At 39.1% G+C, this 121,896-nt stretch overlaps 1 protein-coding gene across 3 annotated transcripts; it reads right to left on the bottom strand.

The window, feature by feature from the left end:
• Positions 1-22,953: 22,953 nt before the first annotated feature.
• On the bottom strand, positions 22,954-112,531 carry LOC111146122 (muscle associated receptor tyrosine kinase). 3 transcript variants are annotated; one of them, XM_022501520.1, is made up of 15 exons: positions 112,453-112,531; positions 102,789-102,915; positions 97,934-98,085; positions 92,941-93,068; positions 91,915-92,056; positions 65,708-65,832; positions 55,856-56,015; positions 45,817-45,823; positions 38,890-39,153; positions 33,451-33,626; positions 32,769-32,792; positions 27,145-27,346; positions 26,439-26,630; positions 24,796-24,944; positions 22,954-23,636 (listed from the first exon to the last, which is right to left on the bottom strand). In XM_022501520.1, the coding sequence occupies exons 1-15, from the start codon at positions 112,529-112,531 to the stop codon at positions 22,954-22,956; spliced, it is 2,610 nt and encodes an 869-aa protein (XP_022357228.1). The 3 variants fall into 3 exon arrangements, with proteins under 3 accessions (XP_022357228.1, XP_022357229.1, XP_022357230.1); XM_022501521.1 differs by lacking the exons at positions 32,769-32,792; positions 38,890-39,153 and adding an exon at positions 73,081-73,110; XM_022501522.1 differs by lacking the exons at positions 32,769-32,792; positions 38,890-39,153.
• Between the last annotated feature and the right edge of the window lie 9,365 nt (positions 112,532-121,896).

Below are 121,896 nucleotides of genomic sequence, written 5' to 3'. Positions count from 1 at the left end.
TTTTTGTCAAGTTCTAAATAAATCATCATTGAATTTTAATTGATTCAGGACATAACTTACATCGTATGATATTAAATAGTCCCTTCTCAAAACATGTCTCTCCACTTAAACAGTCCTTATTTCCAGTTTTTTGTTGTTGCTGCTGCTTACATAGATCTTACAGATTTATTTTCATGACCATTCCCAGGTATTTTCTATTGCTTGTTATTGAGAGTGTCACAGTATGCATTGTATATTTTAACTAGCTTTACCTGGAATGTATTGATTTGCACATGTTTATTTTTAACTACTTCCCTGAACACTTTCATGAATATATATATAATTATGAATATATATATATATAATTATGAATATATATAACATTATATATATAATTATGAATATATATATAACATTATATATATATATAATTTTCAATGACTCATAGGCTATCAATCTTCTCTGTAAAATGATAGTGTTTCCTTCTTCCTAATATTTACACCACATCTTCTCTTATTGTGTCAGGTTATAATTAATACAGTATGGTGGGTGAGATATCCTTTTGAAGGCTCATCTCCCTTATGGGTTGGGCAGTTTTCCTGAGACTCAGGGGTGGAACACACCCTTCTGTGTTCCATTCCCCCTAGACGATGATGTGGCATACACTCACCCACCCTTCTACTCTTCCTTCCAAGATTCCTTTGCTTAGCATGATCTTACTATCTCATAATTAGCCACAAATGATCTCATCATTTTCCAAATGGAAGATAGCACAAATTTATATCAATAGGAGCACTTGTTCTCTGCATCCAGAATCTTTTTCTGCCATCCATTCCTCCTATATTTCTGTGGTGAAGCCATCTTGTACAAAAGATGTTTCTGACTATGCCAGCCATTAGAATATAAAAGAGAATTTGTAAAGATTTGAAAGCATGGAAATTCCAGAGTTAATAGGAGTGGAGAAAAACAGGACCCTGTTATTGTGTAAATGAATCCTTAGGAACTTGCTGGAGAGCATCTTGGCAATATACTTCAAGATCTTTACAATGCACATACGCTAAGTTAATTAGAATTCTTTGGTTGCAAGCAACAGGAAGCAACTTGAATTGACTTACAAGAAACTGCCCCCCCCCTTTAAGACTACTGAATTATCACCGGCAATTCAAAGGCAGAGTTACCTTTGGACCTTAAAACTGGGTAAGGACCACACTACACAAGGTGTTAGGGACTCACATGTTGAGTCTCAGGTCTCCCCGCTCTGTGCTTCTCCACCTCTTATCCACGCTTGCTTGTTATTCATGTTTGTTCTTGGTGTGGGGTTTGGTTCTTGGAGGAACTGTGCATGGTTTCTGACACCTGCTATGCACTCCTCCAAATTCTGTGTCCTTGACCTTGAATAAGCCTCTTTGCCTGGGGTGTTTAAGTTTCCTTCTATGGCCACTAGGTCTTTTGCGCTCTTAATGTTAGACGTGTGTCTGTCCTCCACGTTCGCTCAACATTTACCTATTGCCATCCTGTCCATCTCCTTCTTGGTCTGACCTTGGTCTCAAGCTTTGTTCCAACTGACGTAGTAATAAGCTATATCTGACATTGTATCACTAGGTAAAGTGCCTGAGCTACTGATTCAACATGGGGATAAGTGATTCTTACAACCTTTTTTTCCCGATTACACATTGATTCTCAAAGTATATTTCTGGCCTTCTCTGTAATTCGAACAAGTGTGTAAGTGTGACAGCAGAGATTTTGCACCAGTTTTGGTGTGGAGTTTACTTGAAAGAGAAATAGGACCTGTTCTGGCATCATTCTGGTTTGAAGCTGCCAGTTTCTGCCTGAAGATAGTAAGGACACAAGGCAGCTGACGCTCTCATTGCATCTTTTTTGGCTTCTGATAATGAAGTGACTCAGCTTGGGAGTTTATAAAACAGTGAGTCACCCAAACTATAGAATGAAGTGTGGTACTCTTTTGAAATAATCTTAGTCATCACTGACTACTCCATTCCCCTTTCTCTCCATATGCTTATCTATCATACATCTCCATCTTCGTTACCAGTTCTAATTACTAAGTCATTGCTTAAACCCTGAACGTGGAATGATCACTACTACACTGGTCTTTTCTGGACACACCATGTCACATGGGCTATATCATGTCAGTTACCTCTTGATTTTAGATAAATATGAAAATAATTTCACAAGCCAGAGTTTATAACGGACCAGTAGTCCAAAGTTGAGTCTTTAAGGTAATTCCTGCTGTGGCTACATAGTTTGGTCAACTTTTTTTTTTTTTTTTAATTACTTTGATTCTTCTTGGGTCCTTTTCACTATTATAAGACATAGGGATGCTGGAATTTTGTCGGCTCTGTAATATTAATGGTTCTGGGGGAAAAAAAAGCTATTTAAAAAATTCCTGAAGCTATAGTGGATGAGGGTTTGGAGACTTTCTTGGCTTTAGGCAGGGAAAATAATATCTTTCAAGTTGGATGTTTCCTGAGACTTGCCCCCATTAATCAGAAAGCCTTTCTTCTATGGTTGCTTTTCTATTTACAAATATTTAATAGGTTCTTAGCAGCAGGAGCTTCTAGGGTTAAGAGCTGTGTACTTGCAGCTCTTTTATCCCTTTCTGGGATAATGCTTCTGTTTTTCTAAAAATGGAAACATTAATTAATTAATGTTCAACTTCTTTGTGGTTTTAATCCTCATATCATTGCATGGTCTGATGTCTTAAATGTTAACATGTATGGGGAAAACTATTTCTAAGAAACAAGACAGGATACTTAATACAATGATGATCTATTTTTACGTATGCTAGAAACAACTGGGTATAACCATCTGAAGCCATTAAAACTGTTCTCATTCATTCTTGATAGGTTTTCCAAAGGACTGTTAGCAGTTACTCTCATTTGTTCACGGAAAGGCTATTTACAGAAATAAACCATTCCTTTCTTAAAAAGTTGGCTCTGATTAACAGGCTTTCTTCTTTTTTCAACCAAACGAGTGAAGTTTTATAACGCCAATTAGTTTGGTTAGTAGTTAGCTTGCCGTCTGTGGTTAACAGATTACTTTGTATAGAAAATTAATTACTTCATTCTTTCAACTAGTATTCTTCTCCATAGCCTGAAAATTTAAAAAAAAAATTTTTTTTTGTTTTTTTTGTTGGTTTTTGTTTTGGTGAACTACCCAGTACATATTCTCTCCTGATCTTCTCATATGTGTTTCAATTGCTGGTTCCTATCCAAACGTGGAGTTCATTTAACTAAGCTCTGCCAGGGCCTTTTCTGTGGGATTCCTCCCTCCCTCCCATTTCTGGAGACTTCTATTTCTTCTGAATGTCCCTGTCTGGGAAAGATTATCTTGGCAAAGGAGGGGGACGTTGGGAAATAAGAGAGGGCAGCACTTAGTTGCCAAACAGAAGTAGTGCCTCACTGACTTCAGAGAAATGTGAGTGGGGCTGGTGGGAAGCTCAGAAGTCCCGCAGTTTTTCAGAAGTGTAAGTGATCTCATTCTTTTTCCTTAAATGACTTCAATCCCATGAAGCCAGAGGGAGGCAAGCGCTTTTCACAGAGCCACGGATGCACAGAGGGGAGGTCCAACAATAGCAATGTATGATTGGGGGGCACTTAAGTGCTACTACTGAGCACTCAAAAATGAGTCGCTTGCTGGATTTGTCCAGTTTACAGGACCTTACTGTTGCACATCACGTGGTTGTTCTAACCAGCAGAGGGCTCTTCAAATGGTATGCACTGGGGGCCAGCCCAGTTGTTAAAAAATCAAAATGCTTCAAGGATCCTCTGGATCTTCCCCAGATCCCCTAACTAAAGTGTTATTCATCTAGCAAGAGGGGAGGCCTTCTTTGGATGGTGACCTCCATAATCTACCAGTGCCTGGGCCGTATCAGTTGGTAAATATTTTAACGATCACTTCAAATAACCAATCTCCTTTCTAATTTTTCATTCTACCAACCCACTCATTCTTCTCTTCTTTGTTCATTTACTCAACAAAAACTTACTGCTGTCCTGCTAAATGCAAGGCATTGTAGATACCAGAGAAACACCAGTGAATATGACAGACGAGGTCCCTGATCTGGTAGCAGTTACTTCCAAGTAGAGAGAATAAATAATCACTATGAACACAAAGATGTAGATGAGATCCTTTAGTAATGTTGGGTGCCATGAAGCCAGTATAATTCCAGGAGATGCAGGAGTCCCACCCCTATCTGTGGTTTCCCTTTCAGTTTCAGTGACCATGTCAACCAAAGCTGGGAAGCAGAGGTACCTTCTTGTGACGAATTGTCAGATGGTCAACAGCAGCCTAACTCTACGTCACAACGCCGGAGTCACTCACCTCTCTTGGTCTCCACTCCTGGGCATGTTCTCTCCCATCACCTAAGAAGGGTGAGTATAGCACAATAAGATATTTTGAGTGAGAGAAAGACCATGTTTGCATAACTATTATTATAAGCTTATTGTTATAATTGATCTATTTTATTAGTAGCTATTGTTGTTCATCTCTTCTGTGCCTAATTTATAAATTCAACTTTGTCATAGGCATGTTTATGTAGGAAAAAATAGTATTGGTAGGACTTGGCACCATCCCCGGTTCAGCCATCCACTGGGGGTCTTGGAAGGTGTCCCCTGTGGATAAGGGAGACTTGGCTATAACCGCCAGGGAGGGGTTCCTTAGATGGAAGTGTTAGAGAAAGCTTTCCTGAGGGGGAGTCTTATCTGAGACTCAACTAGGCAATTTTGCTGATGTCTGCTGGGCTCCGTAGTGTGACTAAGAGCTGGCAGGCTGCCAGCTGGGGCTCTACTCCTTGTACATCTAGAATCCTGCCTTAGGCATTTCCACAGCAATGGCAGAAGTAGAAGAAAGGGAGCAATTTTTCCAGATTCTGCCACACTGGCTAGCATCACTGGCTAAAGGAATTTGTGTGGACAAACCCAGAGACAAATAGGGGAGATACCACGATGTCAAATAGCAAGCAATGTGGATAAAGTCATAGGTGAAAAAATGGGGTCATTATGTGATCAACCATATATTCTTTTGTTAACTTTTCTCTTTAAGCCAAAATATTTATGTTTTTAAAAACTTGCTGTTTTTCAGGGTGCCTGGGTGGTTCAGTGGGTTGGGCTCTGTCTTCGGCTCGGGTTGTGGTCTCAGGGTCCTGGGATCAAGCCCCATGTCAGGCTCTCTGCTTGGCGGAGTGCCTGCTTCCCCCTCTCTCTCTGCCTACTTCACTGCCTGCTTGTGATCTGTCAAATGAATGAATGAAATCTTAAAAAGAAAAACAAAAAATCTTGCTGTTTTTCTCTCCATGGCTACGGCAACCTATTCTTATATGTTGGTTTCAGTCTCTTAGTATCTTCTTAAACCTCTTGGAGAATACTAATTGGAATATTTTTTTCTTAAGTTTTCTTAGTTTTGTGAAACATGGCTTTTTTTTCCCCCTCAGGGGTCATTATTTTTTCATAATATGTTCCTCTCGGTCCCTCTCATTGGTGCTGTGGTTCGTCTCAGATGTCTGCTGATGCTGAGATCTCTGTTCCCTTTTGTGAAGGATTGGGTTGATTAACAGAAGGGATAGCTGTGAGATTTTTCCAATCAGTCTTTCTTCCAGTTGGCCTCTCCCCTGCATGGGAGAGCTGACAGCAGGTTTGGTGTACTTGGCAGACTTCAATTTAGAGAATAAAAGCTAGCAAATACCCAAATGAGGGTCATTTTACTCTGAGGTATCAGTATCCACATGGGCAGCCTTGATTCTATCCATATTTAGATGGGGCTAATTTGAGAGAATAGGGGAGTCAGGGCTGGTGCCAGCCATCTTTCTGCATGGCCAGGAGCCTGGGAAAGGAGTGAATGGCCGAGAGGAGCAGCTGCTGCCTTGGCAGGAAGAGACTTCTATTTTTCTGTCCCTCTCAGCTCTTTATACCTGCCTCTTCCCAGCCAGCCTCTCAAGGGTTTAGCCAAGGAGAATGGCTTCTATCGTCACCTCAATTGTTCTCTTGTTTCTTGGGCTCTGTTATCTGTCAACATGATGCTGTCTGCTTTCCATCTTCCAGAAATTTATCAAATCTGTTGTCTACTGAGGCCCTGGATAGTGAGACAAACACATGTGTTTCCTCTCCCATGTTGAACAGGAAGCCCATCTAAACATTTATAACCTCGTCGTAAGCCCTTTCCAGATTAAGAATTACTTAATTACTTAAATCCTCAAGTTAAACAATACCGGTCAATTGATTTATATTAACATTGTCCATTTTCTATCACTTATGTTACCTTATGGTTCAATTTTTCCTTTGTAACAAAAAAGAGGATATTAATTTTAAGGATTTCTTTTCAAAAGTTACTAGCCCTTCCAAGGGCAGATTGACCAAAGCAGTTCCAGGCTCAATCTAATTTCAATTCAACAGTCTTTCCCTTAAAACTGTTCTCTGGCTCTTAGAAACTTCTTTAATCTGTCTGGGAAAGACGCATTTAGACATGAATAAGGATTGTTTTGAAATCTCTCTGCTGGAAGAAAAATTCTCAAGTAAAGTAGACCCTTTTGCCCTCACCCTCTAACTCCCACCCCCATCCCCCCCCCCCCCAGCAAAGAAATTTCCTGGAGACACACTATTCTCAAGCCAAGGATTCTGCCCAAGAGATTCCGGGCTCACAATTACTTCAGGCAAATTGCCCACTGCGCACCCTGGTCAGCAGCCAGGGGTTATCCAACAGCACAGACCTCTAGTTTAGTTACCCCCATCTTTGAGGCTTAAGGCTTAGGGAAGGTGACCAATTCTTTCAAACTCTTTGCCTTGACTTTGGTGGGAGCCTTCTCCTTTTTTTTCTGGCTTGGGTAAATGAGAAGAAAACCCTGACTGCTTACAATATCACTGTAAATGGTTGTAACCGTGATCGTAATCATGTGCCTTTCTTTCCCCAGAACACTGGAACTTATCTCTGGCTGGAATTTTGTTTGACCCTTGAATCATGGAAGGCATAGAATTATAATTCCTAGAACTTAAATAGAAAACATTTTAGCTTGTTTTGGAATTTATTAACTTCAATGAACCAGTACATACAAATAGAAGAAAAGAACATGTATTAAACCAATTAGTCCTTTATATATGTACATTATAATTGTAACACTGCTGTGAATAATCTCACACCCTCAATATTTTCCAATATTTGAGCTATTTCCAGTTTAATTCTTTTACCTCAATTGAGGGTTTTGTTTTGTTTTTTGGTTTATGATAGGTATAAGGTAGAAACTCCAGGATGAGGACAAATAGCTTTACGCCATGGTCTCTGGTCATATACACTAGTACGTAACCAGTCACATAAGCCTCAGTGATGACCAGTGCAAGAGACACAGACAAGCTTGCTTCTGCAGGGACCAGCAAAGATCCGAGGGCACTGTGCATAACCTTGGGCCCCCTTTTTTAATATTCATGAGGCCAGAATCTTTTGCCACTTACCCAGATCCCATCCTGAAAAAAGACAGGGGATGAATGAATCCATCTGAGAACCAGAGAATTTCATATGAAGTGATGGAGTTCCTAAAGAACTATTTAAATAATGTTAGGGAACAAGTTTACTGCGGTCAACTAAAACATAGCTTTCCTCTCTAAGCAGCAGGTGGGAATACATGAAGAAGCAGTAAGAAAGCTTGCATTTTCTCTGTGCTGTGGTGTGAATAAATCTGTGACTCTGATAGTATATGTATTTAATGACCTGTTTCTCCAGACTGAGATGCAAATGTGTTTACATTTCTCATTTTTCCAATTACTAATTCAAACACCCACAAATTCTTCCTCCTGAATTCTCTCCTCCTATATTGTCCAAGGAAGGACTCAGTCAGGAGGGACCAGCTCTGCCTTAGCAATCCAGAGAAGACGGGGGACTGGATGAATCGGTCCGTCAGACCTACTGTTGTGACTGTTGCTGTCGGACAATCTGTTTCTGCTTGTCCCCTGTTGCTGTGATGTCTGTGCTAGTCCAAACCCGCCCCTGCGCTTTGGCGAGGGTTTAGACTGACAAACCTCTGCACGGATCACCGGTCTGGAGGTGCGTTCCACTCCCCCCTCATGCTGTGTAGAACTAGCCTCCTCTCCCATACGTCATACCCCTGTATTGAGCTCCAGTACCGTCCCACGCCTCCTCTTTCTTCTGGTCAGTGTTTCTGTGAAGCTTTGCTGTTCTTCGTTGGCAGAACTTGGTCACAATCCATTCCGACCAGTTCTCCAACTTTGGATCTCAGCAACAGGAGCTGATTTTCCTCCCGGAAACCGTTGGCTTCCTGAAAATTAGTCTGTTCTGCCTCCAGGCTATATTATTAAGGTGTCTCTGGAGAAAGCAAACTCCATCTAGTGGCAAGAGGCTCCCCTTTGCCTTCAGCCATGAAATGTATGACCTAATTTTACGTTTGTTTAACTAAGCCCAGCCCCTCAGGTGTTATCTCCTGTTTCTGCTGTTTGAAATTCATCTCGAGAAACGAGGCACATATACAATGATTTTTTTTATAGTGCTGTTCAAAATATGCAAATAATCCAAAAGGTATAACTATTCAAATACTGACTACATGATGGTTTATTAGAATATTACTTCTTACCTTTTTTTTTTTGCTTCTGGAAAACTTAGAGCTACTTAAGATAGTTTTTCCCTCTGGATTTTGTTCCCAGTTTTAAGGGTTTTGTTTCTTTTGCCACAGAGGCTTTTGGAGTACCCCTTGATTAACCCCCAGCAGAGAGCTGTGCCTACCAGAAAGTCCACTCTGGGGCAGAGGGAATTGGGACAGGGGCTGTGCCAGTGCTGAAATTCTAGGGTACCTCATACCTGGAACACCGTTTACAAGGAGCTATACAGGCCTAAGTAGGCATGTCTCTGTGGCTCCTTGGGACCTCTCACCGCATGAGGAGGGTCATTGCTAGAGAAGGACCAGAGTGAGACCCTCTTAACTATGGGGCCTATGTTAGGGCCCCCTCCTGCACAGGTCTATGGTTGGTACTGGTCTGTGCTGTGGATTTTTCATAATGAGCGAGACTCACTGGTGCCAGTCGATGGATTACATTGTTTAGTGCCAAGCTTGGAATTTTCCTTGCTGAGCAAGTCCTTTTGTGGTGTTTGTGAAATATTATCAAATAGGCTTTTTTTTTTTTTAAATTCCCCCAAATCAGCTTTGAGAACTTCCCCAAGTGTGAGCAAAGATGTGAAATCCTTGACAAGGGGAAGAGTTATGGTTTACCAAACTTCAACTGGGATACTTTCCGTTTCTCATTTCTGGCATATTGGAGGCATAGACCTCCAGGAATATTTTTGCTAGAGCTACGGGAAAAACTTGATTTCTTAAGCGCTGAGAAACCAGGTGGCATCCATGATAGAAATCAGGACACACTGTGGTTTGTAAATAGTAAAGAGGATAGAAAATTGTCTTCTTGCTTCTTCTCTTTCCTCTTTCCTTGTCTCAGGAATGAGAGACAAGAAAACTCAGCCTTTGTGATATTCTGAGGACTCCAAAAGCCTGGGAAAATGTGCCACCCCCCAGACTAGGAATCAGGAGTAACTTAAAAAGATTGAATGAATGAGCTAAATGTGTGCTGTTAGTGTCACATAGAAAAAAAGGTGGAACCAGGGAGTTTTCATCTCATGTTTTTGGTAGTCAGCTAAGCTTGAATTTGGAGAGTCTGTTCTTCCCCCTGAAGTTCAGCTATTGCTTCAATGAAAAAGGAAAGCAGGGTCTGAGACCAACCAATACGATTGATGTTGTTACCAGGATTTATACTCTGCCAGTAGTACTAAGGGAGGTGGTCACCATAAAAGGCTAACGTGTCATGGTCCTTTAACGACAGGTTGGCATCCACAAAAATAAACCCTATAATAAGGGATATTTCCAAGTTGAAAAATTCAGAAAGCCAACAAACTCAGATGTTGAATTCAAGAGAGTGATTTGACTCTCTTGAACCATTTAACCCTTTAACGCCTTCACCCTGTTCCATATTTTAATTGAGTCAGTCAAAAAACGTCCAGTGAGAGGGAACATTGTTTTAGCAATGGAAACTAGAGAAGGGTATCATCTACAAGTTAGAGACCTTGAAGATTTTTTTTTTGTAAGATAGGAGCAGATGAATCTGGATTGATGGCTCCTGATGGAAGACTGTTTAAGAAGCAGCTAGAAAAGGTCTTCATCTCTTTTAATTCAGAATGACAGAGCTGAAGAAGACAGTGGTATAGCCAATGCTTTAAAGCTCCACTCAGATCCCATTTCCCAGACCCAGAAATCCGTCCTCCAGCTGCAACCCAACACCCTTCTCTAGGGGACTGTCCTCCAGTGACAGGAGCTGTCTCATATGGTGTTGCTGGAAAGGTCACCTCCTACAGTCCCTCCCTCTCTGCCCCTGTCCTAGGTTGGCTCCTAGCCAAAGGCTGACCGAAGCACAGGCCTACCAGTTCAGTCTCCTTTGCTTCTGGGTAGGACAACCTCGGTGGTATAATCTGTGCTCAAGAGCTCCCAGTGAGGTCAAGAGGAGCAACACATCAGCTGAAACCACCCCTTTGCCCAACTCCTTTGTTGCCCAATCCTGCTTCCTTCCCTCCCTAAGTATTTCCCCTGAGAACCCTCCCTCAACAAACCACCTGCACAGGATTCCTCGGCTGAGGCAGGCTTCTAGGAAACCTGACTTAGAACAGCGACCTAAGAGTGCATTCCCTAAGGAGGAGCTCCTGGGCTCAGATCACTCCCTGAGACCAACAAGGACCCCATCACTTGGGGTAGGGAGAGTATCGATAGCCCTTGGTATGGTAGCCATGGAATTACTAATACAGTTATTTATGGTGAGCAGGTGGAAGTAAGTACACTAGTCTGTGCAATGTCCTGGCCTCATAGCACTCATTTATATTTGGAATACTCTTGCTTAATTCTTTATTTTCATGATTTTGTTTGTTTTCTGCTAGAATGAAAAATCTACCACATCCCAGACCTTGTCCATCTTCTTCACTCAGGTTTTCCCAGTATCTACAGCAGTGCCTAGCATTTAGTACCTATTAAGAGACTATTCGTTAAATGAATGAACAGAAGTTTCATAAATGGGTCGGAAGAAGGAATGACTGAAGAGCAGATTGGTTATTAGGTGTGAGGGTTAAAATATTTACTGACATGGCCCAGGCCCCAACAATAAAAAAAAAAAATCACCATCCATAGGGTGTGGAGTCTCCCTCTTGCCAGCTGATAACATTTTAGTTAGTAGATCTAGGGAATTTGTCTCTGGTTAGCTTCTCAAGGGTTTAGCCAAGAAAAATGCTTTCTACCTCCACCATATCATTCTTCCGTTTCCTGTGTTCTATGTTCTGTCAGCATGATTCCATCTACTTTCTACCTTCCAGAAAGGTATCAAAATCTACAGTCCACTGAGGCCCCAGGTGGTGAGGGGGAACACATGTGCTCCCCCTCCCGTCTTGAACTGGAAGCTCATTGAAACATTTAAAATTCCACCATAATAACACTTACTGTAATTATTACTATGTTAGGGCTCAAGTCCGCCATGTTATTTGTTGCTTTCTGTTTGTTCTGGTTTTCTGTTTCTCTTGTTTTCTTTTTCCTGACCCCCTCACTGAACAATTTCCAAAATTCCATTTTGATTTTCCTATAATGATCTTAAGTACGTCTCTCTGTATAGTTTTTTTTTTTTTTTCTGGCTTCTCTAGGTATGATGTTATATGTATGCAACTTGGAGTCTGTTAACTTAGCCTCCCCTCTTTATAATAGAATTGCCTTAAATACTTCCTCGACATACGTTTAGAACCCAGTGGGGTTGAAGGTCTTAGCTTCCACCTGGACTCAGCCTTTTCTGACACCACTTGGGCAGGATGGTATTGCTCCATTATGACCTGGTGAGGATGGACATTCAGGTCCCCACTTGGCTTTTGTTGGCCTGGATGGGGGTGAGGTCAGTTTTCCTGCAGTGTTTAAACGTTTTCTGCCTTGCTAGGGTGCCCTTTTCCTAGTCCTTTGACTAAAGAGAGCAACTTAGGGCTTTTATTTTATTTTATTTTTTTTAAAATGTCCATTGGTGTTTCTGGGTTGTCAGCTTTTTAAGCTTCAAGTCTGAGATATTTGAAGCAAAAAAGAAATCTAGAGAAGTCACCATGTCCTTGGGTCTGTCTTCTTCTTACCCAATCTGCCTTTTCTTCTTTCCTTTTAATCCCTTATATTTGTTTTATACGTGATGTTCATGAGCTTTAGTTGTATTTAGTGGGAGGCGTGGGGAAAAGCACATCTACTCTATCTTCCTGGAAGTGGAAGTTTGCTGTATAGATTTTTATAACCTTTCAATGTTGACTCAAATAAATGTATTACCTACTAAAGATAATTAAATAAAAATACAATAATGCAATGGAAACAGTGGAAAGTGGATTGGATTCTTGAGGTAAGAATGTAATGCATTAGCAAATCAATTAAGACATTTATTCTGTCTCAAAGGGAAATGATACAAAATTAATTCAGTGATAGTAAAGATAATGAATATGAAGGCCATCTCAGAACATGCATTCTTAGAGGGATTCCAAAAAACTAGAACTGAACAGACAAAGGATAATCAGTAGGAAAGAAATTGTGGAACACACTAGATAGTACACAAAATGACAACAACAACAAAAAAGATTTTAAAAGATATGAAAAAAATCCATGATGTTTCTAGGAATTTGAAAAAAAAATCAAAGTAAAGCAAGACCACAAATTTTCTCTCTTATCAGGCTAAATATTAAAATTTGATGGTGGGGTGCCTGGGTGGCTCAGTGGGTTAAAGCCTCTGCCTTTGGCTCAGGTCATGATCCTGGGGTCCTGGAATCGAGCCCCACATCGGGTTCTCTGCTCAGCGGGAAGTCTGCTTCCTCCTCTCTCTTGGCCTATCTCTCTGCCTACTTGTGATCTCTGTCAAATAAATAAATAAAATCTTTAAAAAAATATTTGATGGTATTCCCAGTTGGCTAGATTATGAGAAATGGGTAATTTCACACATTTCTATTGGTTTTATGAACTGTTGTGAGGTATCTGGAGGGTAATTTTACAACATACATTAAAATTCCTTAAAATGTTTATTGAGTCTGATCCAATTTTTTCAGTTCTATTACTGTATCCTTAGGAAATAGGGAATAGAGGTGAGCAATGATTTAGCTATAGGATGGTTCATGGCAACTTTCTATCTAATAGCAAAAATTAGACACAATTCTATATCAAAACCCTTGGAAGGATTTCCTGTACATCAGGCACTTCCTAAGCTTTGTCCACATAGTAACCCATTTAATCCTTCCAGCAACCTATGAATAAAGTGTTATTATCATTCTCATTTTATAAATGAGGACAATTGAAGCCCAGAGGGATTTAGTCAGTTGCTGGGATTTGAGTCAGTGCCTGGGTTCATGCTTTCCACCACTCTACCTGCTGTCTGTCTAGATAACACTTATGTCCCATGTATATAATGGCTTGTTATACAGCCATTAAAATAATGTTTCAAATGTTTGTATTTAAAATATAAAAATATGTTCCAAAATGATTAATAATGGAATACTAGCAAGTTACTAAATAACAAGGCAATCTTGGAGAAAAAATACATATGGATAGATTTTTTTTTTTTAAAGACCTATTTATTTTAGAGAGAGACGTTGAGAGAGCAGGAGGGGCAGAGGGAGAGGGAGAGAGAATCTCAAGGAGACTCCACGATGAGCACAGAGCCCAGTGTGGGGCTTGATCTCATGACCCTGAGATCAAGACTTGAGCCAAAACCAAGAATCAGTTGCTCAACCGACTGCACCACCCAGGCGTCCCCTATAAAGTATAGATTTTTAAAGTGCAGCATCTAAGTGTAAAGATTCATGTCAGAGGATTAAGGATTTTTCCTTGAGGGCTTTGGACTCCTCTTGCTGATTATGCTGTAGATGCAATGATTTACCTCGTAATGAGAAGTTCTGAGCAAGTACCAGAAAAATTCACATTTGCTGCCATAAGAGGTCTTTCATAAGAAAAATGAATTTTTGGGGTGTCTGGGTGGCTCAGTTGTTAAGCATCTGCTTTCGGCTCAGGTCATGATCCCAGGGTCCTGGGGTTGAGCCCCGCATTGGGCTCCCTGCTCAGCAGGAAGCCTTCTTCTCCCTCTCACATTCTTCCTGTTTGCGTTCCCTTTCTCAGTCTCTCTCTCTCTCTGTCAAATAAATAAATAAAATCTTAAAAAGAAAAAGAAAAAGAAAAACTGAATTTTCTCCAAATTTCTCTAACATTGGACGAGTAGATGCATATTTCCTTCCAAAATTGTCATAAGTATTTTAATATTTAAATTATGTTTTCATAAAGCTTTGCAAAACTGATCTCATTACTGGAAACTGGGTTTGTCAGCCATAGAAACTGAGATAAGTATGTTTTCCTTAAAATATTAGAGGCTTATTATTAAAAATTATCTTAAAAATTGTGACTCCTCAAGCATTTCCTGGTCTTTGCCTTCTTAGAAACTGAGTTTACTTGTGGTTCTTTGTTCTCTCAGTGTCATTCCTCTGTAGGTCTTTCTTGCTTCTTCTGTGGTTTTATTCCTCACGGCCCCTCCCTTCTGAGAGGCTTTGGGGAGTAGACTGAAATTGGGGTGATTCTTTTTTTACGCTGCCATAAACAAAGTGACCTGAATAGAGTAATATGGGACAGAATGATCTTCAGTGTTCTGGGAAGGTGACTTCAACGAATAACGATAAAATGAGTTCAATGAATAAAGACAAAATGAATGAATGTATGATATTTAATGGACTCTCTTTAGATCCTTAAATGTAATACAACTCAATAATAATCTAAAAAAACACAACAGGTAGTAAAAATAGGGTTGATCTTAAATTGTATATTTGGTCCATACTTGTGTAAAGAATCAACTGAAATAGTAAAGAGCCTCATACTAACCACCATGGTGCTACCATTGCGAAAAAAGAAAGAGAGTAATGTCATGCCAACACTCTAATTTTAATCACAGCTCTAAATAGTTAAGAGCACACCCAGCAAATGATAGTGTATATCTAAGTCTGGGGTTTTTTGTGGTTAACATTCTCTCCAACATAACCTTAGATAGTACAGGTGGTTCCCCCTCTTCAGGGCACAATTCTAAATATGCGTATCCTTTCCAGAGGCTGCGGTTTGAAAGAAGAGTAATGATGGTAACTTGTGTAATTGCAGGTATGATGACGAAGCTTATAAAAAAAAACAAAACAAAACTTGGTCTTTGTGAATCTCTTAGGAGTTTTTAATTAGGAGGGACTCACTAAGGAAGACAAGTAAAGCTTTGGAAGTCATGTAATTCTTTTCTTTCACCTTTATTTTCCTTTATACTGAGATGACATGATCTTTTAGAAGGCAAGGCAAACATCTAGGTGTGTATTTTTTTGTTTATAATTATATAATATTCTGAAATAACATACTGAAAACTACTTGTTTCTACGGTGATTTATAGTTAAGGTTCATAAGTGTATGCATCTTGGCGACAGCGCTACTTAAATAAATCTGAAACAAAGAAAAGAAGAGTCACCTGAAATACATTTGCAGTAAAGAGGTGAATGCGCAAGGACAGGCAAACCCTCCCCCCAGGAAGGTAGACTGTGGCTAAAGAGGGGAATTGAGTACAGCATCAGAACAAGAGACTGTGTTGAAAAGGAAACATGCACACCAGTGCTGCAAATCAGGGATGGGTAACAGGTACATGTAAGAAACTGGTGAATTTCTGCCAGCTGTAATGGCCGAGGATACTGGACGTTATTAAACCAGGCCAGATCTGCCCTCTTGAGAATGAGTATCTAAGTCCACAGCACTGGGAGACTAAGTGTGCACTCCTCCTAACATGAAAGGCAGTACCAACCTGTATAGAGGTTTTCAGCTTTGCTCCTAGATCAGGCCCAGAAATAGAGCAGAGAGGAAGAGGAGGAAACTTTAAAGCTCATTTATAACAGGTAGTTAGAAATGTGAGTATGAAGCTTGGGAGAGAGCAAAGAGTTAAAGACAAAAATTTCAGCATGTTGTGGTATTTATAGCCTTGCATGAGATGGCTGGATAAGATCACTAGGGGAGAGCAGAGGTAAGAGAGAGACGCTGCTCCAGGATCAGGCTGTGGCATATTCCAATATCCAGAGGCTGGGAGAAGAGGGAGGAAAGAAAAATCCAACAAAGAAGATTAAGGAGGAGCAGGTAATTTCTTAGGTATTAAAATGATTCCAGAAAGGCTTCTTGATCAAAATGGTAGACCTGAGCCCTTTCCTTTCATCCCAAGATTTCACTGATGTGATAGTCAATGTATATGAATAAGAATATACCTGCACGCAAGCTGAAACCAATCTAGATGCCATCACTTGGACAAATATTTGGGAGCCAGGAAGGTACCTAATATTCTTATTCATAAATAACACAGGCATAGGAAACCGTAAACCACAGCCTGCAGGACACTTGAGCCAGCTGTCAGAGGAGGTGGGAAGTGATTTCACCAGAGGAGAGGCTCCAGGCTCTGAGTCAGCAGATACAGAGGGCGGGGATGGGTGCTGGGTTGTCAATCAGGGTGGTGAGCAAGAGACTTCACCACCAGCTGGAGCCCCATGAAGTGCTCTCTGAATCCGTTGGAAGATTGCCTGGAAGAGGCCCTTGGTGCGAGTTGTGAATCTAGGTAGAGAGATAGAGTAGAATATGGGAAGAATCTTAGACTCTCACAGGGGATTGAAGAGGTGAAGGAAAAAACAGCTTTTTCCAGAAGTGAAAATACACTGAAGTATCCTATCCTCAGAGTAGAGACTTTTCATCACTTTGGCAACTGTGGGAGCTCTAACTCAGCCTGCCTATGCCTTCCCCATGAACCATATACTCAGATCCCACACGTAGCCAACCCATTAAAGAGAGACCTGCTTGATCAACAGACCATCAAATCTGCAGAGGAAGCCTGCTCCTGGTACCAAAGTGAATCAGAACAACTCGTCATTTGTCATTTTATGTGTTAAATCAAAGATCACCGGACATTTGTGGAAAGCAAAGCCACGAGAGAGGAGAGGCAGAAGAAAGGAAGAAAAAAGTAATGTAAAGGACAGAAGTGTACATAAAAACTCTGTGACATTTTAAATGATATTTTATCCATAAAATGGAGGAAATGAGAATTAATGGATATTAAAATACATTATAAAATTGAAATAATTGAATATTACTTCTTTGGCAACACATATTTCCATCATCATATTATTGTGGATATTGTTCCTTTTTTCATGCTAAGAATCAACCTATTGTTAACACTCAAATCTTAATTTGTTGCAGAACCAAATGCAGATATTATGGACCCTGACTGTATAGAGAGAGCTGTACAGATGACAACCTGCAGGGGAGGAGGGAAAAAGTTGTGGAAATGTGGGAGTTTTAACTGTATCTTCCATAGTCCAGAAGCAGTGGTATATCTCTAAGTGTATCATTTAAAGTATAATAATAAACAATATAACTGCTAGTAAGTTAACATATCTCAGAAACTTAAGAGAAGTTAGTGTAAAAGTGTTCTGAACTGCCCATCTTTTATGAAGGGAGATATTACATACCTGTTTTAGTTGATCGATTCAGAAAGAATATTTGTTAGAAAGTGAGTGTATTTATTAGAGTTGCAGTGATAATCATTAGAAGACTGAAACCAGAAATGGGTAAAGTGGTTTGTCTTGAGCTAGGCCTAGAGATGAATCAGAAGAGGGGCTCTTTTATTTTTTATTTGTACCCTTTTAGGAATATTTAAAAAAAATAGGTCTGTGTATTGCTATTATTGATAAGTAACCATTATTTTAAAATAAACCAACCAGGATCATAGAGGAAGAAACTCCTAAGTTTTAGAAAGTATAGTAATGCTGATAGCAAATTCTAACAAAGAAGAAAATTATAAGCTTTTAATCTTATGAGCTTATAAATGCTGATGCAAATAAATGTTAAGAAAATAGGTTTGGTAGTTCATTAAAAGATTGATGTGACACATCCAAAGAGAGTTTATTCCCAGAACATAAGGATATTTCAACATTTGGAAATCAGTTCATACATTTCTACTTATTGACAGATTAATGAAGGAAAAAGCCACAATCATCTCAATAGATTGAAAATTCAACATTCTTTCCTGATTAATAAATTCTTATAGTAAAAGACAAATAGAAATATATATTATCGATGTGAAAAAAGGTTGAATCATGTATGACAAAATTTAACTCCTTAATATATAAAGTGCTTTCACAAAGCAACAAGAAAAAGATACACCCAACAGAAAAATAATAGAAGATAAATCACAGAGTAAATCAATTGTCCCCAAAACATTAAAAAAATTCAACCTTATCTCATTTAAAGAAATGTAAGCATAAGCTGCAAAATAAAAATTTTAAGCTATTATATTTGTAACTATTATAATTCTCAATACTGGAGAATTTGAAAGAAACAGACACACTTTTTCATCTAGTTGAAAGATGTATATGTTGATAACATAATTCTGGAAGATAATTTGTCAATATATTAAAAAGCATTGGAAGTGTATATATATGTATCCTTTGATCTAGAAATTACATTTCTAGAAGTTGTATCTAAAGATATAAAGATAGATATTCACAACATTTAGCAATATGATTAATAATCAAAATATTATATTTATAATAAAAAATAAAAATTAATGTCCAACAATGGAATAATAGTTAAATATTATAGGTCCATATGATAGAATATTGTTCAACCATCAAAAGTGAGGTTGTATATGAATACTTGTTGATATGGAAGATGTTTATGATATATTCAGTGAAAAAACAAAATGCAAAATAATTTAACAGTATAATCTTGTTTTCATTTAAAATAATTCTCTATAGCTAGCTAGCTATCGAGCTATCATTTATCTACTTATCTACCTACTTATGTATCTATCTGAAAAAAGCCGGGACAGTATTTATCATGATGTTAATGTTAGTTACCACTAGTTGGTATGTTTTCATTTTCTCTATTGTACATTGTGTATTATTGGATATTATTGTTTATTTTTTCTTTTCAAAAAATTAACAAGTATTGCTTTTGCAATATAGTAAATGCTATTGTAAGATAAAAGCATGTATATTTTTTCTCTTTTGTTTAAACTATGACAAAGTTCTAATACTCTTTTTATAAAATGACTCTTACAAATCAATTAGAAAAATGAACAACACAGCAGAAAAATGGGCTCTAGTTGATTCCCAAAATAAAAACCATAAATGACCTAGGAACAAGAAAAATTCAACCTCACTAGTAATTTAAAAAATAAAATCAAAATGAGGTAATCTTTTTCTATCACCAAATAGACAAGTCTTCTAAAAAATAGAGGGTTAATTCTCTGTGACAGCAAATGTTTAGGGCTGTGAGATCACTTGTACAACGCAGATGGGAACAATATTTCTAGAGAATATGATAATACATAACATAAGTCTCAATGTTGTGTATGCCATTTGGCCCAGACATTCCCTTTCTCAGAATTTCCATAAAGAGATAATTATGGACATGTGCAAATAAGGATGACCATTACAATATTGCTTGTAATAGTGAACATTAGAAAAAAGACTCAAATGTTCAGATATAACTTATGGTATATCCATAAATAAGAATATTATTCAGAAATTAAATTGGACTTTTAGAAAAACAGTTAATGACATGGAACAGTTTATAATATACAGCAAAGTGGAAAGAAGTGTTCTTTTTCTGCTTTATCACAAACCAGGGAATGTGTTTTTTTTGGTACTACCTACAACTGCCTGGTGCTCTTGTCACATCTGATTCTCAGCCACTTAAGATGGCTTGTTGGTGCCTGTTCCAACACTTGGTAACAATGGTACTGTGCCTCTCTCTCTTGTCTCTCCTTATGAATTTATGCCGTGATTTCCCATTGTAAAATGGGAAAGATCTACATTTAACAAAGAAACAGTACTGGTAAGTAATGGGTCTGTGTTTCAGAGAGCTCAGAGTATACAATCTTAAATAACTTGAAAATGTACTTAGAACTAATGAAAAAATAAACATGCCATTTCTTTGAACTTTTGATTAAATCAAATGCCAAAATACACTTTTTTTTTGTTATTCAAGACTTGGAGAGGAAATTAATAATATAAGGGGTATAGTGTGTGCTTTGAAACTGCATGTAAATTACAGATCCCCCTCCAGAATCATCAAGATTCAGTAGTTGTTCCCTCTACAATCTTTGGAAGCACCACAGTATGGTGATGGAGAGCTCAGCCTCTTTTGGTCTTACACTAGGCTGTTGCTCTGTGTGCCTGGGTCATTTATGCAATCTCTCTTTGCCTGTTTCCTTACCTAAAAATGGGCATAACGATAGTATTGAAATTGCAGGGATAGGATACAATTAAAGATAATATATTTAGAGGCCTTAGAATATATATGGTAACCATTCAGTAACTGCTAGCTGAGAGTATTATTTTTTATGACTACCATTATTAGGTCCTTATTAGGGGATTTCTGCTTATTTTAGTTTTCAGTTACTTTAAGTATTTAATAAAATTGAAAGGATTCCGTAACATTTACTTGCTTACTCATCTACTCACTGTATTTCCCAATATCTTTATGATTTGTTTGCTTTGGAATCTTAAATATCAGAGCCTAAAAATACACAGACAGAGAAATCCATGAGGCTGTAAAAGCCAAGAAGAAGAGACAGGAAAGTAAGGGCAGTGATTCAGCAGTAGGGAGGGAAACAGAAAAGAGCCCAAAGTGGCAAGTGATAGAACCAGGTTATGGACACCTGGTTGTGAGGGGCAACATGACTCCTGCAGCACAAGTCACACACTGGGTACTGAGTACCTGTCCTGACCCTGATTTTCTGTGTGCTGGCTTTTTTGGTTGTCTTGACTTCCGTGTCTTTTGTAATAAAACTTTCTCAGCTGAGGAAACCCGAAGACCGCTTTGAAGTGTGGAGAGCACCTATGACACACAGGTGTGAACCAAGTCAAGGATGCCGTGGATATTTACACGAAAGGTCCACAAGGGATCCTGGGCCTCTCAAGCTTTTCTGCTTTATTGGCCTCTTGGCCTTTTGTTTAGGACACAGGCTGCAATCTTACTATTCAACTAGCCCTGTGAATGACTGTCTTAATTTTGGACTTACAATCCTGACTTTGATCCAAAGCACCTCTTTGGCTCTCTGTCCTGAATTCTGACTTCTCTATTGATGAATCAGAACTCGGAATAAGCTTGTCCTCATGTTGTTCTAGCCATGGAATCCAGCTGGCACTGAAATGGAAGGAAGGTTGTGATAGAGTCTGAGTAATGGGCAGTTGGATTGAAAGGCAAGGGATATGAGCAGGAGGGTTTTGGAAAGTAAAACTGATAGACTGTCAGGGGTGAGGAAGAGGGCAAAGTCCAGGGTAATTTCTATGTTTTTGTATTGGTTGCCTGGATGGGCTTTGGGCAAGAAATGGCAGGTTTTCCAGCAAAGAGGACAAGTTGTTGCATAGAGGCAGAGTTGGAGATTTCAGGCGGCTTCTTCGAGCAGACGGTTAAAAATCTACTTTAAAGAATTCAGACCATTGCTCCATTGTCCTAACTACCAATTAGTTTGAATTAGTAAGTTGGTCTGCATAGATATGGTTATTTTCTTGTCCCCATTTATTTGCTTTTCAGGAAAATTTGGGCTCATATAATTTCCTAAATAAATTCATATTTTTCGAGTTGAGCTTAGAAAAAGATGTTATCATGTGGAAGTCTTCTGAAAAATCTGTGTACCAGGGATCTGAGTTCCAGAGGTGTTTGGTTTTGTTTTGTTTGTTTGTTTTAACAATAAAAATGTAACAGGATTGGGTTAATAGTCCTGCAGAAAGTTGATAAATAACACTACATTAATTCTACTGCCTATGGAATTGGTTTCTGTCAGGAAAAATAAAATGTCAGAATGCACAAAAACATCAAGTTTTAAATAACTCAGAGCCACAAGACCATCTTGTGACATCTCCTAAACCATGGTTTAAGAGATTTAATAGACTGTGGCAATAAATTAATGAATATCAAATTTGAAATGTGTAGCTTCACAAGCATGTTCAGAAGAAAATGCTATTACTTTGCAGAAGTTATATACATATCAGTCTACAGTGTTACTTTAAAAGTTATTATGTCAGGGTATTTGTTGCATATATGAGGTAAAAAGAAAAAAAAGTTAAATAACCAAAAAAGGACAGAAAGTTGTGGAAAGTGAAAGAAATAAAGTGAAGGAAAGATACCAATAAAAATTTCAAAGAAAAAGGTAAATTAGTAAGACACAAAAGTTTTTTTCAGAAAAACTGTAGGAATAAAATAAGCAGATGGTATTTATGACGAGGGCCACAAAAGAAAAACTTCCACAGGAGAAGCAACACAAAGACAGAAAAGGAAATTAAAAAATCACAGTAAGAACACAGCCTTACTGATTTATCATTTTATTCCTTAGAAGCCCTCTCTCAATAAAGTATACCACAACTCTGTACAATACAAACAAATATAAAATTACTCATAAATGCGAGAAAGAAATTCAATAAGGAAAAAAACCAAAAACACCAGCACCCATCTTCGGGTGGGGAGACCATGTTTTTTCCTTCTCAGTTTTCCGTACTTGACCTAAATGTCTTCCAGGAAGAGACACTACTTTCATAATGGATGGGAATTAACTCTATTCAAAATGAAGCCCTGCATCACATCTCGTATTAAAATTTAATGCAGCAGAGTCTAAGTCTGCCGCCAGCTAGCTTAAGGACCGAAGAGGACGCCATTGCCTCCCCGCACACCAGGCTCCACGGTTGCCTCTGCGGCATGGACTGGGCATGCGTCGGTCTCCCACGTGAGTTCTGCGCAGGCTCGATTCTGGCCGGGACACAGACTGCGCATGCTCCCGGGGTCTGCCAGCATTCCTTCCCAACTAGGGACCCGGGCTGCGATGCCAGGGGCTCCCACAGTGTCATAGCGGGCAAGGCGGCGTTGCCCTGGGCAGCCATCTGCTCTCAAATGCTCACCGCCCCCTCCGCCCTCTCGCACATTCGCTGCAGGATGCAGTGAATGCTGGGGAAGCTGGGCCTGTCGGCGGGCAGCTTGCTCCAGCACAGGCGCATCAGGTTGTACAGCTCCAGGGGGCAGTCCTCGGGGCAGGCGAGGATGTGGCCATCGCGCACGTAGTAGATGACCTCCTCGTGGGCCATGCCATAGTAGGGCTGCAGGCCGTACGAGAAGATCTCCCACAGCACCACGCCGTAGGCCCACACGTCCGACTCGGTGGTGTAGCGGTTGTAGAAGATGGACTCGGGGGGCATCCAGCGGATGGGGATGGCGTCATTTTCATTGGCTTTGTAGTAGTCCGCCGAGTAGATGTTCCTGGACAGGCCGAAGTCGGCGATTTTCACCACCATGTTCTCGCCCACCAGGCAGTTCCGGGTGGCCAGGTCCCGGTGCACAAACTTGCGCTCGGAGAGGTAAGCCATGCCAGCGGCCACCTGCCTGGCGATGCAGAGCTGCTCGGCACAGGAGAGGGGCGGTGGGGCAGGGCTGGACGCCTGGGCCCCCCCGGACAGGTCGCGGTGGCTGAGGCTGCACCGGCTGTGCGGGGACATGCTGCGGAGGAACTCATTGAGGTCACCGTAGGCCATGTATTCGAAGAGCAGGCACATGGGTTTCCCGACCGCACACACACCTGCAACCGAAATCACGCGCCTTGTTATGCGGGGTGTCTACCGTGGCCCTCCACGAGGAGCGCTCTGACAGCCAGTGACCAAGGTTGGAAAGTTAGGGGGCCTGGCCTTCTGTGGACAGCATCACAGCCCAACCCTGACCCCATCTGTCTGGTCACACATCCCGTATTTTCCTTTTAAGGTTCAGCTTATCTGTCACTCCCGCTAGAATGCCTGGGCTCCCAGCCCTACTGATAGATTTTCCTTCTCTAGGCTTAGGGCGTGCCATCTCATGACAATCATCTATTTGTTTGAGGTTTCTCTTCCAACCTGTTAGCACTTTGAAAGCAGAAATCATGTCTTACTCTTTTTTAAATCCCACACACCTGCTGGGTATCTGGCACAGCAAGTGCTCGATATGCATTTGGTGAGTGAATTTAGGAATGGATGCTTGTTTTGAACGTGTGATGTTCTGTGTTTCTTCTACTTCTTTGGAGAAGGTTGGTTAGGAAGATGTATGAACTTTGGAAAGGATGACAAAAACAATGGCAAAAATCTTAGGTGAAGTACTCAGTGAAACATTTCAAAATTTAGGTTTTACAGTGTTTGTTCTAGAAAGAAAAAAAATGTGCATATATAGAGCCTCAGATTTAGTGCCAGGAGGACATTTGCAAATTTTAAATTCTTGCTATATTTGAGAGGGAAATGGGACACCTTGAAATATTAAATCATTTGGGTTTCACAACTTCATATCACTGTAAAAATAGATTATGAAATCTAGGATTCTTCTTTCAGGCAAAAATTAGAAGTCTCTGTTCAAAAAGGAAGAAAAGTAATGAATACCATTATCTTGGCTTTTTTATTTGGGGGCTGTTTTTTAATTCCAGGGATTTAGCCATCAGTATATTTATAGATTCTAGAGAGACAAATTAAGAAATGATAACAATTTTTATGAGCAATTTAAAAAAACAATTTTTTGAACTTTGGTTATTTAATACAATGTTCCATTCCATGGTGCAAAAAATACTATATAGGAAGGAACAGAGATGTCCCTCTGATGAAGAAGTAATGGAAAAGGCACAAGTGTAGGATGAAGGAGGAAAACTTGGAAAGACTCCGTTTTGCAATAAATGCAAATAATTTCAATAAATTCAATACATTTTTTCATTTCTATTTTCATACCTAAGAGTTTCACAATGTTAGGGTTATCAAATTCTGCCATGAGGGCTGCCTCCCTCTGAAAGTCTGCTTGCATGTCTGCTGAGGCTTCTTCTTTGAGCATCTTCACTGCCACCATTGTGAAAGGTTCATAGGGAAGTAAGCCCGGAGCCCTGAGAGATACATTTATATAGGAAGAGATCAACTATCAGGAACATATACATATTCACATTCATTTACACACATTCACATATATTCCTTCCACTTTTGCAGCCTTTCCCAGAGCTACAGAATCAAAAAAAAGATGGCAAGAGTAGATTGTACTTAAACCTTTTTGATGCCAGTTAATAAAAATCACTGGGACTGTTTTCAACACAGGTTGTTTGAAAAATGCATTATTTGTAAATGTCAGGAAATCTGAAGTACACAGATCCAACGAGGTTGTCATTACTGCCCTAAACCCTTGATCTCTGGCCAGAATGTAAATTCCTGGATGGCAGGCACCATGGCTTACTCATCTTTATATCCTTTTGAAACCTGAAGTGGTGCCTTGCATATTTTTGGTTCCCCATGAGTATATGTGTGAGATCTTCATTAATCATGTAACCTCCATAGGAGGGCTACTATGAGTGACAGTAAGGTTGTGTCCTGCCCAAGAACACCAGGAAAAAATGACAATTGGTGATTAAAACCAAGTCCACGTTCTGTGGCCCAGCTGTGTGTCTGTGAGCCACATCCATGCAGAGAGGGCATTTGCTTCCAGTTCACACTGGAATAAATGGGCTAGCCTTGGCCCTACTCTTGAGCTCATTGTTTTCTGGCATTTTTACATTATTTTCCCCCTTTTCTGCTTTGCCATACTATGGACATCTATTTAATATCTACACATGTCAGGCTCTGAATTCTTTTTTTTTTTTTAAAGATTTTATTTATTTATCTGACAGAGAGAGATCACAAGTAGGCAGAGAGGCAGGCAGAGAGAGAGAGGAGGAAGCAGGCCCCCCCGCCAAGCAGAGAGCCCGATGTGGGGCTCGATCCTAGGACCCCGGGATCACGACCTGAGCTGAAGGCAGAGGCTTCAACCCACTGAGCCACCCAGGCGCCCCCAGGCTCTGAATTCTTAAATGGAACTACTAGTTCAAAGTAAATTTTAAATAAAGTGGAGAAAATAGCAATAGGAAATGGAAGAGAAATTTTACAGTCACTAAAAACAATGCAAGAAATTATGGTTAAAATGTACAATAAAATTATTTTTATAATAATAAAATTATTTTAAAATAATAAAAATAAATAAATAAAATAAATAAATAATAAATATAATAATAATAAATAATAAATAAATAAATAAAATAAAATAAAAATAATAAAAATAAAAATTAAAATAATAAAATTATTTTCTGAAAAGGAAATATAATTAAATTTTGCCAATTGCTCATAATTTGAACACTACATAAATGAAGATTCTCTCCTACCCAGCCCTGTTTTTCAGCAGAGAGGAAAAATTATTGAGATTCAAAGTACAGTACTCAGTAAAATGAGGTTAACAATGTGAAGAATTATTTGATGATAATTATTATATATACAACCTAGGCATCAAGGTAGTGTTCTGGTAACTTTTTAGACACAACATATTTCCGTGGCAAGATTTTTCACATGGGTAACTTTACCTTGCTTGAAATACCCTTCCAAATGCTCCCTCTCCAATATCTCTCACGTATTCAATGTTATTCCTTGGGTATTCCAGGCTGAGCAATTTGGGATTCAGAAGGAGGGGCATCCTCTGGTACATCGGGTTGGGATGAAGTCTGTCTAGCAGAAGCTCAGAAGGAAGAGTAGTGAGGGTTACTGCTGCTGATTCTCTGCAAGTAAGACAGGGAAGACCAGTGATAAACTCAGGATCAGGTGAGATCTTTGTACTCGGGCTTGGGTTTTAAAGAGATACGATGTTAGGAGGAAACAAAACAAATTACACTAAGGCAGCCGAAGATCCTTCAGTTTTAGAGCAAGAAATACTTTCTTTGGTCTGGGAGTCAGAAGGTAGCTTTTCTTAGGAATTTTGTCACTATCCAGTCTGGTGTGGCAGTGGGCCTGGGGGCTGGGGGCAGATGGGGAGCAAGAATAGCCATATTCTTCCAAATTATTGTTTAGATCCTACCTGCTGTGAAAAATTAACCTTAGGACATGTGATTCTATGCAAAAAGTTACTGATATTTTTAAAGATCATGGCGGGGTGCTTCATCTTAAAGGAAGGCAATGGATGTCATAAAGAGACGCAGTGTTATATATATTCCTCCTCCTGCCCCCAATTCCAATATTCAGTTTGTAGGTTTTAAAACATTACTACATGTGGGTTAGCTTACATTAGAATCTCACCTTTTCTTGTTTTTCCATTGTTTTCGTCGTCGGCAACAATAAAAAGTAGTCACAGTAAGAAACACAAATATGGCAAAGCTGGACATGATGGAGATTATTACAGTCATGGAGTATGTAGGTGAGACAGAGAACGAGGAAGAGGAAGAGGAAGGCAAGTCTGGAATGTCCACGCTCGGCTTTGAGGATGTCATGGGTGGGAATGCTGTAAGTAAACAAAATTCTTTTCATTCATTCTTAAACTTTTAAGAAGCAGTCTTTGCATTCAAGCAATCTTCACTAAATTCAAGCAAATTTAGTAAACTAAATTTAATTTTAAGAGTGTGGTTTCGTGGATCAGGTTCTCCCTGGTTATATATTTCTAAAGGCCAAGGGTAAGAATCCAGAGATCCAGTTGTAAGTCAGTCCAGCTTACAGAATCACAGAACTTTGAAGATGAGACCTAGAGAAAGGAACCAATTTTTCCAAGACAAATGCAGATCCTGGGCTAGTGCTTCTTAAATTGCATCATGTTGTTTATGACCTGACAACAATTATGGAGCTAATTAAGTTATTAAATGAAATAATTTCATGAAATTGTGGTCAGGATCATCTACAGCTGAGCTTTTATTACATTTACTGTTTTACAAACAAAACAAAAATAATAGAAGAAGATGAAGAGTGGAAATATAGGGACACAAATGGGAAGTGAGTATATCCAGAAATTGAGCTCCTGTCAAACTTTTATTAAAAGGTCCATGCAAATATGAAGACAAGGCAAAATCTGCATTACTCTGGAAACCAAATGATGCCATGTTTGTGTCACTCTGTAGAGTGCAAAGTCCTCTGTGTATCTATTAAAACAACCCTATTAATTTATATTTTATATTCTTTCAGTTGAGTAAAGACAAAAACATGGGTACAGAGTATCTTAATAATATAATTGACAAGAATGTTCTAATAGCAAACAGTGTACTTCGTACCTGACATGGAGAGAATAAACCCTATTTTCAAATACTTGCGGAATACTGACAGACATGATCTTTGGTCAAGCCACAAAAGTAAATCTCAGATTTCAAAAGCAGAAATTATGTGTATTTATTCTTTGACTAAAATGCAATTAACAATAGACTAAGTAAAATCCACTAGGACATCTAAAAAAAAATTTCAATAACTTTTCACTCAAAGAGTAAAAAGTAGCCATAGTGACAGGTTCAAAAACACTTTCCTGATAGGGCATATAAGCTTTGGCCAAAGGGAAGTTCAGTGGTAAACTCATAGAGTTATCTTTCTCCACTAGATCAAAAGGATGAAATTGAATGAGCTAGACATTTAACTCAAGACTTGGAAAAAGAAACAAAAACTACAGAGAACAGAGAAAAATAGCAGATAAAGTAACAACCATGTACAAGCAGAAATTAATAAGTTAGAATACACATACCACAAGTGCTAGAATTTAAAAAGAGGTCAATAGTTGGTCTTACATTTATAAAGTAGTCTATCAGTGGAATTTTAATTTTTAAAAGACAAGGCACAAACATACAAAATTAGGAATGGTAAAGGAGTTATTACAGTAGATTGAAATAAAAATGCAGTAATATGTAATTATGTAGTTACATTTTTTAAATCTTTAGAAAAATGATAGGACCATATTACCAAATTTGAAAAATCAGAAAATCTGAAGTTAGTCATAACCAGGAAATTTAAAAGTCATTATAGAATTAAGGATACATTCTTTTGGTCTTGGAAGAGATTAAATTTCCAGATTTTATAAAATGTTCCAATAAGAGAAAAATCTATCAAATTATTTTAGAAAGTTATGAATACTAACATCACAGCCTGGCAATGTTAGCACAAGGGAAAAGTGCATACATAGATTAAGGAACATAGATTTTAAAAAATCCTAAATGAGATGTTAGCAATTGGCTGCAATATAGTAAAAGAATGTGTTTGATATACAGAAATATACTCATATAGCACATCCCAAAGTCAAAAGAAAGCTTTTATTACAGTAGATGCCTAAAGCCATTTGAAATAGGACACTTAATAAAAGTGATGACAAGTAGCCAGAGATTACAAGGGGTGCCCATTGGATGACTTAATGTAGGAGTGGAGACATTTTCTATGGCCTGAGCACCAATGGCTAGCAACTGGTTTTAGAGCCTGTGGAGACCCAAGTTTGGTCATTGCTGTGGCAGGAAGATCATCAGCTCAGGCACTGGAACTGGAAGACTAGCTCAGCAGTGCATTTGTGCAGGAACAGTGACAGTATTTCTCATCAGGTATCACAGCAGTGGTAGACTTTGACTTCCTAGATTCCTTTATGATCGGCTTGAAAGCCAAATTGTCTTTTTTTGAACTGAGTCATATGAAGGCTTTTTTTTTTTTTTTTTTTTTTTTTTAGTTAATCCAAGATGGGTGGGGAGGGGGGCTTAAATTGGAAAGCTAAACTTCCTGCTAATAATAAGTAGGAGCAAGCATTGAAAGACAGGAAGAGGCGACTATTTTTGTATCTGGATTTTACAGAGCGGTTCAAACTATATTTAACACATGAGGGAATGTAATGTAATTTGCAAAATTGGTTGTGTAATCTCATTAGTAAATATAAGGGTAATTTTTTATCAAAAATATCAGACATGGGGCTCCTAGATGGCTCAGCAAGTTAAGTGCCCGATTCTTGATTTCCCCTCAGGTTATGATCTCGGGATTGTGAGATAGAGCCCCACATTGGGCTCCATGCTCAGTAGGAGGTCTGCTTCAGATTCTCTCTCCTTTTCCCTTTGCCCCCTACCAAAATAAATAAATAAATCTTTAAAAAAGTATGTCAGACATAGAGATTAATCCATGAAGACTTAGTAAGATTTATTTTCAAAATGCAGAAGTTGGCATTGTTTGAATAATAATTTTGCTTCATTGATTTAATTATATCTTCCTTTCTGGATAGTTCTGTTATTCCTTGTTTATTACTTCTGATCTATTTGCTGTGGTCTTCCCTAGTGACCGATTATCTCTTTGGATCCAAATTATCAATCTGGGTCTCCTTCTTTTTGTCTTTTTCTTCTCTCACTGATTTTATCACGTCAGGAGAATTTTTATCCACTCATTCATCCACACGTTAATGTATTCACTAAGTTAACATTGATGTTGGGTATCCAGAATACTGTGGTGGACCTGACAAATCTTTGTGTTCAAGTATTTAGCTGGGGAACAATTAGTAAATTGATAATTGTAATAGAACGTAAGAAGTCTTATAAAACTTATAAGCTTCTGAACATCCAGGGGCAGTTCAGCTCCAGGTCTAGACACACTAGGTAGGTTTTCTAAAATCAATAAATTTAAATTAAGTGTAAAGGTTGACTAGGGAATGCCCAGTTGAAGGAGTATGTGTGGGGTGGAGCAGGAGGAAAGGGGGGCAGAGAGGGAGGAAGTATTCCACAAAGAAGGAATAGCATATCTCAGGGTCCAAACCAAGCAGTGTGGTGCTTTCCTAAAAGTGCACCTAAAAGGACTTGGGGAGTGTGTGTAGATAAGGCTGCAGAGATCAGGTCTGTGTCATAAAAGGCCTTGCATGCCAAGGTAAGGAGTTTGGACTTTGCCCTGCAGTGAGTGGGGAGAACCGTGGCGGGACTAGCATCAGTGGAGTAGCGTGACCAGCTTTTGGCTTTAGAAAGATCTTCTGCCTGCTTGCGGCCTGAACTCTCCAGAGGGGAAAGAGATGTTCAGTAACACACCATTCTAGAGGATTTCCACCAGGCAGGTAATAAGGATAAAGAGAAACATCTCCAAGTTTCTTTCTAAACAGAAGCAGCAAATTGCTTCTAGGAAAAAGTAACCAGACTCCTATCAGACGACTGATCGTTTTCAAAACGAAAAGCTAGAAAAGAGTGAAATCACATCTGTAGATTACTGACGGAAGAGAAATGTCACTCAAGAATGTGTCCAGCTGATACAGCTTTCGGCTCTTTAGGTGAGAGAAAGCTAATCTGAAGAGCAGCTGGGAGGCAGAGACTGTCACCCACAAACCCATCTGAGGAAAAACAGAGTGCGTACAGCTCTGCTGAATTCAGGGATATTGAAATGCCTGCTAAAGAGACAAAGTAAATAGTACAAAGACATTACAAGCTCAAAAACATACTTCATCTCAGCCAAAAGAAAAATTATAGAAATGAAAACTACTGAAATTCTACTGTGTGTGTTCAAGCAAAAAAATAAAACAAAAACAAAAACCTTCCATCACCCTTCAAAGTGCACTGGTAAGAAATATTTGAGGGCTTTATACACTCCATAAAATATGGGACACTCTATCTAGTCAGGATGCCTTCTTTGCTTAGCTATCAACCTACCTTAAAGGCCGGAGCTGATTTCTTCAATAATAACTGCATTTAATCAGGGAGCACGGTTTTAGATGTTCCCCATGACGTGGCCAAGTGAAATGATCCACTGATGACATTTGCAGTTCATTTTCTTACAGGTACCAAAGATTTCATAAAACTAGGTTTTTAAGAATAGGGAATTGGTTTATTGTAACTAATTTATGCTGTTCACAATTTTTTAGAATCAGTATACGAGGCAGAAATATGGATTTTGTGTGTGTGTTCCTATTTAGTCTAGGACTGAAGGTAAGCACCTTCCACACAGTGGAATGAATGCCTGGATGGATGAATGAGTAAACAATCAAGGGATAACGAAGACCACAGTCACCAGTTAAAGGTCCAATCAAACTGAACTTTAGCTGCTTGTATGACAAAGATTCGAAAAATTTCTTTTTCCTTCCTTCCGTTTGGAAATAACAATTTGACAGGCTTCCAGAGTAATAGATTTTTAGGGTTTCCATGCTGCTGTTGTTTATTAACACCAAGCCGTTCAAGTAGGACCAGTAGCATTCTTTCTTTTAATACTCTAAGTCTCAGTCCTTGAAGGAAGCTGGAAGATTCAAGGCCTGGCTCTTAGCCAGGTGCAGAGGCAGTCACGCCCCGAAGATAGATCACAGGAAATTATTACGATTTAAACCTTAGATCACTCAAATCAGAGGAAGTTAATTGACATGAAAACTTTTCTAGTTTCATTCTGAAGATTTCTGCATTCTGGTAGGTTAAAGCATCCTCAGATACAACTTTGTGTCTAGGACATCTCTTTCCAAGCAACCTTCTTGAATTCTTCCCTAGGGATTTTGAGGCACCCAGTTTTAAAACTGTTCGGTTTGACCCTGTAAACTTTATGCTAGAAATTAGCTGTCTTAACACCCATTTCCAAAAGAAAGATCTGTTGTCACAAATGAGGATCATGAATTGGCTCAAAGAACAAATAAATATTTGTTTTCATCTGTAAATAATTAGATGTTATGAAAATCAAAAATGTAAAATCAAAAGGTGACATTTTCAGTTTGGCTTACTTTGTAGCCATAGAAGGGATCAAGCAAGTTATAACCTTGGGGTAGGGGATATTATTTGTATCATTTAGTAAATAACAGTGCTCTTTATGGCCTAATTAGGAGCTGTAAGCTGAAATTTCTGATGATCTTCCTTCATGTTTTACACCAGTAAGCTTAGCAAAAAAGTACATTCTGTTCGTTAAGTATGAGTGTAAATACGCATGCACGAATCCAATTACATACACAAGGGTTCAAGGGCACAAACAAAATTACTTACTTGTTAAGTTTTCCTTTTTATAATCTGAGGGGGAAAGGATAAAAATTTGTTTTAAATGAGCATCCAGATAACCTCACATATTCTGTGAGAGAGTGCTAAGAAATGTGAGTTCTCTTTCAGTTTTTCAATATACAACTGGAAAACATTCTTTGCATTCGAATGAGAAAGGATTGTGTCATTGAAATTAAACCAGCTGTTAGGGCTAACAACGTCGTTCCTTCCACACGAAGTTCATTAAACAGCATGCAGAGATTCAGCTTTGTTTTGTGAGATCAGCATTTTCAGCCATGTGGCTTATTTTTGCATGCTTAGAAATCTGCTTTGCTGGCTCAGAAGGGGGACTTTATTCTTTTATTCCACTCATCTGACACAATATGAGGTTTCTTAGCCTTTTCTCTGCACATTCCAAAAAATGTTACAAGCTCTCGTTACGAAATAAGATCTTCAGCAGCAGTTAAAAGTGCTCCTTAATTTCTTTCCGAACAAATGAAATTAAACCCCAATGCTAACTTGGGTAATTAGGATAGATAGCAGGATTCTGTAATTAAGTATCTAAAAAGGGCAGAACTCAAAAAATACATTAGAAATGCCTAGAAATATTGGGAGATTTAAGTTCACAGCTTAGCTTCTTCAAAATAATAGATTTGTCTTAAGCTCTAAAGTCTTGAGAGAGCTTTGTTACCTAAATATGGCAGTCTGGTGCAGGCCGTGGGGTCCCAGTGCATGCTGGGAAGCTTGTAGCAATCTGGCATGGAGAGCGGGTGCATCCCAGATCTGTAGAGTCCTCTGTGAGTCTTTTCTTCCATTGCCTGCCATTCTTTTGCACAGAAGAGCTCCTTTACTGCCAGGCAGTATTCTCTAAGATATTTTATAGAGAACAAAACTTGATGAGTCATAGCATGTCAAGGCCAAATGTGTGGCAGAGCCTAGATTCCGTATTTTTTTTTTAAAGATTTTATTTATTTATTTGTTAGAGAGAGAGCATGAGCACAGGCAGACAGAGTGGTAGGCAGAGGCAGAGGGAGAAGCAGGCTCCCCGCTGAGCAAGGAGCCCGATCTGGGACTCGATCCCAGGACGCTGGGATCATGACCTGAGCCAAAGGCAGCCGCTTAACCAACTGAGCCACCCAGGCGTCCCTAGATTCCGTATTTTTAAAACATCATCACTGTTCTTGCAAAAGTGTTTTTGAAAGGTTCCTTTTATTGTAAATAATTTGAGACTTTATGAAGGATAGCATATAATCCCTGAGATGAAACGCTGTCTTGTTCTGTTTTGAAAGTGTAGTTAATGCTCCTGGAGGAAAAGAATTGTGAAGTTCAGAAGGTAACAGATGAGGAATCCCTAATATGCATTCTCTCAAAGTCGTGTGAAAATAAATACAAAGGGACAGAAACAAGGTACATCGAGTTTTAAAAATCTGCATAATAAAAGTCATAGGTCATTGTCAGTCAGTTTCCAGCCTGAGAGATTTTGCTGTTATCTCAGGGCTAATGGGCAGGGACTGAGGAGCACAGTTGGCACCTCTGCATATCTTGTACACGAAAAGGGAAGAGCATCGCCTTCCTGTTGGGTTACTGGAGGGCATGTGAGTCCTTACCCACCCTAGCCTTGGGGAGAAGCTGCCTCCTAGCCCGTGGCTGTGTGCGCTTCTGTCTGAGAAGGCCAGAGTAATTTAGTCTATTTAAATATAAAATGTTATGTTCATCCATGTGCTTTATTACAAGTGAAGAGGCTGAAGAAAGACTAGTTGGACTAATTAGAATTTTGTGCATGATATTTGTTTGTTTATCCTATAGAAAATAGGATAGATGACATAGAAAAAAAACTGGTTAACTCCAAATTAAAATATTTGGGATTAAAAATAAAAGGAAATTAAAGAATATTAAAGAAATTAGAGATAATAGCAGTGTTGCTCATTCAGAATCTAAAGGATTCAGAGAGGAGGAAATTGTGTGTGTGTGTGTGTGTGTGTTTGTGTGTATGTATATGTATGCATGCCTATGCATTGGGACATATATATGTCCCAATGGTATCTTTTTAAAAACACTCATGCCTACACTGCCACTTTTCTGGGCAGCCACCTGTCAATATGGGCCAACTGAACATGTGTGGAATGAAAGGGCCGTGCATATGAATGTGATGGGATACAATGTGGTCATAAGAACAACAATAGGATTTAGAATTCTTGATGTATCTGTAATGGAAGGGAGAGCAGTGGGGCTTTCAAGGCTTTCGAGAACTTGAAGAAGCAGAGGAGTATTGTTTAGCTTGCTTCTTCTTATGCCTGGGTCTCACCCTTGAGTCACACAAACACAACTTTCTACATTCATACAGCACTGTTAGACTGTACAAAAATCATATGGGGCAGGTGAAAAAAATTCTGTGGTCCACATTATGTGGAGGAAGCAAATAACACTGGAAAGTTATTTTTTTATCTTAAGCAGAACACATGAGAAAAATTTTTGTTTGTTTTGCTTTGTTTTCATTGACGTATATTAAAGACGACCTCTATAGAAGAGTTTTTCACGGGGAAAAAAATCAGGATGAAATGTAAAATAGCTGAAAACTAAGTTAACTTGAACATAGTAGCAACTGAAGAAAGTAAAGACCACAAAGAAGTGAAAGGGACACCAAAGAACTTAAAATTGTCATTAAAAACCATAAAGAAATGGCACTGCAAGATGTTGGACAAATAACAGGAGAACTTGACAAGTCTGAACTGAATGCAGACAGAAAAAAGGAAGAGTGAAAATATATGAGGAGACAGCTGAGGGGGAAGAGCCGGCAAGAAATCCAGCATACAGATAATGTTTCCCCATAAGAAAACTAGAGTATGTAAGAAATAGAAAATACTCAAAGATATACTAAAAGAAAATATTTTTAGGACAAAAATGATGTAAACCTGTTAATTAAGGCACATTATCCATTATTTTTGCATTACTGAAAGGAAAGAAAATAATAAAAAGAGAATTACTCCCAGATGAATTTTACAAATCTTTTGAATCTAAAAGATGAAAAAATAGTCCTCCCACCATTTGGCAAGAGAAAATATTTCCTCCAAAGGAACAAAATTCAGGATTGCCTTATATGTTCTTCATTATAGCACAGCCAAAAAACAATTAGAGTGCGTAAGATTTTCAGGAAAATTAAATGTAACAGGAGACTTAAATAGAAACACACACATACTCATAAGATTATGGTAAAAAGTTTTTTATGTGTAATCTGAAAAAATACCTACTCCAGCTGAAAAAGAGATGAATAAAAATAGAGAATTTAAGAAAAAGATTTTCTGTGATATGAATGACAGTGAGCATCAGGAATAAGTAACAGATCTACACCAGGTGGTTGTATATATGATTATGTAATCAAGTGTAAAAGCTAAAAATAATGGTCTAAAAATTGATCATTGGCAGATAAAACACAGTTGATAATACTAACCTGACTTATAATTCCAGATAAAATTTTCAAAGACCAAGTGTGGAGTATTCAGTAAAATTATGCTTAACTTAATTCGGCCTACCCTCAACACCCTATTTTTTTTTTAATTTTTAAAAATTTTTTTATAAACATATAATGTATTATTAGCCCCAGGGGTACAGGTCTGTGAATCACCAGGTTTACACACTTTACAGCACTCACCATAGCACATACCCTCCCCAATGTCCATAACCCCACCACCCTCTCTCTACCCCCTTCCCCCTGGCCACCCTCAGTTTGTTTTCTGACATTAAGACTCTCTTATGGTTTGTCTCCCTCCTAATCCCATCTGGTTTCATTTATTCTTCTCCTACCCCCTAACCCCCCACGTTGCATCTCCACTTCGTCATATCAGGGAGATCATATGATAGTTGTCTTTCTCCAGTTGACTTATTTCACTAATCATAATACCCTCTAGTTCCATCCACATCATCGAAAATGGCAAGATTTCATTTCTTTTGATAATACCCTATTTTTAAAATCACAACTTTTTCCACCATCCTTGGCACCCTAATCTCCCTTAACCTGGTGCTCATTTTTTCTTTTCCCGTGATTCAAGATACCTCCTAAGGTAATATATAAGTTACTTATTTATTGTGTCTCTTGCTCATTGTCTTCTCCTGCTAGAATGTAAGTCCCACAAACAAATGCCCTAGTATAGTGCTTAGAGACCAGTAGAAGCTCAATAAATATTTGTCAAAGAAATTCTTTGTCATTCATGGGAAGTTGGACAAAGTATTTAATTACTATTTATGATTAGAAAAGCATGAGTATATGTGGAATTTAAGAAGTAAAACAGGTGAACATATTGGGGGGTGAAAATAGGGAAACAAATCATAAGACTCGTAAAGATAGAGAACAAACTGAGGGTTGATGGAGGGAGGTGGGTTGGGGATGATTTCGATGGCTGATGGAGGTTAAGGATGGCAGTTGTTATGAGGAGCCCTGAGTGTTGTGTGTAAGTGATGAATCACTGAATTCTACTCCTGAAACCAAAAAAAAAAAAGAAGAAAAGAAAACCGTGAGTAATGGTTTTAAAGAATGCTTTTAAAAATCTCACAAATAGGGGTGCCTGGGTGGCTCAGTGGGTTAAATCCTCTGCCTTCAGCTCAGGTCATGATCCCAGGGTCCTGGGATCGAGCCCCACATCTGGCTCTCCGCTTGGTGGGGAGTCTGCTTCCCCCTCTCTCTCTCTGCCTGCCTCTCTGCCTACTTGTGATCTCTCTCTCTGTCAAATAAATAATAAAATCTTTAAAAAAAAATCTCACAAATAACTAGAAATAATTAGAAATGCAAAATGGTTGAAGACTTTTGAACCACTTGGAAGGATAAACAAAAGCTCCAAGGAAAGAAATTTTTTTAAAGTATGCTATAATCGACTTAAAGATTTAGGAGATGATTATACTATCCTAATAAACTTGAAATCTCATTGAAAGGGATTTTTTTTAATCTAAAAAAACCAAAAAAGGCAAATTATTCTCAAAAAGAACGTGTGGCTTTTCCATGTAAGCTAGCCTAGGACATGTTGGAAAGTTACTCAATAAATTTATTTTGTGCTAGCATATAAAGATACAATTCAATTTTAATTCTGATTGTTCTCCAAGAGATACTTAGATGTTATGTCTGATGAAAATATAATTATCTTGGATGAAGGAACAGCAAGTTATATTCATCTTACAGCTTCTTCAAACCCTCAAAATTTGCAGTGAGTTGAGGAATAGAGCATTCTATTTTAATGACCTCAAGGCGCTATGATTATTTCAATATTTAAATAGTTTCTGGTTTTATCAAAACAGAGGTGGAAATGTGCTGTGTTGGTAGTTTTCATGTGTTTTCTCCAGAAGAAAACAGTGTCTATCCAGTTTCTAACATATACCATGAGGACGTTTTATCCTTTAATTCTCTCTGTTTTGCAGACGAGGAAACTGAAGGTTAGCCAAGATTACATGTATCTAGAAAGCAGTACAAACAGTACTTCAGCTTTGTTCTACTTGGCTCAAAAGCCAGTTTGATTCCAGTCTTTCCTACATAAGAAGTAAATAAAGGCAAGATAATTCTATCAAACATGGATTTATGAATTTCCATGTTTAAAGAGTATGGGGGTTTTAAAGAAATAACTATTTATTAACCCTCCCCACCATGAGAAGGAATGTTAGTATTTAAATTAGAACATTGGGTGGAATGTATTTTAAGATAATACACATATTATAGAAAGTAATATTCTGAAATGGTCACCAAGAGCTCATATTCATCAGCAAATAGTGCTAAAACATTTGAAATGGACCTTTCTTTTCCTTCTCTAGTGTAGCTTACTAATGAGGTCCATGTTTGAGGGTTTTTTTTTTTATTATTTTTTTATTTCACAGAAAGCTAGAACTACTTATAAATATGATGATGTGAATAATAACAAGTAAAATAGAGTATTATACTTTTTATGACACTTTCTAGAAATTCAGAGCCCTTGTATTTTAGGACGTCATCAGTGATTTACACAGCAGGAATATTGTCCAATTAATGACTTCTATTTTGGATGAAAGCTACCTTTTCATAGCACGGGACAGCTTTTTTTGAAAACTCTTCAGTTTGCATTCAACAGAATCTTCCCGCTTTTTTCTTTCTTTCTTTCTTTTGTTTAACTTTTACCTGCAAACGGGTAGAGGAGTCGGCACTGCTGTGGGGTTGCAGCCTTGGAAGATGTGGTTGCACAGCAAAGCCTCAGCAGCCGGCCGGCAAAACGGGCTCACGGCTCTCAGTTCACTCCAGGCGGTGTGAACCAGCAGTTCTTGGGCCTCCTCAGGGTCTGCATAGGAGTTGTTGAAGAAAACCAGAGCATCTTTGGCCAGGACAGCATCACACACCTCCCCTCTGTACTGGGCGCAGTAGCCTTTGTTATCTTTCTGAAGTTTACTGAAAGAAGACATGAATGTTCTCGATTCAGTCTGGGTACTTTATTATTATTTGTTTTTTTATTTTTATTTTTTAAAAATTTTTTTGAAAAATTTATTTATTTATTTGACAGAGAGGCAGGCAGAGAGAGAGGGGGAAGCAGGCTCCCTGCTGAGCAGAGAGCCTGATGCAGGGCTTGATTCCAGGATCCTGGGATCATGACCTGAGCCCAAGGCAGAGGCTTTAGCCCACTGAGCCACCCAGGGCCCCTATTATTTTTTAAATTTCCACCTCTGCATCACATCAGTAGAAGATTAGACTAGTAACTTAACCGGATTGTTTTGTCTGAATACCATCTCCCTTCCCAGCTATTATTCTGCCACCTCCAGCTGCTCCAGACGGTTATGATGAGGATCACATGTGATAATGGGTGTAGAAAGCTTTGGGAACTATTGAGGACTGAATAGATTTGGGTAGTTTTATTATTTTACGTTATAAATAGAATTTAATTACTCTTGGTTAAGGCACTTCCTATGCTTCTTACAAATGGAGCTGATTTCAGCAAGAAAAGTGCATCTAAAAAAACACACACTTCGTGACATTTAACAGATGATTGAGCATAACAGTTGTGGTGACCCAGCTTTATGAACACAGTTTATGTATTATGGTAGTGAAGTCCCTGAACTTTATGGAACACATTCATCTTTATGACACCTCCTGTACCCAGATTCTCTCACTCATACATCTTCCCAGCATTTCATTAAAGACTTAAAAAGAAAGCCATATAGGGAGGAGGAATTTGGGATCAGGGTCTCAAAGGAGCTAAACAGATCTTCAGCTTTGCTCTTTCTTCATCACATGACTTGGGGAGAGTCATCTGGTCACTCAGAGCCCCGAGGGCCTATTCTGTTGAGTGATGTAAGCAATTATTCTGAACTCAGATCATGTGTTAATGGGTAATATATGAGGAAAAAACTTAAATTGTATAGTGCTAGCACAAAAATAAGATTGAAAACTTCTCTGGCATAACAACTGAAGAGAATAAGAGGGAGAATGGAAAAATACTGCTGGTACTTTCTGCACATACCCACTGCCCCCTAATGGAATGCTTGCAATTATAATAATAACTCCTATGCTCACCTCACCCGAGTTCTAATAACTCCTATGCTCACCCCTCACCTATTTATTGAGCACTTATGTGTATACACTGACATATTCTCAACATATTCTTTTGCTTTCCATCAGATCTATATTGTTAACAATGACAAAAAACTAAGTTGTATTATCATTTGGATTTGTACAATTATTGAAATTCCACATTTCGTTATCTTTATATGAACAATTTTAAGGTAAGATAATTAAATTGGAATTTGTGAGATTCTTAAGTTGTTAAGCGACCCCGTTGGAATCTGAACAATTGTTAAGCTGAATTAGAAACCATGGCTGACCAGTGTTCAAAGCAAATTTATTGACTAGCATACAGCTCATTCAGGTAAAACGATGAACTTCCAAGAAACACCATACTTTGAAATTATGTTTCATACTATAGAATCTTCCTCTGATTCAGACTTGCCTTTACTAATTAGCCAATGCAAATTTTATTACATTACTTGTAGTTTGTAGTTCCTTTTAAAAATGAAGGCCTTGAATTAGAAACCAAAGATGTCATGAAAACTTGGGCCAGGAAAGGTTCAGCAAAAACCCAGAGAAATAGCTTATGTCCCAGTCTTGTAGGGAATCCTGGTCTGTGATAACACTAAGAAAGTTCAAGAAAGGCAAGGATGCCATACTTTAAGAAACCGAAAATACCTAATAACCAGAAGTGCTTCAAACTGGTTTACTAAATTGTCTCACATATTAATATAATATCTTGGTATAAAGGGGGGGGATAGATAAAAGCAGGTGGGATTCTTTTCCTTTAACACAAGAATTTGGTCATGGAAAAGTTAAATATTCCCCAAGTACCTCTGAGCTGAGAATTGTTCATCCAGGTTCTGCTGTCACATGTTAACCACTGTCTGACTGTCTTTATTTTTCCATAAGTATTTTTTAAACTAAAAAAAATCATGATTTTTCCTTTAGTTATACAAGCAAAAAAAAAAAAAAGAAGAAAAAAGAAAATCCCAGAAAAGGTACACCAAAGAAAAATTAATAAAAATAGCCTCAAAAACAAGGATTATTGACAATTAATAATCTATCTCTCTCTGTGTATATTTGCTGCCTTTCTTAATAAATGACCTAGAAAAATCTTTGGAACAACCTCCATTGGCCTGATAGTACTGGGTCCTCATTTATTTATTAGCTATATAATGTAAAGGAAAAAAAAAGTAACAGACCAAAGAAAAGCAGAATAGGTTTTGAATAGAAATGAGATATTGGTTTATAATTTTGGTTCTTCTTTCTGCCAGCTTGCAGAGAAGTAGCCTTTTCTGAGAAGTGGAAACCCTTTGCATGTTGGGAAAAGACATGAAATATAAAGAATATGGTTCTTATTAATTTTCTGTGCCTCTGTGATGTTCCTAGGAGCATTAAAGACTTAGCTTTGGAAGTGTATCCATGCTAAGATCAGCTCTACAAATAAAGGATATACATATGTATTACTTATACACACATGCATCACATATATATATGCATACACATGTACATATATAGAGACTGCCCAGTTACACTTTCAGAGTTTAAACAGCTCCCTTTTCCTCTCCTCTTTTTTTAGTCATAAACCTCTAATTTTTCATAGTATCAAATTTCAGAGGCAAGACATGGAAGTGTATGGGGCCATGGTCCCTCCTCCTCCTAACCCTATCGCTTAAAAAAATTTAAAAGAAGCTCACAGCAAAAACTGGGGGACAAGATGAATGCAAAGAATTTCCACTGGTGTCCTCTGCTATCTTTTGCAAGTGAACCGTCCAACTACAGTTGGGTTCCTCTCCTTCAGCTCTTGGAACTGCCAGTGGAGTAGCACCAGAAGCAGCTGGTCCTGTTGGTCCTTCGAATAGTGGGGCAGAGGTCACGGGGATCTGTTCACAGAATGCTGGTTATTTTGGAATGGGCTGCCAGACAGGCTCCAAAAATGCTCGTTCATATTGCATGTGGAGCCAACCCCTCTCTTGCCTCCTGACGAATGAAATCTGGCTGACTTCCCTTTCTGTAAAGTGTTTCTTTTTAGCGGCAATGACGGATATATGATCCCAAGTCCCGCCTTTAACTTAGACCACTCTCCTTGGTCAAATTGAATATTTAAAGGATTCTCCCTACACTTTTTACTCTTAACTTCTCTCTGCTTCGACGGGTGTGAACCACATCCAGTAGGGCATTTTTCTGTGTGATCTCGCAGTTTCTAAGAGGGAGTCCTCTATTTCCTTTGAACACAGAGTACTTTGTCCCCGGGCATATCCAGACAGCCAGCTGGGGCTGGTTTGGGTTAAAGCAATCCCACGCGTCCCGTGGAAACTCGCACGGGTTTTCCCGCCCTCCTTAGCGGTGGCACACCAGAGAGCTCTACCTGTCCCCGGCACAGTACTTTCTCCTCACCCATGGTTTTGCTGTCCCTGGTTTTAGTCACCCTCGGTCAACCACAGTCCAGAGGCAGATGCTGCTCCTCCCGACACACCGTGGGAAGGTCACAGGTAGCCTCCCACTAGGTCATCACACCTGCCACTCACCTCGCTTCGTCTCATCTCGTAAGCATGTTCTCATCTCACATCATCACAAGAGGGGTGAGTACAGTACAATATTTTGAGAGACCACATTCACAACTTTTATTACAGTATATTGTTATACTAGTTCTACTGTATTATTACTGCTGTTAATCTCTTCCTATGCCTAATTTATAAATTAAATTTCATCATAGGTATATACAGGAAAGAGCCCATAGTATTTGTAGAGTTCAGTGCTGTCCATGGTTTCAGGCATCCACTGGGGGTCTTGGAACATATCACCTGGATAAGGGAGAACTACTCTAGAGGTAGATCTCTCCTTATAGAGCAACTGCCTATAGCAACTGTGCTTCCCCAATAAGTGTGATGGCGGTGTTCTACACCTCTTCCAATACGCAAAGCAAACTGGGATTGCTTTTATTCTTTCCATACCTATTGTCTTTGTATCTGATTCATTCTCTTAAGTCAGGGGTCAGCAAATGCAACCCACGAGTCACATTCTGCCCTCTGCCTGTCTTTATACTGCCTGTGAGCTAAGAATGATGTTCACATTTTTAAGCGATTGAAAAAAATCAGAAGAAGTGGAAATTGTATGGCATTCAGATTTCCATGTCCATAAGTAACATTTTCTTAGAACAGAGCCACGTTCGGCCATTTCTGAACTGTCTGTGGCTGGTTTTGCTCCGTAGTAGCAGAGCTGAGCAGTTCCAACAGAGTCTGCATGTCCACAGAGCCAAATATATTTAATATCCGGCCTTTTGCAGAAAAAGGGTTTGCCAACCCCTGCTCTAAGGCATAGATCAAATGTCATTTTTCTGAAATACCAAACCCAGTGTCCTCAAGGACAAGGTTTCCTCTGTGAAACACCTCTTGTAGTTCTTCTAAAATTAGTACCGAGTTTTCATGTAAATTAAAGATGCAAAAACTGACGATGTAAAGAAAGCATTTTTAAGTTTAAAAAATTTGAAAATTATATTAGCCAAATATATAAACACTGTATATATTTTATATATTTGTATATCAGTTATAATCAGTATATATGTAAGTGTAATATATACAGTGTTATATATAATGTATAGTATGTACATATACTTTATATATACAGTATATTTGAATTCTGTAAATGTCTTTTTGCATCCTGCATTTTTATTTAGCATGATTATAATAAGCATTATTAATAATATAAGAATTAATAATATAATTAAACATTTGCTTGTGCTGTTATATTTTTCAAAAGCATGGTTTTTAATCTCACCAATTTCCCTTAATGGTAGATACCGACATTGCTCATATATTTCATTAACAATACAGTGTTGTTTTCAATTTTGTTTTGTTCATACACTTACTTCCTTAACATAGATCACTAAAACTGGATTTATCCAGTCAACAGATACAGGCATCTAAGGCTCTGATAAAAACTGCCAAATGCTCTTTAGAAAGGTTATAGCAGTTTTCTCTCTACCAGTGGTTTAAGATTGCCCATGGTATCACAAGTGAAAAACAGTATGGAATTTTTAAAATTTTATTGATACTAATAGGTTTTTGGTTTTTCATTTGCATTTACGTTCATTTGAATGATCTATTTCTGTCCTGGAGTCCTTGGAATTTGTCCATGCTTCCATTATTATGTTTTGTGTGTGTGCATACATGTACACCTACTCAAAAGTAAATTACTTGGGGGCAGTGAATACATACAACTTGTTTTGTTTTTCCACTTTCCAATATAGTGCCGGAAATAGAGTAAGTGGTTTAAAAATGCATTGGAAGGACAGGAGTGCTGAATGGCATGTAAAGGAAAGATGGCATCTCTTTTCTTATCAGCCTGCATTTTAATTTAACTTTTACCACATTTATATTGTATATCCGTTCAGAAGATATTCAGTTTCACTGTACAGTCCTTGAGGACAGTACTGTCTCTTAGAACTGTGGTAAGTGGGGTGCATGGGTGGCTCAGTCAATTAAATGTCTGCCTTCAGCTTAGGTCATGATCCCATGGTCCTGGGATCAAGTCCCGCATCGGGCTCCCTGCTCAGTGGGAATTCTAATTTTTTCCTCTACCCCCTCCCCAAAGCTTGTGATCGATCACTGTCTCTCAAATAAATAAATAAAATCTTAACTATGATAAGTGAACGAATGCATCAAAGCTACATGAATTGGCACAAGATCAAGAACTAACCAAACTTTCTTATGCAATGAATTATTTTATTCCATGGAATTAGAATCAGTGGTTGAAGTTCTAGGTGCTGCTCAGTTACCGTGCTATCTGGGTTAGTATAGTAGTTATCAAATCTAAGTTCTTGAGTCTGTGTACCCGAGCTCAGATTGAGAGTTTATAGTTTGGTCTATCTAGTGCATCACATGTCTCATATGAAAGAATACAGATGATAATAGGTCTTGCTCCATAAAATCACTGAAATATTAATATGAGAAAAGTGATCATAAATGTACCACAAACTTAGCTGCTGTTATCATTGTTATGATTACTAAATGATCATTCTGAATCTTGGTTTTGTTACCTACAAGATTAGATAAAAACAGTTATAATGCTTCATAGAGTTTTTAGGAAAGTCAGTTTTACTGAAAACAAAACACTGTACATTGCAAAATGTTACATTACAAGGTGACACTTTCTTATCTACAAGATAAAGCTATGAGGGAGAATTGGGGAATCCGTTCTGGGTTCAGTTTCCAAGCCTATCACTTACCGTTTGTGTAAGTCACTGGAACTCTCCATTTCAAAGAAACTCTCTTAGTTTCTTTTCTGTGCAATAGGGATAATAATAGTACCTGTTTCCTACGGATGTCCTGGGGATAAATTAAATAATGCATGTAAAGCTCTTGTTTAGCAGTATCTGATACACAGTAAGTATTTAGTAGATGTGACTTATCTTCATCTTCATTATCATCACATAAGAGATTAGAAATTAGAAAGTTCCTGGAAGATCACTGTACTCAGCAAATAGCAATAAAGGGCAGGTCAAATAAAAAACACCACAACAAAACATGGATGTCACAGCTGCTATCTTACCTCCATTCTATGAACAGGAAAGGAAGTTCCCACCGGAAGTCATATTAAAGAGGAAAAGAAACAAGAGTTAGTACATTTGAATCTTAAGATGTGCAAGAGATAGCTTTGATACCTCTAATGCCTATTTCTGGAAAGTTTTCTTTGATTAGGAAGCCAGACACTGCATTAACAGGCAGATTTGGAGGATATTAATAAGAGAAAACTGAGAGTCTCCGGGAACTGTGTTCTTTTCAGGCTGGGTCCACCACTGGCATCATCAGCCCAGGCAGTGTCAGAGCTCCCAGTTCCCCTCCACTGGCCACCAAGAGACTTCATATCGTGGAAACAGCCTCAAGATGAGAAATCAGCCTATAGAAAGCACTTACAGGACCCAAGCTGCAAGATAGTTCTGCCACTGGGCAGAGAGGAAAGATGAAAGGAGACATCAGGAAATTCTTCTAGAGAAAATGGCCTATACTTTGGAGGGGTTAAGGCAGCCTCTAATAGGAGGCCAAGGTTATGTATCTGAGAGAGCCCTCAGTTTAAGATGTAAAAGGATGATTCGAGATCCTGAAGATGTGCCAGGGCCAAAGAGAACGAAGCTGTAGTATTTGGGAGGAAATAATAAACTAAGTAGGCTTCTATTTCAAGGATGAGTAGGGAAGGAAAAATGAAACTAATTCAGGAGTGCCTGGATGTGTCAAGAATAGTAAGAGAATCAAGTTTTCCATGTGTTTGTGACAGAAGTTCCTCCAGTCACATTTTCTCTTGGAAGGTGGGGAGCAGGGGAAGGGTCCAAGAAGGTTACAATTATAAACAAAGTGCTTTGATCTCAAATTAGATTTTTTTTTTTTAGATTTTTTATTTATTTATTTGACAGAGAGAGAGATCACAAGTAGGCAGAGAGGCAGGCAGAGAGAGAGGAGGACGCAGGCTCCCCGCCAAGCAGAGAGCCCGATGCGGGCCTCGATCCCAGGACCCTGGGATCATGACCTGAGCCGAAGGCAGAGGCTTTAACCCACTGAGCCACCCAGGCGCCCTCAAACTAGATATTTTTTAAGATTCCAAAAATTGCCAACCGTCCTCAATAAGTGTAGTATCCTTAAAATTATCTGGAAAAGCCAGTAAAACTCTGTCTTCTGACACACGCAGTGACTTTAATATGGGAGAGCTGCCTGATTGTAAGTTGGGGAGGGTTTCTGCTATGGTGAGGGGGGAAAAAAAAAGAAGCTTGCCTCTTCCGCCTCCCTGCAAAACAGCTGAGAGCAGTTAGAGTGGCTACTGGCTGTTACGCATTTATTCTTTTCCCTTTCATTTCAAACAAAAACAAACACCTTTAATTAATTTGAAACCAGATAAAGCCACCGTGAAACACCCGTGGTCAGCGTCTGTTCTGTTGGTCAGAGCACTCGCCCTATCCCAGCTGAAGCACTGGGTGGTAAAGCTGGTCATGTGCTGAGGCCTCTCCACGTGTCTCATAACCGGGAAGAGCATGCGGCGGCGGTGGGGGGGGGGGGACGACACGTGGAGTATGACTCTCAGGCAGGAAAGAGTCCATGGAATGGGGTAGTACATTTCAATTAGCCATACCGATGGTGAAAATATAATTCAAACTTCTATTGTTGTTGTTGTTGTTGTTTTTTTTTTTTGGTAGTAGTGTGAACTATCAATGCTCATAGAGTATATAATTATGTGGCCCATTGGCGGGGTGGGGCATACCAATACTACTACATCAGACCCTGCCCTATGCCCATTTTTGGTTATGTTCCATGTATTCATTTGAGTTTTAAATTCAGTGACTGGAAGCCCCAGATCCTGAGGTCAGTCCAGAGAAGGAGCATTGCAGATAGAGGGGGTGGGAGTGTTGGTGGAGTGAGGGGTGACATGTTGGAATACAGATTCATTCCTGTACTCTCAGACTGGATAAGAATAGATGGAATGCTGAACCTCAGTCTTCCAGGAAGGACCTATTAATGCCACTGAGCATGGGAAATACAAACTTTTCCTCTACTGAATCCCTTTGTCTTTTCTTTTCATTCTTTCTTTCTTTTTTCTTTTCTTTTTTTTGGCCAGCTTTCCTGAGATATAATTATGATATTGTGTAAGTTTAAGGTATACACTTATATATACACTTATATAATGCAAAATGATGACTGCCTTAGCATTAGCTAACAACTCCATCATGTCTCATAATTATCATTTCTTTTTTTGTGGTGAGAACATTGAAGATCTATTCTCATAGCAACTTTCAAATATATAATATGGCATTATTAACTATAATTGTCATATGGACAAAGATTCCCAGAATTTATTCATCTTATAACTGGAGGTTAGAACCCTTTGACTAACATCTCTCCATTTCCCCCACTGCTCAGCACAGGGTAGCTACCACTGTACTCTGTGTTTCTATGAGTTAGACTTTTCAGATTCCACACATAAGTGAAACCATATGTATCTGTCTTCCCTCTGATTTATTTCACTTACCATAATGCCCTCAAGTTTAATCCATGTCCCATATGGCCAGATTTCCTTCTTTATCATTGTTGAATAGTATCACATTATATGTATATATGTATATGAGACACTGTAAGATACACAATGGGGTATGTTACATATATCACATCTTCTTTATCAGTTTGCTGACAGAAGCTTAGATTGTTTCCATATCTTGTAACTAGCATCTACTGTTTCCGTATATTGTGAATAATGCTGCAACAAACATGAGGGTGCAGATACCTCTTCGATATTCTATTTTCATTTCCTTTGGATAAATATCCAGAAGTAGAATTGCTGGATCATACAGCTCTTCTATTTTTAATTTCTTAAGGATCTTCCATTCTGTTTTCCATAGTGGCTGAACCAATTTACATTCCCACCAACGGTGCGCAAGGGTTTCCTTTTCTCCGCATCCTTGCCGATGCTTATGAGCTCGTATCTTTTTTTTTTTTTTGATAGTCATCCACACAGTTGTAAGGTAATATCTCATGTGGTTTTGATTTGCATTTCCCTGATGATTAGTGAGGTTGAGCACCTTTTCACGTCCTGTTGGCCATCTGTATGTCTTCTTTAGAAAAATGTCTGTTCAGATCCTCTGCTCATTAAAAAAAAAAAAATAAAAAATTGGATTGTCTTTTTGCTTTTGAGTTGTATGAGCTGTTTATATATTTTATATTAATCCCTTCTCAGATACGCATTTGAGAATATTTTCTCCCATTTCATAGGAAACCTTTTCGTTTTGTGGATGGTTTGCTTTGCTGTGCAGTAGCTTTTTAGTTTAATGTAATCCCATTTGTTTGTTTTTGTTTTTGTGGCTTGTGCTTTTGGTGCATATCCAAAAAATCTTCACAAAGACTGATATCAAGCTTATTGCTTATGTTTTCTTCTAGGAGTTTTATGGTTTCAGGTCTTATGTTTAGGATTTTAATCAATTTTGAGTTTTTTTTTTGTGTATGGTGTAAGATAGGAGGAGTCCAGTTCCATTCTTTTGTATGGTTACCCCGTTTTCTCAGGACCATTTACTGAAAAGACTGTTCTTTCCCCATTGCGTATCCTTGGTTTCTTTGCTGTAAATTAATTGACCATATATATGTGAGTTTATTTTTGGGCTCTTGATTCAGTTCCATTGGTCTATGAATCTCTTTTTATGACAATTCTGTACTTTGTAGTATGGTTTAAAGTCAGGAAGTGTGATGCCTCCAGCTTTATTCTTCATCCTCAGGATGGCTTTGGTTGTTCACAATCTTTTGTGGTCTCATGCGAACTTTAGGATTGTTTGTTCTATTTCTGTGAAAAATGCCATGGGAATATTAATAGGTATTGTGTTGAATCTGTAGCTTGCTTTGAGTGATGTGGGAATTTTAACAATACTAATTCTGATCCATGAAACAGGATATCTTTTCATTTATTTGTGTCTTCAATTTCTTTCATAAAATCTTGTAGTTTTCAACATAGAGATCTTTTATCTTCTCAGTGAAACTTATTCCTAAGTATTTTATTGTTTTTGATGCTATTATAAATGGGATTTTTTTTTATTTCTTTCTCAGATGTTTTGTTGTTAGTGTATAAAAACACAACTGATTTCTGTGTGTTGATTTTGTATGCTGCAACTTTGCTGGATTTGTTGATTAGTTCTGATGATTTTTTTTTTTTTTTTTTGTAGAATCTTGAGGATTTTCTCTATATAAGATCATATCATGGGCAAACAGACAATTTTACTTCTTCCTTTTCAGTTTGGATGCCTTTTATTTCTTTTTATTGCCTAATTGCTCTGTCCAGGACTTCCTGTACTGTGTTGAATAGGAGTGGTGAGAGTAGGCACCCTTGTCTTGTTCCTGATCTTAAAGGAAAAGTTTTCAACCTTTCACTGTTGAGTATGATGTGGGCTGTGGGTTTGTCATATGTGGCCTTTATTGTATTCCTTCTATCCCCAGTTTGTTGAGCATTTTTATCATGAAAAGACATTGCATTTTTTCAAATGCTTTTGTCCTGCTATTGAGATGATCACATGATTTTTCATCTTTTATTCTATTAATGTGGTGTATCACGTTTATTTATTTACGCATGTTGAACCGTCCTTGCATCCCAGAGATCAATCCCACTTGATCATGATAAATGCTCTTTTTTAATGTGGTGTTGAATTTGGTTTGCTAATATTTTCTTGAGAATTTTTACATCTATATTCATCAGGGAAAGTGGTCTGTGGTTTTCTTTTCTTGTAATATCCTTATCTGGCTTTGGAACTGGGGTAATGCTGGCCCATAAAATTAGTTTGAGAGTATTACCCCTATTCAGTTTTTGGAAGAGGATGAGAAGAATTGGTGTTAATTCTTCTTTTAAATGTTTGGTAGAATTAGTACCGGTGCCTCTTTTGGTGCCATCTGGCTCTTCCAGAATTATGCTCATTACAGGCATCATATACTGTCTTGTTGGTCTCTGTCACAGAGCCAAGGGTTCTAATGACAAAGAGAAGGCACCTGGCCAAATATCCAGTATCCTGGTGATTTTAAATTGCAACTTGAGCCTTTCAGGGTTGTGGCTGGAAGGAAATGCAACTTCCTGGTTCATAGGGAGAGGTTCCAAAATTTTCCTGACTCCTTTTGATGACTAACAGCAAATGTAAATGAGTCAGAAAAGTATATCACATTTCTCAAACAGTGCATGAGGATTTGGGCCTCCACATGGAAGAGTTTGGGGAAAATGAAGGCTGATCTTTATTTTTTGTTTTCCTTCAAACTAGAAATATCATTAGACATAATCCTAAGCGCTACACCAGATTTTTCTATTTCCAGTTTTCCTGCTGGGATGAGTAAATCAACAGATGGAGTAAAAGCTTCAAAGTGAAACACAGAGAATGTGACAAAGGAGGCTGTTGACTACAGAACAGTGTAGGGGAGGGTGGGGATGGCTGAAATGAGAGGAGGGAGAGTTTGGGGTCAGGAAGCATTCCCAGAATGTCAAGCGCACCATGTCTGACTCAAAACTCTGGACTTCTGAGGCCATGAGAGGCCATCGGAGGCCAGAGAAGTGAGGGGCCGAAAGGAGGAATGGAGGAAACAGATGCCTTATCCAAGCTCTGGGAGGCCTGGGGAGCATAAGCTCGTGCTTCTTTAAAATGATTCTGAATTAAGTGGCTCCGTGGATCTTGTTTTCACCAGTGTGGCCTCACTTTCCTAGAATATTGCCTCAGGGAGCCCTTTAGGGTCAGGAGGCAATTTCCTTCTTGATGGCACTGGGAGCATTGTGAGGCATCTAGCAGACATAATGGAAAAGAAAGGCTCAAGGAGAAGACAAAATGGCAGATGTCTCCTGGTGTTCAAAAGTCTTACTCCATTGCACTCATGAGACACCCTCATTAGATCTGCCTGGGGAAATTTTTAGGAAGTGTAGGGGAGCTTCAGGCCTCATAGTCCATGAGATCCAACAGGAAAAACTGATCAGGGAATGAACAAAAGGATCTTGTAACTTTTTATGAATTAGCTCCTTAAGGGAGTCTCTCTTCATTCATCTTAGTAACATTTTTTTTTTTCCGTGTGCAGAAGGATTCACATTTATTGGTTCACATACATCACCTAACACTTGTTAAATAGGCATTGCCAGGCCCATTAGCTAAAGTCAAGTCACTGCTGGTTCCAGCCTAACTGACCATTGCCCTTACTGAGGTTACTACTCCTCATCTGTGCGGCAGGAAATTTCAAGTCCTCACTGCTGCTGTATACCAGTCCATGAATTGCTTCTACCATTTTTTCCCCCATACAAACACTAGTACTGTTCTCCCCCAAGCTACCATTGCTGATGCCCTCCATCTTCACTCTGGTCTTTTCTCAGCATTGATGCCTAAGACCACTTCTCCCTTCATCTTGAGGCACTGCCTTTCTCTGCTGCTTCCCATAACTTAAGGTTCTTTTTACCACCAGAAGATACCGTTCGTTACTCTTTTAGCTTTACTGCCTTCTCTGTTGGTATATTCCATTTATTAATGGCATTGGATTGGGCTCTCATTAGGTATATTCCATTTATTAATGGTGTTGGATCAGCTAGGTCAGGGGTGAAGGGGTAATGTTGCTGTATCCACTACAGTGGCAGTCATGCTCTGTAGTCATTTCAGCATCTTAAAGATCATGTCCATGCAGTGAATCTGCCTTGGTGTGATGTAGATATACATGTTATATTAGATTCTCCTTTATTGCCATAGCACTGCCTTCATGCTCATCTTTATACTTACGATGGTAGCCCCTGAAGTTGCCACGATAAAGGGGGAGTCTCTCCAGCTTGGTATGTTGTGGAAAGAAGGAAGGTAGAGGAATTAAGAATTTGGATACAGGGCGCCTGGGTGGCTCAGTGGGTTAAGCCTCTGCCTTTGGCTCGGGTCATGATCTCAGGGTCCTAGGATTGGGTCCCACATTGGGCTCGTTGCTTGGCGGGGAGCCTGCTTCCTCCTCTCTCTCTCTCTCTGCCTGCCTCTCTGCCTACTTGTAATCTCTCTCTGTCAAATAAATAAAATCTGAAAAAAAAAAAAGAATTTGGATACATTTTATAGATTGCTTTCTCTGAACCAAAATCCTAAAAGAGAGGTATAAATTAAGGAAAAAACTGAAGCAGAGAGACTTTCCCCTAGTTCTTATTTGGATCTCTAGAAGCAAGGAACCTTATAGGCATCCCTTACTGTGATATGGTATGGCCACATTAGTCTAAAAATGGTAGCATGACATGATTGGGTAAACAGCAGAATTGGGTCAATAGGGCTGAATCTCTCCTGGATTTTGTATAACAAATGGATTATGCATAACATGAAAGTGATCCAGAAGTTACTTCAGGCCCCATGAGGGATAAGGAAGGAGCTGAATTGGAATTCAGCAGGCATGCCTTTGCAGGGAGAGACAGGGTGACCAAGTCACAGAGGTTGCAAAGTAGACTCCAGAGAGGGCCTTGATGAAGGATGTGACAGAGATAGAGAGGACTGTGCTGTTACAGGAGGAGACTCAAAGGTGCTGAACCAGCCAGGGGTGTCCTCTGGGTCCTAACAAAGCCAAGAGTTGAGATCACAAGTTCTCCAGCTGTAGACTTCGCCAGAGGCTGGAGTAGGGGTTTGTTCCAGAGGTCACCACTGCAGGTTTCCAAGTCCCTTTTCTCCTGCTATCTAGGGGAGAGGGGAAGAAGGGGAGGAAGAGCCCTGGCAGGGAATCAATATGTGAGTAACTGAATAATTACCTAAAATGAAATGCTCTTAAGATTAGCAACATTATTTTTTCTCTTCCATCCTGAGGACGTGTATGTTAAACTAGATTAAATTGGTTTATTTTCTTGGATATGAATATTCGCATGTAAATGTTTCTCTCTTTCTCTACGCACACACATTACATAAATGGATGGATGGAGGGATGGATAGATATTGCAAAAAGGTATTTATTTAACATTGGTTCCTGATCAAATATCAAATAAAACATAAGATAGACTAGAATAATTCCAGGTTATTCAAAGGCATTAAAAATTTAATTTTTTTCATCTCCGGGACTTCCTCATGTTCTTGTTATTTTATTTTGTTTTATCTATTATTATTTGTCCTAGACACCTTCCTCAAACTCTCACATCTGGTACACGGCTACATTCCAGCACATTCAAATCCTATCCTTTTTTTTGTTTGTTTGTTTTTTAAGACAGAGGTGGAGGGAGGGGCAGAGGGAAGAGGAAGAGAGAGACTCTTTAAGCAGGTTCCACACCCAGTGCAGAGCCTGACACAGGGCTTGAACCCACAACCCTAAGATCATGGCCTGAGCCAAAATCAAGAGTTGGACACTTAACCAACAGAGCCACCCAGGCACCTCTCAAGTGCTATTGTTTCTACCCTGATGGGTCTCCTAAGTCTCTCTCCTTCTCTCTGCACTAATCGTTGCAGTTGTCGTTCAGACCTTTGTTACTTTTCTAGACTCCTGGAATAGCCTCCTGACTACATGCCATGCCTCCCAGTCTTTTACACCCAACATCTGTTAATTTGATAATAGATATATCTGAGTGTATCACTTGTCTCCTCTAAAATAATTAGATGACTTTCCACTGATTGAAGAATACATCCAACCTACTCAGGCTGTTCACCTGCCATTTCAAACCTTTCTTCCCGTTATTTATCTCGCTTCCAGTCTCCATCATGCTCTGAGCTTGCTAGCCAGCTGTTTTCTTTGTCTGTGCTTCTGCAGTCGAACATAGCCCATGCCATAATGTATATGGCTGGCTGACTTCTTTCTAGATTGAGAAGCCCTGGAAGGTAGGGACTCCATTGCTAACTATCCCATTTGTTACTTAAGTTTGCATCCTTTATTCTACCTAATGATGGCTTGAATCTAGTATTTAATAAATGCATGCAAAAGTATTTTATCAACAAGGTGCTATGTAAACAATAATTGTTTTATTATTTGTTCAATTGAGTTGAATTCACTGTTAGAATTCTCAACCATTCTCTAGGAGAAGTGATTTCCCATCAGTGGAAATTCTAGAATAATTGATATGATATCTCAAGGTACTAAAAGCAGATATATCTCTGGAGAAGAAGACAGATCCTTCATTTTAGAATCTTCTCCTTCCTTCATAGGCATGCGTTAGAAGGCCAGCCTTGTCCAGTGTTCCCTATATATATATATCTGTGGTCTCTATTCAATCTCATATTAAAATCACAAACATTACCAGGAATTTCCTCATCATGGAAGATCAAAGAAGTGGCATGGTATTAAGACATAGCGGGGATCTGGGGAGCTGGCCCTGGGCACAGTTACTACCAGTGCTTGCCTCACATGTGAGGCCAAGCAACTCTGCTGACCCTTGGGCAGGAGACACATTATGAGTGTAACATGCCTGGCATTTCCTGATACAGGGATTATTTCCATCTCTAGGAATTCCACAAATGTTCTCAGAAGGCTTTGGGGCATTTACATTTTAAAAATAAACCTTTATAACTCAACACAAATATCCTAGAAATCTGTATGTCAGCTCTTTTCCTTGAAAACACCTGTAAGTCTTGCTATCACTTTCCTGAAACAGGAAAGGGAAAGACCACAAAGTAGCTCAAATACTCCTAAGTAAAAAAGCCCTCAAGAAAAAGCCTTGCAGAAATTGGCACAACCATGTGAAGTATCTGCCAAGTTACTCTTTGAGAGCTTGGATAGTGTGATTAGCCCCATGAAAGAAAAAAAGAGAGAGGAGGAGGAAAGAGAGAGAGGAAAGAAGGAAATGAAAAAACAGATCAAAAAAAAAAAAAAGAAGAAGAAGAAAGGAAGGAGGAAGGTAAAAAAGAGGATGAAAGGGAGGGGGAGAAAAGAAATAGAGAGAAATGAACTTCTGGAACCTGCTGCCCATCACGTGGACAGGTATTGGAGGATTTTGTTTTTGAGGCAATAAATCGCCTAAGATCAATTATGTAGATCAACCTCTGGAATGTCCCCAAGGAGGAAGAAATCACCCAAAGGGAACTGGAGTAAAAATAAAAGAAAAAAGATTTCCTCCCAAATAAGATGTGGAATAGTGCCACCTCTCCCTTCTCCTGGAGCAATGCGATTGTGGAAATCCATCCTACCTGCTATGCTGATGGTGGCTGCAGCCTTTGCAGTGCTGAATTTCTCTCCATGCTTATTGGTAGCTATGCATGTGAAGAGTCCTGGCTTAGTGATAAACAGCTGCAGTCTTGAGTCAATCACTCGGTCTTTTACACTTTCTTGAATGGACCCAGAAGAAACCTGGTGGAGTCAAGGGAGAAAAAAATGGATAGAATTAGGTCAAGGATTTCCTAATATGCTGCATCAGTTGACTCGAAAGAGAAAGTACCAAAATGATGATCAAAGGACACATGGTAGATTACAAAAATAGCCAAAACCTTTTTCTTCCCTATGCCCATGACCTTGCAATGTAGCTTTGTAGCTCTTCCCCCGAGAGGTAGCATCTCTCTGTGTGTTTTGAGTCTAAACTGGGCTTGTACTTGTTTTAGAAAATCAGAAACAGACTTGTAAAAAAGTCTTGCACATTGTGGCTTACTTGTTGCTCTTGGAACCTGTGGCCTCCTGTGACCGACCCAGAGCTAGCCCAGTAGAGGAGGAGGAACACATGGCCCAGTTAGCCTCATTGCCCCAGCTGGGAGCCAAGAACAACCACCAGATACACAAGTGAGGCCATTCCAGATCGACTAGCCCCCGGTCAATGTGCCGGTCACAGGAACTAGATCAGCCAAGATCACGAAATCATGGTCCAAATCAGCAAAACCACCCAGACAACCCACAGACTTGTGAGCATTACGAAATGGTTAACTTGTGTTCAGTTCCCCACAAATGCACACCAGATGGATGGACGGTTATGAAGAAAAATGGTTATAAAGCCAGTTCTGTTTCCGAGGCATGACATACATCATGCCATACCATTCAAATCAGAAAATCAAATGTCTTTAAAAAGCCAGGATATCAATGCAATATTAGCACCCAACTGGTAGGGTTACATACTAATTTATGTAAGTGGTTGTTAGTCACCATCCTTTCAGCTCTGGGGGGAAGACAGCTGCCCAGCACTTTCTGTGAGGTTGCAGAGTTAGAATTCCTACTTTAGTTACAATAATTATTTGTCACTGTATGAGGAGAAAATGCCAGTTTGAGGGAAATTTGAATGGAATGACTAAGGAATCAGACCATGATTCACCTTGACCTTGTCTCAGAGGGGTGGCCTTGAAAGATCTCTCTGTCCCATGGTAGAACGAGGCTGGAAATAAGCAATTTGGAGCCAGTTATTTTGCTCTTTTGCCTGTTTTCACAGTTAGACTAACAAGGGGAGGGGAAGCCCTGTGGTGAAACCAGCTTGTGTCTTTCTGCTGCCAGGTGGCTGGCTGGTCTTGGATCCAAACACGCTCTGTAGTGATTAAGCATGAAGTTCTTCCAGTGAGCTTCTTTGCCTTTTTATTCCTTCTCTGCACTACTGGTTTAAATCCTTATGATAAAAACTTCACGTGAGCATCAGTTTAAGTCAGATGAATAGCATCAGTTTAAGTCAGAAATACTATGGTGGTTTCCCTAGATAAACAGCCTGGACTTTGTGAGCAATTGACAAAGCAGAGAGAAAAATTTCTTTAAGAGACATACACTCAGTTGGGGATTCAAATAGGAGGCGTTATTATCGTATTTATCAGAAGCGCAACCTCTTACAGATTTGAATCTCCAAGTTAGCTAGAAAAGGCAGAACAACTTGAAATAACAATTTTGGTCTCTCTCGAATTTTAGCAACCAAGCAACAAAGGAGAAAAAAGCTAAAGGCCTCAAACCTCTGTGCTCAGTCAACACGCTTTATGCTATTGGGATATCTCATTTATAAATATAATCCCTTTCCAGTTCATAGAAGTGGAATCTGTAGAACAATCACCTTCCCCTTTTGCAAGGTTAATCCCTCCTTCAGGAAGTAGGTCAGCATATTGCCTAGGACACAATTGGGGAATGAGTCATCCCCGAGGTTGAAGAAACTGCACTATTTTCATGTTCACACCTAAGAAAGTCGTTCCTTCACTCCTCCTCAAGGTCACTGAGACACTCTTGGTAGGGAAGAGGATGAGTTTTAAACCCGCTAACCTCTCTTCTCCTAGACTCCATTGAGCTATTGAAATAGTTCAGCAAAAAGACCAACAAGTGACAAGGCTCATTGCTGGATTGTGATGTGGCTCCTAGATGCTTTTCCTCCTGTTTCCAGAGGCCTTGCTTGATTCGGTTTGTGACTCATGCACAGCAGGCCTTGTTAGTCATAGTTTGAATTTGTTTTTCTTTCTTCATGGATCATCCTGACCAACAGTTTCGTATTTTTTGATGACCTGAAAATAAAACAACCCTTTGCCCTCCATTTTGATCTTCTTGCCCCTCAGGGTCAGATTATTACTGAGTTTTGACCAAGATATGCCCAGGCAAAACTGAGTGCTTAATTGAGGTGACTGTGTCTGGTATTTACAGTAAATATGTAATTTCCTGCAGGTCACTCAGCCATACTGACCTGAAGGAGCTGGATAAGCAGCTCTCTGCTCTGTATGTGGGTTCTCTTTTTGAGAGAGTGACCTGACAAGGAGGCAATTAGGAAACTCTGTCATAAATAGGAGTACTTATTTGCACTTGAGATATGTATATAAAAGCTTTTTGAAAGTGGCAAACTAGTATTGACCTGTGGAATATTTTTAAATGCCACTAATACATTAATAATGCTGGTTTGAGGGAATCTGTTCACAGTTACGGATAATCTTATACTTCATCGCGACTTGACCTTGGCATAGGAAGACCTCTGATGGCTTTGTCTTATACATAGTTCCAGCTTGCTGAGAATACCTCATGGAGCTAGCTGTAGGGTATGACCCAGAAGGGTCCATGTTTTGGGAGATAAAATAATAGGATTGTTTTAAATGTCTGTTTATGCATCATAGAAAAAGGGATAACAGACTGAGAAAAATTTCCATATTGTTTCTGGTCAACATTACTATAAATAGTGACCTCTTTTAATCCGGCTGCTGCAGTATTCCACAAAATATATCCCAGCTGATACACATAATTATTTTAATTTACAGAGCTAGTAGGATGACTCCAAAATTCATGGACTTTGAAGCAAAAATACTACTTTTTAAAAAATATGAGTAAATAAAGGTGAGCTGCCCTTTAAGAAAATTCAGAAACAATCTTCAGTATAGATAATTTGGTTGTTTATTTTTATAAAACTCTTTTAACAAATTAAAATGGCTCAACTTTTAAAATATTTTAGGAACTGTATTTATTGGAAGAACAAAAGAGACGTGTAATTTCTTGACTTTTTCATTTGAATGACAAAATAATGGAGATATGATCAGTATAACTTGAAATAAATCTGGTTATCAAAATACAAGCTTATTTTCTTTTAGAAAAGTAAGCTGTGTTCTGTCCGCATGAAACTACGACTTCTAATGTTGTAAAACCAAAAGGAATATTACTGCTCACTTTGAAATTCATCTAAGACTACACATTTTCATGAAAAATGAATGACATTTCTGTAGGAAGAAAGCGAAATAATTTTTCATCACTTTGGGGCATATAGCTAGCCTTTCTCTTGTTCTGAGTGCTCGAGGTTTAGGTTACTGATATTTTCACAGAGCCAGGGAGGAAAGGAGCCGTCACATCCTCTAGAGGACCCGTTGTTCTTAGTAGTGCCTTAGTGAAGAGCCACGGCTCAAACTGTCTTACTCTGTGCCAGTGAGCTCCCAGCTCTGCGTTCGTGTTTGTTCAGTCCATCTCAGATAACACCAGGGCTGTGGGCTCTTCCCTGTTCTCAGGAGGCTCTTCTGGTTTGCTGCTTGTACAGTAAATGCCCAAGCTTGCCTCCATTTCCTGAGATTTGTGTCAGCACGAACACTATCATCTCGGTTTCTAGTTGGCCCTGGGCAGTAGCCCCATGACTGAAAGCTGGCTGTAAGAGCAACCCTCTCCCTGACCATGAGAACCGCAGATGTACTTTTGCTTTCTTCCTGGAAGAAAGTTACTATCAGTTCATTTTATTCTTGCCTTAGAACCTGAGGCAGTGGGTCTCTTTTGCTTCCTGCTTTTGGTGAATCACATCTTGAATGATTAAGTTGGGGTCTCAATAAGACTGAAACTAATTCGAACCATCTGGCTTTTTTATTACTCCCAAACTCCGACAGAGGCTAATCCTGTATCTTCTAGTTCTAAATTCATATGAGCCTTTGGAAACTGATTTTTTTTTTTAAGCATATGTCTTTCCATTTTCTTATTCCAGTTTTCACAGAGGAAGTCAAATAAGTAGAGTCCTATCATCAGTCCACCAGCTTTCTTAGAACATACCTTTACACCACCTCGAGAGGCCAAAGACGACAACAACAGCTTCCACCGAAGAGCCACAAAACAGATCGCCAAATAAGATTTGAATTTTAAATGACATTTTACGTTTAATTAGAGAGCTTAAAGAAGAACAGGAACTACAAGTTCTTGACTGTAACTTAACAACATTCGAGATCCATACCCCTGATGTCATATTAGGGATCATCTTCTCCAGCCACCTGATACCTCTGTCATGACAAACATGGGAAAATCAGTTTCTCAGAGGCAAGTCTACTTCCCTTCAATGAACATGCGTGGAAGAGGACCATTTCCAACCTAGGTCTGCTGACCTTTCACCTCTTCCTATTTATTGTCCCTCAAGCAGCAAGCTCATAAAGTGACATTATTTTGTTCACTGTCTCTATTTTGAAGGATGCATGGTAGGCACTTAGATGCATGGTAGACACACAAATTATGAGAAAATAATTTTGTTCAAATATCAGAAAAAAAACCTTCAGCACAAACAATAGTGAAAACAAAAATAATAAATGAATTTAAGCCCCTAAGAGACTGCTCTTGTAGGATGACCCTCTTCAGTAGTTGAGGTAGCCTAAGAATTTGGCACCTTTTACCTGGTACACAACATTCACCAGAATTTCACATAGGGATGTGCTTTGTTTCCCACCCACTTCTCTCCCCACCCTTCTTCCCTTCCCATGTCTAGCATCCTACGGCTCTTCACCTTCCTCACCTGCTTTTCTTCTCTTTCTTTTTTTCTCCTCATTTACAACACTCCTTTGACTTTAAAATGCTGCTGTTAATATACTGTAATGCAACAACATATGGACACTGCAACCAAGATCCTAAAAAGCTGGAGAGAGACTATCCCAGAGGACATGAAAAGTACAAATAGCCAAGAACCCCTTAGATGACTCACCAAGGTTTGAGTTGTTTAGCTGTAGTGAGAACCATCTTCACCCAACCCAAGGGACTGGTTCAGAAAGCATCCCCTCTCCTTAAGGTATGAAGGACCACTGAAGGGCTGGCATATGTCCCCTGCTGTGTGGTAAAGGGTTAACTGTAAAGTGGACTTGAGGTGCTCAAACTCTGCACATTTGAAGGAAAGAACTGGCCTTTGACTTGTTTCTAAGAGATAATCTCTCATCCCTTGGAAAATCCTGCCTCATAAGAGTGTCTTTGTATATCTGAGACCATGAGCCATGCCAGATAGTTTATGTTACAGTGCAAATTATGGTGAATAGCTCTTTTTGTTCAGCAGGGACTCTAGGCTATACTGTATCAGTTTGACCTTTGGAAAGGTTGGAGACTAGCTAAGGTCATTCATGTGAACCCTCTATGCTTTTGTAACTGATCCTTGGGAAAAACTCTGGACACCATGGCTGGGTGAGCTTCCTGAGTACAAGACATCATACATGTTGCCATCATTGCTGGAGAATTAGGTGCTCTCCACAGGGAGAGAACAACTGACTACCCACTGTTGAGTTTAGTCTGTATCCTTTCGCTGTAATAAAATATAACCATAAGGATAAGGGCTTTTCTGAGTTCTTCGAGTCCTTCTAGTGAGTCATCAAACTTGAGGGTGTTCTTGGGGACCCTGACACACCTGCAATTTGTTGACACAGCAGAGATGTATCTGATACACACCTGTAAAATCTGAAAGGAGAGCAGGCTGCCTAGTAGCTCCAATGGAAGAAGCAAAGAAGGGGTAGCTCTGTTCAGTGGTCTGGATCTAAGAGTTTATGGATATACAGGTTCTATAGAAGACCTGGATTGGAGTTATTTTCAGTCTTCCCCCAAAGATCTCTTTGGGGCATTGATGGGACCCCAACAGAAAGACTTCCCATCAACTAACAAATTGGGGGCTAAGAGGGAGATGGCTGCCCTGAGGAAAATGAGTCACTGAGGTCATCTTGAATATCCCTTGATTTCTCAAGAATCTTGAATGTGTCTGTGATGGAAAGAGTTGTCTTAAATACTTGTCAGGCACAGTGATGGAAAGCCAACCTCAAAGAGTATCAGTTAAATTAGAACTTTTCCACTTCAGTTACTGCTCCTCACTTCTTCCAACCCCAAATCTGTAGGAGTCTTAAATAGCAGTTAGGAAGTGGGGGAAGAGTGAATGAGTGAGGGTGAGAGAAGCAGCTAACTGCAGGACTTGTGGAAGGCAGGTGGATGCATGTAGTCATCTTAAGAAAGGGAGCCTAGCTTGTCTGTAGAGTGTGCAAGTGTGGTGAGTTTGAGCCCCGCATAGGGTAGAGAGATTACTTAAAAATAAAATCTTAAGAAAAGAAAAGAAAGGTCCCATCTGTGAATTGCAGTTGGAAACTGTGGTTATTACTTAGGGTTAGGCCCTCAGAATTACTAAATTGGGATAGTGTTAGTGATGTAAGATCACCTAAAAGAACTGAAACAGAGAGCCTGCTTGGGGTAGGTGCCAATGAGAAAAGAACCTGCCCTTCTGAAGAGACTTACAAGAAACAGAAGATACTAAATGAGGTTGTATTACATTACAAGTCGTGCCTGCTCAGGATCTGAGTCACAAAGATGATCTCAGCCCACATGTTTAGCTCTCCTTTTTCTACCTGAAATCCCAAAAGATAAAGCAAACCTAAAATTAGGAAAAAACAAATTTCTAGAAAGGTAGAAGGGTATCATAATTAAAGGGGCAGAAATTTTCAGCAATTCCTAGAAGATACAAAGAGATGTGGCTGAGTTGATAGAAAAATTAATATCAACCAAGTCGCTGAAACCTTGAATTTCCCTGAGAGAAGAATGGATAAATTGTCCCTATAGGGTCATGGAAAATTCCAGAGTTCAGATAACAAGGCTATAAGTAGGAGCAGATTTTGAGAGAGTTAAAAAAGTAGCAGAAGAATGTTATGAACTGTTATGTGTACATACAGCATTAGACTGAGGCATCTGTCCATGGGCTAGAGCCTCTGAATAAGATTTTCTTCAGTGGGTTCTTGTGGGGGACATTTATGGTAGGCAGTAGAGCCTGAGAAAAAGTTGACAGGTTACATAGGACTCCCTCTGTCCATCCACAAAAATATGTAGAGCATCAAGATTAGAAAGATTGTAGTTTTAAAGTAAATTTATTTAATAGAGGTCTGATGAACTTCTGTTACAACTACATTCTTCCTAATCTTTATGCTCTGCATAGAAAAAAATTTAGAGAAGAGAGAAGCAATTATTAAGGATATAATAGAGGAAAATGTCCCTGTGTTTAAGAGAGATTTGCATCTCAAGTTCCTCCCTTTGAGTTCTGTATCATAGGAAAGTACATCAACTTGCCAGTTGATTCTATAGGCCTGGCATAATATTGTTAACAAAACCTGGGGATGATAGCCCCCCAAAACTGGACTATTCCCATTTTTGAAAATAGATGCAATAATCATAAAGAAAACTGCAAAGTGAAATGACACAAACAAAAAAAGGAGCAACGTTTTTAAAGAATGAAAAGGAAACTTTCCAATTTAAAATGAAAAATTGTATGTTAAAATAATTAATGACAAGGCATTTTATAGAATTTAACATATGTTTATGTTAAAAAACATTTTGTTAAGATTAAAATAAACATCTTTAACCTCATAAAGAGTATCAGAAACTAGGGATCAAATGCAAACCAAACAGACAGTGGTTAAAGTCTATAAAAAATAATTATGGTGATAATCCATGAAAGATTCTTATTTCAGATCCTGGTTAGCTGGGTTATCAAACCAACTCTCACACTGAAAAAAATTAAAATTCTGGAAAAATATTTCTACCAGGTATAACAAATATAGAAGTTTTTATTCTCCCTAAGACATTTTTCCAACTGAGAAAAATTTGTTTCCTTTGAGAAGTGAGCAGACAGAAATCAAAACTCAGGTTCCCTAAAGATGAGAAGTTGTAAGAGGTACAACAAATCAAAATCTCAAAGAATCAGCTGTCAGAGAGTTATCAGTGTGAACTATAAGTGAAATAGCCCACGCAGAATTGCAGACTGTGTTACAATTATCTGGGATGACCAAGGAGTGTCAAACCTTGAACTAGGTTTAAGATGGTCCAAAATAAGCAGTTGCCTCTGGTCCTTGGCAAAAATAAACAAAAATTCTTTATGAGAGAAGTACCTTTATCTAGATCTCCAATTAATCCCTGAACTTTTTTTCCCCCTGCAAAACAGTGAATAGCAGGTAGTCAAAGATAACAAGGCATACAAGGAAACAAAGCACAATGAACAAGAGTCAGTAGGAAAACAGATAACAGAAGGAGACCTAACATGGCATCCCATCTCACTCAAATAAGAGCTGAAGTTGTTTCAGTGCTTTGCATAAGCTAATATGATCCATTACTCCTGAATTCACTCCTTCTTTCCTTTTCGCTCACTCACCTCTGGTCACACTGACCTTCTTGCTATTCCTCTGCCATACCTTGTGCGACTTTCTCTTAGAGACTTTCCTCAGTTTTCTTCCCATAGTTATTTACACAGCCTCCTCCTCAGCTCCTTCAGATCATAGCTCAAATGTCTTCACTTAAATGGGGCTTTCTTGACCACTCTGTTGAGAATGGAATCTTTCTTATAAGGTTTCACATTCTGTCTCATTTCCCTGCTTTATTTTTGTCCAGTATTTGACACTGTCTGCATAGAATATTTTCCTATTATATTTTATTGTTTGTCTTCCCCCATCATAATGTAAGCTCTTCGAGAGCAGGGAACTTCACTTGTTTTGCTTTTGAAAATAATACTTTATTTTTTTATTTGTTTCAGAGGTAGAATTAGTGATTCATCCGTTGCATATAACAGCCAGTGCTCGTGACATCAAATGCCCTCCTTAATGCCCATCACCCAGTAACTCCATCCCCCACTCACCTCTTTCCAGCAACCCTCAGTTTGTTTCCTAGAGTTCACTGTCTCTTATGGTTTGCCTCCCTCTTCACTTTCCTCTTATTTTTCATTCCCTTCCCCTATATTCATCTATTTTGTTTCTTAAATTCCACATATGAGTGAAATCGTATGGTATTTGTCTTTCTCTAACTGACTTATTTCGCTTATTTTGTTTGCTCTTGTACCCGTAATGCCTAGAATAGTGCCTGATACCCAGGAGATAATCAGTAGATGTTTGTAGAATGAGTAAATGAATGTTTATACGTAAAAGTGCTTAGAAGAGAGCCTGGCACATAGTAACCACTTAATGTATGATGGTTATTATTATCAGTATAAAAAATGAAAGAATGTTGAATTGATAGTTAGGGATTCTAATTCTGAATTGGTTTTCATCAAAGTAGCCTCCAGCTCCAGTGAACTAATTCTTAAGCTGGTGAGGTTTGTGTGAATTATTTACCTGTATGGGAAGGAATTATGACCTCTTCCCTTTTATACAAAAGCAATTGATTTTCTACTCTTCTGTTACGATACAAAGAAAGAAGCAAACCCACGGAGCTCAGTTTCGAGGGCAGTGACTTCTAGGACGAAAATCCTAGAAGGCTTTGAAAAATGGAGGTACAGGTGGGACCAATGACAGAGGTCAAGGTACTGTCACAAATATGTGGTCTATCCTGAAATTCCTCTCCAGTGAGTCTTCCCCCAGACAAGTCCCCATACAGGTGGCACTCACAGCATTTCCGTTTTCAATCCAGGTGATGGAGGGGACAGGGATGCCTGTTGCTGTACAGCGCAGGGTCACAAAGGAGCCAAATGTGACATTGTGGGATTCAGGAGCCCGCAGGATTCTGGCAAAAACTGTTAGGAAAACAGAAGTGGTGAGTGACTCCTATAGCGAATGCTCAAGCTGGAGTGATCTTTTATTTATTCATTTTAAAGATTTTATTCGTTTATTTGACACAAAGGAAGAAAGAGCACAGGCAGGGGCAACAGCAGAGGGAGAGGAAGAAGCAGGCTCCCAGCTGAGCAGGGAGCCCAGTGTGGGGCTCCATTCCAGGACTCTGGGATCATAACCTGAGCCAGATGCTTAACGACTGAGCCACCCAAGTGCCCCTAGAGTGGTCTTTTAAAAAATGGAAATCGAATTGTGTTCTCTTGTGTAAATTCCTTCCACATTCCTCTGTATTAAGTATAATACCAAATGCCATGCCCTGGCTTCTAAGCCATTTATTCTAGAACCCTGTGTTTCTCACCACTCTAGGTCAGTCTAACTTCATTCCTTCCTTAGGAGCTTGTCCATGCTTTCCCTCAGCCTAGAACACTCATCTCCCAGATCTTTATGTGGCATGTTCCTTTTATCATCCTCTCTCTGGTTAAGTGGCATTTCCTCAGAAGAGCCTTCCTTGACCACCCAATAGAAGGTATAACCTGCCCCCCCATTTACTTTTCATCATTGCGTTTTATTGTCTTTACAGACCTTACCACTATCTGAAGTTATTTTTTATTTGTCTATTGTCTACCTCTCCCCTACTCCCGTAGATTATAAGTTTTTGGCAACCAAAAACCAAGCCTGTTTTGTTCAGTACCTAGAAGGAGTGCCTGACCAAAGTAATAGTATTTAATTGAATTAAGGAAATAATGCTTTTTATCTTCAACTGTATCATAGAGGGAGGACAGAAAATATTTGTCAAGCTTTTGAAAGAATGAGATGAGCCCTTTGGGCCAAAAAGAAAAATATTTTAGGCCAAGCGTGAGCAGGAGAATAGGTAACTAATATTTTGAGACTGAATCCCTGCTGATTAACTGAGAGAAAGTTCAGGGAAGATATGATGTGACAACTGAATTCTTTTTGCAGTTTCTAATTTTAGATTTGCAGGTACAGATTAATTCAACTTCCCGTTTTTGATATTGAGGACTCTAAGAGATGGAGTCTAGCAGAGCATGTCAGAAATAGAGTTGGGCACAAAAGCCAGAAGAAAGGAAAAGCAAAGAGGGGTCCATCTTTAAGGCAACAGGTGGTTAAAAAAAATACACCAAATGTTTAAAATACAACTGAATCTGCCCCCCCAAACAAAATGAGCCTGCTTTTAAAAAGTCCTGTGGTCTAATCAACCTACAAAAGAACAGAGGTTAAGGAATAGATTAAACAATGTTACAGGGATGCAATTCATTCCAGTCCAGAATATAGACAATTCAGTAGGGCAAATTATTTAGTTTTCTGAATAAATAACTTGTATGGGGGAATTATTGTAGAGTTATAAAGACTTAAGAGGCATAACCCCAAATGAAAGGTGTATATCTTGTTTGGATTCTTATTCAACAGATCAGATGTAGAAAGATATTTTGAGGTAACTGGATAAAAATTGCACAGTCCTGGTAGTAAATGGTATAAGAAATTAGTGCTAATTGGGGATGGGTGGAGTAATGAACATGATAATGTGATTATGTTTTTTTTTTTTTAAATCCTTAAACTAACGTATATATTGGTTGGTTGATTGAACTAATGTCTGGGATTTGCTTTAAAAGAAACCAGCAACAATAACATAGTAGTAGAACTGAGGAAACAAAATTGGTAGACTCTTGATCATTGCTGCTGGAGGGTCATGGGATGTGGGAGTTCACTATAGTACTATATCTACTTTTTTTGTGAGATTGAAAGTTTTATAATAACATCTTGAAAAATTGCTGTGGAGCCTAACCCAACAGCTCCAGAAAACATGTGGTGAGACACACACTTCTTCCACCACTTAAATAGCATCAAGTTTTAGAAAACCCCCAAACTGAAGAAAAGTAAGGCTCTGAGGAGGAAAATTTGGCAGAGACATTGGTCCTAAGTGCCTCAGAAATATCGACAACAGTCTTTTTTTTAAAAAATTAAAGATTATATTTATTTATTTGTCAGAGAGAGAGAGAGAGAACACAAGAGGGGGAGCGGCAGAGGGAGAAGCAGGCTCCCCGCTGAGCAGGGAGCCCTTTGTGGGCTTGATCCCAGGACTCCGGGATCAGGGTTGAAGGCAGACACTCCACTAACTGAGGCACCCCGGTGTCCCCCTACAACTGTTTTACATCAAAATTCTATGAGGAATGACTCCAAGTTGAAATAGAATGTTCGAAAACTTTCCCTAGCAGGTGATGCATACAGCCTGAGAAATTTCTTAGCAGAGTGAGTGGCAGTAGCTGTAGCGGTCAGCAGGCTTGCCTCCAAGAGTGAGTGGCCCTGTGTGGTCTCATAGGGCACCGTGCTAAGAGGTGCTCATACTTGGCTCAACGGTCTGCTGTTCTTCTCTTGAAGTTACTCGTGATTTTTGAATTAAAATCATTGTCATTTGCACCTGGCCTACAAATTATGGAGCCAGTCCTGCTAGTCAGGGATAAAAATGCCACCTTAAAGAGGGAGTGAAGCCTGTCCCTTGACTGAAGTTCCAGAAAAGCTGAGCTCCAAGGTGAAATAGGAAATAAAAAGTCGCGTAATGAATGAGTCTGAAGGAAGTGTCTATCAAGACTAAGTGACTGAGGCTCTCCTCCCTGGAAATTCTGAATTTCTCAAACAGACCAGCCAGTGAGGAGGCAGTGCACACTTTTTCCAGATTTACCAGAGTGACACATGGTGACCCATCTGACCACCTGATGGGAAATTTCTCCCAAGTCAGTCTAAGCTCACAGGTTGTGCACTCTTGACAACTGACAGAGACTGACCGCTCTCAGGTATTTTCTCCTTTTCTAATGTCTTCTGGCAACAGTGATGGAGATCTCGGTTGCACAACATAGCTGAGTCCACTTTCATGATTTGGTTGAAAGAACTTTTCAGGGTTGAGACTATACTTGTGTGTCCTACATTTTTTGAGTGTGGGGCTACTGTACTCATCATCTTACGGGTCCCACTTCCTCTCAGAATCTGAAAAAAGCAGGATCTTTTAGAGATTGGGAGTAGGATTATTTTAATCCCATAGGTACTGGAAAAGTGTAGCTAGCAGCTGCTGTGGAGAACTCTGTACCCTTGAATCTGAATGACAGCCTTCTGGCTAAAGTGAAGAAGACTAAGAAATTGGAGAAGAGTAAAATCTAGACACTGTTTCTGCTTTAATTTATAGAGGCAAGAGTTTTCATTTGGGGACTGTAAAATCTTCCTGGAAATGCAGTAATAAGGGAGGATTTATTTTGTTCTAATTTACAGCTTCCCCCCCCCCTTTTGGCTAGCATTATATTATTTGGAATATCATTTGGACTCACTGCAGAACTTTTCATGATCTGTATTGCACAACACAGCTATGCATAATGGGAGATGGTAAATAAAATAGATGCAACATGGCCTTGCAGTGAATTTGCCTAATATATTGCTCTGTCCCATATCAGAACCTTCTGGGGCGGGGGTGGGGGGGGTGTCCAGTGGGGCACAGGATGGTACATAAAGGAGCAGTATTGGCATTTGCAGTGGCTTCCTGAAGGTGTGACTGTGCTAATAAACTTCTGGTCTCCTCCAAAAGGGCAGATAGACCTTTGGCTGAGCCAGGGTTTGATTGTGTGGTGAGAAAAACACCTTTTGAAAAAACGACTTTGTGTTTTTGAGTTGCTGCCTTGGCATTTTACGGTATGATAACCCTACCACATCCAGAGTCTAGACATTTAGATAAGGAATTGAGTGTAGGATGTCCATTGTAAGCTCCCGCTTTGCTTTTCTTGGGCAACTTTTAAAATAACCACTTAGAGTGAGGCCTGAGAGAAGTTAGTATCCTGCATCCCAATCTCCTATAAGTATAGGTTATTGCTACCTCACTCTTTTTTTTTTTTTAAAGATTTTATTCATTTATTTGACAGAGAGAGATCACAAATACGGAGAGAGGCAGGCAGAGAGAGGGGAAGGGAAGCAGGCTCCTTGCCAAGCAAAGAACCTGGATGAGCCTGGATGCGGGGAGCCCGATGCGGGGAGCCCGATGCGGGGAGCCCGATGCGGGGCTCGATGCGGGGCTCGATGCGGGGCTCGATCCCAGGACCCTGGATCATGACCCAAGCCGAAAGCAGAGGCTTTAACCCACTGAGCCACCCAGGCGCCCCCACTTGCTACCCCACTCTTTGTCCCCTTCTCTGTGACTGGGGTCAGAGGACTTCCCTTCCCTGGGCTCACTGCATGCTCCCTAGACCCTGGCTTCTGGGATTTGTAAATAATAAATCTTGTAATTCTGTTTCCTTTGTGAGGGTGTGTTGAAACTACGCCTTCAATCACAATGAACCCATGGGTTTCACTTCCCCAGAGTGGGAGCTGGGATGCTGAGGGAGCTCCTTACCAAGCCTGTGTGGGTGTTTTGTGCCCCCTCATTCACCAGGTCACAGTCTACATGCTCTTCGTTCAGTACACCAGCCCCAGCTTCTCCACACACATGGTTAAGTCCAGTGGGTGAAGAGAGGAAAAGGCCAGGAATAAAAGGGGAACTGTTTTCTGCATACCCCATTCTTGCCAGAAGATAAAATAGGAACTTGCCCCCTTTCTTCAGTATTGAAAGATGGCTTCCACCCTTCCTGCCAATTTCCCCCTGCCCCCAAAGAAGGTCACAGATGTCTCCTTATCAAAATGTTTCTCAACACATTCCCTTACCCTTGTTTGTGGTTCTTCATAGCACTTATCACCATGTCATAATAATCAATTTGTTTGTTTGTTGGCTCTCTCCTCCTCTGGAATGTAAGCATCACAAGGGCAGAGCTTGCTTTGTTCATTAACACGAGCTGATTGATAGGTGGGGAGACAGAGCCCTGCATGGTACATAGCAGGCATTCAATAAATATTTGTTGAATGAGTGAATGAATCAATGAACTGAATGAATGAGTGACTGTTCTGATTGGTGAGACAGGACAAAGGGACTTGTCTATGTTATGAGTATCTCAGCCCTCTTGGGGCCATCATTCTCCCAGCTACCCTCATACAACAAGGGTATGGGGTTCTCCATCCTACAACTTGGGGTGGAAGGTTAAGGAGTGGGGAGGGGCTTAGGAGGATGAGAAAACAGATGTTAGTCTAATTCTTAGATGAAAAAGTAGAAAGGTTTATTTTTCAATCCAGCTTTATCAGCAATAAAACTGGTATTTTTATACCCATCTGCATTTGTTACCAGTTCCAAGCAGAAGAGGTGAAGGAGGGATGACAGAATTTCCACCATATTGTAAAAGATTGAAAACAGCAGTGCCAGTTGCAATTAAAAATAAATGCCAGACTAACCTCCATGGATAAAAATACACTGGTAATAATAAACGTTGATGTAATTCAGTAATAAAGTCCCATTACTTTGCTGGTAGCCCCAAACTGAAAATGCATTCTAGGTCATCAGTTTTAAAAGTAATGTGGTATATTTCATATCAAGTAAAATGTTCATTGAATATCTCTGTCGTGCATTTTATTAGCATCCAAAACAGCATAAAAGTGTTTTTGTTACATAAACGAGTTAATAGATGGGGTACGACATTACTTAGTAATTTGGAAAACATTTACGACTGTTTTGGTATGGATTTTTAAAGAAAAAACAGGATGCAATTCTTTCTTTAGTCTTATCCATTATTTTCCAGTTCCTGTGGGCAAGCAAATTACTGTTCATCTGCATCATGGGAAATAGACATGGACAATCTATTTATCCCTGGGTTTTCTCTCATGATATTTGTTCATGAGTTTTGGACTTTAATTTCTCTTGGGTAAATTTACAGCGCTAACTGCAGGTTGAGAATTGTACTTTCAAAATTGGGCTTAAGCAGCCAGTGATTCCAGAGTCCTTTATAACATAATTATATTATGTTCTTATTCTCACCCATCCCTCCCTCCTTCCCTCTCTCTTTCCATTTTCCAAAGCACTTTCAGATACATAATAAATCTTACTATTGATTGTCATTTTAAGGGATAATTTGAATTTGTGGTAAGGAGGTGGAGCTATTATTCAGTCTGAAATTACAGTGGTGGTGCAATGGAGAGCCTAGGGCAGAGAATCCTAATTAAGTCCCGAAAGGAACAAGCCATTTGGCTGTAGATGAGTTTCCTCTCCTTTCTTGTTAAGGAAGTAGGACCAGAGGAATACTTCAAGTCCCTTATAAATTCTGTTTCTGAGTAATTATTTCAGAGGACACAATGAGCTCACATGGATTTTATTTTCTCTCATTTTGTTCCTTTCTTTATTTTATTGTAGTGCCCCTTAAAGAGGATTTTGTTTTGTTTTGGTTTTGTTTTTTAGGTTACTTGATTCTAAACAGCAGTGACAGAGTTGAAGAGAAAGCAAATAAAAACAAAAAGAATCATGCAGGAGCAGGTGAAATGATTTTATCTAAATTTGGCCATAAGCAGCCTGATGTTTAGAAATAGAAAAGTATCTCAAATACCTTATTTGGGATGCTCAGATAAGGAGGTGCTATTTCGATTACTACCAGCCTGAGGTTTCTTCCTAGTGCCAAAATGTATTATATGAGAACTTGTGAGTCTTATCCAAAAAACATAAAAGGTTAGGTTAGAACGGCACAAAGTTTGGATCTTAATCAGGATGGAATGTGCTTTCTTGGAAGAAAAACTCTTTTTCTACAAAGTAGGGTTCCCCCCCCAAAAATTTGATTTCCAGCTATTTTCCTCAAACATATTCCACTACATATATGTATGTATCTGTGGGCAATTAAAATTAATTTAAATTTGATTGATTTGGTTTGGTTTGAAGCAGTTACATCATACTTGTCTTCTTGGAGTAGTAATAATTAAAACCTAAGCTGGCATCTTAACATTTTTACGTTCCTCCAAAAATTGTAACACCCCCTCATCCCCCTCCCCCCCATAAAAAAAGGCTTTCAATCAAAAGGTACCTTTCTATTCCAATCTGTGTGAGATTTATATTCTCATGATGATTTATGTCATTTTGTTTGCATTTTCAGGTTACTTAATAAAAGTAAATGGTCAATAAATACATTATAAAATAAAGCAGCCCATCTAATAACACTTGGTCAAATGCTGACAACATTCCCCATACATCACGTGTTATTTCCTAAAAAAAATAACGGCACTTAGAATTGTTTATAAGGTCAGCAAAACCAAACAGTTGAATAGAACCAGACATTTTAAAAGAAGCAGGGCAAAAAGAAAAAAAAAAATACCTTTAGTGTCTTGTTCAGGTTCACTTTCTTCTATTAATAGAAACAAGACAAAACAAAAACACACAATAAACACACAAACAAAAACAACACATCATGAAAAGGGAAAATCTTTGACCACAGAAACATTCAGTTGTGCAACAAGATTAATTAGAATCTGTTTGTTTCTTATTTCAATAAGAAACAAATGCAATCAAGGGAAACTGCTGACCTTTACAAGCAAACTATTAAATGACATAAAATTTCAAATTACTACTTTCAGTCGGGCAGTACTACACAGAAAATAAACTACAGCATACCCAACAACATAGCTCATTCATGCATTTTTATTTTAATGCTGACAATTACCCTTTCTTTCAAGGCAACAGACTGCCTACTATTCTGATAAATTGTGTTTTCCCTTTGTTAGCGTGGCTTCTCCTTTTACAAGGCCCTGCTGTGAAGTCAGTGAGCTTGAATCTGGGATCTCAACTATCATTTCTATGGCAATAGACTCATGTTGTGGTAAACAGAGGATTAGGGGGTTTCTGCAGAACAGAGCCTACCACCAACAGAGATTCTCTACTCCATACCCACTCCCAGAGGCTGCTCAGAGAGCAGGGAGGAGCAAACCCTGATCTTGTAGGAAACTACCAGTGAAGCAAGCTACAAAGTAAAATGTAAAAATGTCTACACTGGGTATGCAGAACTGAGAATTTGTAATTTTTTTTAAATCCCAGAAAAGAGACAACTGCCAAATTAGTAGTTCCAAAATGTTTAATATGATAACTATATCAGAGGTAGATCCCACATGGAGCTCTGTTTTTCTTCCCTGAAAGTTTGTGTCCATGTAGGCCTTTCCTCTTCAAATTTGTGACAAGCCAACAAACGCTGTAGTGTTTGCTTATAAGTGTAAAATAGCAATGCTATTGTTAACGACCTTGAATGCTAAGAATGTATTGGCATAGCTAGTCATAGGTTGTGGGTATTTGCACACACTATCCCTGCTCATTGATATTACTCAGCCCATTTTCCAGACGAGGAATCTGAGACTCAGAGCTTTGCTGTATGTTCAGAGCCAGAAACACCACAATCCAGTTTTCATACATAATTCCCTGTTCTAATGGGCTTCATAGTAAGAAACCCTTATTGTTGTGCTTAATACTCAATCCCCTTAAATGTAAGCAAACTTTCAATTTCCCCTTTTAAATTTTATTGTGATTGAACATTCCCTGCCTCCATCAACCACGTCAGTGGCACCTTCCTCTTTTATTTTTTCAAGGTCAAAGACGACTTAAAAGTTGTTAAATTGAATACATTTATGGTTACAAGGATAGTTAGAAATTTTCTGTCAAATGTACCTAAACAAAGAAAATTACTTATTTTTTTAACAATACCCCCAAGATTGCCTGGTATATGATACTAGTTTTTTTCATGCTGAAAACTGATCATGTGGATATTTGAAACTGTAGAGATCCCTGGTTTCTAACACAGACATTAATTAGGAAAAATAAATGAAGGTCCATGTTTGGGCCAGATTAGCCCTGAAAAATTGCATTTGAATGCCTTTGGGCTAAGCATGTTTTCCTAGTTCCTCAACACAAATGTGTTTATTTCCAAATCTTACTATTTTTGTTTTTCACCAGCCAAGGAACTATCTGTGAGTAGCTGAGATGGGCTTGGGACTCCTTGGGAATATGGTGTCTTCATTCCCTGGTAGCTATTATCTCCAAAAATGTTTTCCACTAAAGTTCAAAGTCCTTAGTAAATTTTGAGAATCTTACTCGCTCATCATTTTTTTTTTTTCCTTCCCTCACACACTACTCTTTTTTGAGTACTGGAGCAAGTGCAGGTACATTCTTAGTCTCCTTTCAATTTTGCTTAATTTTGCTTTGATCTTTTACTGGACTGTACTTGAGAGTATACTATGAAGACCGTGTGGACTTGCCTCCGCTATCCCTTTGTGCTTACTGTTGTTACTACTGTTCATCTTGCTTGATTTGTTTGGAATCGAGGGCAGTGTGAAGTTTTGAAAGAATGCACCCATTTCCTCCCCTGTGGATCCACAAAACCAACTCAAGAGATGAAAGACTGCCTACGATTTACCCTTTTCCTAAGAGGAGGCCTAAAAGTTAGACCAGAAATTATATTTTCATGTAGAGACTCTCAACATTTCTTTCTAGGCATAAGGGCAGATATACAGCTCTATATAGATGTATTTATACGTGCTTATATATTTATACAAGTACGGACCACATTCACACACATGCACACACAATTAATATTACTTTAAATTAGAGAAAATGATGCAAGAATAATCTACAAAACCTACTTAAGCTTGAGTACACTCATTCGGTGTTAGGAGATTGTTGGTCATTTCGAGGTCAGGTTCTAGGCCTAGTTTTTCCATGTATCCTGCTTGCTTAGCCTCTAATCCCTCTTGACCTCCGAGTTCAGAGTTCAGTAGATAAAACCTACTGTTTTACCACCTATCAATTTTTAAATATCTGGCTTCATGGTCTTTATTCCCATTTAACTGTTTTATGTATAATGCATCAGTGTTGTCTTCCAAACTGATATGTAATCTCCACTGGGGGGTGGAGGCAGGGAACAGTATAGCACACTTTACCTTCAGTATGTTTTCTTCTCCCCCTAAAGTTTAGCACAGTCTCTTGTAGAAAAGAAGAAAATACTTAAACAAGGAGCTGGGTAGTAATTCATTTTCCTTTTCTACTTTCTTGAAATTGTTCAATAAGACATTTAGAATAGAGAATCAGAGACTTCTCTTATTGGAATAATTGCAGATACAATCAACATCTGAGTTAAACAGTATATCCATCATTTTCTTGAATACTTGGATTTATGGGGAACTTAGTACTATCATAGCAACCCATTTAAAATACTGTTAAAAAGGAATATATTCTAAAACAAACAAAAATCAGTCTCCTTATAATTACCACCCACAAGACTTATTTCTGTTCCTATCCACTGGAACAACAAAAACAAAAAATCCATCAAATATTTTCATTTTTCCAAGCTTACTAGCCCCAGGTCACCATGCTGATTGCTTACTTTTGAACTTTCTTATCTTACCTACTTATCTTAATTTACCCCCAGAACTAAAACTAACACACATGTAGAGAGTCTCACAAATTCAAAGAATAGTAAGACTTTTTCTAATATTCTACTTCTGTGACTATAAATTTACATATGTTTTTATTTTTATTTATATAAAAATGCAGTTAGGTCAAATCCCATTGAAAATCATGAATCATGAATACCCAACACCTGTTTTTATACTTGCTCTTCAATTTTGAACATGTGTGTGTATGTGAATATGATTTGATTTTAAGAAAGATAAATTAAGTTTTTCCTATTCAATTCACTGTATTAGTTGATTGGAGAAGAAATTTGAAGGGAAATGTATTATATAGGAGGAGGGAAAGCCCTCAAGATTCCCTGGCAGAAGAGATCACATAAGTCACATTGTGGAAAGAAAGAAAGAGACCAGAAGAGTAAACAGGCAGAACTGTGGGATGCGTCCCATCCCTTCAGACTGCAAGGATGAGGAGACCCAAGAAGGTAACAGGAATCTGGCCACCTAGACCAAAATCTCAATAGAGGTGTCCATTGCACATTCTTGCTCTTTGTAGGTTGGCATTGTTTGTTTATAATTTTCTTCATAGACAAAAGCTTCAAGAAATCTCTGAACATCTGGTACTGTCAGGACACCATTCTAGGACTTTTTCATTTTTCAATAAAACGATTTGCACCAAGCAGTTAATAAAGTGACTAACACATAGCTAGAAAGTACTGGAGGCTAATTTTGAAGTCAAGTCTTCTAGCTCTCCCTTTCTTTTGTTTATTTTTTTTTTTCCAGAGCTATTTGTAGCTCATGTTTATCTTCCTGACTGATGAAAGCTATTTCTCCATCTGTCTTTAAAGAAAGAAGGTGTATTTTATTTTTAAATTTCAACCTGCCTTAGGGAGCTATGTTCCAGATATTGATCGTGTTGAGTACCCTTTTTGTAGGTGTTAAAAGCATGTACTTAAATCCATTCCTCACTTATCTGAGAAGAGAGGAATCATTCTGTAGAAAGAGAAGTCCATTGTTGAGACCTTATTAAAACATGGAGGCTAATCAATACTAGATTATTTGAATCCATTCTTAAATAGACTGCATTTGTCTCACCTAGCACTGTATTTTAAGAATTATTGCATTGGAGATTCCTAGTAGAAGACAAGCACCTCAGACAGCAAAAAGGGTCATTTTAGTTGTTTTACCTGTTACTTAAAAAATTGGCTCAGGGGACTGTTGAAAAGTAATCATATTGAGACTCCATGGCACTCTGTTTCTGGATTGATTCTTCTTTTCTTTTCCAGTCATTAAAAGAACATGTGACAATAATAATAATAAACCTGAGTAAATACCTGCATTTTCTTTGCTGACTTCTTGGTAGCTAAAGCAAAGAAACCCAACTCTGGTGTGCCGCCACTGTTTACATTTCTGTTTCCTTTGAAGCAGAGCAATGCGTAAGGTTTATCCACTGTGGCTCCGTCTCTGAGGGAGTCAGAATGCAGGCTCCTTCAGAAAACATGCACGGCCCCCTCACAAACAGCCTTCCTTTGCATCTTCAAAGTAAGGCTGGCCTGGCTCTGTGACATCACGATTCTCTCAAGTGGCTTGGGCTGGAAACATTTCTGTGGCCTTTGAGATAATAACATTTTCCCAGCTTGTAAATATGGATGGTGAATCATGACCATGAGCAAGAAGTGTTTGTCAAGTAAATCAGGTAAGAGCCACACGAAGTTAACTTGTTCTTAGTTTAGTCCTAGATGGAGGTGGGAGCCACTAATAAGAATATTTTGGCTCAAACGTTCTGAAAAGGCATTAGAACTTTAACCATAGGGCAAGGAAGATGTTGGACTTCAGTTGTGATTCAAGCTTTCCATTCTTTAAGAAAGTGTATATTCTGGGTTTCATGGAAGGAGATGCTAAGCTGCTTAATTGCCAGGACAGAAGCCTTTCTTGGTTTTCTTGGTTTCTTTCTTTCTTGGTTTCTCCTTTTCAAGGGTTTAATTTTGAGATCATTTTGGAGTGACAGAAGAGTTGCAAAGATAGTATAGAGGATTTCCAGTAATTTTCACCCATCCTCTAATATTAACATCTTACATAACAATGGGACATTTATCAAAATCTTCGTTCACTTTTAAATCACATTTTTGACCTAATCTCATGAGAAGGAAGGTACTTGAGCTCTGACAGCAATTAAAGTAGGTGAAGTTTAATAAGAACAAGATTTTCTTAAATTTTAAAATAATGATTATTATCACATTATTATTATCATCATTATTATTTTAGCTCACTAGAGGTTTTAACTGGGAAGAGAAACAGGAGCTACAACCTTAAGCTTAAGTGACACCATGATATCCTGGTTGTCTAAAGAGGCTTGGCTTGGGAACATTTCTGTGGTTTTTGAGATGGAGTTCCAGATGTCCAAATAGGACCATAGCCTCTAAACTGTAAGTCCCCATGCTGAAGAGATGACATTTGAAAACCATGTCTAAGAAAGGACACCACATGTTATAATCTCGGTGTTAGTCTGTAAGTCAAATTACAGCTCATTCTGGTTTTTATGGCTCCCCAGTAGATACTGTCTCATACTCTCTAGTCTGTCTTTTACTCCCTGACTCAGCAGCATCCTGTGCTCTCATGATAAATCTGCTTCTCCCCACCCCCATCACTGTGATAGGATCTGTACCATGAACTGCTGTTCATCAATCAAAGCCTTGATGGACCTCACCTCTCTGAAGCTTTCCCTGACCTCCCACCATCTCCCCTGCCCTGTATTTCTATCATTGCAAATGGTTGAACTTTAATTTTTGTAATTACTTGTTTACATGCTCATCTTCCTCACCTGAATTTGAAAATTTTTCCAGAAGTGAGCCATCTTTTTATCTCTGTATCCTTAGAAATAATCTCATTCCAAGAAATATAGTAGTGAATAGGTTTAAAGCTTATTCTAACTTTTATCCTATGAATTACAGATAAGATTTTTCCTTAAATTTTAACCTTTGTTTGTGATAAAGACATTCCAAGTAGAAATCCTCAAGTCAGTGCTTCTCAATTTGTGGTAATGGACCACTTGGGTAAGGTTCATTTGGGAAATTGTTAGAGGGCCCTAACACAGACCTATTAGATCTGAATCTCTGGGGAATGCATCCTTGAGCTATAACTTTCCATAAGATTTGCAGAGGCTTTTGACATGCATTGAAGTTTGAGAACTACTACCTTGGAGGAAGAGTTGTATTCATCCATCAATTTTGTTATTTTCCATTTCTTTCCATAGAGGTTTTGAATTGAATATAATAAATGATGTGACAGTAAAGTAAATGAAATAACAAACACATTAGTATCAGGGCAAAGGAGACTTCTGGTCGGTTTAGTGTAACAGATACTATGACGTGGATTCCAAGATATGTGCCGGGGGGGCAAAAAACAAAGTAAAAATAAATTGGCATTCTCACTACAAGGAGGGAAACAGAAGTTCACTTTCTCAGGAGAGGCCATTCCTCCCTCACCCAGGCACTTAATTTTTAAAGCAATTTTTTACTTAATATTTACCTTAAAGTAATGAATGATGGAATGATCGATATTTTCAACAAGATTTTTTGGCAAACTGCTATTTCTGTAGGGAGTTAAATATGTGGTAAGCCCAGGGTGTGCACTAAGGTTGCTTTGATTTTCATACTGCGGATGCTATGTTTTTTGTGCAGGTTGACTCTAAACAGCCCGTTTCCCCTTTGCCAGTAAAGGCACATCTTCATATAGCTTCTTAAATAAGCTTTCTTTTATCACTTGTCCCAGTAGGGCCAAACCAAAGTTATAATCTCTAACAAGTACCAAACATGCCGGTGTAAAACATTGCTGATTGAAGGTAGATTTATGCTCTTTGGAAACCAGAGGAGCAGTTGGTAATGTTGACATTCTATTTATGAAATCTGAGAGACCTAACCAGCAATATTCTCTGGGTAGAATGTAAACATAAACAACAGGCAACAAGACCACCAACAGCCAATATTTATCCAGAAGCCCTCATGTAGACACAGCATATATGCTATCTTAGTCCATTTTAAGAACCCTATGCTGTAAGTAATATGGCCCCCATTTCCCAAATGAGGAAGTAGACTTGAAAAGGTTGAGTAAATCATCCAGCCTCATGTAACTAGAAGTGGCAGAGTCAGGATTAGCACCAGATCTGTCTGATGCTAAAACATGTGAGCACTCCACATTCTGGTCTATGAAACAGAAACACAGAGAAAAGGAGAACTCAAGAGTCGGGTAATGGAAGATATCCTGGCCTGGGAACCAAGATGTCTGAGGTCCTTGCTAACTTGGAGAAAGTACTGATTTTTCTAGTCCCAGGTTTCCTGATCTGTGGAACGGGGGATGGAATTACCATTTCAGACTGAAAACCTATGATTACTCTTCTAATGGAACCAAAGTTAAAAATCAACTCTCTTTTAAAGAAAAAGATGGGTTTTTGTTTTGTTTTGTTTTGCCATTGAACTTGATTGCTTCTACCTCAAAGATAAAGATGACACATGGATGAAAGAGCTATGATTATCTCCACAAGTGTTTTTAAAATCATCACTTCTGTTACACAGAAGTTACATTAGTCTGAGAACTAACACTGATAACTATTATCTGAGCAACGGCTCTGTACAGTCTTGTAAGAGCTTTAAATATGTTATCTTAGTTTATCCTTTTTACAATGTATGAGATACAAAGTATTATTAACCTCCTTGGACAGGTGGGGAAACTGAGGCGCAAAGAGACTAAGGAAACTACCTGACATTCCCCAAGTGTTGGGGCCAGATTCTGAATTCAGGAGTTTACTCTAGACTCGGGAGCCCATGTACATTAGCCAATACGTTAAGTTCCCTCTAAAAATCATGCCTTGAGGCAAAAATGAACTATTGGGACTTCATCAAGATCAAAAGCTTTTACACAGCAAAGGAAACAATTAACAAAACCAAAAGACAACTGACAGAATGGGAGAAGATATTTGCAAACTACATATCAGATAAAGGGCTAGTATCCAAAATCTCTAAAGAGCTTATCAAACTCAACACCCAAAGAACAAATAATCCAATCAAGAAATGGACAGAGGACACGAATAGACATTTCTGTGAAGAAGACATCCAGATGGCCAATAGACACACGAAAAAGTGCTCCACATCACTCGGCATCAGGGAAATATGAATCAAAACCACAATGAGATACCACTTTATACCAGTCAGAATGGCTAAAATTAACAAGTCAGGAAATGACAGATGCTGGCGAGGATGCAGAGAAAGGGGAACCCTCCTACACTGTTGGTGGGAATGCAGGCTGGTGCAGTCACTCTGGAAAACAGCATGGAGGTCCCTCAAAAAGTTGGAAATAGAGCTACCCTATAACCCAGCAATTGCACTACTGGGTATTTACCCCAAAGATACAAATGTAGTCATCCAAAGGGGCACATGCACCCAAATGTTTATAGCAGCAATGTCCACAATAGCCAAACTATGGAAAGAACCTAGATGTCCATCAACAGATGACTGGATAAAGAAGATGTAGTATATATATACAATGGAATACTATGCAGCCATCAAAAGAAATGAAATCTTGCCATTTGCGATGACATGGATGGAACTAGAGGGTATTATGCTTAGTGAAATAAGTCAACCGGAGAAAGACAATTATCATATGATCTCCCTGATATGAGGAAGTGGAGATGCAATGTGGGGGGTTTGGGGGGTAGGGAAAAAATAAATGAAACAAGATGGGATCGGGAGGGAGACAAACCATAAGAGAGTCTTAATCTCACAAAACAAACCAAGGGTTGCCGGGGGGAGGGGGGTCGGGAGAGGGTGGTGGGGTTATGGACATTGGGGAGGGTATGTGCTATGGTGAGTGCTGTGAAGTGTGTAAACCTGGCGATTCACAGACCTGTACTCCTGGAGCTAATAATACATTATATGTTTATAAAAAAATAAATTATTAAAATCGTGCCTTGACTAGTTTATCATTCATGAAAATGAATATACTAATTACAATTTGAAAGTCATATATTTGATTCCTGAAAGAAATAACTTAAGTAGTAGTATTTGAATTCCATATTGCCATTGAGTTCTAATAGCTTTCTATTATATCTTTCCAGGATTCAAAGCTGTTAGATTTTGAAATTAAGGCCAGTAGAGACGTGGCCTTCTCTGTCTTGCATGGTGTGAGATGAGTCTTTGTTGCATAAATCAGTGCATTAAAGAGAAATAATGTTTCCTTTTTTGCCTGTGTATGTTTGAAATTGTGCATCTCGTTTTGATACCTAAAAAATGAAAATCAGAGTTTACTCTGACTAGAGTATGTGTATTTCAGTTGCAGTAACTTTTCATTTTCAAATAATGTAACGTCCATGGTATGTTAAACAATTTAAGACAAATCTTTGAGGCACATTTTTTTTTCTTCAAACCTGCAGTTAAAGAGGGCCTGTTTTTTTCACTTGATGTAGTATCTGTTCAGTGCTATAATTATTATATAACTTTTTCTTAGAGGACTTCAGTGACAACTCTTCAACTAAAGGACCGCTATACCATTGTTTCTTGAAAGCACTATGGGACTTTTTAGATGGGAATGCAACGTAATAGCCCCTTACATGGAAATCAGTGGCTAGAACTCTTCTTTTAGAGCATGCACCTTATTAATCATGCAGGTTTGATATTCCCCGTGATAACCCGCAGGGATATCAAAGACGTATGCCTTTTTCTTTGGTTGGGTTTTTAGATACACAGTGTACTCATGACAGCAAATCAAACCTGTTAGTGGCATCACACAAGTGGAATCGATGCCGGGAACAGGACCACCGCAAATTTTATTAAAACTGCAAATCACTGAGAGCACAGCACACATTGGGGTTTAAATACCTCTCTCTGTGGCATTTGTCATATTAAGAGCTGCAGCATAAACAAAGGAAAAAGCAAATCAAATGTTGTGTCCACATTGCATGATTGCTTCCACTCTTCTGGATGCAATAAGGAAAGCTGATCTCTAGGAAAGAAGGCAGCCGGAAGTCTAACGTTTTTGAAGACAGTGCTGGTCTCCTCTAGTTTGATCTATTGACATTTGCCTTGGGACGTCATGTGTGTGTATGCATGTTTATATGTATGTGTGTGTGTGTGTATATACATATATATGTATATATACATATATATGTTTATATGTATATATACAGATATGTATATATGAATATATAATGTATATGTATAATGATTTATTTTTATCTTTTGGGATTCTCTTGTAGTCTGATATACTGCATATGTCTGCAAAAAATCTTCCCCAAAAAACCTTTGATAGACCAAGTCAGCCCTAAGGATACATGAGAAAGCCTTTCAGACTGCACAGAAACAGACGGACAACACTCCAGAGCCTTGACAGGTGATCGGGGCTCCTACACTGAGGCCACTTACATTCGCCAGGTGGCTCACCTTCCCTCCTCACTTCCCAAAGTGCCTCTCTCAAGTGTTGAGACAGGGTTTTGCTTTTTGAGATCTCCAGCAAATGAGGTATTGTCTAAACACCTGGGAAGCCTACAATAACCCTCTACCTCAGAGGATTCTGTTCTTAGTCTTGGTCTGCTTCAAGGGCTCTCATCTGCAGCTTTGTACTGGTGCTAAGTCACCTCTCCCCACTGCTGATTGCTGACAGAGAACCCTCCCTTGGTTCCAGCTCCTCTTCTGCCCAGTCTTTTCCTTCATGGCTTTAAACCTCCAAGAGTAAACAAGGTAATAATAGAATATGCAATTGACTGGGAGTCCAGTACATTCCAACATACATCTATTTTTAATGGAGTCTCAAGTATTCTGCACTCAATCAGTTTGTATACACAAAGCAGAATTTATCTGAATGTGAAATTCACAGAAAGTAATAAAATCGACACTCAGCTCCAGTGAAATAAATCATTTCATAACAGTTAAGTCAAAGCATATAAGGGAATCATGTAAGAATATAGGGAAATACAATTAAATTAGATATTTGTAATTTTTTAAGTGGATCTCTTTCAATGATTAAAAAACTCAACAATGACTTCTCTGCTAAAAAAAAGTATATTATCATATTAAAAGTGTTTAAGTTCTGTGGTGTAGTGTTTATTCAACATGATTTTTTTAAAGAGAGAATATCCCTCTGGTCAAAAACAGGAAAGTAAAAATCAGACTCTTGCATTTTAGAGGTCATCTAAAGCCTCCATGATGCAATCTCTCCTTAAAAACTTCGGCCCTACCATCCAAATCATCCGATTCCATTGCCACTTCCTGTGCCACTGAGTGTCTGTCTTCCTGGCCTTTAGAATACTTGGAGAAAACTGATTCAGTAGGGATACATAACAGAGATAGCATGGATCATTCTTTGGATACCCACCATACCTAAAGTGGGACATGAGGCAGATTGGAGAAACTCTGTTGATTCAGAATTTCTTCTGTAGGGCTCTGAAAAGTGTCTTTGTCTCTGTTTTCAACCTAACAAAACTAATAGCAAATATAATTGGTGGTAGTGGGGGGTGGGGGGGTTACATTGGATCATGCCACTGAAAATGCTGTTTTCATCTCTGTGGGGAACTGATTGAAAGAAATAATCTCAAGAGGAAGGAATAGTTCGAGTTAAATATAAGGAGATCTTTATGAGCTGATATGATTGATTTATTTTTGTTTTATCCTTATATCTTCATTCTCATATTTGGAGAATGATCTCAGCTTGAGGGCAGAAACCACGAACCAAGTGTGATTATCTTTAAGACTGGTAAGAAAAACCTGAATTTCAGAGATATTAAAATGCACAACAAAGAAAACAAATATTAGCCAGTGGTGATTTTAAGGAACTAGCAGCTCTGAGATTCACCCCAGCCATGGTAAAATATTTAAAAATGAACATCTTAGAATGTATGGAATGTGATATGGACATTTCCCTTGCCCTCATCACATCCTGCCATGAAACCTATCCGAAAGGCCATTGTCACAGAGGTACATGAGACAGGCGTTAAACTTTCCAAAGGAAGAGCCTCCACTGTTATGAGATGGACCACTCTTTTCTGCATTTCAGGTGACTATGGAATTTGGGAAATGATAGATACTTCTGCACCAGTGTTAAATCAGTATACCTGTATAGTTCTCACCTAGCGGGAGTGCTTCACTTTTCCATGGGAACTTCCTTTATTTACTCTGAGTCAATAACCCCCAACCACATGGAGAAAATGCTCACTGAGAAATCAGAACCCAAACTGAATTTTAGTGTTGGAGCCTCCAAGCCAGTATGGAATCACAGATTCCAGGTCTGCCCATAAGTAAGAAAGAAGAGTCAAATGCGGGGAGAACCCACTAGTAGGTGCTGCGCTCTGAACTCCTTCACTTCTCACTCCATCCAGGTGACTCCCTTCCTCTTGCCTCAAACTTACTGTCTTTATGGACTGATTCCGTCCCCAAGGAAATGGCGTGTTTCATGTTCTTTTCATCAGGATCTCACCCTCAACCCCAGTTCTTCAGCCAGTGCCCAGGTGTTGTGAATAGCTAATCAACATAGGAACCAATTGCCTTTGATAAAACTTTTCCCTTCCCTTAGTTTGTTCTAGAGCAGAATGGAGCAGAACTGCAAACCAGTAACAGAAACCAATAACATCAAACCAGTAACAGAAAGGTTGATGTCACTTTATCAATATCGTATAAGGTTTGGAAGAAATAATTTTTTTCCAAAACTTGAATACATGTATTAATTCTTCCTCTTTATAAAAATCTAAAAAGTATAAAGAACTATGTAAAGTGTATGACAAGACATTTACCTCCTATGTAATTCTACATGCAGAGATGGTGACTATTAACAGCTTATTAGTTCATACATTCTAATATAGAATATATAAAACATACTTTTCTTCAACTTTTTCACTTATGAACACATTAAAATTTCTAATGAGTTAATATTTCTAATGAGATAGAACAGAACCTTGCACATAGCACTATATAAGTACTTATTAAATAATTATAAATACAGCAAATAATTGTATAATGTTTGCTGTGTGCCTGTATTCATGTGATCATTGCAACAACCTAAGAGGTAGGTGGTTATTTTTTTTACCCCATCTTAGAGATGAGGAAACTGGGCTCACTGATGGAAAACAGACCCAAATCACGTATATGGTAGGTAATTGTAGAAGTTAAAGTGTATCTCTTGATCTCATTCTTAATAGCTGCATGGAATTTTTTCACATACTTTTGTCAGTTTCCTATTGATGCAAATTTTTATTTTTTGCAAATTTAAATTCTTTAAAAATTTTTACTGTTGTAAATAACTGTGATAATCTTTTTTTTTTAGCTTTGTGATAATCTTGAACATACACTTATATATATATATAATTCCTCCAGATAAATGATCAGAATTAATTATTGAAGCACATGTGTACACATTTTAAAGTTTGATTTTTATTAAGAATGAAGAAAAACACTTCCACTAGACTATACCAAATAATAAGAATAGTTGAAAGTGTTGGTTTCTTTATTGCTGTCATCCTAATTGTTGTCCTTTATAAGTAATCTGTTTTTTCTTCAATAATTTAAGATCACCTCTTTGTCTTTCGTGTTTATTATGATGAATCTGGGTCTGAAACTATTAGCGTATCTGCTCTTTGGTTTTACTCATTGGGATTCATTGTGTTTCTCGTACTTGAAGATTTAAAGTTTTCAATAATTTTGGCTAGTACTCAGTCATTAGGCTTCTGAGTATAGCCTCATATTTTCTCTCTTCTCTCTTTCTGTAATGCATATCCATAACTATTTCTTTAATTCAGTTTTATCTTTTCCATCTCTCTGAACTGAATTCTAAATTCTGAAGAGGTGACTTCTAATGTGTGCATTATCTCTTTATCTCTAAAACACCATTATTCATCCATTGAATTTTAATTATAATTATGTTTTGCATCTGTTAAAATTATTTAATTCTTTATCAGAACTGCTTTTCTTCTTCTTATGTATTTTTCTTTCTCCTTTTGTGTCTTTAATTAGTTTACACATATTTATTTTCAAGCCTCACATTGGGTTAGCTGAATTTCCCAGGGTTTTGATCCCTTTGTATATTGTGTCAGCAAACTCTCACTTCAGGCAGTTTCCTGTGGATGCTGTAATTTTGCATTGTGAACTCATCCTTAATGTGGCTTTATTATGAAAATCCTATATAATCTGGGTAAGGTACTTTTTAAAGCTTTTTAGTTGTTAAATTTTTGGTCTGGGACCAATATTTATGTTAATTTCTCTAGCGTCGCAGCACCAGCCTGTGCTGGCAGTATGAATTCACTGTCAAACCTACATGAGATATAGTCCTTAGCATTGAATACAGATTTATTCATAAGAAAACTTGTTTTTTTCTTTCTCACACCCAGAATTCAGGTAGACCAACAAGCCTCTGCGTTGTCTTTATGTACCATCAGATGGACTTTTTCTGGTCCATCTTTGCACTTCTGTGATTCTCAGCTTTATAGAAGGTTCTCAGGGCTAACATTCCTTCACAGGGGCCCAAGACCTTGTCTCCCATCCCCTTAAGAGTCTTAAATATTCTAGGTTATAGAGATGGACACCTGCGCCTTTACCTTCAGGACAATGTAGAGCCAGCTCATGAGCTTACTGCTGTTTTTCAATTTCTAGTTATTCCTGGTCGCTGGAGATATAATTTTATCCTGCGGGTTGTATGACTAACCCAGCAATTCTGGGTGTTTGTAATAGGAAGATATTCATGTTATCTTGTCTGTCATATTGCCGGTGCTGTAAGTGTTTAAGCTTACATTTGTATATTTGGTATGAAAAGATGCCATGATTAATTCCTTCAACCATTCTCTTGCAATAATTGTTAAATCCTTTGCCCTTTTTCCTTCCGGGCAAACTCCAGTGCCTGTATCTTGCCTTTGGATTTGCCATTCTACTTTTTCTGAACATCTTCTACTTTTTCTTCAGTGAGGCACATTGATGTCACTCCATATTCACAGTTCCATTCGCTACTAAAACTTTAATGTTATGTAGGAATCCTAGTTACACTTGTGAGTCATCTCTCCCATTCCCAATAGCTATTTTAAAACCTTTCCACTCTCCTCAGCTCTCCACCTCCCTTTACAGAAGTATTTTCAGAAGATAAACTTACTTTCTACTTCCTAAAGGAAATAGAAACCAACAGAGCTTTCTCAAATTCCATCTACCAAACTCATTAACTTGTTTGTACTGGAATATACCCCCTTTTTCCTTCCTATTACAAGGAAGGAAGTTCCTTCTTCCTAAGTACAGTGATCAAATAATTTATCATCGAAGCCTGGATACTTTTGAAGGTACAGGGAGGACTCTATTAATAATTATTCCAGGACAACAGGTGTAAACCAGAACTGTCCTGGGCAAACTGGGACAAGTGGTCACCCTCCATATAGGGCTTATCACTCTACTTGTCCCCTCAATACACTGTTTTTGCCTTCTCAAGTACCATATTCCCTTGAATATTCTACCTCTCTCCTTTATATATAAATGTCCTTTTCTCTGAGACACTTCTTATTCATATTTTAAAATTTTCAGTATTTTTAAACATTTTAATCTTTTTAAAAGAAATCTTGCACAACAACATTATGTATGTACCATATATACCTCTAGCTACTGCTCACTTTTTTGGCTTTTCCTTTTCAGTACCAAATTTATTGAAAAATTTGTTGATATCCACTGTCTCTTTTTTTCAGCTCCTATTCGCCATCATTTATAGAATCTTGGCTTTTTCTCTCACCTCTGTTCTGACACTACTCTTGGCAGTGTTACACATGAATATCTGTTCCTTAATAGGACACACAGTATTTAGCTTTACTCAGTCTCTTAGACACCTCTGTGAGTTAGATGTCCTCTCTGTTCCTTAGTTTCTTAAATGATGCAATGATAGGACCTTCCTCACTGACTGTTAGTGAGGATTCAATAAAATAATCCACGTAAGCATTTAGCATTTTAAAATGTTAGCCCTCCCATTGCTCATCCTTTTGGAAATACATCCATGTTTGGCTATGCTTGAATTAGATGGTTTCATTAGTAATTTTATATGTCACTGTTTGAACCTTTTAAGATAAGACAGAAAATTAGAATATGTTCATGTTGTCATTCCAGAGATCCAGCAGCTTAAGACTGGCGATCTAGAAAGGGAGCTTAACGTTTGAGTTGAAGGCTATTTCATGTTTGTTACAGCAGTTAAGATTTAGTGAAAACACTCTACCAAATCCACAGTTGGTACACTTCTCCTCATCCGAAACTGACTATGGCAAACAGCTTTTCCATGGCATGACCATGGTCAGTACACGTAACCCGGCATTGAATGGCATTATGGAGTTCTCATTCTAATTTGCTCAAAATAATTCTCAGAGTTACTGACACAGTGCATAACAAATGGTCACCTGCCTCACTGACTATGGCCCAGCTGTATCCTCAGCCCTCATTATTGCCCAGTTAGTAGGTCTTTACAGACACATTCAGGGTCATACCAGTTGCTTTTCAGTTGGTTTTTCACCTGTTCTGAATTGTTGGTTAAATTGGCCCTTCCTTTAAATAGATCATGTCTGCATTGTATCTTTTGGAAATGTCTTAACTATTTCTTTAAGTGGAAGCCAACCTTTCAGAACCTCAAGAGAAACTACACAGACTTACTATAATTAATGCTCTAATAGTAATGATTATAATTGATGCCATTTATTAAATGTTTATTATGTACCAGACACTGTGCTCAGCATGTCACAAATTTTCACATATATTGGCTGCTTTAACAGGGACTAAAATGGAGTAGAAATAGATGTGTGCTAAAAGGATCATCTTACCTACTGTTAGAGTAACTTTAAATGATATTATGTGCTCTCAATACTAGTGAGATTAATATAACCTCTGTGTATATTAACTATTAAGGCAATGAGCATGACCATTTAAGTGTTAAGAATAAAGAAGACAGTATTCAGTTTTACTGATATGTGTGATGCAAAATTAAATGGCAAAGCAGGACCAAACTGTGTAATTGGACTCCAAGTAATTGTGATTTGTGTTCATTTTCTCTATGTCACTGTTGAAGCAAATATTTTTTTTTTTTTTTAAGGGAAGCAGGCTCCCTGCTGAGCAGAGAGCCCGATGAGGGGCTCGATCCCAGGACTCTGGGATCATGACCTGAGCCGAAGGCAGAGGCTTTAACCCACTGAGCCACCCAGGCGCCCCTGAAGCAAATATTTTTAATATCTATGAAGATACTGACCTAAACTATCAACATTTAATATTACAATAGGGAGGGCTTATATTTAATATCTTGAAGAGGAAAATCTTTGTGACACTTTATACAAATTGATAACATTCACTCTGTATTATGCCATGTACATCTCAAGGAAACACTGAATCCAGGCAGATAGCATCCAAATATGTGATTGAACATGTTTATATATTTATTTTTCACTGAATAAGTTGTATCAAGTGGTTATTGCATACTGAGCCTTAAATACCATTGCTAATGTTGAAGATACTAAATTACAGTAACTATGCTGAAAATATCTTTTTTTTTTTTTTTTACATCTGACAGCCATTATCCCATCAACCTCATTCTTTTCTATGAGGAGTTAATAGAGATTCTATGAGCAATCGAAGCAATGATGTAATAAAGATGTTACCTCAATTAGAAACAAATGTGGGAAATGAGATTCTTAATGCTGTCAGAGCAAGGGCTACCTAGGAAATAAAAATAATCTAAAAGAATCTAATAGAAAACTGTATGATTGAAAAGGAAGAGATGTGGGCTTACGTGAATAGGATGGAATCAAAGTAAGCTAGGGGAAACTCCAGGGTCTCTCCCAAATGAACTATAATATGGTCCAGTGTGAGAAAGTCCAAGTACTTTATCAGTCAGATAAGAGAAAAGTAGAAAAATAGGTGATTCCTTTAGTCAAAATTTATTGGGTGTTTACAAAGGGCCAGGGACTGTGTTAGCTACTATCAACACCACCTCACTGAATACTGAAAGCAAATTCCACTTTTCAGTTGAGAAAACTGGGAGCCAGAGAGATTAATTCTACAGCATCGAACAGGAAGAGCTGGGAAGAGTGTTGTACTTATTTTGCTCACTGGGCATAGGCATACTGGTAGTTTCTATTTTTAAGCAAAATGTGATGTGATTTTAGGTCAAGAAGGATCTTACAATCATATGGGTAGAACACCTAATCCTATCTGGATTCTGATTTCTCAGTGAAGACCTTTACAACTAGTTTTTGAATTGGTTGATTTTAAGAGAACATTTTAAATAAATGAAAAATATTTTGACAATATAACTCATGGAACTAGGAATAGTTTTCGTTATACATTTTGAGCCAGTATTTTATTTTTCTCAACCATTTGTGACAGAATACAACCTAAAAAAAGTTACTTTTTTTCTTTAATCTTTTTAAAGTCATGTCTATATGATGATAAAGATAAAATGAGGGTTTTCAAATTTATAAGCAAGGGAGAATTGTCTAAGTCAAATAGAGTCTTGCTGTATTAGCATTTTAGTGAATTTAATCTGTTTTGGTCAAAATTACCAGGGATTGTGGGCAATGGATGGAATATGACCCATTATACCAGGGCACACTTCTTTCTCTTTTCAGTTTTTCTTTTCCGAGTTTTGACCTTATGCTTTAGTATCTGGAACAGTGGAGGGAACTGGTCTACCCACACATCTGCTGCTGCAAGCTAATGTCCAGCCTTCACAGTAGAACGTGAGGCGCTTCTAATAGCCCCATAATGGGAAGGAATACAACTCCTTACCCTCAACTTCCAGCTTCACCAATTTGGAATATGCCGTCCCGAGGCTGTTTTTTGCCACACATCGATAATGTCCTGCATCTTCCTTTTGCACATTGTGAATCCTTAAACTCCCAGATTCAAGAACTGCAATGCGGGAATTTTCCTGCCAGGGATAGGGACATGAATTTTAAAACGTCCATGGCTTTATCAAGATACCATTTGCCTTACTTCATCAGGTCATCACCATTGCTGCTTTCATCAAAAAATAGCATTTGAAATTATATAGATTATCACAAACAACTTTATTTTATTGTAAATAAAACAAAGCTAATCGATATTGTACCTCGTTTTAGTTAATTGACATATATCAACACCTACATATTCTCTGTGGAATATTCTGAGCATAAGATGAAAAACCTCACTGAATTCACAGTTAGTAGGTGACAATGATGATGCAGTGTAATCATTTACCAGTAAATGTCGTTATGAGATACAAAAGCAATACAAAATAAGCATGTACATAATAGATTTTTAATCTGACTGCTCTGTGACGGAGGCATTTGTCAGGGAGTTTGTTCACCAGTCTTGATGATGTTTGTGCTCTAACTTCATTCCAGAGGTTCTCATCCCTTTCCTTCCAAACCTCCTTTCTCACTCTCCTTCCAGAAACTGTTTGTTGGGTCTAAGACCTGGATTTTAGTTTCATTTTTGTTTTTATCTCCTGTGTCTCAAAGATTCAATGTCAAAAAATAAATTGATTCAACTAACCGACCAGTCAACAAAGAAATACTCTAGCTTTGCCTTTGCTCTGCTTCTTTGGCCATCCCTGTAAAGAACTACTGGTTCCCATCTTTTTTCCCCTAGCCAACCCCAACGGGAATGCCTTATAGTTGGTGTGTATGGGAAGAGGACTATTTAAGTTTGGTTAAACTGTTATATAAGGGAACAATTTTATACCAGGAATGTGTAATCATGTAACTGACTTTGCAAAGAATTGTTGTGTTTGAAAACAAGTTGTATAGACGTGTATTCATAATAATCACTTACCCTGAGAGCACTGTCCCCCTTAATCCAGGACACTGATGGTTTGGGATTGCCCATTGTAGTACATGGAAGAACTGCCTTTAATCCTTCTATTATTTTTACATTTATGGGAGGACGAGTTATTTTCGGCTCTAAAGGGAAATGAAAATTCAAAATCAGGAAGACAATACGGATGCATTAACCTTTCTCCTTTCTAGTTAAGTCTAAATATCCACTTTAAGAATAATTTATTGCATTACAGGATTTACCAAATGCTAAGACAGGTTTTGAGTGGATATAAAACAGGAATCATTTTTCAAAGTTTCAGTTATCTTGGTTTTATTCATATCTTATTTGAAAAACACAAATTCAGGAAGCATATTAGGAGTTTGAAGTTGTAGTATTCTTCACTTTAAAAGATAGCTAATGAAAAGTTGATTAAAATGAACTGTCACCATAACAATTCAACATTATTTAATTCATACCAATAGACACAAAAACATTTGAAGAGATGATTTTGATCTATTTTTTGCCTAATTCTGAGTTATGCTTTCCCTTTCCCTTTAGTCTCACTTTGACTCTTAAATTTGTTGATTAAGCATTAGATACATTTATCCTCTAGAACTAGATGTTATTATATTTATAATTGGAAAAATTCTGTCATACAATTTAGAATAACTGTACTCTGTGAAGGAAACTTTTGTACTTTACTGTTCTGTGAACCGGTTTTAAATTAATTCTGTCAGAAGAAATAGTTTATGCCAGCTACTATTTATTCTCCGATAGTAAGCTTTCAGGAGAAGTTATTAAATCTAATGTATAGAAGAATTGACAAGTTCAGGAAGCCTATTATTTTACTACTTGAAACATTCATAAATAATGAAAACTACATTTATTTCCTTAGGAATATCATGTTACAGAGACCTGTCTTTGCAGGAGAGGCTACTGAGAAATGGATATATTTTATTTCCTTCAGGTTCTGGGCTAAAATCAGTGTGTTACTGTGATGGATAAAAGCATGAAATAAGGACTTTTTCCTCTTATTTTAATTGTGCATGTGGGGGTTGGTGGGGGTTGGAAGTGATATTTGCAAAGACTGCACGGTCTGTTGATGTTTCATTTAGGCATTTATTGCCATTTAGAGTTCGTATGATCTTGGATTATGGCAAAATTACAAGATAGGCTTGAAGCATGTTATGGGAAAATATCAACTTTGTCACTTTGCCTGCTATCTAAAGTACACAACTCTCCTCAACAACAGTGGACACCTACATTTAGATGATGGCCAGGCACCTCAGTTGTGAGTTGGGTTGTCATATGGCTGCTGGCAAAAGTTTAGCTGAAGAATTGATATTCCTGGGACCTAGGCCAAGAAGGTGTTATCCATTCCTTCCCTTGGGTTCCTTGAACTGATCCCTATGCCTTAAGCATATAACTTAAGCAGATAACCTTTGTTTAAAGCAAATAACTCCTATCTTCTTAGTGAAATAGATGTCTTGGTCGTCTGTTGGGTAAGAGGTGAGGAGAACTCTTGTGGAACTTGAATATAAAGTGAACTGAGAATGCGATAGGCATTGATATTGAGTCGTGGATTCCCCACTGTAAGGAAACGCTCTTCGGGTGGAGCCTTGAGCACTGGCTCATCTGAGCTCATCATCATGTTAAAATGGGATGCTGGAAGCATCATGTTATGCTAGCCTGGAACCCTTAGTTGATGGACCACAAGGAACTTGAGAGGAGGGAGCTCTGAGAGAGATCGTAGGGTAGCTGGAGTAGTGATGGAGGCCAGGGTCTTGGGAGTCTCAGGAAGGTCTCTACTAAAGCAGTGTGGGAGCATTCCAAAATGTTAGCAACTGGGATGGCCAAACCTATGTATACCCACATGACTGGGTGAGCTTTCCTAAGGAGAAGGTGGAAAAAAGAATAGAAGATTTAGGATAGATCCAAAACAGGGAACATTTACAGCCACAGAGAATATGAGAAATGTGAGAAATATGAGAATATGAGAAAGGAAAGGTAGCCCCACAAAACAGTGAAATACTTAAATGTGCTCTGTCTTCAGAATCAAGCCTTCATTATTTAGCAAAGGAGAACATGCTTGTTTCCTTACATGATTTCCTCACTGCCCTCCATGCTGAAAGAAAGCTTTCTTTTGGGTTCACCCCTACCCACTTACAGAACCCCCACACCAGCTTCCACACAATGTCCAACTAGTCCCTCTACATACCTATTCTAATGATTCTAGGACTTCATTTATAAGTATGATCAAACATAAAATATTATTAGATGTTTGAGAAAAAACATGAACATGGAAAAAAAAGAACCAAAAGGAAACCCAAACTTATGAAGAAAACAGAAATAAAGCAAAAAAGGCAAGAATATATATATTTTTAAAATGCATTAGTTGGGGCACCTGAGTGACTCAGTTGATTAAGCATCTACCTTCAGCTCAGGTCATAATCTCAGGGTCCTGGGATTGAGCCCCATAGTGGGCTCCAAGCTCATCGGGGAGGCTGCTTCTCCCTTTCCCTCTGTCTTTCCCCTCTGCCGATGCTCTTTCTGTTTCTCAAATAAAATAAAATCTTTAAAAAAATAATAAAAATGAACTAATTAGTGATACCCTTACAGAGACTTGAGCAAGTATTGCATCATATAATATATAGAATTTGCTCTGAAAAAAAGGAGCAGAGAAGTAATTCCTAGAAATGAAAATTAGGGGATTTAAAGATCAAAGTAGTCAGTATAAGGGCAGAATAGTAGAATGGTCATATTGAAGACCCGAGTTCATGATATGGAAGGAAAAGTTAAATAAATCTCCAAGAAGATAGAATATCAAGATAGCCATGTAGAAAATATGAAGAGAAAATATTGGAGTCAAAAAAATGGAAAAAGAAAGAGATCTAATATTTGTTAATTAAAAGATTAAGAGTAAAAAAATAAAAGTTTAAGAATGAGATAAAATGAAGGGAAGAAAAATAGGAAAAAGTATATCTCATTTTGGAAAACAACAACAACAACAACAAACCTTTGGTTTTAGATTCAAAAGGCCCACCTAAAACTAAGTAGAAATAACAAAAGAAAACACATCTAACATATTCTTGTGAATTTTGGAAGTTTATGAATTCTAGATTTGAAGAGAAAATGCTAAACTTTTTAAGAATGATAAACACTGGACTTACCTATAGGAATTAGAAAAAGATTTCTCAGCTGCAGCATGGAATATTATACAACAGCGAATAATTGTTTAATAAAAGCTAAGGAAAGGGCCTTTTTAATTATTTTTTTTTTTTTTTTTGACACAGAGAGAGAAAGATCACAAGTAGGCAGAGAGGCAGGCAGAGAGAGAGGGAAGCAGGCTCCCTGCTGAGCAGAGAGCCCAATGCGGGGCTCGATCCCAGGACCCTGAGATCATGACCCAAGCCAAAGGCAGAGGCTTAACCCACTGAGCCACCCAGGTGCCCCAGGAAAGGGCTTTTTTAAACTCTTGTCTGTACAGAGACAAGTTATTATCCAGGAGTAAAGGCAAAGCAAAGACTTCCAGCGATGCAAAGATTCAGAAAATATTCTCAGATTTTATATGATCACATGCTCACACTTTGAAAAGAAGTAGCAAATGACTTCCTTCAGCAAAAAACAATGACCACAAAGTAGAAATGTAAAAGATAAATAGTGATGACAATCAGGGGTAATAACAAAACTTGCAATAAACTTCCCCGGGTGGAACTGGACCCTGCTGAGTTGTATGGCACCCATATGTTGATGTGATTTTTCACATCAGCAGCGTGGTGTCTGAGAGAAGAAAATAAAGGTTATTTTATGACAAGGTGGACATTTGCAAACAGCTAGGGCTTCCAGCACGGAAGGTCATGAGATTTGTGGGTGCTGGTAAGATGCTAGAACACCAGGTAGGAGAGAAAGTCAAGTGGAGAGAGAACTGAGGAAGTCCCGATTGGGGGTGGAAGAGAGAACAGAGGAGTCAAGGGCAGGAGAACGTGAACATGCCGGTGATGGCTGTGTAGTGGGAGTAAGGAGCGAGAGAGCTGGACTCTGTTCTTAGCTGGGAAAGAGACGGAGTTTGTGCCTTCTCTGTGGAGGCACATCATGAGTCTGGGAAAGTGTTTTCTCCATGGGACAGAGCTAGAAATAGAAGTGTTCATGTTCAGAGTGTGACATACTGGAGCTTATGATTTTAAATACAGACCATTTCCTGGGGGGTGACAAGGTCATTGATGGGATTAGCTGATGAAAAGTTAGGGCAAATATCACTGGACTTGTGGAGGTCAGGAGTTGTAAGAATGAAATGGCTAGAGGCTATTCTAGGGTTGTTCAAATCCCTTAGGATGGTGGCAGGAGTAGGGATGGATAGATAATGAGTCTGGAATTGAAGTCTTTGGTAGATGTTGGGGGGTGTGCAGGGGAGTGTCTAGAAGTGAGTAGATAACTTGAGTAGATGTACAGGAGAGAGTGGTCAGAATGGTGCCCGCCTTCATGAGAGGAAAGATTTTGCACAGCAGTAAAGTCTTGAAAGGGGGCTAGGGGTCCTTGCTAGCCTCGCAGACAGAAAAGTGGGGTAAAAGAAACAGTTCCAGTGAAGCAGAAAAGCCACTCAAGTTTGAAAAGTCATCCAAGAAAATCAAATTTAAAACAAGGCAGAGGGTGGAAGTGTCTGCGAAGAGGTTAGAGATAAAACGTGCATCTGGTTATAATGCACCTGTTTTAAAGATACAGGGAGAAGATTTTTAGAGGGAGGTTCCCTGATGGCGGAAGGCAGGATGGAGCAAACAATGTGCTGTGGACGGGCGAGAAAACAGGAGAGTGGAGCACTAAGGGGTTCCCTGCAGTTGAGGACAGGAATACAAGGTGTAGAATTCACTGCCTCAAGGTTGCGTTTTGATCTTGAACTTGGCTGGCTGCTGAGCCTCCAGGCGTGCGGGGTGATGGGGGTGGGGGCGGTTTACTGCCTGCTCTGGGGTGTACCACATCAGCTGTAACCTCACGAGCAGAGGCTCCCACTCACTCATCTTCACTTGCAGAGCCCCGCAGCTCTCCGCGGCGCCCCCCACGCCGTTGTTGGCTGTGCAGCAGTAGATGCCATCATCGCTGTCTTCCACGCTCAGGATGGTGAGGAGCTGCCCGTTCTCGCGAATGCTGTACCGGGTGTCAAAGAGCCTGGGGGTCAGAGACAGCAATGGCGGGTTACGACCTCCTGTGTGATGGTTTTCAGCTGTGATTCACTGATCAAAACAGATGACTTGTCAATGGAGGAAGCAGATGAATAGCAAAAGGAAAGTTGAATGAGTTCTGAATAATAGGATAACCTTAGTTGCTAATATAAAGCTAGCAATGCATTCTAATGTTCCCTACGCTCCAATAATCAAAGCTCCCAGGAGTCCCTCCAGCACACTTTCAAAGGGTGACGCCTATTGATAAGACCAAACATAAAGTTTACTTTACTCAGGAAAGTATACTACCAAGATATATGAGTTTTCTCCCCATAATGACTGGAAGGTAGCAGCCAGGGAATGAACACACACATGTAAATGTGACCAGTGGGAAGAATGTAATATTTATAGAAGTAACTGACAACTAACTGGGCATTCATTTATTGAACAAATATTTGTTGAGTGCCTGACAGGGCCAAGCACAGCTCTAGTTCCTTGGAATATATAAGGAAGCAAAACAGCTTCAAACTGTGAAAACCGATGTTTTACATACATTATCTCATTAAATTACATGCTGTTTGTTGAGAAGGGAATTAGGGAAACAGAAAAATGTGAGGGGAAGCAACAACATAAAAGTGGGTTTTATGACCAAATAAAGATTCTCTATGCAAAATATATACATTAGGCAGGAAAATGCCTCCCCCCGCCATTCATGTCTTAATCCCCAGGACTGGTGAATATGTTACCTTACATGGCAAAAGGGATTTTACAGATACCAAAGGTCTTAAAATAGAGTATCATGGCTTGTATAGATTGGTAATCATGATAGTCCTTGAAAGGTGGTAGAGGGAAGCCAAAGACTGAGAGGAAATGTGACAGTGGTGGTGGAGGGCTGAGGGATAGAATTGTTGGCTTTCAAAGTGAAGGGAGGGGCCAAGGAAGGCAGGTAGCCCTCTGAGAGCTTGGAAAGGCAAGAAATCAGATTCTTCTCTGGGGCCACCAGGAAGAATGCAGCTCTGTCAGCACCTGGATTTTAACCCAGAGAGGCCAATCTCAGACTTCTGACTCCCAGAACTGTAAGATAATGAATCTATATTATTTTAGGCCGCTAAGTTTTGGGTCATTTGTTACAGTAGAAATAGGGGACTAATGTGAAAACAAAAAATGGGAAAGGAAGTGGATTCTTGATGTTCTAATCTCAGTGGGTGACTACCGTCATATTCTGATCCTGAAGAGGAACCAAAAGACAGTAGATTTTGGTCTAATGTGACTAAGGATAATATAATCACTGGGTAGTTCACTAGCTCACAATAAATAATTGTGACAGGCCGTGACACTCCATCTCATGTAATTTTGTTGATTTTTTTGTTTTGTTTTGTTATCTGTAAATGTTCATGGAAAAATATGAACATCGGAATATTTTACAGATATACCTGGTGGACCCAGAGTCTAGGCTGTCTATGAAATATAAAGTGTATAAGATTTATAAGCTGTTGCATCATTATTGTTTAATTAGAGTAAATTGCTTGTGGATTGTGAGGAACTCTCAAGTGTTTATAATTTTTAAAGTACTTTTTTTTTTAAGATTTTATTTATTTATTTGACAGAGAGAGATCACAAGTATGCAGAGAGGCAGGCAGAGAGAGAGGAAGGAAAGCAGGCTCCCCGCTGAGCAGAGAGCCCGATGCGGGGCTCCATCCCAGGACCCTGGGATCATGACCTGAGCCGAAAGCAGAGGTTTTAACCCACTGAGCCACCCAGGCGCCCCTAAAGTACTTTTTTTTTTACAACAATTTTAGATTTATGGAAAAATTGAAAAGATAGTACTTTCTGTATACCTCCCGCATGAGTCTCCTCTGCTGTAAACATCTTCGATTAATGTGGGATATTTGTTACAATTAATGGACCAATATTGATACAGTATTAACCAGATACTATAAGTCTTAGTTTATTCAGGTTTGTTCAGTTTTTACCTAATGTCTTGTTTGTTCCATGATCTCATCCAGGACACTATATTACATTTATTTGTCACATCTCCTTAGGCTCTTTTTGACTGCAACAGTTTCTAAGACTTTCCTTGTTTTTGATGACCTTGACTGTTTTGCGGAGTACTTGTCAAGTATTTTGTAGGGTACCCCTCTCCTGGACTTTGCCTTGTGTTTTTATCATGATAAAACTGGGTTTGTGACTTTGGGAGGAAGACTGCAAAAGCAGAGTGCCCCATCCCACCATAACAAGGATATGCTGTCAATGTCATTTCTCGCTGTTGGTATTAAACTTGATCACCTGGCTGAGGTAGTGCTTGTCGGGTTTCTTCTGTGTCCAGATATTCATTATTCCTCAAGGGACACGCAAATAGATTTTCAAAATGTAGTTTCTTCCTATTTCACAGATCCTTTGATTAACAGCTAACTATTCAAACCTATAGCTCCATTTACTTCTTGTTTATTTGTAACAATTTTGCCTTATAATAAAGGGAAGATTCAAATGTATTAAGTGATTTTATTAAATTCAAATGTATTAAGTGATGCTATTACAAGCCAAGATAGCATGAGCTTTTATTTATTTATATAGAAATAAATATGTAATAAATATTGTGATGCTGATTTTCTCTGTGTAATTTACAAAAACTCTTTCATTGTCCATTTATTCATCTCTGTATAATGCTGAGAGATAAACATATGAGAGGATCGTAGGGCTATATTTTTCAAAGCTATTTAATGATGCAGGCATCAAACTTCCTTCCCAGACAACTTGGAGGGCTGTGGTGGGGAGAGTAGTCTTTCAAGATCGACCTTTGAATACTGAATGTTGACTGTCTAACAGCTATTATAATTTCAAAGTAGGGAAGGGTATAAATATGTCAAGATATATGCAGCAGCTGTAATGGAATACAGAGCTCTCTAACTTCCATGATAACTTCACAGGTTTTTTTATGACCACTGTGATTCACAATCCATATTTATAATGAAGTTTTTCTGTATTATTTAAAGAAATTATTTTATTTATTTTACTATAGAAGACAAAGACATTCATGAATAACAGATAAAAACTCATGAAAATATGGAGCATATAAATTGTAAAACTAATAGCTTAGGAGATATTGGCACAATGACTCATGTGAGAGGGAGGCAGGAGAGTGACTTGTGAAACACAGGGAGAACAGATAAGATGTGTTGAGTATAAGCAGTAAAAAATAGCAACCTGCCCAAGATTGACAGAATAAATAGAAAATATGATGGAACAAAGAGTATGGCTTCAAGTAGAAAGGGATGGAAAGACACGTTTATAATCATGCCACCTCTAGACGGACAGCTCTGTCACCCCTAAATCACCCACCATCGGTGACATAAAATGTGGTGCCTGGGGGCACCCAGGTGGCTCAGTCAGTTGGGCATCTGGATTCTTGATTGCAACTCCGGTCATGATCTTGGGGTTGTGGGATTGACCACCATATCAGGCTCCGAGCACTGGGCATGGAGACTGCTTTAGATTCTCTCTCTTCCTCTGCCCCTCCCTTCCCGCTCTTTCTCTCTCTCTCTCTCTCTCAAAAAATAAATATGTGGTCCTTTTATGGTCCTATGCTCTCTACCCAAGAAACACCCTTAAAATCCATTGCTGTTCAGCAGGCTCATTGGCAAGCTAGAGTCATGGCCAGGTGTGGTAGCGCCTCTTCAACACAGCAAGGGTATGTTAGTAGCTTCAGGCACCTTCCACCTGTGGGCTCAGCCTCCATGTTGGTCCTTGTAAGAACACTGCAGTGGGGAAGTCTGAGGCATAGCAGAGACTAGACACAGAAGCACTGAGTGAACCAAGGTTTCTAAGTACATTAACTTATCCCATTTCTTTCCCCTTGTCTCCATCTATATGTTTTTAAATGGATTTGGTCAACTGTATTTCAGGCCTCTTATTTTGAGCCTTCCTATTCCAGTACTTTGGGAATAGCTTGCCTGGGAGACAACCTGAAGGGGACCACGGCACAGGGTACTTTCCCACATTACAACATGCATCACAGAAGGAAACATTAACTTTCATTAGGGTTTAGTGCAAGTAAAAACATATTTTTTCCTCATGCAGGTTCATGGACCTCCATCGATGGATACCAGCGTAAGCACACTGGCCCTAGTGGAAAATTATTTTGCCTGCTGGGAAGCCTGGGAAGTGTTTCTGATCAGATAACTATTGCAAATGAGGAAAAGATAGCATGACCTTTTCATGTCAAGTGGGAATTTTATTTGTTGGAGAGGCTGCCTCATTTTATATCTATATCTCTATCTATCTATATATATGTATATATTCTGCCTTTCAAAAGAAAAAGTTACAGTGACCTAGAGGTCAGGTTCCTAGACAGCATACTTTACTTTATTGGGGTAGTAGAAGTAGAGGAGATAAGTCTGGTCCGTATTAATTCCCTAGCATGTCCTGCAACATGTGCTCTGTGCCCCCAGACCTAGGATGTCATGGTGTTTCTTAATGGGGTCCTGGAAATAGCCCAGATGTCCCCATGTCAGTGAAATCTCTGTTTTGCTTTGGGCAAGTCTCTTAACCTCACTGATGTTCAGATCTTACATTTATATAATGAGGACATTTGTATTTTTCAAATTCTAGAATGTGAGCTTTTGTACTACCGAGAGCTTTGATTCCATTTATGACATTTAAACGGAAAGGCAGCAGTGGGCATTTTTATCAGAAAAAGGGCAGAATACGTACTTAATGAGAATTTTATTTCTGGTCCAGGAAATTTCAGGCTGGGGATAGGATTCCACTGCACACATGAAAGTAGCCACTTCTTCAACTAAGGCATCCACTGTTTCCAGAGGAGTAGTGATGACAGGAGCTACAAGGAGAGGAGACAACAGATGAGAACATTCTAGAATGCTGTTTACTAATCCTCTGTGAGCAGTCAGAGGCAACCACATACCTAAATGAGAATTATATTTACCCATAGCAGAAAGTTGCCAAAAGGAAGATCTTATGTAGAGAATTTTGTTTCTATTTCATACTGGCATTTGAGGATCAAAAGAGAAGGCTCTCAGGAGAGTAGGACAGAATTTATTTTATATAAGTAGGGGCAGATCAGGTTTTGTGAATCCCAAAGTTATATAATTTGGGTATTCAACCTTGAGGAAAATAATATAAAAATATCTGTGGCCACCCAACATAAGTCAACTTGAAGGGGAGTGTGGCTGAAGGGAATCAGAATGGAAAGAGGTCTTAACAGTTATTTAAAAACAACTTTTTCCCCAAATTTCATAGTAATATATGTTCATATGAACACATTGCTAGAGCCCATTGAGGGTTTTAGAAGGGGGCTCCTGCAAACAAAAGTCTTTGAAGCTCAAGCTTCACCAGATTTACAAAGAATTCAGATCTGCTTGTGAGTAGATTAGAAAAAGACTCAATATATAAAAAGACAAAAAACCCAAATAAAAAATGGGCAAAGATCCGAATAGACTTTTTTTCAAAGAACTTGTATAAATTTCATTTGTGTTGGAGACACAAGCACGTGTAAAGAAAGATGTTTGATATCATTAGCTGTTAAAGAAATGCAAACCAAAACCACTTCACATCCACAACAAATTTTGGCGAGGAGGAGGAAAAATTAGAACCCTTGTGCGTTGCTAGTGGGAGTGTAAAATGGTGCAGCTGCTGTGGAAAACAGTGTGGTGGCTCCTCAGAAAATTAAGCCTAGGATTACCATATGACCCAGCAGTTCCCCTTCTGGGTATATACCCAGAAGTAGTGAAAGCCCGGACTCCGACATTTAGACAACTGTGCTCATAGCAGTGTTATTCACAGTAGCCAAAAGGGGGCAGCAAACCAAGTGTCTACCAGCAGATTAACGGGTCAACAAAATGGGTATATCCATACAATGGATTATTTGACAATAAAAAGGAATGAAGTACTAATAAACACCACAACATGGGTGAATCTTGGGAACAACAAGCTAAGTGAAAGAAGCCAGACATATTGTATAATTCCGTTTACATGAAATGTCCAGATGGGCCATTCTGTAGTCAGAAGATACATTAGCGACTGCCTAGGACCGGGGGAGAGGATGGAGGGATTAAGGGGTGATGATCGGTGGCTAAAGGACAGTGTGTGAAAATGTTTTGAGCTTGATTTTGATGATAAATGCACGACTCTGTGAATTGTGTACTTTAAATGGCTAAGGCGTGTGGTATGTGAGATCCCAAAGCTATTGTTTATGTTTCTGTTTTTGTGTTTTGTTGTTGTTTTGTTTGTGTATGTATGTGCCTCTGTGTGTGCCTGTGTTTGTGTGTGTATGTGTGTGTTCCACAGAAGGACAATAGGGGGAGAGGCTGTGATATGGTCCTATGGTCCTTTCTCTCCTCCTATTCCCCTGTGAAATGAGAGTCACCTGGATTACAAGAGTTAGGAAGACGAAGAAATTAAAAACGATGAGAGCAGGTTGGGAGTGAGATGTACCCCCTCTCTACTGCTTAAGGAAACCTGTGGATCGGCCAAAGCAAATAGGGTGGGGGCCTGGGCATCTCAAGGGCTAAATGGTGTGGCGAAGTGCCCACACCTGTATTTGGGTGAGTGTGGAAATCTACCCCGTTGCATAATCGTGTTTAAGATAATTATCATCATTACTACTTTGATATCATTATTATTATTTATCAGAGATTTATTTACTGTTTTCCATGTAGCAAACACCAGGTTCACTAGAAGCAAAAAGATGTGTAAAACCTATCTTTGCCACAATCTAGATAATGAGGATGGATAGACCCATAAAATAGTTATAATAGTCAGTTATGCCTGCTCTCCTGGCACAATTATTAATAGTACCCCCTGCACTCACAAAGTGCCCGACTTTGGGCAGTAAATTATATGGTCATTTTAGTTAAAATGCAAGGTACACACGACAGCCAAGTAAGTGGTGTGAACAATATTTTAGCTGCAGGGTAGAGGGTGACAGCCTCATGAAACAAACTGGCACATTGGCCGTAAAACGTACATACACTATCTCAATGAACCTTCTTTTTAAAGTAAATTTAGAGATAAACTCATGGGCCGAGAATGAGGGAACACGATGCTTGTGAGTGTCCCACTAGGCTCCCATCATCTTCCTTAATGTTGTTCTTAAGATCCAGTGTAAGGGGGCACCTGGGTGGCTCAGTGGATTAAGCCTCTGCCCTGGGCTCAGGTCATGATCCCAGGGTTCTGGGATCAAGCCCCACATGAGGCTCTCTGCTCAGCAGGGAGCCTGCTTCCCCCCCCCCCCCCCCCCCCCCCCCCCCCCTTGTGATCTCTCTGTCAAATAAATAAAATCTTAAAAAAAAAAAAAAAAGATCCAGTGTAAGCAGCATCTTCTCCCAATTTCCCAGACTTGCTAGACCGAGCCAAATGCCCTTTCCCTTAACCTTAGGTCATCCTGCAAATGTCACTCTAATAACACTTGTCACACAGATGTGATTAAAACGATCTGTTTATGTCTTTGTCCCATACTCAGTTATCAAAACCTTGAGCTTTGGGGCCAGGGACCCTGTCTTAGACCTTTTCCTATCCCCAGGGTTAGCACATTGACTGATGTGATGTTTAAATTAACTATTTCTGAGACCTTTATTATAAAAGGTATTTTTTTTTAAAGGTGGAAAGAGAATAGCTGAAATAAGAAGAATTTTTAGGTGAAATGGCATCTTTTATACAGGGGCAGGACGAAGTAAGCTATCAACTGTATAGATACTAAGATACAGATACTAAGAAATAAAAACAGTAAATATTATTAAGTTTGTGGGATGCAAATGATGAAGAATTCACCCAAGGTGAATCAATCATAATGAATGCTTTCATTGTTTATTTTAAAATTTTTTAAATTTAAATTCAATTAGCCAACTTACATTATTAGCTTTTGATGTAGTGTTCAATGATTCATCAGTTGCGTATAACACCCAGTGCTCATCCGATCACGTGCCCTCCTTAATGCTCACCCCCAGTTGCCCCATCCCTCCACTGAATTCATTCTCTGAAAGGAAAGACTATACGGGGCGCCTGGATGGCTCAGTCGTTAAGCATCTGCCTTCAGCTCAGGGTCCTGGGATGGAGCACTGCATCGGGCTCCCTGCTCAGCAGGAAGCCTGCTTCTCCCTCTCCCACTCCCTCTGCTTGTGTTCACTCTCTTGCTGTATCTCTCTCTGTCAAATAAATAAATAAAATCTTAAAAAAAAAATAAAAAGAAAGACCACTGAGCAGCAAGACAGTGAGAGGGGCTGGCCCAGGGCTCGAGTTCAGATCCCTGCTCCATCACTCCCTGTCCACCCCGTCAGTCAGCGAGTGCCTCAGCGTCTTCGGCTGTAGCTGGAGAGCATAATAAAACCACCACAAAGCCTTGTCAGGAGGAGTCATTAAATGAGTATACGAGAAGCATTTAAAATTGTCCTTTGCACGTAGGGAACACTGTGTTATTTGATTTGGTAATTTAGAAAGATAAACCTGAACAGTGCAGTGGTTCTCCTGGTCTCTGGATGACTTGCAAATTTACCATGAATAATTACATCTGGGACTCTTATCCCAAGGAAGGAATCTCAAGATGGAAAGGCATATAGATGCCTTTCACTTTCACTGTATAAAACAGATTAATTGTACTAAATTGTACTAATCATGTTGAAGTTGAAGAAAATTTCGGCACCCAGTTCTGCCTTCTAGCTGTGGTACTGGCTTGCTAGACAGAGCCAAGCACTAATTTTTCCAGAATTTTGTGAGACAGTTGTTAAATACAGCCATTGTTAAAAACCAAATTATATAAATTTAGGCGACAGAGGGTCACTTGCTACGCTTGTGGCAGGCAGAGCATAGCGTTTAGAGGAGTTGAGGTCACTCTGTTGTACACCTCAAACTAATGTTAACATTGTGTGTTAACTCAGGTTAACAGATTAAAATTAAAAAATTATAATTAAATAAATCATGTCAAAAACAAAGTAATAATACTCAAAATGGATCGCTTCCTAATTATTTTACTACAATGTACTAGTATCTATGCTCTTGAAGTAATTTACATTCAATGTATCTGTACAGTAGAAATAGTACATAAAGGTATGCTACGGCACATCTCTTCCCAATTCAGTATTCGTCGTTTGCTTGAAATCAACTGTGGTCAGAGTATTTACACTACAGAAATCAACAAATGCAACAAATGAGGGTCTTTTTTTTTTTTTTGTCTCAGAGAGACTGCTATTAAACATATATCAGTGACACTTGTCTAAACAGGTTATTATTTACAGTCACTACAAATGGTATTTTCAAGAGTATAGATGATATAGAATATGCTCATGCTTTTATGTTAAGTAGAAATGGCAGGTAGCAGAATTGTATAAACAGTTTTTTATGATACATACAAAAATATGGAACAAAATATACCATCGCATTAACAGTCTTGGAAGTTGGGGTGATTTTTTTTCTATTTCAAGATTTTCTATATTTTGTATTTTCAAAATGATTCTTCATGGCCATGTGTTGTAAGAAAATAAACTTGATTCATTAGTTTCTTCTCCCTTGATACTTCCGAAGTGACAGAAGTAATAGACGTACTATTAATATTTTTACAAACTGTGGAGATCAGTTAAGATCAAGAGAGTAAATGTTACAGTGTCTTGACATTCATGGAGATATACGTGAGGTGTTAGGAAGAACTTTTATTGGAGTAACACCTTCCCATTGTGTACAGTGGCCTGGCAGTCTTGGGTCATGTTTAACTCTGTTTTTTAATAATTTTAGCATCCAGAATTAAAAACCTGCCATGGGTGATGAACTAGACTTTTCATTCATTATCTCATTTATCACAACAAACATAACGGCAGATACTATTATTATTCTCATTTGCAGATGAGGAATGGAGGCTAAGGATGGCTAAGTAACTTGTCTAAACATGATGAAAGTAGGAAGTGATAGAGCTGACCTTCAAGGTGAAGCCTGGTTTAAAGTTCCTGTCTTTTAACTCTAAGCTATTTCACGTCATCAGCCTAATACTACCCACTCGCAGAGAGAAAAATAAGATTTACATTAATATCAACTTGCATAGGCAGGATAGAGTTGGTTAAGTTCACTTTGCCCATCTTTCAAAATTATCCAAACAAATCCACTTTCAAATCGTTACGGACAAAATCACATCATTGTATTTAGTGATATTTGTTGACTCAGCAGACTGTCTCCTGTTTACTTTCGTTCTCTTATCCAACTTTCATCTCAGCAGGAGTCTGTTGAAACTAGAGCACTATTTCCTCGCTCAATCCAAGGACCACATGAATAACAAATACATGAAAATGAGCACAACACTTTCCTGTACCCAAAGAGTAGCTTAACTTGAATCCTTGCTGCTTGATGAGAAGGACGTGACATTACCCTTTTATGGGCTCCATCACATGACCATTGACATACCAGCTTCTGATTGAATAGTTGCTGATTAACACGACTAAATGACCGAGTAAACCAAGAAGCCAGGTGTGCTTGCTCCTTTCTGTTTTTAGTAAAATTAGAGCTCACATTTGGGATATACTCATGTTTGTTTTTTTCCTGACATCATGAATAGAGTATTGTTTTTTCAGTATGAGAAAACACTTTGAGCTGGAAAATTTTCAGAATCCCCAAAGAAAGAGGATATTCAGTATTGCTCATCATTTGGCTTATCTTAGAAACTGACACATTTATTCTACTGGTGTTATAATAAAATGGAAGTTATTTTTTATGATGTGCCTTTGGAGTTTATAAACTTCATTGATAATCTCAGTCACTTACTAATGTGGTATCATTCATTCTTTGTCACGGAACACACTTTTGGTCCTTCAGGAATGGTATTGGGCACAGGCTGGTAGGAGTTCTGGCTCAGCTTGTTAGAATGTCTGAAATTGCCTGTCCTGGGGGAATTCATTTGGGTTAAGATGTGGTCTCATAGAGATCCATCTAAAATGTGCATGTTACCCAAGAATGAATATGTTGCCAATTCTTGACAATCCTTAGCATAGTATATGACACTATAGGTTGAACACTACTATGCACATCTTCATTTTACGAGAGAACAGAGGCTCACAGAGACTATGTGCTCTCCCTAAAGACACATGGAAAGACATTGAAGACTAGGAAAAGGAACTTGATCTTAATGTTCTCTTCCAAACCTTAAATGTCCTCACTTCACTGCCTTTGTTATTCAGCCTAGACTGCACGGTATGTTGCCATATAATCTCAGCTCCCTTACTCTAGTCCTTTAGCTGCACTGACCCTGGGGAGCACCAACCTTGAACTAATCCAACCAGCTGTCCTTGGGGCTCCTATGTGCATACAGTATAGTTAGATGAAGGGAGACAGTGGTGTAGGTCAAGGCCACGACAAAGGCTTAGTCCCCAAGCCCAGTTGGGTCCTCAGCATGCCCCATGGAGTTCTTCCGCATTCTCTGGTCTGCTCCTTCACTCACTTTCCTGAATGGGGCCACATTCTTCAGGCCCCATTTTCTCCCCTTACTTATCCCTTTCTCCCATGACCTTAAGTCCTATTTTATTGAGACGTTTCCTACTATTCTGGAAATGGGGCAGAAATCTTGATATTTCTGCTCCTTCTTTCTGTTAAGGCCAATAATATTTAAAGCAACTGTGTTTCCCCAGACACGTAATGAGTTGCTCTTTCAATGCACATCAATATTCATGCAGGACTTGGTGTCCTGGATTTCAATGACAGCTGTGCCTGCTCTGACTTAGTCATATGTTGAATCTGTGAATCCTATCTTTGTATACATATGATTTAAGAGAGGAGGTTACTCAAATATATCTGAAGATAAACCACTTAGACTCAGAAACTTCTAGGTATTGGAGTAAATGGGGTAATTTAAAAAGTGGAGTTTGGACAGGAGTTCTTTGTGCATATTAAACAAACTTAGTGCTGCTTACATGAACTCCTATACTCCTACAGACTTTAAATCCCCCCATATACTTAATATTCCCAAATAAAGCACTAAATATTATTGAAGTATGTGGTTAAGGCGAGTATGCAATGAAACATGGGTTACTTTCATACACAGAGGTTTGTATATTTCTCTTGTGGGTTACCATATTGAGCTCATCATTGAAAGTATCACTAGTCGGAATGATTCAGAGCAAGTGAATTTTCCCCCTTGTCTTTGAACATTGGGAATCTCAACTAAAATTAAAACAATAAACTATTAATTCTACAAAGTCTGTTATTAATTTTATTGAGGAAATGGTATATGGACAGTTTGAAAAAATCCACTAAATACTCTCGCACTATTTAAAAATCTGTCAGTCTATTTTTTAACACATTATTGTGATTCATTCATGATAAAGGACTTAGGACAAAGGTATTCATCTAAAAAAAAAACCTCTTTTTATTCTCTGTCAAGAATGGAAAAGTAACTGAGATAGTTTGTGTGGAACATCCTTATTACTCTTTGTAGTATTAAAATAATAGCATATTTTTGTGGGTTTTGTGCCAGTATATTTCATGAACGCTGACATTTAAAATTTTAAGGACTGTGTTTTTATGATAGTTTATTCTCAGAGCACGTGTGTGTAGTTAATAGATACTTGTTCTACTAGGCCCGGTATTTTTGGCTAGGGTTGGTGTTAAGTTCATCCTAGTTTAAATTTTACCATAAATAAGTAAATAATTTATAAACAAGTAAATTATAAACAAAGTTGAATTAACAATCTGACCACTTTATTTAAAAGCCAGGATGTTTGGCTTTGTTATCTTTATGTCACCATATTTTGAATTTTTCAAAATAGAGATAGTGTGCATTTGAATTAAGGGCTTTACCTATAAAGTCTGGAAACTATAAATCATTTCTTTCTGGAATCTAGATTAGGGGTTGCTTATATAGAGAGGTAGGCTTTTTTTTAATGTACCCAATCCTTACATAAACCATCAAAATCAATTATTTTGCTCCTTATGATACTGAACTTTAGTAAATTTTAGCATTTAACCATGTCATTTTTATGTAACTTTGTGGTTTATAATAGCGCAAATAAGACTTAGCACAGTCTGTAAGTGTGAACATTCAGGTGCTACCTTACCGGACATCCGTTGTATGATCAGGAAGTATTAAAATAATCTGAAGCCAATGTTAAGTCTTTCTATTATTAGCTGTTTGAAAAGATCCAGATTCTTCCTTATCTAGAGATACCCTGAAGTATTAGTTGGCGATTCAATGTTTAAATACATCTAAAGATACCCTTATGCTCATGTAAGATAGAAAAGGAAAACAAAACAACATAAATCTATGAAATCAGATTGTTTGTGAGGAAAGTTGTATCTCATTAGCAATCTTGTCCTTGTGGCTCCTGAAATTCTAGTGAACCGAAAAATGTAAAGCTACGTTTCCCATCTACATACAGATACTATACCTTCACTTATCTATACAATACAAACGTCTTCAATTCTTTGGGAAAGTAACATCGAGGGAAAATAATTAATTCAAGAGTATCAGAAAACACAAAACTCTTTTTACTCGAATACATTTAATCTGAAAACTCTTTACCTGATATCATTCAATCTTAATTGTGTCTTTAAAGAAAAATTTCAAAGAAGCCCCCAGTCACTTTGCAAATCACGTATTTTCCTGTCTTTCTTCCTGATTTGAAATACGCTAGTCTCAGTTTCATAATACACTGGCCAGAAACCATATCACTGTGGACATTCTTGCTACTGCAACAGGTGTCTGTCAGTTTCTTAAGTTGCTTTCCTTTCCCTGAGGTGGTGTTATTTCCGGTACATTCCAAAGGCTCTGAAAAAAAACTTTCACAGTTCTAGCCAAGCCAAACCATGTCTCCAACCTCAAAGTTATTGAGAACTCATTGTCTTCAGGCCTTTATTATATAGGCAAATGGTGTGGGTCTTTCTCTAATTCCAATTTTTAAGGAACTAAAATATTTACTAAGAATTTTGCAAAACCGAAACTGAAAATGGAAAGGATTTTTGTTCAGAAGCAAACACTCTGGACATCTGGGAGTAGGGTTGATTATATTCCCGGCAAACCTAATGGGAAAATGTTTTCATCCTCCATTTAGACCACCCTGAAGTTTGACACACGCGTAAACAAAACGGACCTTGATAACCTGCAGTCTACCTGCTGATGTTTCCCTACAAGCGAGCCCTCCGCATGCACTATGTGGCTAAGCTTTTATTGCCGAACTTAAGTGGGGGAGGGATGCCTGTAGAAATGTGACCATAAATCAACCACTTATTTATACAGTTTTCTCCCTCTCCATCCATCGCACCCCTACTTCACCAAGCAACACCCAAGCCCACCATCACAGTAATTAGTCGTGATCGGAGCACACACACATATACACACATACACTCTAGACCTGTGACAAGGCAACACGAAGACAAGATTTCTGAAACAAACCTTTTGGAAGTTTCTCAGTCCCGCTGAAGGCAACCAAAGTAAGAATATGTACGAGTGGAATGTTGACGAGCTCTCTCATGATTAATCCAGGCTCACGCAGGAGAAAGTTCCTTCTGGACAATGCAAGGAAAATGCCCCCACAGTTTACATTTTAAAGCATAGTTGGTTACAAAAGGGTCGTCTGCTAATGACTGTTTGTGTCAGCAGCTCCACAGGCTCTAAGTATAATCAGGAATTCTCAGACTTGGCTGTAGTGATGGACACGGCCAGCTGGTGAGTATCCACTTAGGCCAGTAATGCAAGTGTAGTGCTGGAGGAACAAGGGAAAGAAAATCCCTTTAGAATCCCTTTTAAGACAGTGGCAGAAGGACAATACTAGATGCCTTTGCAACTGTCACTGTATTCCCTGAGGTAGAGGTTTCCTGATCTGATTCAGTTCACCACCTCTCTGCCTCACACCAGAACCTGGGGTGTATCATTTGGGCTCCTCCCCATCTCTCACGCCACCTCCTACTTCCTGCCCGTTACCAGTTCCTACAGATGGCACAGACTCCATATTCCTGGATTTCTTCCCCTCCATTGATTCTGACTAGTACAACATATCCTGAACTCCTCTCCAGATGTTCACCTCCTCTGAATGACAGACATTGTCCTGTCTGTTCTCACCTGTGTCTTATTATCCTCTAATCTCTTCTCAGATGGACTCTCCCGCTCCAGAACCTTCCATGGCTTCTTGCCACATAAAAACCTATTCAGGCTCTCTCTGATGAAAAGAGGCCTTGCTGGACTCAGCCCATCTCGCTAGCCTCATCTGTTACAATCTAAGCCTCTGTTCTAATATTTAGCAAGCTGTCATAAGTTACCTCCATGAGTTGCTCATGCTGTTCTGTCTGCTTGGAGTGCTTTCCTCTTCTCTGCCCCCAGTTAACATCTCAGCTTGATCATCTTCCCTCCTGGGAGCCATCCCAGACCCAAAGTCTCAGATCTTCCCAAAGTTGCATTGGGTTTGGCTTCTCTGGGCATGCACTTACCTGTCTATGTCTGTAGATCTGTAGATCTCTGTCTCTGTGTCTATATTGTGCACATCTCTATCATTGTACTTACCACACTGCTTTAAGGTGTTTTGCCTTGTGTCGATGTACCCTCATTCTGTGGCTTCATGAGTCCATGGAGTTGGCTGCTCTTAGCTGTCAGCCAGTCACACTCCTTGCAGCAAGGTTTCCTGAGTTGCACCTTCACAGCTTCCAAAGCATTCTACTGTGTGAATTGCCTTTTCCCTCTGAACAGTCTGTCTTGGAGACTTTACCATGCTAACATATACCATGTTACCCATTATTTCTGTTGACAGCATTGTCATCTCACATATGGATATATGATGGTGATTTACTCTCCGGCAATGTACAAGAGACCCCACCTCCCCACACTCTGATCAACATCTGCCTTTGAATTTTTATATTTGAATAGAATAAAAATGGTATTTCATTGTTTTAATTTACACTATTTCACTGAATACTGTTGGTAATGAGAATTTTTCATTGTTTTTATTGTTATTCATTTTCCTCTTCGGCTTTTGTCTGTATTCTTCTTTGGTTATTTTTCTTTTTCTTATTTATAGGAATTTTAATGTATGCCCACTGTAAAAAATTTAGGTCATTGGTCTGTTACATAAATTGCAAATATTTTCCATGTAGAACACCTCTACCACCTAACCATAGTGATTGATTCAGAAACTGGCTTATAGCTCATATTGGCCAATCCAAGGTCTAATATATACCTGGCCTTTTGTAATAAGCACTTCCTTCTTAGATCAGCACCTGTGATGACCAGGTAAGCCAGGGCTATTGGAAGCTTTTATGCTCCATGAAGAAGAAGTAATGTGCAAAGCCAGATCTATCTACTGGACTTCTTTGTTGTTTAAATTAATAAATTCACCCTTCGGGGGGCTTGGCTCATATAAGTTTGAGTCCTTAAACTGCAAACAAAGTAATTCTCATATAATTTTAATAGAAGAGGTAGAGATTTGATGAGGTTTCTGTTGAGAATATCCTATGAATGCTATATATATCACGGGAAATTTGAATGTTAGTAAGATGAGCACATATTTCATGTGCAATTTAGGAATCAGCAGAATGAACAGTGTGGCTGCCTGTCATTTCCATAAATAATACCAGGGAAAGTGCAGGGTTCTAGAAATTTGGTTGACTCTAGATTTGTGAGTTAAATCGGTACTGGCCATCAGTGAAGGAAGTCCAAGGTGATCCCTCCAGGGGCCCTCTTTCTTCAGATATCCAGGAAGAGGATTTGCGAAGGAGCACTCCTCCTCCTCTTTCCCTTCTGATATAGAACGAGCAGTGATGGCACCTGTTTTGAATCCAGTAGGAACTGCACCCCCTAGACCAGTCATTCCAGGAAATTATCTCCTGCTTCAAATTCCACCACAACCTACATCTCAAGGCGAATACAGTACCATGCAGTGCTAAGGGGAGACAAAATTCTGTTGAGGGAGAATTCAGGCTTGAATTTGAGGGAGCATGCTGGTTCGAAATGAACCAGTCATTGGCTGGGGGATGCCCACTGCAGCGGATTCCAAAGCAGAGCAGCCAGAGGCTGCCCCAGTCATACTCCTTGCAGCAGTTTCTTGTAACCCTGATACAAAATGGCCTTTCATCCTACAATGCCAACAGATCTATTTCTTACACTAGTAGGCTCATTCAGCCACAGAGGGTGAGGCCGGGTGCCACTCTTTAACGGCTTCTTTGGGCATGAGGAGAGTACATGGGGCTGATGGCCAGTCTTCCTTTTAATAAAATACAGTTGGCTGTCAATGAAGCTCACCTCGCCACCTCTGCTGTTTTGCTTCTTCATCTCAGAAGCTGGCCAAAACTCCTGGGAAGGAGGCTCAAAGAGCAAGTAGCACCATTTTGAGCTGCATCTTGAACTAGATACTGGCATTCAGCTGCACAGCAGCTAATGAGACTAGCCCGGTTCCTGCCAGAGTGAGCCCATCACCACGTTAGTGCTTCTGGTCCGCACCAGGCTCTCATACATCTGGTGAAGAAGCTTGGCAAAGAGCCCCTTCTAATGATCACAAAGGGCAATGACCTAATTGTCTGCCTCACTGGTCAGCAGATGGCTGTGTTGTGAATGCCACATGGATTGCCCTTTCCAGAAAACTCCTGGGGAGTCAAAGAGAGTGTGGGATTGTATTTTTAAAAATGGATGGATCTCCCATGAACTGTTAGGATAGTGATTAGAGGTGCATCAGGAGACCTACGTCTTATAAAATTGGAAAGGACTCTTGAAAGAAAATGTTTGTTCAATGAATTAATGCATTATCCTGAATACCTACTGGATATGGGACATTCAGTAACAGGCAGTGGAGCTTAATATCTGGTGAGGGAATGAATAATAAAAATTACATAACTAATTAAGTTATAATTTGGAGAGATACACTATATTGTAAAATTATATAAAAACTGAGCCTGAAAAAAAAATGAGGCTGGCCTAGTCAGAGAAGCAAGAGAAGGAAGAAATGCTTCTCTGAGGAGGTGCCACTGAGGCTCGGCTCTGTAGGATGACTAAACGTCAGACAGCCCAGCTCGGGAGGTGTGGGGTGGATTATAACAAGCAGTGGGAGAAGAATGGCCTGGGATATGGAGGACCGTGGTGCTGTGACGGAAATGAAAAAAGTGAGTTTGTTGGGAGCGCAGGAAGTAAGGGCGAAAGCTGCAGAAGCATGTAGGGGAGGTCAGTCAGGGTCCTTGTCTTAGTAAGAGCTTCATTCTAAGAGCAATGAAACACCGTGGGAATGTAGACTATGGTGAAAGCTATAGCAGTGAAGCAGATGGACCGAGGGGAGCACGTGGAAGGAAAGGAAGCCCTAGGGCTGAGCCTTGCAACATTCCAGCCTTTCAAAGTCAGAGATAAAGAGCAAGAAAAAGAGATTAACACAAGGCAGCTAGGTGGGTAGTCCTGAGCGTAGGATCTTGTAGTAGAAGGTGATGAGGAAGGGATGGGGATAAGCAGATGCATTTGTATGTGGGAATGGCAAAGAGTTTACTGAGCCCTCATCTGATGACTTCTGTCATCTCTGTGATGTGGCCTTAAGGCGAGGTTGAAGAAGATTTGAGACACTTATTCTGGAACATAAGAGAGGGCACAGTTGAGGTTGTCACTGAAGTTTTGCGGTCATACACCCTGGTGCGATTTTTTTTTTTTCTCCATCACTTCTCAGCTTCACAACTGACAGATGTTGAATGGTTAGGTTTATTTTGGGAGTCGGGGGGACGAAAGTGCATTTGTTAGTGATACATTAATCCAGGGAAGCAGCATTCTAGAAGAGAGAAGGAAATGTGATGCGAGGGTGCAAAGTGGATGTATTGAGAATAAACACAGTCAGTAAACAGGTGATGATACTGGCAGCACAAAGAAGGTAGGAGCATGGACAAGAGAAGGAGCAAAAGCTGGAAAGCGAGAGATTCAGGGATGTGAGTAGCTTTAAACCAGTTCAGGGGTTCATCTTGGGAACACAGCCCTTGACCTGTGGCCATTTTGTTTATGGGCAGTTAAATTCATTTCTCAGAGTGGACACCAGCTCTGAGGCCCCTGTTAACTACACATGAGTGACATTGAGTGAGGGAGAGGAAAGGGTAGATTATAGACAAGTACAGAAAGGATAAAGTAAAAATGAATACCAGATTTCCAACTTGAAAAATAGAGTGGAGATGGGCTGCTGGAGTATGGAGACCTGGAGAACTCATGGCTGGGTGGGTGGGCAAGGCAGTGGGGAAGGTAGAAGAAAAATTGAGTGAACCTAGATAGTGGAGTTGAATCGTATGCTGGTAGGAACTTCCAAAAGGAAAAAAAAAAGCTTTCTACTAAAATGGTGAATTTATGTCCCATAAAATTTATAAATCTCTATCTTAGGCTTTTGTCTGGGTCCCAAAATGAAATCAGTAACCTCCTCAAGTAGAATAAAGGGTGTGAGGTGTTTGAGGAGCCACAAGAATTGGTGTGGAGACAGTGAACCTCTAACAGGTGCTCTTTGCCATCTCCAGGCCTGAGGGTCAAAATGGCAGAAAACCACTTTCCAACCCAGAGACAGGGATGACTGTGTTGAAGAAGAGCTTCCTATTGGGAACTGAGATCTTTGGTTAAGGGATTTGGTCAGTCCATGGGAGTGCTTTTGATTTCTGGCAGATTCTCACCATTGGCCAAACCCAACAGGGAACTAGAGGGCAAGGACGCCCATTGGTAGAGGTCACAGAAGTCAGTTTCCATAGGAATAGCATAGGGAACAAGTAGAGCTAGAGGATAAAGGGAAGGATATCCCAGCTGGTCTCTTTAAAGGGTTCCAGCTTTTCCCAGAGCACAAGTCAGACTCCAGAAAGAGAGCATGACAGTGTTCCCATTTGTCTGCAGCAATGACCTTTTCAGTCAGCATGCCACACTTTAACCCACTTCTCTGCTTGCTCCCAAAGACTTGACTACACTACTTCTCTGTGGTATTACCTCTGGTCCCTCTGAGGTACATCTTCAGTACTCCAGTGTGTTACAGGGGCTTTTCCAGAGTATGGATCTATTTGTCTGGATTTTCTGTACTATGGGACAAAATTATTCTCCAAGACGACCTCTAACCTACTGATCACATCCATGATCTCAGCACTTCTTCCTGATTCATCCAGCCCCACTGTCTGTCTGAAAACCCACTGGAAAGCTCCAATATGGCTGTAGTTCAAAGACGTGAAGTTCATACATATGGCTTAAATAATGCTGAGGGAAGAAGCCCTCCACCAGCCTCCCCGGGATGCCGCTGCCATAGGCTGTTCAGACCTTTAATGCTGCTGCCAGAGATATTTTTTACTTTTAAAATTTATGCACCACATGCCTGTTAGAATGGCCAGAATCTGTAACATTGGTGAGGATGTGAAGCAGTAGGACCCCACAGCTGTTGCTGGTGGGAATGCAAAATGATTCAGCCATTTTGGAAGACAGTTTGCCGGCATCTTGCAAAACCAAGCCTACTCCTGCCATAGGATCCAACAATTGTGCTTCTCGGTATTTACCCAAGGAGTTGAAAACATGTTCACACAAAAACCGGTACACAGACATTTAGAGCAGCTTTATTCGTAGTTGCCAAAACTTAGAAGCAACTGAGCTGTTCTGAGCGGATAAAATACCTGTGGCGCATCCAGACAACGGACACTTGTCCAGTGCTAAAAAGAAATGAGCTATCGCACCATGAAATGACGTGGAGGAATGTTGAATGCATATCACTAGGTGAAAGAAGGCGATCTGGAAAGGCTGCGTTCTCTGTGATTGCAACTGTATGGCATTCTAGAAAAGGCAAAACTATGGAGACAGTAGAAAGATCAGTGGTTTCTGGGGGCAGTAGGAGGGGAGGGAAAGGGATGAGCAGGTAGAGCACAGATGATTTTTAGGGCAGTGAAAATATTCTCTATCATCTAATAATGATGGATACGTGTCATTATGTATTTTTTTGAACACACTAAGGATACGATACCAAGAGTGGACCCTAAGGTAAGGCTAGGACTTTGGGTGGTCATGATGGGTCAGTTTAAGTTCATCCTTGCCAAAAAATATACTAGTCTGGTGAGTGATGTTGAGGTAGAATATGGCAACTCTCTGGCCTTCTTCTCAATATTGTTGTGAACCCAAAACTGCTCTAAAAAATAAAGGCTTAAAAAAAGAATGTGTAGCTTTGTGCACTAGCTAAGTTAGTCCATGTAGCCAGTTAGTCCGTGAGGCATTATTATTGCTCATTGAAAAATAAAAGAATGTGTGTAAAGAGTCAAGTACAATGATATTATCCAATTCATGTTTTGGTTAAAGTTTTAATATGTAAAAAATTATGACAGCTACAGATGTTGTTTTATGACCAGGTACAAATCACAAAAACATCTTAGTGAGGAAGGCATTATCCTCTATCAGGAATTTGTTTTGGTTTTGGTTTTTAACTCAGTATTTGAACCTCTTCTTTTATTTGCATGTTGAAATTTGGTAGGAGGCAGGTCCCAGGTCTGCCTCTATAAGCCAAGAAAAATGACTACTTGCTCTCGTGAACCCCGATAGCTAGATATGGGTGAGCGACCTAAGCTCAGACAATGAGACGCCTTTGCTGGGACTTTGAATTTGGAGCAAATGACACAAAGGAGGTAGCTGGAATTCATTCCGGTGGTGGTGGCATCAAGTGTTCGGTGGCAGTGGTGCCAAGAGTAGCCCGCAGTCGTGGCAGAGCCTCAGCAGTATCCAGTGTCTGGTGATGGCAGTGCCAGCGGCTGTGCCCAGTGTCCAGCAGTGGAGCTGTGTCACCCTGACCAGGCTGTTCCTCTGTTGAGATCTTGGCCGTGGGGCTTGCCACCTGACTGACTGCCTTGGTTCCTGCCTGGCTCTCCAGTGTTCCCAAGTACTCCATAATCTACCTGGTATCCTTCCAAAACATTTTTTTTTCTCCCAAGTTAAGCTTTTCTCTCGAGTTATAGGACATATGCCCATATACATACACACACACATGCTTTCTTGCAGGAGATACATATATATCTAAAATATGAGTAAGTGAGTAAATTTATAAATTTTACATACATATAAATTCCCATGGAAAACGCCTTTGATATGACACAAAACTGGGAAGTCCTATAAGGATGAATCCATTTGGTCGCATAATGTTTAAATATTTGCCTGGGAAAACAGAATTCCATTTTTACAGGCCATGCCTCCATTTTGGCTTCCTAGCACTCTCGTTGAGCTAGAATCTATCTGGAAACCAACATGCCTCCAGATACTTGGACCCAGTTCCAAGCACCTATAAATAAAGGTATCTGTGGGAATGTTGGAGCGTATGTGCTTTTTCTTACTGGTGAGTTCTAGGAAAACAAGTACTTCAGAGTAGTGACTGGCTATTACTGGCTACATACAAGTTGCATATAAATTCAGAACTTTTTCCACTTGACATGGCTCTAAGTTGACTTGTAACACATGATTCTCAGTGTTCAAGTGCCGTCAGGGATAAGATAGCGTGAGAAAATCACTACCTCGATACAGCTGTGGTGGTCTCCACTGTTCAATTCCCGACCATCCCAGCTTTATATGAAAGAGGCATGTTATTATGGAGAGTGGTGGGAAGACAGCGTAGGGAAGGTACTATAGTTTCAGAGTTGGTGAAATTCAAACTTTTTTCCAAGGTTCTCAAGACCTAGAGTCTAGATTGCTACTGACTGAAGAGTCTGTCAGAATTTAAATGAATCCAAGATCCAAGTACCTGGGGGGAATTGGTCCTAAGTCCCTATAACATCTGTATGTCCAATGCTAAACTCATCATCTCCCCTAAAACCTGGGATTTCCTTTATCTTTTGTTTCAGTGAATATCACCATCTTCTGCTCAGCTTCTTAAGCCGCTAAGCTGTGAGTCATCTTTAACACCCTTCTTTTTCCTTAACCCTGTACTTATCTGAGTCCCATCAAGTTTACATTCTTTCTGAATTGTCCATTCCTCATCTGCTCCCACAGCTCACTTTTTGCTCTCACTAATTTACCGTCTGTTTACTATGGCAGCAGGGAGTGGGTCTCCCTGCCAATCAGATCTCTCCACTAATGTGAGAGAGCTCCTTCTATAAATAAATTTGGCTATGTCATTCTCCTGCTTGGGATGTTTTATGACTTCCTGCTGCTTTTGGGGTAACCTCCACGCTCCCTCGTGTGGCAATCCTCGGTTGCCCTCTCCTTCCTCATCCTGCCTTCCTCACACTATTTGTCTGAGGAGTCACTGAAGTCCCCTGAAATCACCACCATGTCCTTTCTGATCTCCCTGCTTCTTCGCATGGTTTCCTGTCTCCTGGATTGTTACTCCCCTGTTTACTCTGAGCCAGTTATGGCTTGTCCTTCCAAGATTCCTCCTGGTTCTTGCTTCCTTGAAAAGTTTCTCTGATGGCCCAGTCCAAGTTGGATGTCCGTGCTCTCATCAGGGAGCTCACACTCTGTGCTCCCCTTTTTCTCAACGTACAGAATGCTGTTATGGCAGAATTCTTAATCTGCTCTTGCCTCTGTGTCTCCATAAGAAGGCAAAACTGTTGAAGGCTGATTTTTGTGTCCTTTATGTCTGTGATTCCTGTGCCTAGCAGAGTATTCAGTGTTGTAGCCCTTGGTACCTATTTTATGATGAAGGAGGGAATAATAATAACCACATTCTCCTTTCTCCCGAAGAATTTAGGCCTTGCTAGTGGATTCTCTTGATAGGGAAGGGAAGCACTAAAGAGATTTCCTTGGCTTATTCTCTTAGGGCTCCCCTCACCCCCACCTTTCCTTTTGGTAGTATATGGAGTATTACGTCATGCAGAACCACATTTTGCAGCTTGGGGAAATGATTGTTTGGAGGCACACTGAATGCTGGAGGGACGGCAGAGCTGGAGTTGTGGAGAGCTGCATTTG

This window comes from Enhydra lutris, unplaced genomic scaffold, assembly GCF_002288905.1.
Source record: "Enhydra lutris kenyoni isolate GAN:26980312 unplaced genomic scaffold, ASM228890v2 scaffoldscaffold13, whole genome shotgun sequence".
NCBI classification, from domain to species: domain Eukaryota; kingdom Metazoa; phylum Chordata; class Mammalia; order Carnivora; family Mustelidae; genus Enhydra; species Enhydra lutris.
This window is presented reverse-complemented; position numbering and strand designations above follow the sequence as displayed.

Excerpts from the sequence above, each read along its gene's own strand:
- LOC111146122 (XM_022501520.1), bottom strand. The coding sequence starts at position 112,531 with ATGAGAGAGCTCGTCAACATTCCACTCGTACATATTCTTACTTTGGTT. Across the intron at positions 33,627-38,889 it reads ACTCCTCTACCCGTTTGCAG|AGAATACTGCCTGGCAGTAA; the intron begins GTAAAAGTTAAA and ends AAAATATCTTAG. Across the intron at positions 26,631-27,144 it reads CAATGGAAAAACAAGAAAAG|AGAATCAGCAGCAGTAACCC; the intron begins GTGAGATTCTAA and ends TCTTACTTGCAG.